The sequence below is a fragment of the Malaclemys terrapin genome, chromosome 2, assembly GCF_027887155.1.
Source record: "Malaclemys terrapin pileata isolate rMalTer1 chromosome 2, rMalTer1.hap1, whole genome shotgun sequence".
NCBI classification, from domain to species: Eukaryota; Metazoa; Chordata; order Testudines; family Emydidae; genus Malaclemys; species Malaclemys terrapin.
Genome location: NC_071506.1, coordinates 219,746,942 through 219,870,884, shown reverse-complemented (window position 1 = coordinate 219,870,884; position 123,943 = coordinate 219,746,942). Strand labels below are relative to the sequence as shown.

The window sequence follows — 123,943 nt, the reverse complement described above, 5'->3', positions numbered from 1 at the left end:
GCTGGAAGTTGAAGCTAGACAAATTGAGACTGGAAATAAGGCATAAAATGTTAATGGTGAGAGTAATTAACCATTGGAACAATTTACCAAGGGTCCTGGCAGATTCACCATCACTGACCATTTTAAAATCAAGATTGGATGTGTTTCTAAAAGATCTGGTCCATGAATTATTGGGGAAGTTCTATGGCCTGTGTTACACATGAGGTCAGACTAGATGATCACAATTTTCCCTTCTTAGTCCTGCCTCAATGCAGGGGACTGGACTAGGTGACCTATTGAGGTCCCTTCCGGTCCTACATTTCTATGATTCTAGGCTTGGAAAATATGACTCAATTAACTAGTTTGACTTACAATCCCCAAATTGAGTTTATGGACTTCAGTTAGAAAAGCGATTTTTATACTTATAAATTAAGCACACTTGATACCAGAGTATCAGTGAGACACACTAAACAGGGAACTTCATAATATCATAGCAATGCTGACTTCATCGGAGCTATGATAAGTAACACCAACTGAAGATCTAGCCCAATGTTTCCAAGAAGTGAAGCCCCTTATATTTTACAGATGCCAATGTAGTGGATGGAGACAGGTGGGCATATTTTGGCTGTCACCAATGCAGTTTAATACAAATTTGTGTTAGGCTTTGATTTATTTACTGAATATTTTAGCAGAGGATTTGAATGACAATAAAGAATGTAATACCACATTTCCTGTTTTTGTTATTGAATGAAAAATTATAAAGCTTACCTATTACCGCTAAAACGTGTTTTCTTTTGCAGCCATTCCTCTCTGTAACACTAAGTAGTACTTCTGCATTTGTAGTGACACTGGTGTTTGCAACTGTTACTATAGTAACTGTCTCCCTAACCACAGGCTGCTACATTTATTGTTTGCGTTGTCTATTAAGCAATAAAGTAAAAAGATATGGGTGCTGCAAGATAACCACACTCCTGGGGATAGAAGATGAAAGAACAATAAAAGTGTTCTTTCAAACCATAATACCCAATATCCTATCATATTTTATTTATGACATTGAAACATAACTCATTTTCCCTTCACAAAACTTACATGAATAATGTCATATACAGAATATAAACCATGCTAGACAAAGTAACAACCACTTCATAAAAAGCAGTGTCTCATAACATTTTTCATCTTTGCTTTTATTTTAAATTGAAATAAAATCACTTAAGGCTTTTTAGGACCTTGGAGGATAGACTGAAGCAGTTATTCACATAGGCTGTGATCCTGCAAGTGCTTGAACATGGGCTTAACTTTATGCATGAGTAGTCCCGTTGAAGTCAGTGAGACTACTCATGTGTGTAAAGTTAAGTGTATATATGTTTGCAGGATCAGGCCAGACAATGCACTTTTCAACCTCAATTTGCAGACTGAGCGTAAACTAAAGATGACTGATCTTGAAGAGAAGCTCGTATTTGGGGGGTGGGGGGGAAAGGCACTTCAACAAAGCCTAAGTCCAAGAGAAATGTGCTCAGAAATGTTAAGAGTCCAGTGGAAAAATATTATTTTTTAAAATATAAACATTTCACTATAGTGTTTGCAACCTACATTGTGCAGTAGAGAACCTTAAAGTGAAATTGACTAATGTAGTTGAGAGGGAAAAAAATAGACAAAAGTAAATGTGCTTAAAAATGACCTTTTAATGATCTAACATGGTGTTTATAACATACAGTAGATAAGAATTATTATGTTTAATCCATCAAAGAAATAAAACACTAAAATTATAACAATTGCATTTTTAAAAGGACTAAATTTGTAAGCTAATATGAGGTTCAATTTCCACAAACAACTTTAACTGATGTCCACATTATCTATTGGTATTTTGTGTTATGTGGTACTGAATGACCACCAGGCCACTAGGACAGTCTGTCTTTAAAAAAAAAGAATGTCACCAGCCATCTTAATAGGACACCGTTAACTTGAATATCACATATTTGTCAGAAAATGTTGTACCACTTATAGTTACAAGTATCACTTATAATTACAAGAATTGAAAGAAGTTGGAATTTTTTCCCTTTGTTTATTTTGTACATTTTGTGCATAGTCAGTTTTACTTTACCCTGTATAATAATCAGGGCCGGCTCTAGGCACCAGCAAAACAAGCTGGTGCTTGGGGCAGCACATTTTTAGGGGCAGCATTCTGGCGCGGGCCATGCCGCCCCTAAAAATGTGCCCCGGTCGCCCTAACTCACCTCCGCTGCTGCCGCTCGCGCGCCGCTTCTCGCCCTCCCTCTCAGGCTCTCAAACCCGGGAGGGAGGGGGAGATCCCGAGCAGCCGCGGCGCGCGAATCAGCTGTTTCACGCACCGCGGCTGCTCGGGATCTCCCCCTCTCTCCCGGGTTTGAGAGCCTGGGAGGGAGGGGGAGACCCCGAGCGGCCACGGCGCACGCGCTGCTTCTCCCTCTCTCTCCCTCCCTCCCTCCCTCCCTCCAAGGCTTGAGAGCCTGGGGGGGAGGAGGCAGGGCTGGGGATTTGGGGAAGGGGCGGAGTTGAGGCGGGGCCGGGGGTGGGGAAAGAAAAAAACAGGGGGTGGGGGGAGGGCGGCCAAAATTGTTTTCTCTTGGGGCGGCAAAAGTCCTAGAGCCGGCCCTGGTAATAATCAGGCCCTGAACCAACAAGTGCCGAGTCCAAACAAGTAGACCCCTACCAGTATAGCAGCTGTACAGCACTCTGGGATTCATCTGTGCACCAGTGCTATTGCCTCCAGTGCACACACCGAGGAATTAAAAACCACACAACCTTTTAAATTGTGATTTTGTTATTATGCAACTGCTGTTCATGGTTCCTCAGAGCTGAGTCTAAATTTTGCAATTCAAGCTGAGTTCCAACCACTTTGCTTTCTATGAAGAGTACAGCATATCCTGCCCCAAATCACTATTGGGCACAGAATGACTATTATGAGAATTCACATGCCCCCATCCCCACTGTTATATGTCTTCTTCTCTGAAAGATGAGTCATTCATGGGGCCAACATGTCTATGTTTTTGACATAGAATCATAGATCATCAGGAGGTCATCTAGTCCAACCCAACCCCATACTCAAAGCAGGACTAATCCCCAAGTGGCCCCCTCAAGGATTGAGCTCACAACCCTGGGTTTAGCAGGCCAATGTTCAAACCACTGAGCTATCCCTTCCCCGCCACAGCTAGTCAAAGTTTGAGGCTCTGTGCATATCAGACTAAGCAATTGCTTAGTGCCCAGAGCAGCTCAAGGAGGCCCTCTGTTAGCTTTTTTTAGTACAGCAGAACCTCAAATATACAAACACCAGAGTTATGGACTGACTGGTTAACCGGACACCATATGAAACTGGAAGTAATCAATCAGGCAGCAATGGAGACACACCCCTCCCACACCAAAAAGAAGCAAATACTGTACTGTACTGCATCTTAAAGGTAGGCATATCTGGGCTGCTTGTCCCCACTCCACCCCCACCCCCACGTGCTGGACAGCCACTTACAGCTATGGTGGTGAAGATGCTGGGGCTGCCAGCCAAAGGCAGCTGGGGTCTGCTTCGCTTTCACCACCACCACCCCTAGGAGGAGGATGCGCTGTTCCCCCCTGCCTCCATCTGGGAGGTGGACACGCTGTTTTCATACACACACAAACCCTGCCGGGAGGGGGACAATTTTGCAAACTCAGTCCAATCCAGGGAAAGAGGCTGCCTGCAAGGAAGCTGCCAGCGCTGAGGAGGGAGCTCAGCTGCTGCTGAAGCCTGGCCTGGAATATCAGCTGCTGGAGTTGGAGCCCGAACTGTGCTTTGCGCAGAGTTACCAACATTTTAGAGTTACAGACAACCTCCATTCCCGAGGTGTCTGTAACTCTGAGGTTCAACTGTATGTGTTGAGTGTGTGTGAGGGGGGGAATATGGGCTAGCACTGCCTCTGAATTTACACATCAGTTTCAACCCCCTAGCTCAACACATACGATTTAACCTTAGCTCATAAATAAGGCTATGATTTTGTCATGGATCTTTTTTGTAAAAGTCATGGACAGGTCCTGGGCAATGAATAAAAATTCACAGAAGCCGTGATCTGTCCTTGACTTTTACTAATAATATCCCTGACAAAATGAGGAGGGTCCAGCACCCTGCACCACTACATGCAGTGGCTAGGAGCTTGGAGGAACCCTTGACCGGTGGGCTGGGAGCTGCGGGTCCGCCGGCGGGGGCTTGGGCACTCCAGGGCATCCCTCGCCACCCATGGAGGCTGTGGCGTTCAGGGGATACCCTGCTGGTGGCTGGGGCACTCTGGGGAATTCCCCTACCGCCAGTGGGGCCTGGAGAGTTCCAGGGGATTCCTCTGCTGCTGGCGAGGGCTGGGGGGGAGGCCACTGGGCTGCTGCCGGAGGGTCCCCCACTGCCGGTGGTGGCTGGGCTGCTGTGTGGCCCCTATGTCAGGGAGGTCTCTGAAAGTCAGGGATTCCAAGACTTCCGCAACCTCTGTGACATACTCATAACATTAGACCAGGAGTAGGCAACCTATGGCAAGCGTACCAAAGGCAGCATGCGAGCTGATTTTCAGTGGCACTCACATTGCCTGGGTCCTGGCCACCGGTCCGGGAGGCTCTGCATTTTAATTTAATTTTAAATGAAACTTCTTAAACATTTTAAAAACCTTATTTACTTTACATACAACAATAGTTTAGTTATATATTATAGACTTCTAGAAAGAGACCTTCTAAAAACATTCAAATGTATTACTGGCACGCGAAACCTTAAATTAGAGTGAATAAATGAAGGCTCGACACACCACTTCTGAAAGGTTGCTGACCCCTGCATTAGACTCTATTGACAGGATGGGCAGGGATGAGTTAGGGGTATGGTTATGCTGGAAGGTATTAATGGCTGTCCTTAACCAGCTGTTTGATCTACAGACTCTTGCAGAGGTGCCTGAGGCTGTGATGCTGCTACACAGATGACAGAATCTCCATGTGTCCCCCATGTTCCCCTTTCTTCTTTTCCCCCAAATCAGTAAGGTAGTACCTACTGATGCCTAGAACATTCCCTGAAATCTTGGAATTGATCTGATGTGATGTTCAAAAGGTATCATGTTACAGACAGAAATGCTACCGAGTTGACCACAAGGCCTTGCAAGCTTGGCTAAATATTAGTTTAATTTAGCCTAGGAGTACAAACACTTATGCATGTCACAATTATGTGGCTATTGCATGGTGTCATTAGCTAGAGTTAAGCTAATAGAGTTAAGGTCATGGGGTGCTTAGGTAGTTCCCCCCCCTAAAATATTTGCATTTCTTTTAAATTTAACCTTAACCCTCCATTTCCTGGGTTCACAGCTTGTTTGGGGGATAATCACAATATTATGCCTCTGATGTTGTTTACTGTTAATTTACAGATATGCACTCAATCTTAACTTTATTTTAATCTAGGTTTTGTAATAGCATATATACAGGGCAGGCCGGCTCCAGGCATCAGCGAAGGAAGCAGGTGGGGCGGCCAATGGAAAGGGGCGGCAGGTCAGGGTCTTCGGGGACAATTCAGAGGCGGGTCTTTCGGGGAGCAAAGGACTCGCCGCTGAATTGCCACTGAAGGCTGAAGCGGCAAGACTGAGCTGCCGCCGAAGTGCCGCCGATCGGCTTTATCTCCCCCCGCCACTTCGCCAGCTTGGGGCAGCAAAAATGCTGGAGCCGGCCCTGCATATATGTATTGATTAAGTCTATTTGTGTGGGAGGTTTAGTAGTATGTATTGACTATTATTGGAAAGCCATAAAGTAAACATAAAATAGAACTTAGTGGTTGTGGTAGAGCAGTGGTTTTCAACCATTTTGCTTTTGCAGACCTCCTAAAACATTTCAGATGGAGGTGCAAACCCCTTTAGAAATCTTAGACATAGTCTGCAGACCCCTATGGTCTGCGGACCCCAGGTTTAAAACCACCGTGGAAGGGTAAGAAACGTTGACTCTCATAAATATTGCCTTCTTTCTCTGGAGGGCATAAATTCTTACGTGTCGCTTTAGGACTTGGGGTGTGAGTGGAGTTTGGGGCGGCGGACTGTCCCGTGCAGGTAGGGTGTTGGTGAATTGGAAGGAAGCGCTTGAGAGCAGGAGTGTGGCTGCTGGCAGTAGCTCGTGCGTGGACGGTGCGGTGTGTATGTGGGAATTGCTTCCCTTCCTTTATACTTTTTGCCATGCAAGAAAAACACTGCAGCAGCGATCTTAAGTCTCCACTCAGGCCGGGTTTGGGCTTTATTGTTTTTTCTGGGGGGAGGGAACACAACAAAGCCGAAATTGCACGCACCCTGCTTGTGCCTGAAGGACGGGGGCTGGGAGCGCTGGGCTGCCGCAGACAGCTGGACTGAGCGGCTGGCGATGCTCCCGGCGGGCAGGGCAAGTGCCCCCCCGCTAGCAGGTCGGTGCCTCCCCCCTTGAGCTGGCGGAGCCCCGTGCGCTGGGAGGTGCGGGCCCGGGAGCACAAGGGGCGGCCCTCCCGGCGATACCGGGCTACCGCTGCTCCCCGCCTCCCAGCTCCAGAGGGGCCGCCCGCGGCGCGGCCAGTCCCTCCCCCCGGGGGAGCAGCCGGCGGCTGAGCGGGGAAGGGGAGGGTCTAGAGCTCGGCGCACCGAGCCGGGCGCGGAGGGAGCTGCCGGACGGGCGGCTCCTGCCGGGTTCCGGGCCGGAGACGGCGGCGGCATGTCCGAGGCTGGCGGGGCCGGGGCGGCAGGAGGCGGCGGGGCCGGAGGGCTGCAGCAGGGCTCCCCGGCCGCGGGGGGGCTGGCTGCCTGCGGACCGGCCCGGGCTGCCGCTGCCGCTGAGAGCCCCGGGGGCGGCGGGGAGCCCGGCTCGGCCCGCGGCGCGGGGAAGAAGGCGCAGCTCCGCTCCGCTCCCCGGGCCAAGAAGCTGGAGAAGCTGGGCGTCTACTCCGCCTGCAAGGTACCGAGCCGGGCCGCGGGCAGCTCCAGTCCCTGGCCTGCGGGCGGCCCCGGGCTTCGGCCCCTGCCGCTTGGGGAGCGCGGAAGCGGCTGCGCCCTGATTGTTTGTCTTTGGTTTGAAACCAGGCGCAAAAAGGGAGGCCCCTAAAATGGAGCTGGGGAATGGTGTATGTGGGAGCAAGCAACCCCCCCGCAGTGCCTCCGGGCCCCCCTCTCCTAGCCTGCCACCCCCCAACACCCACCGGCCAGCTCCCCTCTCCCGTGTGCACCCCCGCGACAACCCACCCCGTCCTGCCACCTCCACCCCCTGCATCAACCTCGGAACCCCCCGCCTGCCATCTCCGTCCTGCCCACTCTCCCCTGTACAAACCCCTGCCTACCACCTTCACCCCCCTGCAGCAACCCCCTCCTGCCCACTTCTCCCCTGTACAAACCCCTGCCTACCACCTTCACCCCCCTGCAGCAACCCCCTCCTGCCCACTTCTCCCCTGTACAAACCCCTGCCTACCACCTTCACCCCCCTGCAGCAACCCCCTCCTGCCCACTTCTCCCTTGTGCAACTCCCTCCCAGCCACTGTACCCCCTGCAACGAGCCCCTTTTGCCTCTGTGCAATCTCTTCACTGCCGCTACACCCCTCTCCACCTCCTGGCCATCTTCACCCCCTGCAACAATCCCGTGCACCCCCTCCCCTCTGCCACCCTCACCCCCTGGAAGAGCCCCCATGCGACCCCCCTCTTTGCAGACCCCCCCAGTGCCCCTTGCACTTTGTGGGTGGTTCTTGTGACATTTGCATGGAAGATCAGACCGAGAGGAGAGCCCCTCCCTTTCTCCTGAACAGCAGGAAGAGGGAACTTGGCCGTAGGAAAGTGGGGGCGGGACATGGGAGAATATTGCCCGTTTCTGAAGAAATAGAGGCTGACGGGGTGGGGGTGTCTACAGGTATGTGTGCGGAAGACGGTGCACGTGTCTGACGGGAAGGCGATTTAGGCCAGCAGCACACACCATCCCCTGTCATTACTGTATTATTTGTTTGGTGAAATGCTGCTGCAGCTGCTTGCCTTGTAAACACAGGATTTGGCAGCGGGACAAGCCCCAGCTTTGAACGCTGTTGCCTTATTATTTTAAGCCCCCTCCCCGCGTTGCCCTCCCCCTGTGTTTGCAAGACGTGCTGCCCTGGCAGATCCCGATGCCTGCACGGAGGAGACGAGTGCAGGGCCAGGGTGAGTGTTGGGATCTGCAGCTGCACTCCTGGGCCGCCGGGGCCCTGAGCTTGGCAGCAGCGCCTTTGTTTTGACAGGATGACAGCTGAAGGAGGCGGGGACTTCGCCTTGTTGCTTCTGCGGCCTCTGGCTGACAAAAACATTGCATTACTGGATTATCAGTAATGTGAGGAGGTCAGAGCCGAGCAGCCAGTGGTAGAGGAGCTTTCCTAGGGCTCATCCTAAAGTTCTTCTCCTCTTGCTCTAGAGAAAAGAGGCCAGGCTATGCGCATTCATTCAAACACCGTTAGAGACTGCGTCTTGAAGCTCTTGATTTTATTAATCTTTTTAAAACACTTGTTACCCAGGGAGCAGGGATGGCTGTTTGATGGTTTTAGCTTGGTTCCCAGTGGGGAGCTGTTGGCATCACAAAAGCCTCTGCTAGAATTGGCACTCTCCTCCGCAGTCTTGGCAGAGAAGTAAAGGAGTGAGTGCAGCCTCTTAACTCCCACAAGCTTATCCTTACTGGTCGTGATTTAGGCATATTGGAGAAGTTGACGCTGCCATTGCCTTTGCTTCTATGGGGAAATAGGCTACATTAGTCTCTGGGGTCATTAATCCAGCACCTCCGATGAGCACTTAGCTCATTTAAATTATTTACAGTACTGAAATCATTACTAGAAGAATTGAGGTGAACATGAAAAAGAAAACTGAGAAAATGTAGAGCAGTTATAAAGCAGATGGCCTTATTGCAGGGGTCAAGTAGAATTTAAAAGAGCAGCATGTGTAGTCAAAGCCTCAGTGAGATTGGCTCTAGTTACCTGAGAGATTGTTTCTTCTATAGCCATCGCCATTCATAACATCTGCGTTTCACCAGCACAGTGAAAGTGTTGACTGGTAGTAGGAGCAAGAGGCTTCTGAATGCAGGCGATGGAACCTTCATGAGGGCTGAAATTGATGATGGAACTCACTCCCATAAGAATGAACAGAGAATGACCACTTTCAGAATTAAATGTGAAATGAATTGCTTTGATTTAGCTCTCCCTGAACAATTTGTTGACACAACACTCCTCCTACCCACAAACACAAGCAAGCAAACAAATAATATGTTTCCTATGAACGAATTAAGCTTTTTCTCCTTTAGGCTGGGAGGGAAGGAAGAAAGGGAGAGATTGCTATTTCTAAATATTTGGCAGGTGTTCAGGTACCATAGTGATGGGGCTATAAAAGAAATAGTATTTGCAGGAGGTTGCAACAGTGAAGAGGTCAACTTTGAATTTTCATGCTTTATGTCTCAACTTTTGATTAATTTTTGTGTTTGATTTCACAAGCTCTCAGATCACTGAAGTATGTAATTAGTGTTCTCATTCATGCAGTAAGCATATGTGAATCCTGTAACAAAAGAGTAAATCTATGTATAGTTCACCTTAAAGAGCGCAGGGAATGTGCCTGTCACTCAGCATGTTTGGCATTCTCTAGTCCTTGTATTTTTCTCCTCTCTCACTCCAGCGTGCATCACAGCAGTCAGCAAGATAGAATTTATTAGAATCTTAACCTTTGAGGTGCTGTAAGTAGCAAAGGAAGAGAGAACATTGATTAGGTCTGAAGAGACATGACAACACAGGAAGGATCAGAGATAGTGAGAACATTGAATGGAGGAAGACTAGAGTGTGGGCCTGTCTGGTAGCAAATGTTGCTTTGCAGGAGATAAGACTTTCACAATGCTCTATTTCCACCCTTTGCTTCTCTGGAAGGTAGGCTGTTCATACCTTACTGCTATTGCTCTCTAATGATGCCCTCTGGCTCATCTTTGAGAGGCACTGGCAAACTCTGCAGGGAGAGTGTCTATGATGCGGTGTGCAGGGCTTTTGGTGGAGAGAAAAAAGGAAAGATCGGACTATCCCTTAAGGAGGATACAAAGGAGAGGCAGGGCATGGGAAAGACAAAGCACTTTTACTAGAAAACAAGATGATAAAAATAACCATATACTCAGGGCTACAAATGTTTTTACAAAAACTATCTTCATTAATTTTAATATACTTTCTATGTGGTGTACTTTTAAAAAAAGCGGTCAAACTTTTTGGCCTGAGGGCCACATTGGGTTTCCGAAATTGTATGGAGGGCCCATTAAGGGAGGCTGTGCCTCCCCAAACAGCCAGGCATGGCCCGGCCCCCGCTCCCTATCTGACACCCCCCCCCCCCCCGCTTCTCACTGCCTGACGGCCCCCCCCCCCCCCGGGACTCCTGCCCCATCCACCCCTCCCTGTCCCCTGACCGCCCCCGGACCTCCTACCCCTGACTGCCCCCTGCCGCCCCATCCAACCCCCCTCCTTCCTGACTGCTCCCCTGCGACCCCTGCCCCCATTCAACCCTCCTGTTCCCTGCCCTCTGACCACCCCTGCCCCCTGACCACCACCCCGAACTCCCCTGCCCTCTATCCAACTCCCCCGTTCCTTGCCCCTTTACCGTGCTGTCTGGAGCACCGGTGGCTGGCGGCGCTACAGCCGTGCCGCCCAGAGCACCAGGGCAGGCAGCCACGCCGCCCGGCTGGAGCCAGCCACGCCACCGCGCAGCACAGAGCACCGGGTCAGGCCGTGGCTTTGCAGCTGCACTGCCCAGCAAGAACTCGCAGCCCGCCGCCCAGAGCATTGTGCCGGTGGCACACTGAGCTGAGGCTGCAGGGGAGGGGACTAGCCTCCCAGGCCAGGAACTGAGGGGCCGGGCAGGAGGGTCCCGCGAGCCGGATGTGGCCTGCGGGCCGTAGTTTGCCCACCTCTTCTCTAAAATCTCAAGTTAAAGTGCACAATTTACTTTAGAAAGGCAAAATAGAATACAATTAAAATGAATTAAAAGCCCCCTTTACATTGGTATGCTTTGTAGTGCATTGAAATGGACACTATTATAAATATGAATGAATTCATAAATATTTATTTTGCCCAGCATGCGATTTGATCATTTGAATGCAAGCTTGGCAGTCATTAGTATGAAAATAGCACTGTGTGACTTACACTCATAAATGCATTTAGTGAAGATTGTAGGAGGAAAAATCATTGGCTTTTTATACATGTTCCTTCATGTGATGTAAACCAAGTCTCATTGGGAGCTCTATAAATGTCTTTAAGTATGTAATATTTTTGTACTCTTACATTTTCTATATATTAAAACAGGATTATTTTTTATTCTTATTTATATATAGCACAGTAATGCCTAGAGGTCACAACTGCGACTGGAGCCCCATGGAGTTTGGCACTGTACAAACACTTAAACAATGTATATACTGTGGGTATTAAAGCAGCACGTTAGTGTAAATGCAGCCTGTAAAGACAGAAAGGGTTTTTCTATTGCTGTAAGAACACCACCTTCTAAAGTGACAGTAGCTAGCTTGACAAAAACATTTTTCACATCCCTGAGTGTCGTAGATATGTCACCCTAAATTTTAAGTGCAGACCAGGCCATAGTAGGAAACAGTCCCTGCCCTGAAAAGCTTAGTCTAAATAATTGAGACAGACAGACGGTGGGAGGGGACTGAAGAGGTGAAGTGTGTCACAAGAAAATTAGGGTTAGAGTAGAACCCCGCTCCCCTGAGTCCCAGCTCCGTGCTCTATCCGCTGGACCACATTGCTTCTCATCAGGTTCTAGTTGTGCAGTACTTCTGTAATGTTCAGATCCTGCGGTGAGCTCAGTGAGGGTGGACCCCTGTGCTCAGATGGAGTCCCATTTCATGTGAACATTGGAGCTAATGACATATCTATTTAGTGTCATATTTCTGTCTTGGTTAATGTTACCTGCTTTATAGGACTGATTGAGATAACCCTTGACTGTCCTACCTTTTGCTTAGCTTTGTAGTCTGGAAGTATAACTTTTGAAAGCTTATCTGAATGATAAATTAGTGGGTGAAAAAGGGTTAGAGTTGTTCTCTGGACTATGTATAGTTCCATAGGCTCAGATGTTTAATGCTTTCTCAATATCAGTTTAAAAGCTGGTGCAAACCCATCTATCAAGGTTTCTTGAGCCCAATCTAACTTCCATTAAAGTAAATAAAAAAAATCAGCCACTGACTTAAATGTGCATTCGGGGGGGGGGAGGGGGGAAACAGGTCCATATTAGCCGACAGCTACTATAAAAGTAACAGCAAAATAGGAATAAATCAGATTCTAAAATTTGTCCTCAGAAATCTAAGGGCTCTACAGAATATTTTTGACAAATGGTTCTATTCCCCTCTTAATATCTGTGTGATTCTTCTCAATGTTATATATTTTCATGGAGGATACTCTAAATTTGAATAGGAACAATTAGAAATAACTTTTGCAAAGTTATCAACATTTTTGTTTTCGTCTGCATGAAGCTTCTTGTGTAAGAGTTTATCATCGATTTGAGGTTACTGCTTGCTGGGGAGAGCTGACAGCTAAATTTAGACACCCTAAACAGACTTGTATAACTTTTCTTTCTAAATCTGAGGGAAGGATAGTGTTGTGTAAGGTTTTTGTTCCGCCCCCCCTGGAATTTCGCAATAAACCTATTACATCCTACTCCCCCTTTAATTACTAAATAGGCCAGTCCTCTTCAAAGAGCCAAGTACGATGCCTAGCTCAAAGAGCTAATTCTAAGAGTCCTAGGGTCTTTTAATTTACAGCTAATCTAGCTCAGAATTTGTACCTATCTGTTCTTATTTCACCATCTTTAAAATGGGGATACTATTTCTTAGCATGTGAGGTATTGTGAAACATCACTCATTAATCTTTAAGCATTTTTAGAACCTTAGATGAGAGGTTGCATGAGCAAACTTAAGTTTGTCATTTTCTGACTTTTGAATACTTCATTTTGTAATCTTAACATTGTAATTCCACAGTTAAAACAAACAACCATGGAGCTATTAATAGAGTACCTGAAGCATGCTATTTTCAGTCTCATTTTGGATGTAGTGTCAGTGTACAAGGTTCTAAAGTGCAGGTCAGCCATTTGTCTGTTGGACAGCAAATAATATTAAAAGTCTAAAGTTGTTTTTGGTTATTCTTGGTTCCTGGACAACATGCTTTCCTAGTCTTAATACTTTAATTACACATAATGTAGAGGTATCATGAGGATTCAAATGTTCATATTTTTTACATTGCTTTTAACAAGTAAAGTGCATTGTAATTGCTAAAATTTTGTACTAATCCAGATCTTTCCAGCATGGGTTGGGGATACTTCTGAGATAGCATACACAATCACCTATTGTGGCCATTTAAGGAACAGTGTTAATGTCCCCTGGGTTGGAAGGATGAGGCTCAAAACCAAAGTTCTTGAAGGCTGTGGTAAGGCAGGGGAAAATGAAAGTATCTTAAGTGTCCTTTATTAGCGCCCTGCAGATGGCCTAGAAAAATCTGTACAAGAACTGGTTGTACTAGATCAGATATTTCCCCCCAGACAACTCCCCCCCAAGACTGTTTTTGAAGCTAAATTAAGTTTTTGAGGAGGTAATTTCATAGTTTCTTTTCTAACAAAAAGCAGATGAGTGACATGTAAAAAGAAAAAACATCATGAGAGGGCCAGAGAAAGAAATGAGTGAATAAAACACGGTGGAAGACTCAAAACAACTCAACGGGATGTAATTTAAGCCACTAAGGAATGCACACTGAGTATTCAGCGTAAAATATTTGCACTGTCAGGGTCCATAATGAAGGCTTAGTTATCAAGAGAACCTTGTTCAGGTTGTGCTGCTGTGTTGTGACCGAGCTTTTATGCTGTATCTGGTGCTTTATGCTGAGTTTTTAAATGTTAATGTTTATTTGAGAGAGAGATCTCTGGAATATTAGAACAAAAGAATTGAACATCTGTTTCAAAAGATCTGGCTAGGTTAGGAAGTACAACTGAGGGCAGAAAAAATCTGCCACTGAACACATTTTATGTTCTGTGGGAGGGTTGATATTTAAATCTGGCAGTTTAACTGAGCTGTTATCACTATTCATACATCTGTTTGTTTGCATCTTTGGTGTTAATTATTGTGTGATACTAAAGTTTGTGTAGTTACTCGCTGTTTATGGATTTAAGGATTTGGAGTAAACATTGTGTTGTGTGCTTATGTGAAATGTTCACTGATGCTCATAGGAAATTGTTTTAGAATTCTTTAGCCCAGCTTTTCTTACTATTTTTATTAGATATGATTGACACAGCTACAAGCTTAATATTTGAGTGGCTTTTTTATAGCATTAAACATTGCCTTTTGTTAGAGACATGCTTGGGTCTGAGTGGGAAAAAAAAACCGTTCTGACAGACACAGAGGGATAAAATGGTTGGATCAAATCCAAGTCCCTTTTAAAAAAATATTCTGGTTTCTGTTTTTCAGAGCTTCTTTATTACTTTTGAATTTTCCTTAATGATGCTTTGTTATATTCCAGGCTGTTCTTTCTTTCTCTCACAAATAACTTGCATTAGTGCAATGCCAAGGTTCCACATTTACAGTTATAAATTAGGAATTGCAAAAATTAGCAGTTTCATGGCAACGCTGACTTTTCCACAAAGCATGTATGGGCAATCTGGGTGGCATCAGGTTTTGTCTTTCTCTGCATCCTAAGAAAAAATATGGTATCAAACAATCTTAAAGGGTATGTCTACACTGCAATAAAAGATTGGTGGCCCAGCCGTGGCTGGCCCAGGTCAGCTGAGTTGGACTGCAGGGCTGTACAATTGCAGTCTAGGCGTTCAGGCTCAGGCTGTGGCCCAGCCTCAGAGACTCCGCAAGGGGGGAGGATCTCAGAGCCCGAGGCCCACTTTGAGCCCAAATGTCTACACTGCAATTTTATAACCCAAGCCCAGAGAGTCTGAGTCACCTGATCCGGGCTCTGAGACTTGGTGTTGTAGTGTAGACATACTCCAAAAGATACTCTTTGTTGTAAACCCTGGAAAGGTTTACAACAGAGAGTATCCTTGGTTCACAGGCATCACTCAAATCTCTGCCTTTTCTTCCTAGTAACTAAACATAAACAGGTTCCACAGCCATTGAGTGACTAAAACAAAAGTAGGACTCATGCTTGTCAGTATGTGAAAAATATGAGTGCTTCTCCAGATAAGCTGGATATCTGTGGTCTTCCAGATACTGGTGTATATTCGGGTATTTTTCTTAGGCCTTGTCTACACTTACGGGGGGTTCGAAGTGCGGCGATTGATGCATTGGTGGTTGATTTAGCAGGTCTAGTGAAGTATAGCCTAAAATTCACTAGAATTAACATAAATCCCTCCAGACCTCTGCTTATTTGAAAAAAAAAAATTATTGGAAAAAATTGTTCCTATAAGTCCCTCCCATAGCTCCCCATCTCCAAAACTGACCCTCCTTTTTGCCACATACAGACTCATCTTCTGGGAGTAGGGTTGCCAACTTTCTAATAGCTGAAAACCGGACACCCCTGCCCTGCCTCTTCTCCTAAGGCCCTGCCCCGGCCCCTCCTCTTTCCCCCGAGACTCTGCCCCTGCTCACTTCTCTCTCACTCTTCCTCTATTCTCGCTTCCCCCTCCCCCGGGACTCATCTGCCATCTACAGAGCCAGGCTGGGAGGAGCTGATGCGGAGTCTGCCCAGTCGGGGCACAGCGGTCAGGTTTTGGCTCAGAAAAGGAGTGAGGGGCTGGGACGGGGAGGCAATAGGGGCACAGTGGGGCAGGAGGGGGTGTTGGTCCCCAGAGCAAGGGGATGAGGCAGGGGCAATCAGGGCACAGGCTGGTGGGATGAATAGGATCCCCCCTGGGCAGCGGTGCCGGTATCTACCTCTCCACCGAATGCTTGAGCTGTGGATTCAGGAGCCAGTTCTCTCCATCAGCAGCTGGGAAGCTCCTCCAGGCAGCAGCTTCTGCTCGTCCTGCCCTCTCAGCAGGGAGGCTGATTGCGGTTACTCCAATAACTGGACTTTTAATGTCTGGTCAGCAGTACTGATTGGACATTGCCAGGTCCAGAAGTGGCGGAAGTTCCCTAAAATTGGAGGGGCCACTGGTGCCCGAACTATGGCTTGGCCCCTGTGCTGCCTCTTCCCGTGAGGCCGCACCCCCATGTTGCCCCTTCCTCCAAGGCCGCACTCCCCTCCCCCCGCTCGCTCCTCTCCGCTCCTTCCCCACTTTTGCTCACTCTTATGGCTGGTAAAAAGTGGGAGGGCTATGCTTTTAAGTGATGGGACCATGACCCCTTGGCCCCCTGTTCCGGCACCCCTGCCAGGTCCCCTTTTCGACTGGACTCCTGGCAACCCTACCTGGGAGCTTAGTGGCTCCCTCCTCTACCTGGATACACCTCTCAGCTGCAGATAGCTTTTCACATTTCTGCCAACCATTTCATGCCCAGACAGTAGCGTGTGTGTGGAAGGGGAGGGAGAAGCACACTTCCTCTTTCCAAGGGTGGTGTGCTGATATGTGCTTCCTGGGAATCTCTAGGGGCAATTCTAATTAGCCTGTTGACTTCAGCTGCTGCATGGACCTTTTGCATCCTTTCTAATGTGCTTGACTACATTGGGTGCAGTCATCGGGTGCAAACTATGGCATGCATATGGTATCACAGGGATAGACTGGTGGTGCCACGAGCCCTTCCAAATATATCCAGTGAATGGTAATTGCTCAAACGTTATGGAGAGTAAACATGTTATATGTTGTCCAGCAAAGAGGCAGCATCTGGCATTGCAATGCTTAGTGCACAGGTTGCATAATTTGAAATGATGGAGTTGAAGAACTACTTCAACACAGTTGACTAATATTTTCAGTTCTGGTACCTGAAAAGCCGCAGTCTCTATTGCCTCTGTTGGGCACTGGTACCTTAGGTATAAGGCAATTCAAAACAAAAGACAATGAATTTTTTGTGGAATAAGCTACATTAAATATTTATTTTTCATACCTTTTCTGAACATAATGACACACACAAGGTAGACATTAACACCACAAATTGAGGTACTACACTTATTTTTAAGTTACTGTCAAGTATTGTGCAGCATTTTGCAGTAATTTCATTACTAAGAACCTGGAACGGCAAATTATTGTGTATCTTGTTACAGTGAAGTACAGAAATATTTCTAAATATAGAGCAGAGAGGAGATGCTTTTCTTGTAGGTAGGTCTTCCGATTGGAATATGACTTCAGTTAGGAAAATCCAGAAGGTCTTTAATTGCTTTGATGCTGGTACTCAGAAGAAAAAAAATACCTTCAGTGTTGCTCTTGTACCAAGTACTTTGCTTCTGAAGTGCTAGCATTCCAGTGGAACATTGCCACTTCAACCCCTGAATGTCTGGAATCTGGCTACCGGAGGCCCCACGGCCTACCTTATTATGTTACCAGTCCTGTTAGTTAAGATTTACTGGGCATCTTTTGCCATCATTTCCTTCGTAAATGCCAGTGCTTCTGGAATTCCCTCGTTTTGGTGGTTTGCTCAAACCTGTGGTTTTGGCGCCTCTATTGCATGATGTATTGTTTATTTTGTTTTGCTTCACATGCCTGTTGTATGGTGGTGTGTTGTATGGTTCCTAGTCAGCAGTATAGAAGACAGGGCAGTGATGCTGATGCTACCGGGTGGGCGACCTATTTATTTTATTGTTTTAATTGTAAAAGTGTGTAGATGATATAGCAATAGGAGCCAGCACATCAAATAGATGAATGCTGCATTTGCACAAAAGTTGGAGAGAGGACCTGCTGTAGAGAAGTTAGTCTGTGGTTTGGAGGGCTTGTCTGTTTTCTCAGCTGGTATCTTCTGACCAGCTGGTAGTAGTTATGGGCTGCCACATATCATTGTGAATTCTCTGCTTTTAAGTAATGAGTGCTATTTTATTTCTGTGCATTTCTAGAAAACATGAAATACATTTGTTGTGTGGTAGATATATTAACTGTCTATTTTTATTTCAGGCTGAGGAATCTTGCAAATGTAATGGCTGGAAAAACCCTAACCCACCTCCTACTCCTCCCAGGGCAGATTTGCAGCAGACAATTGTCAGTCTTACTGAACCATGTCGCAGCTGTAGTCATGCACTGGGTAAGTATTTAGCTTCTCTTGGATTTGCAATCCATGTTCTTAGACCCTAGGTCATAATATGACATATTCTGTTATTCCCAGACAAAATCTATGTTAAGATGGAGTTATGGTTGGGTGTATGCATCAGGAATTTAGAGTAAAATATAGTAGAGATGTTGAAGTAATCTTAAAAACAAGTGCTACAATCCAGGAAATCCAGAGTAAAGGTTAAACTTAAAAGAAATCCAGATATTTTAAGGTATGGAAATGCACAATTAGTTCACCAAACAACTTTAACTCTGCCATATAGTTATTTATTTAGTGTTTGCATAGTTGTCTAGCCAAGCGATGGCATCTTTAGTGGCGTGATGCAGTTCTTGTAGGCCACTGCTGAACCTAGTCAGTAGGCATTCATCGACAATGTACGTCATCGTCTGTGTTGTGCCGCAGCTGCACAAAGGGCTGTCACGAAGGCCCCAGGAATATTGGTTGGCTGCACAGAGACCTTGCCTGATCCAGAACCTGTTCAACAGGGACCACTGGCGACGGGGCAGGTCAAAACCAGGCAGGCAGATTGTGGGGTCGGCGACGAGGGACTCGTTGGGGATTATAATAGATACCATTCCTCTTGCCAGAGTGTGTCCACCCTAACATCCTGGCATGGCGGATAAGACCATAATGGGCAATGTGACGGTAAACGTGCAGCTGGTGGTTTAAAAAGGTCATTGTGCAGTTGGCAGGCTTGAGTTGGCGCATACTTTCTCCAGTAACTTGCCAGTGGCAACCTCTTGTCTGATATGAGGAGGAGCAATATTGCTCAGAACTGGAAGCCATGGGGTGGAGTTAGATGCAGGGTGCCGAAGATGATATGCGTGGTGGCATGTAACTGCATATCCACCAGTTTGGTGTGTAACAATAGACTCCAAACTGATGTGCAGGACTCTGCCACCAAATATGAGGTGGCAAGAGCTGATGTCCACAAAGTTGGAGCACGAGCACCCCATGAAGAACCTGCCAGTTTGCTAAGAAGATTGTTGTGCATCTTAACTTTAGCTGCTGTCTTCTTCAGGTGGGCATGGTAACTCAGTGTGTAGTCTAAGGTCACACCTAGATAGACTGGTTCTACTTCATTCTTCACCTTCTGACCATTCAGATAAACATTCAGTTCTCAGGTTGTGCTGGCATGATGAAGATGGAACAAACTGGAGACTGTTTTTATGACCCTTGGCTGGAGGCGCCAAGTCTTACAGTAGTCAGCTAACTTTATCATGTCCCGGTTTAAGGTGGCATCAAGCTCGTGAAATGTCCGGGCCTTGGTACCACAACAGATGTCGTCTGCGTAAATGAACTTTCATGACTCCGTTGTTGGCAGGTCATTGATGTAAAGGTTGAACAGGGTTGGCGAAAGAACAGGCTTGGTGAAAGCACAGAGCCCTGGGGTAACCCATTGCTCTGTCGTCTCCAAGCGCTCGTCTCCTCCCCCATATGGATTCTGAACTGCCTATCGTGGAGGAACAGTTCAACGATGCCTGTGACCCAAAGTAGCAGGACCCATGATACCTTCACGAGCAGGCCAGTGTGCCATACCGTATCGTATGCTGCTGTTAGAGCGATGAAAACAGCGCCTGTTTTCAAGTTTTTCTGGAAGCCATTTGCAACAAATGTGGTCAGCGCGAGCACTTGGTCGCATGTGCTACGGCCTTGGCGAAAGCTGGCTTGGTTAGGGCTCAAAATTCTCTTCATGTTGGGTAATATGCACTGTAGGACCAAGCGCTCCAGTGCCTTGAAGCACACCGACAATAATGATATGGGACAATAGCTTGATGCTTGACTTGGGTCCTTTCCAGGCTTTAGGAGGCTAATGACTTTTGTGGTGCGCCATATCTTTGGTAGTTTACCTTCACTGATGACTTATCGTGAGACTATGCAATAATCATATGACTAAGATTAAGGCATTTTAGTGTTTGTAGTCCTAGATTAGATTTTTAAGGGCAGATTTAGACTCTGCCACCTCCATCCCCCATTGTCAATATTGTGGCTGATATCTGTGTTGTGGTTCTTCTGAAACTACAGCCTCATTTGGGGTCTGTCAATGCTACAGTTTCACCTCTGTCAATTGACCTAGTTACAGCATGGTTGTCTCACAACATGGTTATTTTTGTAGTATAGATTAGACTCTGGACAGTGCTAAAGGTAAGAGTCCATGTACACTACAAAATGGAACTATGCTTGTACCATGTTGTGCGAAACTGTGTTGGAACCAGTCTTCCTGTATGGTTAAAGTTATTATATAAACAACCTCTGTACTACAGAAAGGACTGTTTAAGTCCATTGTGAAACATGGTTGTATCACAGCCAGGTTACAACATAATGATTCCTTACTAGTGTGGCCAGAAAAAAACCACCATGTGTCAGGGACAGTTTTAAACTTTGCGGCTACCTAAGCTCGAACATGATTACTTAACATGGTTATAGCGTAGTTTTTCTGACCATGAAGTCAAGAAGAAACTGTGCTAATAATAGTTGGGCCACAACAAATTTCAGAACTGTTTAAAATGAAACTTGCTTTGGTTGTATAGATATGGCCTGAAATTACAAATCAGTAAAATCAGCAATTTTGTTAAATTATGTAAAATCATCACAATAGGTGATTTTTTAAAAAAGTAAACAGTGTACTTTTGAGGGATTATTCACTACAGTATTTCTGTAGATTTGTTTACCTCTCTGCTCTCCTTTTTGTGTGTTCTGTTGTTGTTTAACCTATTTCTGGGCTTTTCTTTATTCATTGCTATCATTTATGTTCAAAATCTCTTCTTTCATGCAAGAGAGGAATAACAAATGTATAGCAGCACATGAGTTCAGTATGTTTAGCGAGGCAGTTCATTTAACTTCTCAACGTGTAGCATATTTTCGCTGCCTCTGGGATATGCAGTTAGATTAATTTATGTTATGAAACCCTTTCACACCGTGCCCTTGGGATACTGAAGGCATTTCTTCACTGCTGCCTAATCCTGTTAGGTGCTGAGCCCCTATCGCTGCATCTTCGGTAGGATTTGAAGGTGCTCACCTCCTTTCAGAAGAGCTCAGTGCTTCTGAGGATCTGACTCTTGGTGAAAATCTTCGGTCACTCATTAACTTGGAAATCAGGAATAGCAGTACATTGTTATTTTGAATAAACATTACGGACCAAATCTGGTGCAGTGTTTCTATTTCATTACTGCCACAGTGAAGAAAGATGAAGCCCTGTCATCTTCCCAGCTGCAACTAACGAGGATGATGCTTTGTTCGGAATAACAAGTGCCACCTACCACTCGGTTGTACCTAATGTGGAAAAGTGAACATGGTTCAGAAATATTTCTCAAGACATTTTTCTTATTATTCTCACCCTGATCAGCATGTTTCCCTCTTGAATTCTTTTAAAACCTGAAAGGTCATGAGGTATCCCTATTTCAGCTGCTTCCCCAGCACTATATTCTCTCGCTCCCTGGGTTATACAAACCCGATTTACGGAAATCCGGATTTACGGAAAAAGTTCCGTAAGGTTTTTTTTTGCGTAATTGTTGGAGATACGTTCCCGACTTACGCAAAATTCGACTTATGCAAGGTGTTACGGAACAGAATGCTTGCGTAAGTCGAGGAGCTTCTGTATGCAGAAATTTCTCCACTGTTCTGGGAAATGTGATGTTGGCTTTTTGTGCTTATATTTTTTCAGCAATGTTGCCCAGGCATGAATGCACAGTAGGCTCTTCCCCACTCAGGACTTGTCTATATTCAGTTTCACTGGCTTAATTAAAGGTTTAGTTAATCAGATGCAAAAGACTGTGGATGCTTATATCATCTTAAATTAGTCTTATTTCTGTTTATTTTATGGGTTTGTCTACATGCACTTTCACAGAAACAACTAAAGTGACATAAATTCACACTTTTTGTTATTTTGGTGAAAGTCCATGTGTGGATCTTCTTATTTTAGATTGTTCCTTAAATGGATTTAGCATAATCTGAACTAAGAGTGTCGTGTTGTGATAATTGGGCCTACAAATTTACCCTAATTAAACATTCTGTTGTAAAAAGTATATGAAAGTGCTTAAGATGTTACGATAACCTATAATAACAAATGCTGATGGAAAGTAGGTGAACTAACTTTCAATAGTGAACATAGGCGTCAACTCCGTGGGTGCTCTGGGGCTGAAGCACCCACAGGAAAAATTAGTGGGTGCTCCTCACCCACTGGTAGCCAAGCTCCCCCCTCCTTGCCGCCGCCTCCCCCTCCCCCCCAGTACGCCCCATCCCCGCATCTCCCAGCGCTTCCCTCACCCCCTCCCCGCTGCTTAACAGCTGTTTGGCGGCGCTTAGGACTTTCCGAGAGGGCGGGGAGAAGCGGGGATGCGGGGGAGGAGCGGGGATGCAGCGCGCTCGGGGAGGAGGCAGAGAAGAGGCAGGGCAGGGGCGGGGACTTGGGGAAGGAGGTGGAATGGGGGTGGGAAGGGGGCGGCGCTGGGGTGGGAAAAGGCGGGGTGGGCAGGGACTTTGGGGAAAGGGTGGAATGGGGTGGGGCGAGGGCAGTGCAGGGGTGGGAAGAGGCGGGCCAGCAGTGGTGCCAGGGGTGGGTGGGGGGTTTGAGCACCCACCGGGCGGAGGGGAAGCCTATGATAAGGAATGTTATAAACAGGTGCAATAGAACCAAACAGACTAAACAAAAGGGCCTACTGATATGGTTCAAGAACTGTATTAAAATCATGCTTGGTAAAAACAGAAGATGTAGAACCAAAGAAGATTGGTGTGCTGGATATTGGGCCTAATTGGTGGATAAAATAAAGAGAGGATGGGCTATTTCATCCCGTCTCTCTTTGTGGATCCTTAAAGAAAGAGACTTTGGGGTGGGAAATGAGAAAAACAGACGTTGGCTACTGGAGTGAGCTTCACTATCATGGCTGCCGCAGGGCCACCCGGGGGGGGGGCAAGTGGGGCAATTTGCCCCAGGCCACACAGGGGCCCCCACGAGATGTCGGAGGCTCCCCCCCGCCTCCACCTTCCCCCATCCCCCGGCACCTCAGCGTGCCGCGTCCAGGAGCGGCCCTGGACAGCGCTGCAGCGGCGTGGCTTGGGCAGGGCCTGAGGTCCTCCCACTCGGAGCTGCGTGGTAAGGGGGCGGGGCTGTGAGTCCCGGTGGGCCGAGCGGCAGGAGCTCCTGGACGCGGCTTGCTGAGGCTCTGGGAGAGGGGGTAAGCGGCATGGTAAGCTCCTTTGAGCTGGGCACCCCCGACCCATCCGCCCCCCAGCTCTGACCCCCAGCTCGGAGCCCAGCCCCTCTGAACCGGGCACCCCCCAGCTCCGAGCCCAGCCCCTCTGAGCCGGGCACCCCCCGACCCCATCCCCCCTAAGCTCTGACCCCCAGTTCCGAGTCCAGACCCTCTGAGCCAGACACTCTCCGACCCAGAGCCCAGCTCCCCACCCAGCCCTGGGCAAGAGTAGCGCCACCCCCAGGCAGCGACAGCCCATTGGCACCAACCATCACTATCACCCAGCGACAGCCAATTATGTAATTGCAAATTTATACATACCATTAAAACAGTTAATGTTTTTAAATAATGTATTTCGTGTATTTTCAAATTTTTGAATGTATTTCACTGGTTATTTTTTACATTTCCAAATACATGTTACTATAGTATTGATGTCATCTGGATCCCTCTCTCTGGCCTCATCTGGTCAGGTCATCACTTAGGATTAGGACAAAGAAGGTCCAGGAGATGGCGGGACACGGCAGCCCAGGGCCGCCCAGAGGATTCAGGGGGCCTGGGGCAAAGCAATTTTGGGGGCCCCTTCCATAAAAAAAAGTTGCAATACTATAGTAACATGTATTTGGAAATGTCAAAAAATAACCAGTAAAATACAGTCAAAAATTAATTTTTAATAATTTGAGAATACACAAAATACATTATTTAAAAACATTAAATGCTTTAATGGTATGTATACATTTACAATTACATAATTGTCTGTCGCTGGGTGATGGTGATGGTTGGTGCCAATGGGCTGTCGCTGCCTGGGGGTGGCGCTACTCTTGCCCAGCGCTGGGTGGAGAGCTGGGCTCTAGGTCGGTGGGTGCCCGGCTCAGTGGGGCTGGGCTCCGAGCTGGGGGTCAGAGCTGGGGGGGATGGGTCGGGGGGTGCCCGGCTCAGAGGGGCTTACCATACCGCTTACCCCCTCTCCCAGAGCCTCAGCAAGCCGCGTCCAGGAGCTCCTGCCGCTCGGCCCACCGGGGCTCACAGCCCCGCCCCCTTACCACAAGGCTCCAAGCGGGAGGACCTCAGGCCCCACTCGAGCCACAGCGCTGCAGCGCTGTCCAGGGCCGCTCCTGGACGCAGCACGCTGAGGCGCTGGGAGATGGGGGAAGGTGGAGGCGGGGGGGGGGAAGCCTCTGACATTCTCGTGGGGGCCCCTGCGAGGCCTAGGGCAAATTGCCCCACTTGCCCCCCCCACCCCTCCGGGCGGCCCTGATATTTTATTGTGTGCGAGTGCCTGTGATTTATTCTTGGGTATATTAAAAGGATAGAGAGTAACAAATTGGGATCCTAGTTAGACAATTCATTTGTTTGTTCTGTTTGCTCAGTAATAATAATAATTAATAATACTGAACCCTCTATTAAATACAACAGTCTGAGGCTGTAGATAAAGAGTGCTTATGTTATGCAAGGCACTTCTTCTAAACTCTACTATGGTATATTCCTTACAAAACAGACTCTCTGCGGCATCAGAACAGCTGCAGTTGTTTTTAATTAAGAACACACCAAATCTGGAATAATTTGGATTTCTCCATCGGGGTCCTCAACTCAGTCTTTTGATCTAGCCACTTGTGAACCAAATTACTATATTGTGCATGAGTGTTATCTTTTTACTATGTGGGGATAGCCACAGTTCCCTGATGCATCTTGATTGGCTGGTCGACTCTCTCCTTTATGGCAACTGATGTTTGTGAGTTAGTCAGCACTGGCTGCTGCAGAAGGACGTAAGCAGTGACGCTCTTGTGGAGAATTGCCTTCTTACTGGTACGGTTTGGATAGTGCAACTGATGGGGATTACACAGCTCTGGGTCAGAGTTACTCCGTATTTGGTATCAGTGGAGGGGAGGAAGCATTTCTGTATTTAGTATTTGCCCTTTAGAGGTTGGCGACCAAAACGTAATTTTAAACAGTCCACTAGACTGATATGATTTTAAAAAGTATTCACACCAATAATACAGAAATGACAATTTGTGGTAAACACAAACTGTTAATATGTTTGAAGCAATTTACTGTTGGGTTCACCACATGGCGGTTAGTTCTACTCTGTGTGTTGACATATGACCACACACAAGTCAAGATAATATATACGATGCTGATAGCAGTTGTACAGGAAGTGGATGTAGCTGGCTTGTAATGCTGATACGCTCTAGTTGTTGGTTGAATCCAAGGTGCGCGCGTGTGTGTATGTGTTTTTTACAATGCTATCAATTTTTAATGTGCTGCTGATCTAGAAGTGAAAATTCATTATTTTAGCAAAATCAGAACTGACAGCTGGAAGTATTAAACTTTCATATCTTGTTGGAGGACAAAATTGGAATCATTTTACTCTGCCTGGAACTCAAAATATTTTAAATGAAAGAAGATAGCTTATGATGACTATCTCACTTTCAGCTGGAGAACGTTAGGGACATAAGAGATCATATTGTAAACACTCCTTTAAGGAGAAAGGAGTGGATGCACTGTTAAATATCTTGCACCAAAGTCTGCTTTCAGTTGCATCTGTACAAGTCCACTGAAGTCAATGGATTTGCAAAGAACTGATTAAACTTTCCAGAACAAAACATCACCTCTGAGCTGACAAAAAATAAGGAATTTCAACTCAAAGGGCATTTCCTCCTTTGAAATCATAAGTGCTTGAGAACGGGAGTGTATGATGGAAATACCTTCTCAGTCCTAACCATATTTCACTCCTAGGATAAGATGAATAATTTTACAGCATGTTTCTTCATGTTAAGAGGTTTAACATTTATTTTGTTAAAACTTTTAAAGCTGTTTTTTTCCACTTCTAAAGAATACTATGGTAAAGCATTGCATAGGAAGAGGTGCAAATGGTCCTGATCCTGCAAATGCTTATGCATGTGGGTTATGCCATGGAGTTCAGTGGAACTACTTCAGTGAGTAGAATTACTGAGGTGCTTAAGTTTTTGCAGTATTGGGCTCTTAAGTTGTAAGCTTCTCAGGGCAGGGATTGCAATTTCCTTTGACTAGTACAATGCCAGTCACATTGTCATGCCTTAACAAATAGTAGATTTCCTTTATTCACAAAAATAAAAGTCCAGAATTAACATTACAGGTGAAGGGCAAACTGAATATTTAGAATTATATAATATGTGAACAGTCTCCTTTGAGGAGATGACTACAAAGGCAGTAGTAGTTATGCAGACAGTTTGGCATGTTTCAGGAGTCTGTTCACTTCATATTTTGTCAAAAGACATCATTCTTGATAAAAGGGGAAGGGAAATCATTAAACACTGGGGAACCAGTCCAGTCCAGAAGTCACTGGGCTGTTTTTGAGCTTTCATTCAGCATGTGTCTAGAAATAGGTGAGAAGATTTGAGGGATAGGCCACTTGAAACTTTAGTAATTTAAATCTCTTCAGTCTTTCTGGATTAATTTTACTAATTTAATGGAATGGAAGCTACTGGCTTTTATCATGCTTGTCATTGTTTTGACTTTGTTCATTGAAAATGCATCTTTCAAATCCTTATCATGGATATAACCCTGAAGACCCTAGCCAGTTTCTAGGGGCTAGGAGAGACCTGTAGAAGACATTGTGCTAGTTGTGGGGAGGGATGAGGAGGGACTCTTGGCTTAGAGCCAGTTAAGACCACTTACCATTTTTTGTGAACCAAAAATGTTTTTTTCTTCAGGTTTAACTTTTCTGTCTTCCTGGAGGTATTTTTGAGGCCAAGTTTTGAGACCACCTTTCAGTGGATTTCCCTCTTTGCACCTACAAAACTGCAGCCTCAAAAAAATCGCAAGTGCAAAATTATGCTTGCATTTTGCAGGTGCTAAAAGGAAAGGCTGGCTTTTGTAAATCTGGCCCTGTATTTGAAAAACACTTCCCTAAAGCTTCTGCTTGGAAGGGCATGTAGAACATGCAGCAGGAGGAGCACTGCAAATGTGACCCACATTGTGAATCCTTGGAACATGATACTATATAAGTAGTCATGAAACATACTTACCAGTGCCTAGTTTAAAGCAAGAGATTTTCATTTGTGAGCAGGAATTTTTCTCTCATTGCTGGTTAAATTGCCACTTGTAAATTGCCACTGTGGGGATCGAACCTGGGATCTCTGGGTTAAAAATCATGAGCCATTACTACTTTGCTCTAGGACCAGATCCATTAGCTTGGAGGCAGTAGCATACTCATAATCTCTTTACATAACCTAGACACTAAAGAGAGTAAGAGCACTAAGCTGTGTTAGTGTGGGTGACATAAATAGTGGAAGCACAATCTGCTGGTAGAGTAAGGCAGTAGCAGACAGGATTTGTGGGTTCTGTTCTCAGCATGGCCACAGACTTGTGTGAGTTTGTACAAGTCACTTATCTCTGTGCCATAGTGTATCATCTGTAAACTGTTATAAAAATTGTCCATATGGAGCCTGTGACTTGAGGTTCTTCTGATGAAAGGGGCTGTTTAAGTGGTCGTGGTTGCAAGGTTCGTCCTTTGTGTTGTCTTTGAAATTATGTCTTATTGGCCATAGAATGCCATCCTACCAGCTAGTCTTTTCTCACAATTTTTGGATTTTTATTTTGTTTAGCTGCTCATGTTTCTCACCTGGAGAATGTGTCTGAAGAAGAAATGAATAGGCTGTTGGGGATAGTGTTGGATGTGGAATATCTCTTCACCTGTGTCCACAAAGAAGAAGATGCAGATACAAAACAAGTTTACTTCTACCTGTTCAAGGTAAGATGAAGATGTTTCTCAAAATGCAACATCATACCATTGTATTTCTGCAACTTTAGATACACATGTAGCATCTTGTCATATCTTTCATTCTTTTGTACTTACATTAATTTTATTGTCCTAATGGACCATTATATTTGTATTGACTTAGACTATTTGTAGGATAAGCTCTCCTTTTTCCAAGATAGTAATAAGATTTTTAATTTTGGACTAGATTCTGCTACCCTTATGTTGCACAGTACCTAACTTCTGAAGTCTTCCTAGTGATTTCAGAGTCTGGTCCCAAGTCAGCACCCATTTGGTATGTATTTTCTTTCCAGCCATCAGCAGCATCTTCCTTAATTACAAGTCAGAAGAAGAGCCAGTTGACAATGAAGCTACTTTAGCTGTATACACATGGTCAGAACAGCCTTTCTTGGTGCATTTCAGAGGGCGAAGCAATTAACTCTGAAGTTAATTTAGCTGCAAACTTAATTTATTACATGTACTAGCAAATATTTCAATAATAATAATAATAATAATTAATATGTTGTCCCAGTATAAATTTCACTGACTGTCAAATGTTTATATAAAGAGTTAACTATTTAAAAATAAAATTGTTTGTTTTTTGATAGCTTTTGAGGAAATGCATCTTGCAGATGGGAAAACCTGTGGTAGAAGGGTCTTTGGAAAGCCCCCCCTTTGAGAAGCCCAGTATTGAACAGGTAAAACAGAACATGATAATTTTTGTGATCAATGACCCTGCTGCAGTCCACATGAGTGGATTTAGGCAATGTGTGAATATTAGTTCCCTGTATCATTTTGAACAAAGGTGAATCTGAGGTTTGCATGAAGATGATTTCCTCTCCAGCCCTTGGGAAGGGCACTGTGGTTCAGTTATTGAATTATTTTCCAGAGTGGTAGCTGTGTTAGTCTGTATCAGTGAAAACAGCGAGGAGTTCTTGTGGCACCTTAGAGACTAACAAATGTATTTGGGTATAAGCTTTTGTGGGCTAAAACCCACTTCATCAGATGCATGGAGTGAAAAATACAATAAGCAGTATATATATACAGCACATGAAAAGATGGGAGTTGCCTTACCAAGTGCGGGGGTCATTGCTAACGAGGCCAGTTCAATTAAGGTGGAAGTGGCCTATTCTCAACAGTTGACAAGAAGGGATGAATATCAAAAGAGGGAAAATTACTTTTGTGGTGCTAACAAGGCCAATGCAATCAAGGTGGACATCGGCCATTTCCAACAGTTGACCAGAAGGTGTGAGTATCAGCAGAGGGAAAATTACTTTTTGTAGTGACCCATCCACTCCCAGTCTTTATGGTGTCTAGTTTGCAAATTCATAAAGTTAGGCCTGAATAAAGACTGGGAGTGGATGGGTCGGGTGAGGTGGAGTGAGGGCATGGCCTCAGGGAAGGGGTGGAGTGAGGTTGAGGCCTTGGGGGAAGGGGCAGAGTAGTGGCAGGGCTTCAGGGTGAAGCAGTGGTGGAGTACCCACCGAGAAAAATTAAAGTCAGCAGCTGTGGTTTAAATAGTAGATTCTCTTAAAGTACCTTTTTCATGTATGTCAGGTCTAATCTTTGTTTATTTTGGTATACTTGGCATTTGAAGTTGAGGAATATAGCACCGGGATGAAATCCTGGTGCTATTGAGATCAGTGGGAGTTTTGCCATCGACTTCAGTGGGGCCAGGATTTCACCCCAGCATTACAAAGCAGAAACAACTGAAAGAAAACCAACAGTAGTTGGTGCCTTTATGAATACATAGGTGGACAGAGAACATACACAGAAACTGAGATTTTGATTCAGCAAGATACATAAGCGTGTGCTTATCCTCAAACACAGGAGCAGTTCTGTTAACTTCAATGAGACTACTCACATGCTTGAATACTGTACTGAATCAGGGCCTGAATATCTTTCAAGCAATCTGTGGCTTAATGGGAAGTATACTCTTTTATTAAATAGCCTATTTTAAACTGGCACAAGGTGTAAATGTTTCTTTGAGTTTAGCTTATCATAACTTAGTAAAATAACACTCTTCACAGTGGCATTCCTTGTTTTTTTTAGGAATAATTAGAGTATACATAATGTTATGTACTAAATTTCTTATTTCAAAAAATAATTAATGTACGTAATGTTATATACTCCTAATCCCTAAAATATACATTTTGTACAGAACTTCTTTTTTTAGTAGTAAAGCATTTTAAGTTTTCCTTTTGGTTAATTGGGTTAAGAAATCTCTACAGGTTGATATGAGGGAGTAATTCTCTCTACAGTTTATTTGGAAACAATTTCATGTCAAATGAACAATATTTTCTGGTAAATTCTGGATTGCTATAAAATAAAAGAATCTAAGTCACACATTAAATTTGCTAAGGCAGCAGTGCTATTTTTTGTTTGTAAGAGTATGAATTGTGGCAGTTTATTTTAATGACACATTTTAATTATCTTTAACTGAGTGTTTATTAAAGGGGTAATATAAAGAGTGCAGTGAAGTGATGTGCATACGCAGTACGGGCAATTCATGAAGAAATAACACACTGTATAAACAGGAGTAAGATAGAAGTACTCCAAGCTCCACCCACAATTCAAAAGTAGCTGGAAGTTTTTGCTTACATGATCAGGAATTAAATATTATTAACGATCTCTCTCCTTAAATCTGCATCTGTAGTCTTCAGCACTAATGCCCATCGGCACTGGTAGTGAGGTGTGTCACTGGTGGGTCTGGGAGTGATGGGGACATGCATGCCACCCTTTTCCCCTCCGTGTGGGTGAGGAGAAGAGGAACAGGGGAACTTAGGCTCCCACTGGTGCCTCTCTTCCCTCTTGGGGGCAAGGGGAGTGGCTTGGCTCAAACAGTGTGTGAATTCTGAGCCTGTCCCACCCTCCCCTGCGGCCATTGAATGATTGGGATGAGGACAGACCCCTTGTTTGGCTCCCTCCTGCAGAGATGGGGAGAAGGAAGGAAGGAAGGGTTGTTTCTGCCCTCTGTTGATCTCCTGAAACCATTTTGGCATTGTTTTGTCATGGGGATGATTGCAGGAAACTTACATCTCTCCTAGAGCTATTGCTTTAGTCTGTCTGCTGACACCAGAATGCAGAACTGAAATGAATTGCCGTAAAAGGATGTCTTTTCAATCATAAGGAATAGAAACTTCTTTTCTTAAGTGAAAACTTAAATTTTGCAGAAACAGGAAAGTGTTGGTATGACTCACCAATGATTGGGTTGGTCTGACCCTGTGAGTTTAATGAATCCACGACTACATGGCACACATACAGTATTGGGGGATACAATCTAGAGACTTTGTTTCTGAAATGCAGACTTCCACCACATCAGCTAACACGTTGATGTATATACTCTTTGCCGGCTAATGCCAGAAGATAGTGACACAACCACAAATATTTAATCAGATCTGAATTCCTTCCAGCAGAAAACAGTGTTACACATACATACTACTATTATTTGGCATTTATATTGTGATAACACCTAGAGGCCTGAGCCAGGGCAAGGCTCCATTGTGCTAGGTGCAGTACAAACATATAATGACAGCCCTTGCCTCAAAGAATTTACAATCTGTATCTCTAGGTCGGTGAAGAAAACAGTAAGTGGGCTGAGAGCGGACAACTCAGTAGCAGACAGATTGTGCCAAAACATTCTGCTAAGTTTGCATGCAGTTCTGGCCAGTCAGTAACAGTAATCACAATTGGTCAGCTGGCTAGTCCTTCTCAGATGGCAATACCCTAGCTAGGGTGACCAGACAGCAAGTGTGAAAAATCAGGATGGGGGGTTGGGGGTAATAGGAGTCTATATAAGATCAAGACCCAAAAATCAGGACTGTCCCTATAAAATCGGGACATCTGGTCACCCTAAGTCCCTAGCTAGTATGTTACATGCTTTTCTCAGTCCCATGCCTAAATCTCAGAGCAGTTAATTTCTAACAAGTGAATGTCAGTTTACAAAGAGTACAGCATGGTCATCAACAAAACTGCACATGTTGGGCATCCAAGAAAAAGCGCATGACCTTTCCCCAGTAAAAGTTCTATATCATGTGAAGTAAGAGATTTATGTAGCGGTTTATACCCCTTATTATAGGCCAGTCGCTAGAGGGAAATAGAATCAAACACACTTGAGCAGGCATGACTTTCCATTTAGCAGAACCAATACTTTAGTTACACCTCTGGCAGGAGCAAATATTTCAAACGACCCAATGTGTATTTTCTCTGTGTTGTAATACAAGTTCTGTTATATTAAAAAAAAAAAGTTAGTGCTCACAGGAAAGAAGGTTATGCCTAAATTGTTAAATAATCATCACTTTCACCCTCTGTTTTAAGGGAGTGAATAATTTTGTACAGTACAAATTTAGCCACCTACCATCAAAGGAAAGGCAAACGATAGTTGAACTGGCTAAAATGTTTCTAAACCGCATCAATTACTGGCATCTGGAGACACCTTTGCAGCGAAGATTGAGATCTCCTAATGATGACATTGCTGGCTATAAAGTGAACTATACAAGGTAACTATGTTTATATTCAGTTTTCCCTTTCAGAATATAGGCCCTGATTCTGTAGCTAGATGCACCAACAGAGATTTCTTACAACCATTGTCTTTACCTGTAGACCTACTGGCTTCAATGAAGTTCCATGCTGTCATAAGAGGCCCATGCTCTCGCTTCTATTTACAGAATTGGGGCTGTATTTAATAATTACTCTTAATCTGATTGGATGCTTCGTGGAATGTCAGGCTTCATTTCATGCACTATAAGTTCATGAAGCTTGTTGTTTAAAAACCTTTTTAAAAAATTTAGAAATCTCAAAGCCTCCGTTTCAAACTAAAGTATGAGAAATGTGCAAATTAATACCATCTTTAAAGATTTGAGAGCAAACTGGTTACCTGGCATTATTAGATTCCTTAAAATGAAAATTCATATGTATATTTTCACTACTTCCATCAGAATTCTTAGGAATGACTTATTGGAAAAAACTAATATATTTTAATTTCTGTAAACTTATATTTCTTAAAAAGTAGTATGGTTGCTTTTTGGATTAACAGCAGAGGTGCTACTTAGTCTTCTATAATAACAAATGCTCTAAGGAGGGGGTTAGAAAGGACTGCAGTTCAAGATCAACAGAGCTCTCCATCCTTACACTGATAATCTTAATTTTATCACTTTTACAAAACTTCAATTCCATCAGCTGTATTAAAGAGGAAAGGCAAAAAGTGTTCAGATAAAAATGAATACTCCTAAGTAAATAAGAATCATTGATACCATAATAGACCATTGTATTCGTAGTCCTTATTCCCCCATCCGTGTTGACATATGTTAGCGTGTATAAATGAGGGAGTATGATACCACATCAAACTTAAATCTTGATTATAAAATTAACTGTTATGCTGCTCTACATAGTCAACTTTACTGCTGCTTAACCCCTTCAGTGCCACAATCCATCCCCTGGAGAGATATAAACACAAAATGCTGTATTTTTATATTGGTCTGCTAATAGAGTATAACAAAATCCTTTATGGAATGAGTCACTTGTAAATTAATGGAAAAAAGGAGAATATTAGGATGAGATTTAGTGAGAAAAAGTGACTTGGAGAAAGGGAGGGATGGAAAGTTTAGACAGATTTGGTCAGTCCTAATACAAAAGTGACATTCCCCCTGCACATATGCTATGATAGGGTATGTCTGATATGCTCTCTCATTCAGCAGCAAGAGTGTTCTACAGGGTCTGAAGGTTAGAGAGAGTTTGGGAAGATCATGAAAGGAGTTACCCATTTTTCAGAGAAATGGCAGACCATGCAAGTGCTACTTTGCTATATGTGCAGGGGACCTAACCTGGATTTGTATAGTCATTCAATCTTCTTTTGTTGCTAGTGGTTTTGACACATCAGATTATTCCCAGGTAGAGGTAATTATCTGGCTTTTTTGCTGCAGGTGGCTGTGTTACTGCAATGTTCCCCAGTTCTGTGACAGTCTACCTCGATACGAAACCACACAGGTCTTTGGGAGAACTCTGCTACGCTCTGTCTTTACTGTTATGAGACGGCAACTCCTGGAGCAGGCTAGACAGGAAAAAGACAAGCTTCCTCAAGAGAAACGAACACTAATCCTCACCCATTTTCCAAAGTAAGGAGTAACTGCTCATCTTCCTTTAAGATTGTTAACTAGCAATACGCAATTTTGTCTTGAGATGCAAAAATGCTTGTTAGAACAACTAACTGGTTACATCTGCAACAGAAAGACTATTTACTCCGATGTTCAATGACACATAGATGTTACACCAGCCCTCTGCTGTCACTTGCACTACATGTAATCATTAGTACATTCATACCTTCTAGGTCTATTTAATACAGTGACCGTATCTCTTTGAGATGGAGTTTTGTTTTATACGTGGGGCTGTTTTTGTTGCCAGAGGGGTTGCTCTCACTTTGTACTGGAATTTATGATTGGACACTGTTTCTGTTTCTTTTTCCTTTTCTTTAGACCGCATAAGTATCTAAGGGCAAGTCTACACTACTGCGCTATGTTGGCGCAGCTGCATCGTGTCTGGGGAAGATGTGCTATGGCGATGGGAGAGTGCTCCCCTGTCGGCATAATTACTCTACCTCCGTGTGAGTTGGAAGTTAGGTTGGTGGAAGAGCATCTCCCACTGACATAGCGTGGTGTCGACAGCACTTTAAGTCGATGTAACTTGCGTTGCTCAAGGGGGTGTCGTTTTCATAACCCTGAGCGATATAAGTTACATTGACTTAAGCGGCAGTGTAGACCAGTCCTAAGTAGTACAATAGATTCGTTCTCTATTAGTTTGTTTAGCTCTGCATCTTTCTGTGCTCTCTCAGACAGAAGTTGGTCAAATAAAAGGTATTGGCTCATCTACCTTGTCTCTCTCAGCAAAGAGCTGTCAAATGCTAGCATGGATTAACACTAACAGGAGTAAAGAGCAATATAAACCCTCCTTGGTTAGTAAGGGCCAGATTGTGTTACCTCTTACTCATATTGAATATTACCTTTCATTACATTGAAGTCAGTGGAACTGCTTGTGGAGTTAAGGTATTTCTCAGGAAGGGAAAGGGGATCACAATCTGGCTCCTAAAGTAGGATGGTATTATACTAAATAGGGAGCAGATCTCTGATCAAGAAGGTGCCATGTTTACATAGTTATGGTTCTAACCCAAACTGTACTAGGCTTGGTGGAAATTTAATTTGAAAAGCACTTTTATCTCTGCAACTTCTTGATTTTTCTAAGAAAAGCATGTACAAAAGATGTGTGAGAAGTATGAATGGAATAGTAAACCTTTTATACACTATACTCCTGCTCTGAATTATTTTTCTACTCTATCTCCCTCTGCTACTTAGACTTAGTTCATTCTGCAAGCTACAGTTTAGAATACAGAACTAATTCTTATTTTCAAAGTGACGTTCTCAGCAGTCAAACCCTGTATGGTCCACTTGTACTTTGTTCAACAATGTCTCCACATGTGGTGGGTAAGCACGTGTGCCTTAGAAGCGATCTTTGAGGGATTTGTAATGTGATTTAGTTATAATTATAACATAAGTGTTATAGAGCAACATTTCTCAAATGTGGCTACCCGGGGCTTTTCGTGTGACCACAGCCTCCTGGGTGGTGATGGGGGGGAGAGGCAAAGCAGTGGCCCCTCCCAGGGCTGCCAGTAGGGGTTGGGCCCTGTCCCCCTCTGGAGCCACAAATGCTGGAGGAACAGGCAGGTGGTGGGGCTCAGGCTTCAGATCTGGGGTGGCAGGCGGCAGGCTTCTGCCATGTGGCAGCGGGCTCCATCCCCTGGCCACTGGCTTTGAGCCCTCACTCTGGCCCCATGCTCAACCCCCCACCCCAACCTGTTGCCTCCTCTGGCCCCGGGCTCTGGCTATGTGCTCTGACCCCCAGCCGCAGGGTTTTGGACTCCACCCATGGTGCCACACAGTCCAGCCCTGGCCCCCAGGCATGTGGCAGTGACTGCCGGCCCCAAGCTCGCCACCCCTCCACATTGCCCCTGGCCCCCACTGCGTCCTCCGGCCCTGGACTCTTTGGGCTATGCAGCTGCAGGGCTCTGGTCCCCGGATTCACCCCATATCATCCCTGGCCCCAAGCTGCCTCCCTACCCTCCTCCCTGTCCAGGTCCTAATTTGTCCCCCAGCTTGCCAGGGCTGAGTAAGTCTATTGTGAAAAATGATGTTTGTTTGTTAATATCACTTTTCACTACCTTCCTGCTAGCTAGCAAGTCTGCTGCTGTGAAAAGTGATATTAACAAAATACAAATATCACTTTTCACACAAACGGACTTACTAGCTAGTAAGTCTTAAAAAAATAATCAACCAAAACAAGCAAAAGAAACAGCACCAAAAAGGGACAAGAACACACAAAACACATTATTTGTTTCTATTCTGATTAGGTCCAATAAAGAACAGAGAAAACTGTATGTTATTTTTGTTATTGCCTGCGAAAAAGCCCTACATAGATAGATTACAATGATTTGGACATGTATCTGTGCATATTTATTTGTTTTTCCTAAACTTAATTAAGTATTTTAGGAAAAATTGTCAGAACGGCCACCGGCAATAGTTGCACTCTAGGTCACCAAAAAATTTCTTGAGAGAACCCCTGGGTACATTTACACAGCAATAAAAGACCTGTGGCACAGCTGCTGCTGGCCCAGGTCAGCTGACTCAGCCTTGCAGGGCTTGGGCTGTGGGGCTATAAAATGGCAGTGTAGACATTCAGGCTTGGGCTGAAGTCCAGGCTCGGAGACCCTGTGAGGGGGTGGGGCTTGGAGCCTTGGTCCCCAGCCCAAATGTCTACACTGCTATTTTTAGCTCTGCAGGTTGAGCCCCACGAGCAAGAGTCTGCTGACTCAGGCTCTGAGACTCAGCGCCATGGGATTCTTATTGCAGTGTAGACGTGCCCAGAGGTTATTGTTTTCTTAACCAAGATAATATTGTAATATTTAAAAAAAAAAGTAGGAGGGTTAATTCAGAAGTATTTTCTGAGGTACAAGTTTAAAGTCCTTTTGACACAATGTAAGTATACACATGTTATATCTGTGGGCATCTAGGCAATGAGGGGAGTACAAGGACCATTGTGTACTGGGCAGGTACATACAATATTTCTGACCTATAAACAGCCTAGACTAGACTTTAATTTGTGGTTATGCTCACTGTCAGTGTGACTGAAAAATGGTTGGGGGGGGTCTCAACCGCTTAAAACGTTATATAGCCATTTTCAATTATAGTGGATATCCGCTAACTCCCCATGTGCCGTATATGTGTATAAATGTACTATGTATAAAATACAATGCTGGGACTCAGTCCTCCAAACCCTTATTGAGCAGATTCAATAGATTCATAGATTCATCACTTTGTTTTCTGTTTGTTTTTTTAAAGCCGGAAGCGCTCATTAGATCGTCTACCCTGCCCTCCTGTATAACACAGGCCATTAAATTTCTCCCAGTTATCCTTAGATTGAACCCCATAATTCGTATTTGACCAAAGCACATTGTCCAGAAAGGCATTCAGTTTGGATTTGAAGACATCAAGAGATGGTGAATCCATCACAGCTCTTGGGGCTTTGTTCCAATGGTTATTCACCCACATTGTTAAAAATGTGGGCCTTATTTCTAGTGGCTGGCTTCAGCATCCAGCCATTGGTTCTTGTTGTGCTAAAGAGCCTTATGTACCTGCTATTTAAACCCAATCCAGTCATTAAAACACCACGATCAAGTCACTTCTCAATCTTCTTAACAGAAGTCCTGGGTTCTGTTTCTGGCTCTGCCCCTGACTTGCTGTGTGATCTTGGGCCAGTCACTTTCCCTCTCTGGGCCTCTGTTTCTTCCCCCTCCCACTCCCCGCTTTCTCTCTCTTGTCTATTTAGCTTATAAACTCTTGGGAGCAGGGACTGTTTCTAATTGTGTGTATGTGTAGCACCTAGCGCAGTGGATCCTGATATCACTTGGGGCCTCTAGATGCTAATGTAATACAAATAATAATTATACATTTATAATTATTAATAATGTTTGTTGTTATTACTGAAAAAAGGAAGGACCATAATAAGGGTTAAAACTGGACTGATGTTTCAGGAGGAATGGGTAGCCTTTAATACTCAGTGCTTCTGTAGCAGCTATTGATCTGGAACTTGCAAAGCACGGTGCAAAGGTAGTTAGTCTCATTATCTGCCTATTTTACAGTGGGGAGACTGAGCCACAGATATGGGAAAGGAGGTGGGAAAGCAGAGCTGGGAACTGAATTGGCCACGATGATGTAGGTTCTTATTTCAGTGAGATATCACTTGGGAACTGAGTGGTGTCTGTGTCCACTGCCTAGTGTCTGGGACTGTGTACATGGGCATATCTATATGTGTGTGTGTGTGGATGGGGAAGGTGGTTTGGGTTTTAAACTAATACAATCAGATGGTCTTCCAGCATTAAAACCTATCAACAGTCCAGCTGCATTTACTCCCAAAGTCCTTCTGAAATCTTGTACTTGCTGTGGTTATAGTGGACACTGGAGATGAGAGTAGTTGAGGTTGAAGAAGGAAGGACATGGACTAACAATCGCATCTTCAGCCTTTTTTCTTAGTGCCCTTGGCAGCACTTTACATAGTCAGTATCACTGAATCTCCTGCAAAGTCAGTTTCCCTGTTGTTTTGTGAGGTCTCTTACACCGGGATATGGCAGAGAAAAACATTTACAAACAAAAAATGAGGTGGTAAAACCACAAAATGTGGCAGGGGGACCTTGGGACAGCAGCTGCAACTATTTTTAATCCTCTTTTGAAACTGCCTAGGTTACTGGTTTGACCTTTAAAGCCTCAGGGAAATTCACCCCTGGATCCTGAGTCAGTTTCACTGATTTATCACTCAAATGATCACATTTGATTTCAGCTGGACATTTCACATAAATAAGGATTTGTCTAGAGTGTGTGGTGTCAAGCTTCTGGCCTCTAAAAACCCTTCCCGTGTTTCACAGGATATGACTGCACTGCAGGGGGCGTTGTTCCCAGGATGGGAACGGACGGACAGATAGACGCACACATGCGCACGCGCGCACCCCCCAACCAAGCTAACACACTAAAAGTCACAATATGGCCATGGAGGCATGGGTAGTAGCTCAAGCCAGCCACCTGAGTACAGTGCTGTCTGAGATCCCTGCTGCATGATCTGGTGTCTAGCCTGTGCCATTGTCGTCTCACTGCCTTTTTTAGCACGCTAGTTCAGTGAAAACTTGTGCATGTATGTGTCACAGAGCTAGGAATTCCACGGCCCAGCTTCAGTGTAGACCTATCCAGAGGGTGTGCAGCTGTCTGAGCTATGAAAGGGAATTGATGTAGTGATCCTGTGAAGGCATGCTGGATGTTCTGATGTGTAACACTGAGTGTTATGATTGTGAGACATTCCATAAAAGAGTGTAAATAAGTTCATTTTTTCTAAACATACGCACGAATTTTTTACATGTCATATAAGCAGTAGGTGCAATTACACACTTACATGGAAGTGTTTTCATAAGACCGATGTAAATGGCTAGTGCTATTGGGATTTTTGTACATGAACATGAAAGTAAGAATGCAAACTCATGCTAAATACTAGATTTTTCAGAATTAATAGGAAATAAATTTCTTGCAGTTGCATAAGACCAACACACTCTTGCTTGTCAACACACAGCTTTCCTATTAATGCCCTCACTTGTGCTATGTAAATGTAGTATGCCACCTGTGATCGAAAAAAGTTTTAGTAGAGGAAACATTTGCATCTAGTTAAGGTGTTTAACCTCAGGTTTTACATGTTCATCATGGGTATTTTATTAAAAAAATATTTTAAAAACCGTCCAGCAATGTTCAGTTGTAGAATCACCAGCTTCTCCAGTTTCTTCATTCTGTATTCAAAAGATTTTAATGAAAGTTTTAAATGATTATTCGGAAGGAAGGCCTATCTTCCTTTGGGTAGTAGTAATTCTTTGGTGTTTAATATTGCCTCTATATTTCTACATCTAGGTTTCTATCCATGCTAGAGGAAGAGGTGTATAGTCAGAATTCTCCTATTTGGGATCAGGATTTCATGGTGTCCTCTTCTCGAACTGGCCAGCTAGGAATCCAAACAGGTAATCTGCATTTAGGACAGGGTCGGGGAGAGACTGTATAAAGAACACAATAAATCTGCAAAATCTTCCACTGAGAGAAAATGGTGTAATTGTAAGCAGGCAGTACTGGAAATGCAGATTTATATGGCAGCTTCTGCTGAAACAGAGAGCCTGAATATCTGTCCAGATGTACACAGGAAGCAGTCTCTCTGGTTCCTCATGGAATGATGAAATACTCTCCTCTGCAAAGGCATACAACTGGTGTCTTATCTCAGAACATTTTATATCTTGTTGCTGTAATACGTACTTTAGCTGTCTTGTTTTTTTAGAGCTCCCTCAAGCATTGCCTGGTGTCCATTGACACATCCTGCCCTATACCAGCTGTTCATCAGCTCAGTTCAGAGGAATGCTTTCTCCGAGTCACCGCTCCCCAGAAGTCTACTCATGGCTGTATCACAGAAGCAGCACTTATAAATTTCCGGGGGAATCTGGAAAAGATGTATCTGTTTGTAGAATATTTAAAATCCATTCATTCTGCTCAGTAGTCTGTCTATCTACTAGACTACCAAAGTTAGGGTTGGGGATATTGAAGCATCTGATGTATCTTTTCCTGACTGTCAACTGGGGAAGCATTGTGTGTGTCTGATAATGGGGCTTTTACCACATATTAGGGCCCTTCTATTGGGACAGGCCTGTAACTTTGAGTAATTCCTAGTTTCTAACTAGTATCCAATCATATATGGCATTGCAAGGTTGGGGTGGAAGACCCATGTTGAAAAATATATCTATAAAAATAGGTAAACTGTTAAAGGGCCAAGTGAAATTAGACTAAGCTGTCCCCCACCTCCACCTAATCCATCCTATTTATGACTGGTATAAGAGAGCACTAAATGTATCTTGGTTACAGAGGCCATTTCATCAGCTAATCTTCAGTAAACTTCAAATTTTGACCTATATGCCTCCGGTGTCAAAGTAGCCAGGTTCTTCCCATGTGAATACTTCAGAAAACAATTAAAAGGGTGCCTGTTGCTTTTGAGGACATAACAGTAAGGGTTTACAAAGAAAGAGACTGCATGTGTCCAGTTTCCAAGGAACCTCCTTGTCAGAAAATCATTAGTGGCACTAAACAAATCTGAGCATGTGGCATTAAATATATTTTAGTAGGGGTGGAGAAGTGTGGGGGGTTTATTTTGAAAAATAATTGTATAGCTTTAAGTCGTGCCACCAGAGTAATTTTCATTGGATTTGGTTTGGGTAGCATGTTCATAGAATCATAGCAATGTAGGGCTGGAAGGGATGTCAACAAGTCATCAAGTCCAGCCCCATGCTCTGAGGAAAGACCAAGTAGAATAAGGGAGTGCACTTTAGTGAAATCGTACATCTTTTCCTAGAAGACCCTTGAGAACTAGCTGCTAATCGTTTCTTGACATGGCAGAATGCCAGCTAGCTAGGTAGGTATGTTGAGGAAGCCCATTTTTACTAGCATTTGCACAACACTGCAGAGGAATAAAGCCTGACATTGGCAGTGGAGTAAAATTAACAGTGTAATACAATGGAAAGGTGTTAGAGCTATATTTGTTACCTGGAAGCTTTTAGAAAATATAGTTCATAAATCCCCACCTGCTCACCACGGAATGTGGCTTGCTGTGCAGTATCAAATTTTAAAATACAATAAAAGAAATCAGAATAAAAAACCTCTTCTAAAAATATATACAATAGCATTCTTTACCCTGGTTTTTGATTGTACTACATAACATAGAGTGCTGTTGAAAACCCACTGGATACTCGCTACCAGTGTAACTCTTTGAAGTTGTTTGTTTGTTCTTCCAGTCAGTGTTGTGGCGAATTCTAACGTCTTGAACATTCTTTCTCTTTTATATTGTTGCAGTTATCAGTCCTCCCCCTGTGGCAAGGTCTGTTTCATATAGTGCAAGTCCTTCATCTCTAGAACAACCCAACAGCGGAAGTATGAGTCCTGCTTGCAAAGTTTCTTCTTGCCATGACCCAGCTCTAGGTAACTTGAAAGAAAGTTGATCTTGTCTTCTGTTCAGCCTAATTATCACAACATGGTTTTATGTTGTGTCAAGCCTATAGTTTTCTTTGTTTTTAATAGCTGTGGCATAGCTGAAATCTCCAGATCTTGTTCCTTGGGGGATGGGAAAAAACAAGTCAACTTTAAAGAATCGGTGTCCTTTCTAATGTAGACAAATTATAGCATAGCATTCACCGCATGTTGAACTCTGGGGCATAGAGCCACCCTAATGGAAAGCAAAATGATGCCCAGTTTAGTTCAAGCTCCCAGTTATTTACTAGACCATTGTTTTGTTTACAGACATGATTTAAAACTCCCATGTTAATCCAGAAGAAAAAAATCAAAGGTGACCCAAAATTCTTTTTTGAAAAATGAGGCAATTTTAGGGTCACATGCGTAATGTTCCAAGTAGTAGGAAGCAGAGGGATATCAGCACATAACTGTTTATGAACTTGCTTTTTTCTTGTAGTTTAAAGTCCTTTGAAGTCATGTTACCCGCTTTCATTCCACTGCTGTGCTCCAACATGTATCAGCGTAAGCTATTTGGGTTACAAAATGAGACAATTAAAAAAGCAACAACCAAAAATATTTGCAACACAATAAAAAAAATCTTAACCCAGACCCCTTCCCTTCATATGTTGTCTCTGTGCTCCAGAGTGTTTACTTGAAAGCTGTAACCTCTCAGTGTGATGCTTATTGGGGCATTGTAGCAGAGTGGAAGCCAGAGAACTGTGACCTAACACAAATAAAAGATAAATTTACAATTAGCCATATAGTGGAAAATCTCTGCCCCATGCTATTTGGGAGATTCAGCATTTAACTCATTTTAAAAACAGTCTTCAGTCTGCCTTTACTACATTGCATCTCAGTCTATAATTAACACCAGTGTTGTTTCTATTGTATTTTGATTGGGGGTTTTAATATCTTGGTTTCTTAAAGTTACATATGGTTGAAATATATATACTGTCAGACCAGCTGCACTTTTGTTCCCACAAGGAGTTAAAAAACGTCAATAGTGGATATTTAGTTCTAAGATAGCACAACATGTAAGACATAACTAGCTTCACTTTTATATCAAGTTTTGGATAAAATTACTTGAGTTAATTTTTTAAAGGGAAGTGGATTTAGTGAACTTTTGATGTTTTGAAGAAAATGGCAAAAATATGTACTATTGGTAAGGCCCTACCAAAGTCACAATCCATTTTGGTCAATTTCACGGTCATAGGATTTTAAAAATCATAAATGTCATGATTTCAGCTATTTAAATCTGAAATTTCACGGTGTTGTAATTGTAGGGGTCCTGATCCAAAAAGGAGTTTGGGGGGGGAGGGGTGTCACAAGGTTATTGTAGGGATGGTTGTGTTACTGCTACCCTTACTTCTGCACTGCGGCAGCGCAGCCTTCAGAGATAGGCAGCTGGAGAGCGGCGGCTACTGGCCAGGAGCCCAGCTCTGAAGGCAGAACTGTTGCCAGCAGCAGCGCAGAAGTAAGGGTGGCACGGTATGGTATTGCCACCCTTACTACTGCACTGCTGTGTGCAGAGCTGGGCCCTCAGTCAGCATCTGCCACTCTCTGGCTGCCCAGCTCTGCAGGCAGCAGTGCAGAAGTAAGGATGACATGGTATAGTATTGCCACCCTTACTTCTGTGCTGCTGCTTGCAGGGCGCTGCCTTCAGACCTGGGCACACAGCCAACAGCCGCTGCTCTCTGGCCGCCCAACTCTGAAGGCAGCGCAGAAGTAAGGGTGGCAATACTATGATTCCCCTAAAATAACTTGCTGATCCCCTGCAACTCCCTTTTGGGTTCAGGACTCCCAATTTGAGAAATGCTGGTCTCCCCTGTGAAATCTGTACAGTATAGAGTAAAAGCACACAAAACACTAGATTTAATGGGGGGAGACCAGATTTCACGGTCCGTGATGCGTTTTTCATGGCCATGAATTCGGTAGGGCCCTAACTATTGGCTCATGAGTGTGGGCAGCTTTTCAGAACTTTCCTGTGATTGTGCTAATTCACCATTCACTTTATTGGGGTTTCTTGTCATCCCCAAATGCACATAACAGTGTTAGTACAAGTCTGTGAGGTTGATGTGATTTCAAGATGATGGCAGTACAAATCTCTGAAGAGGACATTGTGATGATGAGAGGCAAAATGGTTTTAATGTGAATTTATGGAGATAAAATAGTGCAAGCAAATGTATGTATGTCCTCAAGTCAGTGCTGACATTCCAGCATAAAGGCAATGTTGCACTGATGATGTTTACATCTGATAATTTGATATAAACAAACATACCAGTGACATTTCTTTCTATTTCTAGGTTTTTTAAAAAAATGAAATTATATACAAGCACCAGAATCTAGGACTAATGTTAGAATGCAAACCAACTAAAGCAAGAACATGGTCTAAGTTGATGATTCATAACCTAGTCCCATAGTGCTTAGACACACAACATGCTGCCAACAACAATAGGAGAAGATTAAAGTGCAGATAAAGGCAAACAAGCAATTATTAAACTGACATCATTGGGGTATCCTCTCAAGGACTTTCATATTTAAGCAGTTAATACTGCAAATCAAAATATGTTTATTTTTTAAATGCCAGCCTTGCAAATGCAGCATGGGACCTGAAAGCTAAGCTCTTTTCTTCCTGTCTGTTACACAAGTAATAGATTATGCAGCTGGAATTTAGCTGCCAGATTTGTGGATGGTACATGAGTGAGAAAAGAATCCAGCTCTGTCTTAAATAGCTATACTGTTTCTAGTGCAGAGTGAAAATTTGTTTTGGTCAGTGAAGCCAGGCAGTGAGCAGCTAGGTTGAGTTAGAGAAGGTGCCATTTTTAGTCACTCCTCATACCATAACTACAGGTTAAATAACAGTGGGAAGAGATTTAATCATTATGGGACAGGTTTGTGGAGAGAGAATTGTTTTCAGTGCTGTGTGCTTTTATTTGTAAAAGTGGCTTCCTGAGGTGAGTATTGCTCAGAGCCATAACTAGGCATTTTAGCGCCTGGGGTGAGCAAGCATATTTGCAGCCCCTAGTGGTAATGCGTGAGGGAGCATATGGGGTCATGTGCACCCTCCCCTCCCCCCCCCCAGATTTCTGCCATCTATTTAACACACAGGTTTTCAAACTGTGGGGCATGCCCAGTTTGAAAACCTTTGGCTCCTTGCAGGAGCTAGTGGATTGGATGCTGGATCCTGCCAGGAGCCTGTGGTGGAAGCTGCCCGGCCCGTTCAGGCTCCTGGCTCTCTGCGGTGTGGGTGCCAAGGTGCTGGTTGGCTCTGCCCTGCCCCCTGGCTGCCAGCAGCAGAGCCAGGAGCACCAGGGTAATGGTACCTGTAGTATGCCCCATCCATATTGAACAAGGAATAGAGTCTGAGATTCAAACTCTGACCTGCACCTTGGCAGTACATTGCTGTGCTCTTTCTGTTGCTAATTTTTCTGCATTTTTAGAACTTTCTTTCATCCTAAACTTTTCAGCTTTTAATAAATAAATGTTTCTTTTCTCAGGTACCCCCCTCTAACCAACTTCTTTTTTTTTTTTAATTAGGCGGCTCTTGGGAACATGAGCTGCCTGCATTAGTTCAGTGGTAGCTCAGATGCAACTTAAGCGTATAGTTTGGTTTCTTAGCAAGACTTGTAATGATTTCCTAGGGCTCTGAGTAATGGATTCATGCCTAGTACAGACTTATTAACATAAAATTTATCACGTCAGTACTGTGAATTGTAAAATTGACTTCTGGCATTGCTGAAAAAGCACCTCAAATCTTAGTTCATTTACAGAAATCAATTACATTAGGAAAGTGATTAACTGCCGGCTTGTACTTGCTTTGATCCACTGCAGCGTTCACTAGGCTAATTTCTTGCTGCTTTTGTCTTATAAATGGAATATGTTCTGTGTCTGTGGCAACCTGTTTGGCCTTTAAATTATCCTTTCTTTTTGTTCTGATTTGATTGTGTAGGAGAGAAGAGAAAGAACACTGAACCTTATTCTCAGGAAGATTCAAAAAGGCCCAGAGTTGTAGGAGATATTCCTATTGAATTGATCAATGAAGTGATGTCAACAATTACTGATCCAGCTGCGATGCTGGGGCCAGAGGTGAGAAATGTAGACCTGGCAGTATTGATGGTTCACTTTTGTAACCATTACAATACAAATAGGATAATATAAACTACTAGAATTTAAGGATCCATTATAATTATCATGCCTTGTTTCTCTTTACTTAACATGAAGGAAAATATTTGGTCCCTTTCTCAAATGAAAGGCATTGTTTGACAGAACAATAAATAGAGAGTCAAAAAAAATCTGTTATGTAATATGTACCGCTTACAAAGACACTGATACCAGTGGTAGCAAAGAAATGCTTCAGCAACTCAGATTGCTCACAGCTTGTTTTACAAGGTACTTTTACTGCAGAGGAGTTCTATAATACTTCATTATTAATTGCAGATGTTTCCTATTTTCTCTTGTTACTTTAAGACATGGGTGAAGTTAGTACAAATCTTGTAGCAGAATATTAGATTCAGATTTGAAACTTCCGCCAATCACAGCAGGGCCAATTTTCCTTTAGTGAATAGGTAGATGTGCTGAGGCTCAAAAATGAAACAACTTCTTTGCTTTTTCTCCTATAGCTTTTTCCTTAACTGAGGGGGGACCCGGGAGACTGAATTGTATTCTACCCTTTTTCTACATTAGCATACACACCACAACATTGCACACATTTTTGGTTTGCATTGACGGCTCTTCCTTCTCCTCATTCTCCTCCTGATTATGTTTTGCCAGTCTTTCATATTTGCCAAGTTTCGCAGAAGATTTGGAGCTTTTACAAGGTTCTTACCCAAATTTTGTAATCTGATTGATGGGTATGTTCATTGTGAATGTTGGAACAATCAGGACTCAGGGCCTGGCAGTGACTGGATGCTCAGCAGCTAAACTTTGCTCTGGAAAGCAAACAATGCATGGAAGTCTGGTCGAGTGCAAAATAAAAGTTACTGTGGGCACAACTGTAATTGGTGACAATCCTATGTCTGTAGTGTGTTAGTTCCAACTATGCAAATAAGTATGTGGGTTTTCCCAGACAGCATTAGAAATATTTTAGTATTCAAAAACTTTCTTTTCTTTTCTTTTCTTTTCATCACATTCTAAAGGATAGGTGGTTGGGAGTACTTCAGGCTTGTTTACTATGAGTAACTATGATGAGCTTTCATTACCTGTTCATTTAATTCACCATGATAAAGCTAAAAATTTAAAAACAAAATATAGCCACAATTTTAATAGGACCCACAAAAAGTATTTTTTCCAGTATTGCTAGAGTAGCAATTAACAGATACTATTTTCAGACTTCCTCAGTAGATGCCAATGTAAAAGCAAAAACGTTTGGGCATGGTAAGGTGTTATACAAGTAGAAGTTGCTAAACAAATTGGCTGTATTAATTTCCACTCTATTCAGATATAGACACACAATTGCCAGATTTTAGAAGCAAAATTAGAAGGAAATGAAATGTTGTTTTCAAATTCTTAAGATAGTTGTGTAATCATGGAAAGTAATAAAATCAAAACTCTGTCAGGCTTATTGGCAGAGTTACTTTTTATTTAATACACAGAGGCAGCTCTGTTTGTAAAAGGATGAATGGGAGACTTGGAACATTTCTTGATTGTCCTGTTGATAGATGTGAAATTAAGACAATATCTCCTCAGACTCTCTCAAATGTATTTTTGTTCCCCTCTTGCACGACACAGACTAACTTTCTGTCGGCACATTCAGCCCGGGATGAAGCAGCAAGACTAGAAGAGCGTCGGGGAGTGATTGAATTTCACGTAGTTGGAAATTCCCTGAACCAGAAGCCAAACAAAAAGATTATGATGTGGCTAGTTGGTTTACAGAATGTATTCTCCCATCAGCTACCCAGAATGCCAAAGGAGTACATTACACGCCTGGTTTTTGATCCGTTAGTATCTTCTTTCTGATGTATGAGAGTCTGTAATGTGCGGTAGATAGACAGGAAAGGATCAATTTACAGAACAAAAAGGACAGAAAGCATGTCTGTTCTATGCTTGCTTTATTATTTCAAACAGAGATTGAGCCTGGCAAATATATCGGGTTGCTACTTTCCAAATGTACTGAATATAGATATCATCAGAAGGTGTGAGAAATCTGGAAATAATCTTTATTTTTGCTGTTATAAAAGTTAAATTAATAGCACTGGTTATTGGCTAGTGCAGGGAATGGATGCAGTGCAGATTTTCCAGACCTTGAAGTTTGCAATAAAATTCTTGAACCTTGCCATAAACAGTTATGAAAGGTTTACTGATGGCAGTCTTGTCCTTTTAACTGCTAGCACATGGTGTAAGTGCTGCTGAAATGGATATTTCTTCTGGTTTTTGCATACTTTTGAGAATAGGTGCTTAGAAATACCTATAATAATTGAACAGGAGTACTTGTGGCACCTTAGAGACTAACAAATTTATTAGAGCATAAGCTTTCCTGGACTACAGCCCACTTCTTCGGATGCATCCGAAAGCTTATGCTCTAATAAATTTGTTAGTCTCTAAGGTGCCACAAGTACTCCTGTTCTTTTTGCGGATACAGACTAACACAGCTGCTACTCTGAAACCTATAATAATTGACTGCCTGATCACCTATGCTGGAAATTGATCACTTAAGTTATGTAGAATGCACACATGGAATCAGGCATCTGGTAGTAAAGGCTGAATGTCCTGAAGGTCTGTTAATCTCTTATTTAGCCAGGGTAAAGTCATGATAAGAAATGCAACATAACTGTATAACTTATAGTGACAAAGGCAAGAAAACTCTTTGAGGCTTTTTACAGTAGATGCAGAACATGATGTTAGTTAAATCAGCAACTGTTCTGTAGATACAAGCAATTGGTTTAGACATTTATAATTGCTTTTGGAAAGCAAAGAATAAATTTCTGAGGGAAAGATGGCACCTGTGCTATGCCCATGAACTAAGGCTGTCATTATTTTATGCATTCAGAAAACACAAGACCCTTGCATTAATAAAAGATGGTCGTGTGATTGGTGGTATCTGTTTCCGGATGTTCCCATCTCAAGGATTTACGGAGATTGTTTTCTGTGCTGTGACTTCTAATGAACAAGTCAAGGTAAAGACAATATTAGAAGTGGATTTATTGTACAGTTGATTAAGTCTATTTGAGTTCTGCGGGGCCAGAACTCACTAATGGATCATAGTCATAATTTTAGAATCATCTTCTCACTTCCCTTTCCTGTTCAGGAATACTTGGCGATATATTTAATACACAAAGCAATTCAACTGCCTAAAAATGTTATAGATCTGAGGACCACCCCCTTCAGAATAATTAAAAACATCTTCCATCAACACACTAATCTGTTGGCTCCCGTTATTGGGCTCTTTACTCTGTAGTCTTCACTGACTGGCCTTATATCAGCTTATTTTAACATTCACAGTTGAATGAAAATGGGCATTCTGCTTGTGAGGCAGTAATGCTATGGACCACAGCCTTAAATCACTTCAATTAACAATACAGTTTTTAAAAAGTGGGCACATTCTTGCATCTGGCATGCTGTATAATTCTACCAGTGTGTACTTGAAGGGTATTTAAATGTTAGGCCATGTCTACACTATGGGCATTATAGTGGCACAGCTAGGATGCCGTAACTATGCTGCTGTGGTACCCATAGTGTAGACGCCTCCTAGAGTGACAGAAGGGGAGTTTCCATTGCCATAGACACTCCACCTCCCCAGTGACGGTAGCTAGATTGATGGAAGTATTCTTCTGTTGACCTAGCTATGTCTGTACCAGGGGTTAGGTCAACACAGCTATGGAGCTCAGGAGCGTGGATTTTTCGATGCCCCCGAGCGCCGAAGCTATATTGACCTAAATTGCCTGAAGAATGAACCTCTCTGCTTAAAGAATGAAGAATGTAAAAGTACAGAACCAGATTTCCTTTTAACACAGGATTTCAGGTGAATCAAAATTATGGCTGTTCGATTTCAACCTCTTGCCTTTAGATGGTGCTGTAGCTGTATATTCAGTCAACTGTGTTTATAGATGAGAATGAAACTAATTTGGAGTTCACATCACAGAGTTGGCAGAAGTTATGTGCTACATGCAGGCTCTTGGAAACAAAGAGCCAGGGTGGAGGAATAGCAGAGTGGGAGTTGAATGCTTTTACAGCCTTAAGTATCTTCCCTCAGTCTTGGATTCACTAAACTCCAGATTTAGAGAGAGAGATTCACTCACTCTCTTAGCTGGCGGTCTGTTACAAGGGCATTCATCCAGCATTTCAGCAGATTTGAACAATAAAATATAACAGTCCAGACATGTATATTTCTAAGACTAAATAAATAGAAAAATGTGTGTTCAGTGTGTCATGGCTTTTGCTGTTTTAGTACAAAGTTGTGCTGACACACTTTGTGTAACAGTTCTGCTGGGGTAGCCTTTCAAAAACCAAACAAAAAGGCCAACTGTGAAAAGTAGTTGCTTAAACAATACATGCATGAGCACTTTGGTGCACAATTATCAATTTTACACTCTTGGGTGCCTGTTAACATACATATATATTTGAGATAACTACATCTGAAAACTGGGCTTCCTGTGTTCCTTTCTGTGGGAGGTGGCCAGCGCCAGCAGCTCACTCAGAAAATGTTTACAAATGGATCTTAGGAAGTGTTTTTCAGCAAGAAGAGGCAATCTTTATGAACTTTCAGATAGCTGGACTAAGTAAAATGGAGGACAATTTTTTTTTTAAATTTAGCTTTTGAAAGTTGAAACAGTTTAGAAGTAGCTGCATGTGACATCTATGTACAAAATGTGCATTGTAGCTTGCATGTCTTAATTTCTCTGTATGAATATTCAGCTGCAGAAGTTTTTGTGAGAATGAATACAATTTGAATAAATGAAGAAATAAATTTACATAAAATAAGATAGCTAAATAAAAAATCATCTCTAGGACAGAATATTCCAGGTATATGTAATTGCCACTATCCTTATCAGAATTACTTAAAAAATATTCCTTAAAGCCTCAGATGTGACATTTGGTTGGCTGGCAGACAAAATAATTTAGAACTCTTGCAATGGGTCACTAAACTTGTGACCAGAGAATGATGGGCACTGAAAATGTCATAGTGTATGTCTATAGTGCATTTAAAAACCCGTGGCTGGCCCATGCCAGCTGGCTTGGGCGAAGGGGCTGTTTAATTGTGGTGTAGATGTTCGGGCTCAGGCTTCAGCCTGGGCTCTAGGACCCAGCAAGGTGAGAGGGTCCCAGAGCTTGGGCTGCAGACAGAGTCTGAATGTCTACACTGTGGTTAAACAACCCCTTAGCCTGAACCTTGCAAACCAGAGTCACCTGGCATGGGCCAGCTGCGGGGGGATAATTTCAGTGTAGACAGACCCATAGTCTTTAACTTACTGTTTGGATTGTTCTGCTACAGAGAAATAAGCTTGACTAGCACTTACATCTCTAGTTTTTAGGTAAAAATGATTTTTCATTACATTTTTATCAAGGTTTCTCCTATTTAAATTAAACCCTTGTGAATTTAGAATTTGAACACTGAAAATCTCTTTATGGTGAGCACATCGTAGAATTCTAAAGGACTTTTGGGACCCCTCAACAGTCCGTCAGTTGTCAAATCACGTATTTGATACCTGTCATACTCTTGGAAGGGTGAAACAAGTATCTTAGTAGCTTACTTAAATTTCAGAAATATGCAATTTAGGCCATAATCTGGGGTTGTAATTTGAAATGTGAAATCTGTAAAAGGGCCCCAAACTTTTAAAGGGTAGCCACTGAGAATAAGTTGATGCACAGGTATTATACCCCACAGTGACAGGCTTTTCAAGCATGTGCCATTATTAAGTATTCTGTATTCAATTTCCAATATTTATTTATTCCTGATATAATTTTGTTGCCGTCTTCCAGAGGCTATTAAAGATAGTGAATGTTGTACTTTCCATTTTGTAATTTATCTTGTGTCAAAGCATAAGAAGTCTCCCAACCCTCCAATGAAATAAGGAAACCCCAGATACGTTTCCCAGACATTTTTAAAGACTCCAGTTTTGTATCCATTGCCTCAATAATTGCAACATAAGCAGGAATGATTAATTCAGTTACATTGTGCGCAGTTAACATAAAATACTCTGTCTCATTAGTGGGTTTAGTGTGTATCAGTTCTTTTTCATCACAAGAGAAAAAGAATAGGACCGTTTAGAAATGTAAATAGCGTATTTATTTTCTGTAGGATTATTCACTTTTAGCTACATTATTGCATAATTCTATTTCTGAATGAGATTGGGAATTGTTCTATTTGGAGTCAGAGGACATCTTTATTCATTGTTTATTAATTTATATTGTGGTAGTGCCTAGAGACCCCAATCAGAGATCAGGCCTCCACTGGGCTCGGTGCTTTGCACATATAATAAAAAGATGGCACCTGCCCCAAAGAGCCTACAATCTTAGCATGTGATGAAAAACAACAGGTGAGTAAAACGAACAAGCAGAAGGGTAAGAGGACAAGGTAGCAATGAAACAATCATGATTACCATAATAAACAGCATTCTTAGTACATCAACTGCCTAGCCATTACAAAGTGTTTTGTAAGTGACATGACCAAAGTAAGTCTTAAGGAAGAATCTGTTTCTCAGATACATCATTGTAGCATCCGAACACCTTTAGCTTTGTTAGTCCCCAAGGTTGTGACTCTATATGTTGTATTTAAGTTAAATATCAAGTATATATAGATGTATTCACCTTGAATTACAACTACCTGAAAAAATTACCTCTAGATCAACACTCTACTCCCCAAGAGAGTTGAAGTTGTTTCTTTTAGATCAAAAGTGAATCAATAACTAGAAGCTATGACATTCTGTGTCCTCCATTGGGTCACAAATGTGACCTTCCATGTATTTTAAATAGTTCAGTCTTTAATCCTCTCTAAATTACGAACCTGAGGTCCTTGAGTACAGCTCTGGAGAAATACTCCCTTCAAAGAACAGCCTTCCCTCCATAGCTTCTAATACACATAACACCAAAAAGGTTTTCCTCATGAGATGAATTTCCTTAACTATTTCCACATAGGGTTATGGAACTCACCTAATGAATCATCTGAAAGAGTATCACATCAAACATAACATTCTCAACTTCCTCACGTATGCAGACGAATATGCAATTGGCTACTTCAAGAAACAAGTAAGTCAGCCCAAGAAAAGTCTTCAGACAGTTTAAGACATTGAAATGTAGAAACACTACGGCCGTGTCTACAGTTACAAGCTTACAACTGCACAACTGTTAGAGGATTTGTGTAGCTGTGTTATGCTGATGGCAGAAAGCTCTCCCATTGACATCATAAAACCAGCTCAACAAGTGGTGGTAGCTGTGTTGGCGGGAGAGCTTCTCCTGCCGACATAACCCTGTGGACACGAGCACTTATGGTGGCAAAACTTGTGGCACTTGGGGGTGGTTTTTTTGCACCCCCCGAGTAACAAAAATTTTGCCAACATAAGTGCTAGTATAGGTATGGCCTAAGTAAAATGTATTAGCAGCTGTGTAAAATGTGTAGTGTCTTTTTATTTTAATGTACAAAATATGTTCTGTGTTAGTCAAAGTTAAGGTACTGTCTTTATAGAACAGTTTATTTTGAAGGAAAAATGTGAATATATTTGCAGATTACATAATACTCTCAATTAAGTGTTTAAACAAGTCACAGCTGAACTTGGTTAAGATAAATTCAGACTTTCTGATTTCCTAATTGTATGTTAAAAAGCTGTTACTAGTTGCATGCTCTTAATAAATCACTGTTTTTGGAAGGAGTTTGAGGTAGGACAGATGTATGTGGGAATACAGTATTCTTACCACACTGAACAGAAATAGATTTAGCGCCTTATCTTGTATCTCTTTTGTGCTCACAAATCACATAATCACAGTGAGTTATGCCAGCAGAAAATTTTAGTCTAGTGTATGGTGACTTTGTGTTTTAATCTTACTTTGATCCTTCTTTAAAATACATACTAAATAAGGAGTCAGTTCAGCACTGAAGCACCAGTCCTGTTTTGGGTCTGCTACCATGGACCCATACACAGTTCTGTTAACTTCAGTGTGAATCCATGTGAGTGTGAATCCATGTTATCACAGTCCCAAATGCAGAATTGCACCCCTATATTGGCAAATTTAAACAAAAACAAGTCAGATTCCGCTAGTCTAAGAAAATCCATAAGGAAGTGGCCAAAGGGGAGAAAAACTTCCCCCCTCATTGTTTCATCAGAGAATTGTGGGGGTTGCCCTCCTATAGTATGTGTGGGTGTGGTGGGGTGTTCTGTCCCCAGTCCCTGCAGATTTTATGAGATCTGTATGCTGTAATCTCTGGAACTTTCTTTGGTTTTATATTTTGTTTTTTATTTTTTGCACTTGATTTTTATGGGGGAGGGGGGTTGGCTGATTTGGTTTTGTTCTTTTGGGGCACAATGCAGCAGCTTTACTTAGGGAAAACTTTCATTGACTTCAGCAGAAGCCTTGCCTGACTAGTGACTGCAGGATTGAGACCCTTTAATGTAATGTTGAAATAGAGCTGAAAGTTGCCTTCATACTCATCTATAAACATCTTACTTTGAATAAAAAACTGTCTCCCCACCTCCCCCACAACATAACTGGTTACATTTTGGAGTTTAGTTTCTACTCCTGATATGGGCCATGAACCTGCATGCGAGTAACTGACTACTTACGTGTAAAGCTACTTATCTTCTAACTAGGGCCGTGGTCTGTAGCTCTTTCTTTATATTTTTGGTGTTTTGACAGTGTAATGAATCTGATTGTAATTCATAATTGGTTTTTCAAGTAATGTGAATGTAAAAAGAAAATTGCATTGTATCAATTTGAGTTTATCATTTCTTAGGGTTTCTCCAAAGATATTAAAGTACCAAAAGCAAAATATGTTGGCTATATCAAGGATTATGAAGGAGCCACTCTAATGGGATGTGAATTAAATCCAAGGATTCCCTACACTGAATTTTCTGTCATCATTAAAAAACAAAAAGAGGTAAATAATGAAATAAGATATTGTTTAATATTAACACTGTTTTAAAAAACCTACACATTTAAAATGGCTTATATAAATATTTCTAGAACACTTTAGTCATCACTCAGACATCTATCCCCTTTAATGCCCATATCTGGTATTCAAAATCTCACACAAGCCATTTTTAAAATTAATTAAAACCTATATTTTATTCTGGCCTTAAAATTATCATAAATTTACCATCTCTCAGGCATAAATTCTCCTTTCCTACAGTTAACATTGAAAAAATTATTGATGTATTACTGATGTCACAAAATGAAATTACTCATTCTGGGTGAGCAGGTGTGTGAAATGTTGAGGTTGCTTTAATTATTTTTCAACTGGTTTTTTTTAAGTATTTGATTTACATAATCATTATTGCAGCATTCATTAATGGTAACTTTGAGTGGAAAGTTCTTATTTATATCCTTTAACTAGTTCACATTTTTTTCACACAAAGATCCTGGTCCAGCAAAACATTTTAGCATTAAAGTGACAGTTAAGCACATGCTTAAATACTTTTCTGAAATGTGGTCCAGCTGGGTAGCCGATGAAACAGAAATGTTCACAAATACGTTTCTTTAAAAAGCACAAGGCTACTGGGTCCTTCTGTGATGGAGTCAGATCTTGTGATTTCAGTTTTATTTTGTAAAATAGTGTTTGTGTCAAGCAGCCATTTCCTTTTAACCGGAGAACATCCTGACTGAACAACAGCCTGCTCTGTTTGACAGAAGCTGTTTCCTATATTAGTCTTCCAAGTTCCAGTTGCTATTAATTGCATTACCTCAAAGGCAGAATTATTTTAAAAGATGAATGGAAAATGCAGTCTGTTCTTAGAGAACAGAGTCTCAAAACAACTGATTCTGGCCTTCATTTTTTTAAAAATCTCTCCTGATGCCTGTGTGTGTTAAATCTCACACACATTCTGTCTCTCTTCCTTTTACTTTCTACAGTTGATGCCAAGTAAAACAACTTTTTGTAAAAAATTCAGTCTTTCTGAGCACATTAGGTTCCTGGACATCATTTAGAAACCAAAGTTGACTAAAGTTGCATGTGTACTTAATAGCTAATTTGGGGATCCTTCAAGTACTAAAGCTTGTAATATATCTGTAATAGATCAAAATGAATGGAAATTTAATATCTAAATCATGAAAACATCGTAGTTTTTTCCTTACCATTGTTTCTTCCTTTATGTGTGTATTTAAGTATAAGGAAAGATAACGTGAATAACTATAGTCATCCCATCTGATTGTGGTAGTATATTTCGTGACATTGAACTACCTGTATCTATTTAGATTTCTCTCACGTTTTGCCCTTCTGAGCAAAAAGTTCTTCTCCGCAGTAGCTAACTTTCAGCATCTCAGGGCAGCTTGAATTTGACACATATGCTGTGTCTTGCAAAACATATTTTTGAGCTAATCAGGCAGCCAGATGAAATTTCAGATTTCTTCTCAATGTAGGTGTCTGTAGGCTATATGCTTTTTTTCTCCCTTCAGAAAATTGAGCCCAAGGATAAAATTTTCAAAAGCTCCTAAATACCATTTTCAAAAGTTACCTGATCTGCACACAGATTTTGTACTGATTTCTGTTAGAGGTGTGATCTTTTCCCCCCCAGAGTAGTTATGCTTGAACATCTCTGGTGTGGGTGCAGTTATAATGGTATAAAGATGCCATATGCCAGAATAGCTTATTCCCCTTCCTACATGGGGATAAACTATTCCAGTATAAGCACCTTCATACCGGTATAATTGTAGCCATACAACAGGAGTTGTACTACTTTATCTATACCAGTATTGTTAAAGTATACAACTTTTGTGTGTAGATAAGCCATTAATCACCCTTAAGCTTATTTTCAAAGCTGACTTAGACACTTAAGTCATTTAGGTGCTTCTGAAAATTTTACCCCAGGTCTGGTTGCTTAGTTATTTTATGTGTTTTTCACTAATCACCTTTGTTTAAAATGTTTCAAAGGAAGTTGAAGTGTCTCAGTTTGAAATAGTTTGAAATGCTCCATATCCTGATTTTTCTAGTTCTATCAGCTTGTACAGAATTTAAGCTCCCATTTAAAGAATTGGGTTGCACTCCTCCGGCTGCAAAGAAGAAGGTTCTGAATGTGAACCAACACACTGCTGTCTGGCATAGTCTGTAAATAAAGAAAAAACAATAGTTCTGGGAGGTATGAAATATCCCATCACCTTGATGACTTGTTGTCTTTGAAGTCTAATTAACATGCTTAAATGTCAACATTAACCATTCCACCATTCATTTCTTCTGTAACATCCAGTAATTTTGGGATTGTGGGTGGAGTGTGAGGATATCACCACTTCCTTCTAACTTGGCTTTTGCAACATGCTGGTGGATTAAGCCTCTGGTGTAGCCCGTACTGTAGTTCTTTGGCATTTTATCAGGTGTGTCAAAAATCTGAATTTTTTTGAGAGAAAAATAGTAAAGGATGAGTCTTTAGAAATCCCAGGGGGAGGGAGGGTGGTGCTGGTGGTTTTGTTTTTGAAGAAAATTCTCTTCCCCCATATTAAAGGAAAACTATTGTAATGTAAAAGATATTGTGATTTCCAACTAATTAAAAAAATAAGTAAATAACCAATATTAAGTGTCCTAAATGCATAAAAGAACAATTAAACAGGAAGCAGTCATCTTGACCATGACATGTTTGAGAGAAAAAGCATAGCTAAGCATTTTAATGTACATCAAGAGCAGAAAACCAAATTACTTTGAACTGAGGTAACCAAACGGAAAAAAATAAAATAGAATTTATCTTCCAATTGGGGCAGTTTCCTGACTTTTTATGCATTCAGATTTTGAACTGAATTTGTATCTCAATCCATATAATCAATCTGGACTTCCTGGGGGGGTGGAGGGGGGGAACATGGCTAAAATGGCAGCTCTCATTAACGTAGAAGCACCTTCCACAGTTTGAGATTTTGAAATGGAACAGGTTTTTCTAAAATCTGGAGTATAAACAGTATTCTCATTTAGTAAAATATTTGTTGACTGGGTCAATCCTGCGTTCTTTATGCACCCAAAATGCTCACTGATTTTAATGGGACTCTGTGAGATCAGGGTCCTGTTATGTTTCTCACTGCCACAGTTTTCTTTAATGTCCTACCACTTTGCCTTTGAGCCAGTCAACTACTTTCCTTGACTTTCAAAACTAAAACTGTCTCCCCTGCCTTCTCTGCAATATTATTACAGATCATTAAAAAGCTGATCGAAAGGAAACAAGCGCAGATTCGAAAAGTCTATCCTGGCCTTTCCTGCTTCAAAGATGGAGTACGACAGATTCCTATAGAAAGCATTCCTGGAATTAGTATGTACCAACCTCCCTTTATAAATGCGGAGCTACATCAAAACAGCCAAGGCCCAAGTTTAGAGAAATTTGAATTTGCCAAGTATTGTCTTTTTAATAGGATTCAATTATCTAGGTTTGTTAATCTGATATAAGACAGGCTGGATCTGTTTCTAGTACCATTATTCACTTCTGGCTTAGAGACTTCCCTAAGGTATTCTGGTGTAGTGCTTCTCTACATACATTTATTTAATTCTGCCCCCTTTGTTTTGCTTCACAGTGCAATCGGCATTTTCCCTCTGAGTTCATCTTACGTTTACAATCCTAGACCGCAATACAGTTCTGTATTAAATAGATACTTATTTGAATCAGGGCACAACAATGCTACAACCAATTATTTTTTCAGTTGTCTGTGTAATATATTTTATGTCCATAGGAAATTATTGTGTTGAATCATTTTTACATCTATTTTCTTTACATAGAAGAGGCTGGATGTAATGATAAAAGATGGTAAAGAATTTTTAAAAAACAGTGCATTCCTTGTAGAGCATGTTACAGCATACTTGAGTGTGGTATGTAGGAAATTAGATTGGGTGGGAGCTAGAGTGCTGTAGTTTTATTAGGATTAGTCTTTAGAAAGCTTTTTATTGAGGGAGTACTGTAATTTTATTAACATTTTAGATTCATATTAATTTCAACCTGAAGTAGTTCTCATGTAATGTTTAATTTTGTTGGTGTGCAGGAGAGACTGGCTGGAAACCAAGTGGAAAAGAGAGAGGGTAAGTACTGCTTGGACAAAGGATGATGATGAAGCAGTTTGGGAATCCTTTGAGAACAAACGTCTCTAAACTGAGTAGCTTTGAAATATTTCTTTCCATCTATCACAAAACGGAGATAAGGAATCTGCTGTAGAATAGCTCTTGGGTCTTATTTTTCCATTAATGATAAAATGTTTTAAATTTGTGAGTTGCTCTTATGTAAGATGTAGCATTGTAGAAAATGAACATAAGAGATAAAGCTTATCTTCTTTGTTAATATTTTCTTTCAAGTAAAGAACCCAAAGATCCAGATCAGCTTTACAGCACATTAAAAACCATCCTGCAGCAGGTGAAGGTGGGTATTAGTTTTAGTTTACCTACTTCAAAGATTTTGAAATGATTTCCAATATGGAGTTTCCATATTAGATACCTTACTTTTTTCTTTACCAAAGAGCCATCAAAGCGCTTGGCCCTTCATGGAACCTGTGAAGAGAACAGAAGCTCCTGGATATTATGAAGTTATAAGGTTTCCCATGGGTAATGCCATTAACATTTTTAAAGTATAAACTTAAAGATCTCTCTAGCTGGAGACATGTGAGACAAGTATAATCATCAAGATTTATTGTTACAAACATTTTCTAATGTATTGCTTGCAGTGCGATAGTTTGCAATTCAGCAGTGGCAAAAATATATTGCTATCAGTTGAAATGTATGAATAGCTTGTAACCTCAGTGAAGCATCTATATTATGTACTCCTGTAAGAAAACACAAAATATTACAGTACCTGAGAGGATCCCACCAACCTCTTAACCGGGTCTGTCCCAGCATCTTTTAGCTGACTGTATGGGTTAAGAGACCTGTGAAGATATGATCTCACATGAAGGGTAATTTGACATTGCATATTTTGTTGTATATTTTTATCTAACTTGTTAAAAAACCCAGAGACAAAATTTCCAGACTCACCTAAGTGACTCAGAAGGCTAGGTCCTATTGTCTGGCTGTGCTGGAAGAAAGACAGGAGGCAATGGGTGTGGTTCCATTAGGCCAAAACTTCATTCATTTGAAATATCTGGGAGTACCCGGCAGTAAATTGTACAGTGAACCCATTCTTTCCTTAGTCATTTCCACATAATACCCAGGCATCATGCTGCTGGGACTTCTCCACTCTCCCCTCACCTGAGGTGAAAGGGAGTTATGAAAGGAGGGAGGTCAAGATATGCAAGACAAAGGAGCCTCAAACCCCCTTCCTCAGCTCCCTTAAGGGGTGCTTTCCTTCAAACCCTTTTCTAGTCCATTTTATCCAGTAATTGTGTCCCTTCCATACTGATTACCTGCACTTGACATCTGCTCAGGGCCGGCGCAACCCATTAGGCAACCTAGGCAGTCGCCTAGGGTGCTGCGATTTCGGGGGCGGCGACAGCGGCGGTATTTCGGTGGCAGGACCTTCCACCGCCTCTGTGGGGGGGGCCCCGGCATTTCGGGGCGGGACTGGCGGCACTCCTGCATCTGCTGCAAGTTTTATGTACCAGGTTGCAACATTATAACTTACCCCCTGTGCCCCGCTGGGTCCCAGACCTGCTGTGGGGAAGGCAAAAAAAAAACAACCTACCATAAAAGAGGGCTTCTCTGCGACTGGCTGGGTATAAATACCTCCTCCCCCCCCCCCCCCCACTTTTCTGGTCAGCAGGAAGGGCAACAGAGTGACGGTCTCTTGACTTGGCCCCAGCTATGTCCTGCCCTCCTGTCCATCCCTCCTCCTCCTCACTCATTTAACTTGTAATTTAAATTTAAATCAAGTGCTTGTTTCAGTTTAAGCTCAGCACATGTGCTAATTATCATAACCAGTCTTACAACATTTTTATTTTGAGATCTTGAAAATCACTGTGTGTGTTTTCTATGGCCCAGCTATTGTTCGTGCTTCTATTGCAACACAACTGCTAATGAGAAAAAAAATGAATTTTTACTTTGCTATGCTGTACATAGTGATTCCATCCTGTTCTAAACAAATGCTTATTTGCTTTCTAGCACCACAGAACTAAAACTGAATCAAACTCTGCCTTCTTTGCCTTACAAATCATTCCTCCCTCTCTTACTGCTTCCAGTCATGGTATTTTCTCTTGTGATCGGAGAACAAACACAACTTAATTGAGGCCACTGTCGGTATCTCTGTGAATCAGTCTGTAGGGCATAGAAAACCCTCTGTTCGGCTACACCGAAAGGACAAGAAACACTGGATGTGGTTTAATTTAGGCTGCAACTTTATTATTAACTGGCTGGGTGCACCCAGCAGATAAAAGTGTAGTGCAGGTAACTCTGACTATTTCAATATCTACATAGGGTGGGGTGGGGAGGGCTTCCGTCAGCCACCCCCCTCCCCCTGCTTTCATCTTTCAGCTGGCTGCTGGGTCCTTACCATCCTCCCACCTCGAATGAGGGTTAAAGTGGGCTCTAAGGGGTGCGGGTGTTGGCTCCCTGCCATGCCAGTCAGAGAGTAAAAGTGGGCTATCAGGGCGGGGAGTGGTTGGCTCCCTGTCATGCCAGTCATAGGCGCCTCCCCTTCTGCTCCACCCCCGTTTCCACTCCTTTAACAAACACCTCCTTCAAATCCTTTACCAAACCATAGATCTGATCACTGTATTCCTTCCCTGCAGAGTACGTGCACTGGACGTTCGCCCCAGGCTTACAGAATGAGTTGTGACATCACAGCCTAACTCCTGTTCTATTCTTACTTCAACTAAGGTCCCCCCCGCCAAGAACGTGCTGTGGGGAAAGTGAGTCCCCCCCACCACTCTGTCTTGGCCAATCTGGTGGTGAGGGAAAAATTCTTTCCCAGCCCTCCCGCCCCTGTCTCACAAAAGATCCTAACCAAACTTGGTACCACTTTTATGGCTGGGAGGGTGGGTGCTGCTCTGCCTGGTCCAGATAAAAGAGAGCTTTTCCTGCTTGGCTTGCATCTATGTACTCTCTTCCCCCCCCCCCCCCCCCCCCCCCCCCCCCCCGTTCTGGTCACCTGCGGGGGATGAGTCAGCGTGCCCAAGCTAACCTGCTCTGAATCTGCAGCAATGCCCTTAAAGAGGTAGAGTGCTTCCCCCAGCAAGCCAGACAATGCCCCTGCCACCACATGCTTAAGGTGTGGTGTGGTCATTCTAAAGAGTAGAGATGCAATACATAGCTTTTCTGTGGAGTCCTCGATTAGTTACTAGGAACATACCCACCATTCTGCCTTAATGATTATTGTACGTAACTAATCCTTGCCATATAGGAAGTATATGCATTTGTATAAAATAATAATCACCTTCCAGTATCCTCTTAAAGCAAAGGTATTTCATTTTCTCTTCTCAGTGAAGAAAATGAATGCCATATTGCCATATGGCTGAATATTATGAACCTGCTTTGTGCACAGAGTTTAGGCCACCATTTACTCAGAACAGTTTTAAGATTATAAAGAACACTTACTGCCTGGATTGGATAAATATTATCCTTCATTTTTTTTTTAAATGTTCTGTGCTGTGGATAAAATAAACAAACAATCTCTGTCAGCCTTCATTTTAAGGTGAAGATAAGTTTATCATCTCAACTAGAGCATCCAACACCAAACAACTGAAAGCTCAGTTTTTGATTTGTGAGCCTGCACATTGTATTGTCCTCCTGACTGCCAATATACTGACACTTTAAAAAAATCTTCATGTGATTGAACATATCAACAATGATAAAAGATTAACAGCCCTCAGCTTTGTGTTTTTCTTGAGTGGGATGAATGTGTTTTGCCAGATTTCTACATCCTTGCGTTATCAAACATAAAACACCCATAATAATGTTTTCTTTTTAAAAAGTTCCCGTGCAGCCTAAATTGCAACACATTTTATGGGTGTATAGCCATAGGTTTTCTGACTACATCCAAAGGCAGGTTTTCTCTGAAAGGAGTCCCAAAGATGGATAACTAGCCCGGGTTTATCTGGTTTCCACTGCTATTCCGAATGCTTTTGCAGCTACTTATTTTTCTAAACTTTATCATTTCTAAATGGTGCCTTCTTATTTCATTTAATTTTTTTTCTTTTCACCTGTGGTAGTCCAGGATGCATGACTAAATGGAAAACACTTCTAGTTTTGCTGGCCATAGCTAGGCTTTGATGATAACGTTCCTGTCAGATGAATGAGGAGAATCTACACAACTGTTGGAGCTAGATTATACTGCTTGATTCCATAAAACAAAAGAGTGTTATGGTTAAACTAGTACAACCGGTTAATCTTTTTCTATATGCATCCTTTGTAGAATTAATACCATTTATGTTTTTTCCCCAAATCAGTCCGAATCCTAAAGGTACAAATCATCCCCAGGTGAGCTGAGCATGAAATTAGCTTGAGGCCTACATTTCACAGTGCTATGCCCAGGCCTGGACACACAAGTTGCGCTGATTTAACTAAATCAGTTTAGACAGATGTAGCTACATCAGTGCAAGGCCGTGTGTTAGACCCTCTTAAATTGGTTTAAGAGTGTCATATGTAGTCTTAGGCCAGGTCCACACTAAAAAGTTAAGTTGACCCAACTACGTCACTTGGGTGTGAAAAATCCACACCCCTGAGCAATGTAGTTAAGCCCACCTAACTCCCAGTGTAGACTGTGCTAGATCAGCTGAAGAATTCTTTCGTTCACCCAGCTGCCACTCTCGGGAAGGTGAATTAACAACAGTGACAGGAGAACCCCACCGTTTGCTGATGTGAGTGGCTACACAGCAGTGCTGCAGCTGTTCCTCTGTAATGGTTTAAGTGTAGACATAACCTAAGCTAATGTCAGCAAGCAATCAACTTTAGCTAAATCGATACAAAATACTCTTAATCTGATTTAAAAGTGCCCTCAGAAGGGAATTACATTAATCTAACTAAATCTGTTTCTAAACACATTTACTGATAAATCAGTTCAACTTTTGTCTGACAAGGTCTGAGTCTCCAGAGTGGGAAAAGCTTGACTTGTATGCAGCTGGCGTATACTACACGATTCCTAGTTTTTGTGAACTCACGGTTCAGTGCTGCCAGTATTCCATGTAAGAAACATAGTGTTCCCTTCATGTCTCCAAATACATGTACTCAAGGCCCAGAAAAGAGCCCTAACGCTGCTCCAAACTCCTGTGGTGGTAACACGTTGCTTTCATGCTTCAGTTCCCTTCCCACCCTCACTTACCCGTTTACATGCTGAAATGTCCTCAGTTTGGTGTAACGAACATAGTGGCATACTTTTGTGTTACATTTTTGCATATTCCTACTTATTGTGCACAGTATCTGCTTGTAAATTTGGGGTCACTGGTAGAATTGACTTTATTAAATGTTTTGTATCGGTGGTAGCCGTGTTAGTCTGGATCTGTAAAAAGCAACAGAGGGTCCTGTGGCACCTTTAAGACTAACAGATGTATTGGAGCATAAGCTTTCATGGGTGAATACCCACTTCGTCAGTGTTTTATTACTTTTGACAGTGGCTTTGGCTTCTAGAGTCAATGACTTATACATTCTAGTGGCTGTTTTTCTCTTTTTTCTTACAGTACATTTGCCACTAAGAAAGTGGTTTTTCCTTATGTGAATTTCTTTCCAGTAGTAGAAAGCTGAGGTCTGACATCATCCTACTGGTATTTTCCCCACTGCCAATAACATTCCTGGTCTTCCTTCACAAACTAGATTTAAGGGCCTTTGGGGATCTAGCTGGATCTTAAAAATGCTATGCAACTCTGTTTTGACATAGGCAGAACTGTGGCCCAAATAGCAATTTGACAGAAATCTGAAAGGTACACCTAATTTGTGTAGGGGTGTGTGTGTGTGTGTGTGTGTGTATTGTTCACATGTGTCTGCATTAATTTTTTCTACAGTCTAAATACATGTTTGTGCTGTTGATTTAATAATGCATTTCATAAAAATTAAAATAGAGATTCAGCAGAGATTCTTTCGCAGCCAGGAAGTCTGTGTCAGCAATTTTTATTCCTCTCTCTCTTTTCTCCTTGATTTGTATGTTTTATTTAGGTGGATATTTCATTCTGTTCAACTAAATAAAACATACAAATCAAGGACTTTACAAATCAAGTTTAGCAACATTTTGAAATTTCTCCCTAAACTGATGTGTGCTTTAGTTATTTGTGGATTGCTCCAGAAAAAGAGACACGAAATCATATCTCAATGGTTGCTTTGTGTTTGTTACATGCAGACTGTACAAATATTGTTATACCTAATTGGGAGGAAAAAAACCTGCGAGGAATTGGGATGAAAATGTTGACTGTATACTCAGATAAAGAACCAGTGTTTTAATGACTTTACTCATTTTTAATATATGGAAAATGTCCATTAATTAATGATTTTTGATCAGATTTACTCATTTAATGAAGAAAACAATGGTAAAAATGGAGATGAAAGTGTTGCTGGATTACTGTCAGAGAGACAATTAAATAGTTTGCTTACCGGTATGGTTGATTTACATTCTGCTAAAGTCAGTAGGAGCTTGCCTTTGTGAGAACTGAGTCAGGATCTCAAGAATTAGCCCCCAAAATGAGCACAGGACAGAAAGCCCACAGTTGTTAGGTGCTAGATAAATGCAGAGTGTTCCTGGTTGTTGGAGGTACAACATGACAGGAAATGGATAAGCCTTTGCCTTTAGAGTAGCTGTTACTGAGTTTTTTGCCTCATTGCTATTCATAGGTGGAAGCATGAGTGTCGGTTAGCTGTTTCTTTTGTAGAATGCTGTGCAACAAAACGAGCAAATGGCAGAATGGCTATTTGTGGGTACTCAGCATACCTATTCTTCTTTTCTGAAAGAATTTCACGTTAGTTGTAATTTATGTAGGGCTTGTCTTGTTTGGAGAGTCATCTTTTTTGCAGATCAATGGCAGAAGGATGGGTGAAAAAAGCTCAGAGTATCTTTATTTCTGCAGGGTCTGATACTATCACTCTACTGTAACGGAGACACGAATGTCATTTTTGGAGCTGTGCATTCTTCTTTAGGGATCTCATGGCTTTACAGTGAATGTGCCAGGATCTCCACTGCGAGCAGTGGATTGTGTGGTCCTCGGCAATGAGTAAGATTTATTTCTGGTGCACTGATTAGATATTTTATTAAAATATAATTTTTTTTCTTTCATGTTTCTCGAGCCTGGGCTCCAGCACTGCTATGATATAGCTGTGAACTGGAAAAGCATTCTGGCCATCTTGCACACAGAAAACATGTCACTACCTCAAAATTTTTATATCCAGTACTAGCACCTCCAAAATAGAAACAAGGTTTTAACAAGACCTAGTGTAGAACTATGGATTGCAAGGTCTAGATGTGTGTTGAGTTCATTGATGTGTTTTGTGAGCAAAAATAGTGGAGGACTTTCGTCACTTTGTTTCAAAGCTGCCGAACAGTAGATGGTAAAACACACTTGCTTAGATTGCTGAAAAACAGAAATCTTGTTTCATAAAAACCCTGTATATTTTACTTGGTTTTCCTCTTCATTAAAATATAAAATAGCGTTCGTGATTTATTCTGTGCATAGTATATTACTTCTATGTACTTTTACTTACCACGTGTAATAGAGAGATGTGCATTCTTTGCTGTATTCAAACTGAATGGCATATGTTGATTAACCTGATGCTGTTTTTGTTAATGCAGATAGCTAGAAATTACATGGCAGTTTGAACTTTTTATTCACATACGCTAGGGCCTCATCCTTCAAGGTGGTGAGCTCAACTTCTGAGGTTGAGGAGACTCAACGCCTTATAGGATCAGGGCCTTACAGAGACAAACGAGTATCAGGAGAACAGCAAGTATGCCTTAATCTTTAAATTGAGACATTTTAGGTGCTGCAGAATTGCATTCATTGTTAGTGGCAAAGATGCTTATGTGACATAGGGCTTGATCCTGCACTACTATTCAGTTTTGCTATTGACTTCAATGAGAGCAGGATCAGGCCCTAAGGGAATAAAAGTAATTAAGAATAAGTAATTTTCCATTAAAAAAAATGAGCTGATGGCAAAGATTGTGTATCCCAAGCACTGTATATGTCTTTAGTATTATAGGAATCAGATTGCTAATCTTTTTTTTCCTGTACAGATCTGAAAACCATGAGTGAACGACTCAAGAATAGGTACTACGTGTCTAAGAAATTATTCATGGCAGACTTGCAGCGGGTCTTTACAAATTGCAGAGAGTACAACCCCCCTGAGAGTGAATACTACAAATGTGCCAATATATTGGAGAAATTCTTCTACACGAAAATTAAAGAAGCTGGATTAATTGACAAGTGACAGTTGTTTCTTTCAACCAATCAGTGTGCCTAATTTATAGGCACAGTATGCTATTCACCTTCATGTAGATTTGGGACTTAATACATATATGTTCAAAAAAACCTCTGTGTATTTTAACTAGCACTTTTAAAAACCCTTTTAGTTTTGCAAACATGTATTATACTGAAGTTACAGAAAATGTTTATTTTATTAAAATGAAGCTTTATAATGTATTTAACATTACTTTAAAACTTCTTTTGCATACATATTTGCAGTATGGTCAAGAATAGGCTTTTTATTGGATATCCCCAAAACTTTCATATGGGAATTTGCACGTTTGGGGATTTGGAATCAGAAATTCCCATACAACGAATGTTTTAGCTTATCTAATGCAGTATATATTTGAAGAAGTTTTATTTTTTTCCAGTAAAAACAAAACATTAAGGGAAAATTACAATTTAAGAGGCACTGAAATATGTTTTGTCTCTACGTTTCATTGTAGAGTCCTTTATATATATTATTTTTTAAAAGAAACAGTCAGCTAGTTCAGACACTATGAGAGAAAAGCAACTTATTCTGGAAAGGAACTGCTTTGAATCTTTAGGAAAAAATCCTATATAGATGCAAACTTTTCTATGGATTTGGTTTTTGATAAATATCTACCTGCAAATAATTTGTGATTTCATAACCACTATTTAAAAAAAATCATATTGACTTTGCTTATGCAGGACATAAGTTCCCCAAATAACTCAAAAATTGTAGTAGGCATATACTATAGTCACATACTTTACTTTAGTAGGGATATGTTTTTGATGTACTTCAGTGAACCATTCCATTTCCTGGTCGTTTAATTGATACGTTCTTTAGAGTTTCAGACACAGATCATGAAGACTGTTGCTTAAGTACATACAAAAATGTTACATATCACAGCCTCTAGTTTATGTATTTGCCTATGTGGTAAACTGGATTTTCTACCAAGTTCTACTGTAAACATTTTATTAATTATAATGATATTTAGACCCAGGAATATATTTAAAAAGTTACACAGCTCATGTTAATACATCATTAGGTATCAAATCAAGCACTTCTGTGTACTACTGCTTACACTACATATAGGAGGTACTCTTACCTTTCTAATAGAGAGAGAGATTACCCTAATACAGGCCAAAAAAGAAATTGTCACTTGACATTAATTTTATAATTGAAATTTATAAACTGGTTTTGTGAAGCCTCAACTTTAACTTGGTGTTTTTATATGTACAGATGTTACATGGTAAAGTGCAGTAGTTATCGGGTTGAAAATAACTGAGTTGTGACGAAACATATTCTTGCAAAATACCTGTGCAGTGTTAAATCACAATTCTATTCAACAAGTAGATGCCAGAAATTAGTTGGAAGTAGCTATTGTGGTACTAAAGGTATTCAAAATGTTAACATTAGAATTGCCTCAATGCTTAATATCTGAAACCAGTCTGAATTACATTTAGATTTGTAACTATAAAGGTACAATACTAGAATTGTATTAAAGCATCCAGTACTGACTAGAAACTATATTGTAAACTGGGCCTACAGATGCACCTGTTGAGCTTGGTATCCTGTGAAAGTTTGTTATTTTCTGAGTAGATTTTCTTACTGTCTTTAAATCAGATTGTCTCTTCTATATTGAAAGCATTTGTTTTCTAATTTAAAAATTAATATTTTCATAGATATTGTGCAATAAAGCTACAGTAGGATGTGTGGTTTTGCAAATGCTTTAACAGCCGATAAATTTTACATTTGTAAAATTAATATATTGTACTGGTACAGAATAGTTTTAAATTATATATATATATATAGATATATAGATACATATATATATAAAACCTAATTATTTTGGTCTCTTATTTCAATAGATGACTGCTCTGAAGACAATATTTTATTAGTTCTCACATTTAAAAAAATACACTGAAGCGGTTTATATTTTCTTGTATTGAACAGAGATTTGCAAGGCCCAGCTATGCAATTCGTTTATCTACCAAGTTGCACTGTGGGTAGCTGCTCTAAAGTTAACACTGCAGGCCAATGAGTTCATTTGAGTGTAAAGTCTGCAGAGTTGGGCCCTTCTTCATGAAGAGCAATGAAAATTCCAATAAGTCTGCAAATACAGTATATGCACTATTCAAGCTGAAACATTCATGCTACAAGTGCCTGTAATGGTTTGAATAAATCTTTATTGGCTTTAGCTGTTTAGTAAAGTTGACAGTCTATATTATTTTTACTTGGGTATCTGCTCTTGTGTGGTTCATGGTATTTTTTGTCCTCGCAAGAGCCATTTGCTGTCTTCATTAGCTCCTGGCTTTTGATGTGTGTCCAGTTAATTCCCTTGTCTAGATACTAGAGTACCTAGTTTTTGGATTTTAATTCTCTTCCACTTGGACACCACCTGTGAAGCAGCAGATGGTGGTAGGTACAATCCTTCTGCTGTGCTCTGTGCAAGCTGCAGATTATGGATAACTTTCTTAGGCAGTCCTAGATAAAGCGCAGCACTGCACTAGCCCAAACTCAAACACAGGCATAACTTCCAAAAGAGTGTGAAAGCGAAACGATCACACTGTTGAGAGTTGGAAATAATTAGCCTTGCCACTGTGTAAGTTGTACCTCTGTCAGCCCTTTAGGTTATACCTACTGCCATTAAAAACCCACAACTGGCCCATGCCAGCTGACTCAGGCTCATGGAGCTTAGGCTAAGGGTGTGTTTAATGGTGGTGTAGACATTCAGACTGGGTCCCAGAACTTGAGCTCCAGCCCAAACCCAAACATCTACACTGCACTTAACTTAGTAAATTAGCCAGTGAGCAAGCAGGTGCCTTTCAGGACCAGCCTAGCCAATCATCTGGGTAATTTTGGAAATGATGCAACAGAGCAAAGGGTAGGGCCAGGTTGAGACTCTTGCCTGCAGTGATTCCTACCTGCTCCATGCATAGGAATGGAAAACTTATACATAATTTCCTTTCTGCTAGCAGCATCTCCCTCAATTCTGGACATCTGGGTTGCTTTCCCCTCTCTGTAGCTCACAGAGACAAATCAGTGTTTTGGCATGGCATTGTCTGGTCACCCCCTCCACCCCACTCCTGCTTTTAGCCAGATGAGTTGTTATCAAGCTGTAAAATTTGCATAACATCCTTAACAAATATTCCAGAGATGATGATAATGACTAGAAACATTAAACCAAGGAAGACAGTCACATGATAACAATTCCACTTAATACCTGACTCATGAGCCATCCAGGGAGGATAGAATTGTGGGAGAGACTGCTAGCAGAAAAGAAAAGAAATTTTCCATTCTGCAGCCCAGCATCTCCCGCAATTGTGGGTATCTGGTACAAGTGAGCGAACAGATTTAGGGAGGGTTATGAAGCAAAAGTTTGTCAGAAAAGAAACACTCCACTTTTTCTGTGAGCTCGCTTATCTCTGGGCCAGCAACTGCAGCACCTTCCTGCAGGTCCTCTGAAGACAGAAGATCGATCTTGTGCTTAAAGAAGGTGTTAGCTGTGGACCAAGTGGCCACTTTGCAAATTTTCAATGGTGACACACTTGGTTGTTCCAACTATGAGGTTGCTCAGAATGTCCTAGAACATATCTTCATCCCTTCTGGGACAGGAACCTCTAATGATCTGTAGGCTTCCACAATATATAGTCCACCTAGCAACAGAGAACTTGGAAGTTCTGATTCCCTGGCATTTCAGGTGAAAGAATACAACCAGGAGCCTGATCTTGTGGCTTCTGTACACCTGAGAGTGTGTGTCAACACTCTTCTGACCTCTAAGGTATGCCACTCCTTTTCAGTTGGATGTTATGGTTTTGGATAGAACGAAGGAAGTATATGTCTTCGGAAGAAAGGATTCTGGTGTTCTGAGCACCACTTTGTCCTCATGGATCATGCAGTAAGGCTCCTGTCTAGATAAGGCTGCCAGCTCAGACACTTGCTTGGTGGACATAACAGCTACTAAGGAACAAATCTTAATGGATAAATAGGCCAACACTCAAGTCAGAAACTCAAAGAGATGACTTGTCAGAACCTTTAAAACTAGTGGAAGGTCCCATTTTGGGAAGAGTGGTCTGATTGATGATCTAGCTTTGGACTGCTTGAAGGAATCTGGCTAGATGTGGATTGTCTGCCAGGGAGCCAGAGGATTCTGCAATTGCACACTACTAACAGACACCTGACAAATAATGGTACTGGGCTGAAGGCATCTGTCTAAGCCTTCTTGAAGAAAATCCAGAATGGTTGAAATTACAGACTTCTGGGATTTGCACTGTGCTCTTGGCACCAGTTGTTGAATCTGGACCAGACAGAGGAATACACTTTTAGTATCTATATTCTCCTAGACAAAAGCAATATCTTAATGACTGTGAAGGACAGACTAAGACCTTCTAGTCACTAGTGGTCCCCTCTCAATATGCAAGCTTAGCTGAAGCCAGTTTGGGTCTAGATGAAAAGGACCTTGAGAGAGGATGTCCTGTTTCCAGTGGGGCTCCAATATCAGCTCTATCCATTCTGAGAGCCAGTCTCCTCGACCAATGGGGAGTTATCAGTATCACTATCGCCCGTCCTCACTTTGTTTTCTCAACTACCTTCCACAGTATGGGAAAGGGTGGAAACTTGTAAAGTAGGCTCTGCAGCCAACTGTGCAATATGGCATCTGTCACCATGCAGCTGGAGTCTGCTGCCCTTGTGAAGTATTTTGGCCTCTTAGTGTTCATACGATTCCCAAATAGGTTGGTTGAAGGAAGACCGAATGTCTGAACAATGAGCTTGAAAATCTCCTCCTTGAGGCACCACTCTGAGTTGTTGACCCTGTGTCTGTTGAGCCAGTCTGCTTTTGGTTCAGTTCTGCTATAATATGGATTGCTCAGTGGGGAAAGGAGGAACTGTTCTGCCCACCTCATTATTGCTGTTGCTTCTGCGTGTGATGTGGGACTTCTTGTTCCCCTTGGCTGTGTAAATATGACTGCAGTCATCTTGTCTGCTTGAACCAGCATGTGGTTCCCCCTTAAGGTGGACTGGAACCTTTGCAGGCCTACTTTGAAAACTCTCAGCTCTGGGAGGTTTATGCTGTGAACGCTTTCTTCCTTGTTCCCGATGGCCTGGGCTGTTTGGGTCTGTGCAGCCCTCCAGGCTGATGTTCATTGCGAGAAATTGGACTATAGAATCTTGACGGCAGATGGACATGCCTTTGTGACATTGTCGTAGGCTGACAGCCATTGTAAAGAGTTGAACATCTGTGTTGGAACCCGTACTTGATCTTTCATGTGTTCTGGGGAGTGGTCCCACACCTTTGGTACGAAGTCTTGAAGACTGTGATGTGTGATTATACTCATGAATGATCCCAGTGCATGACACCAGGAGTCCTAGTAGCTGTAGACATAGGACTATGGTATGGTTCCTACAGTTCTGGAGAAAGAAAATAAATTATTGGATGGAACCAGAGAACTTTTCTTCGCACTCATGATGAAGCTGAGCCTGGAGGAGATATGTGGCCCTGTGTGCCATTGACTGCAATTGAGCTCTGATCAGGATGTCATCCAGGAAGGGGTTCAGGTTACTGGTAATTCCCTGGAACCTGAGTCTTGCTATTACCACCACCATCATCTCTGTAAAAATCCTGGGGGCTAAGGACAGGCTAAATGCGAGTGTTCAGTAGTGATAAAGTTTCCTGCTGTAGGTGATTCTCATCAGCTGAGAATATACGTCCGCTGAGGTCGAGAAGTTCTAGTACAGGAGATGGCATGGTAGAGGTCAGGGGCTTCAGCTATGCTTCATATTCTTCATCCACTTATTGAGACTTTTGGGGTCAAAAATGGCTCTATCCCCAATCCCCATGCACTTCTGTACAATGAAGATGGAGGAGAGCCCTGAAAACCTTTCTTCTGACAGAATTTTATTACTCCCCTATCCAGAAGATGACAGATTTCTGTTTGTATCAGATTATTTTATGGGGTTATTGGAACTGGATGACTTGATGAAAAAGATGGGGTGGAGATGGCAGCTTATGGAAGTATCCCTGGCCCACTATTTCCCTGACTGACTTGTCTGTGGACAATTAGAACTATTCCTCTAAGAAATGGGAAGTCCTATGGCTATGTCAAGAATTGTTGGAGATGCTGGGTGACAGTTTTTCATTATTTGGGTCGCTTCTCACTAAGATGCTAGATTATAAATTGTAATGTCTATTGAACCCAGAAGCCTCTCGAAAAGCTGGCTGTTTAGTTACTAAGTCTATATTTACTGCATCTTCTCCAACTAAAGGCATTCCTTTTACAAATAAAAAATCTGTCTGTAGGGGCTATGAGCATATTCTGTTTAACTCCCTACAATCCTATAGAGAAACACTGGCAATCTTAGGTGTAGGCAGAACTGGGCTTCTTACTCCAGTAATGGAAATTTACAAGAGCTGGTCCTATATTCAAAAGATATCTTAGACTAGATGTTTTAATTCAGTAGCTATTGCTTTCATATACACATAGTTCTGCATTAAAAATTAATACTTGGTGTATACTTTGCCCACTTACTGTGAGACTTCTCAAGTTCTGCTAGCCCCATCCTCCTTGGTGGATTTGGCAGACAAACTTTTTAAAAGTGAATACCCCACCCCTATGGTATCAGAATTCCATGATGAGGAAGACCATCCTCTGCCTGGCTAGTGGCAGCTTTGCAACTACAGCTGTATTGGGAGAAAGTGGCAGCTGCAAATTTTTAGTAAAGTGAAATGAGCAGGTAGGAAAGTACGTTTCTGTTTGGCTAGATTTTTCTGTAAAACCCTGTTAAAAGGAAAACAGCAACTTTTGCAGGAAAAAAAAAAAAGGTAATCCAGGAGTTGCATAATGAGAAAAGCTTTGCACATTTTACATCTTCATTTTAAAAAAAAATTGTTCCTCCTAACCAAGGAACCTCCTTTTAGCTCCCACCAATACACAGAAGTCAGAATTAACCAATGGCAGCTGCCGAAGTGGACTACTACAGTTTACTCCCATCTGTGTAAGTTGTGCTGAACTGTGTTACCAGCCTGGCTAAAAATCATGTGTTACCAATCAACTTTCATACCCATTGTCTTACTGTTATTTTGACTATGTAAATAGAGCTTAATATTGGAAAAAAATGCATCTGAAGACTGAACATTGTTACTCATATACCTTATCCAGTATTTTTGGTTTGACTTGCACAGTTTAGCTGTATACTAACTCTACTTCTTTCACATGGAATTTAAAATGCCAACAGCTGGAGTCATGGCAAGAAGCTTTTTAACATTTTCTTTACCACCTCTGAGCCAGGGCATGGCTACAGTAGAGAATTTACAGCGATGCAGCTGCCCTGATGCAGCTGCGTCTCTGTAAGCTAATATAGCTTCTCTCAGCCAACGGGAGAAAGCTGTCCCATCAGCTTAACTTCTCCAGCCCCCACAAGTGGCAGAAGCTACGTCGGCGGGAGAAGCCGTCCCACTGACATAAGCGCCGACGTGAACAGCGCTATGTCAGTGTAAGTTATGTCGTTCTGGGAGGTATTTATTCACCCCCCTGAGCAATACAAGTTATGCCAGTGCAGACATAGCCTTACTGAGGGTACGTCTACAGTATGAACTTATTCTATTCAAATTTTCGGAAGCCATTTTATACATTTGGTGTTGTGTGTCCCCACTAAAATGTATGAATTCGGCGGAGTGCGTCCACAGTAACAAGACTAGCATTGACTGTCGGAGCGGTGCACTGTGGGAAGCTATCCCACAGTCCCTGTTGCCCATTGGAATAGTGGGTTAAGCTCCCAGTGCAAAAACATTCTTGCGGGTGTTTCTGGATGCGTGCTGTCACTTGCTCCTCCCTCCGTGAAAGCTACATCAGATGCCATACTGCCAGCAGATGGTGCAGTACGGTGCACTGCCTGTCTCCTGGTACTATGAATCCACTTTGCATGTCCTCGTCTTTCTATCTACTCTTTTATCTAACCATTTCCCGCCTTTTTTCAGCTACCGTGAACCGAGCAGCACAGCTTCCGCCGCAAACTCTGCTCTCCCATCGCTAGCTAATTTTTCTATGCTGTCTGTCCTGGGCTCGCGTGGAAGCTATAGAAGGCAACAATTCCCCGCCATTTTTCAGCCATCATGAACTGAACCACACAGCTTCTGCCGCAAACTCTGCTCTCCCGCTTTTGCAGCTCTAGCAAGCTTCCCAACTCCAAGAAAGCTACAGAAGACAACCATTTACCACCTTTTATCGGCCATCTTGAACTGAACAGCTCTCCTATGTTTCACGCCCTTTTTTCAGGATTACCTGTGCAGGCACCATAGCGCGGCAAGTATGGAGCCTGCTCAGATCTCCGCTGCAGTTTTGACCATTATAAATACCTCGCACATTATCCAGCAGTATGTGCAGTACCTGCAAAACTGGGCAAGGAAGCAACAACAGTGCGATTACTATACTGTTGAGGACATGGACACAGACATTCCTAGAAGCACGGCATATGGCGATTGGGAGATCATGGTGGTCTCGGGCTAGGTTCATGCCATGGAACGCTGATTCTGGTGGGACCGCATAATGTTGCAGGTCTGGGATGATTCCTAGTGGTTGCGAAACTTTCATATGCGTAGGGCCACTTTCATGGAACTTTGTGACTTGCTGTCCTCTGCCCTGAAGCGCAAAGACACCAAAATGAGAGCAGCCCTCACAGTTGAGAAGCGAGTAGCGATAGCCCTGTAGAAGCTTGCAACGTCAGACAGCTACCGGGCATCAATTTGTAGTGGGCAAATTTACTGTGGGGGCTGCTGTGATCCAAGTTGCCAGGGCAATGAAAGACCTGGTGATATCAAGGGTAGTGACTCTGGGAAATTTGCAGGTCATAGTGGATGGCTTTGTTGAAATGGGATTCCCTAACTGTGGTGGGGTGATAGACAGAACCCATATCCCTATCTTGGCACTGGAGCACCAAGCCACTGAGTACATAAACCGAAAGGGGTACTTTTCAATGCTGCTGCAAGCACTGGTGGATCACAAGGGACGTTTCACCAACATCAATGTGGGATGGCCAGGAAAGTTGCATGATGCTCACATCTTCAGGAACTCTGGTCTGTTTGAACAGCTGCAGGAAGGGACTTACTTCCCAGACCAGAAAATTACTGTTGGATGTTGAAATGCCTATGGGTATCCTCAGGGACCCAGCCCATCCCTTAATGCCATGGCTCATGAAGCCGTACACAGGCACCCTGGACAGTAGTAAGGAATAGTTCAACTATAGGCTGAGCAAGTGCAGAATGGTGGTAGACTGTGCTTTTGGATGTTTGAAAGTGCGCTGGCGCAGTTCACTGACTCAGATCTCAGCACAACCAGTATTCCAATTGTAATTGCTGCTTGTTGTGTGCTCCACAATATCTGAGAGAGTAAGTGGGAGACGTTTATGGCGGGGTGGGAGGTTGAGGCAACTCGCCTGGCGGCCAATTTCGTACAGCCAGACACCAGGGCAATTAGAAGAGTGCAGCAGGCTGCGCATCAGAGAAGCTTTGAAAGCCAGTTTCATGACTGGCCAGGGTACGGTGTGACAGTTGTGTTTGTTTCTCTTGAAGTTACCTGCCCGCCCCCCCCATATATATATGAAAGGAAATAAAGTCTAAATTGTTTAAAAACTGTTCTTTATTATTTGTTGCACAACACATTGAGAGGGTAGACTGGGGGAGGGCGGGGTATTGGGTTAGGGGGGTGGAGGAGGAGGAGGGAAGGATAAGTACAGGAACCAAATCAAAAGTTCGCATATGCCAGCTTTCTGCTGCTTGGGTGATCCTCTGGGGTTGAGTGTGTGGGTCCCCATAGCCTCCCCCCCTCTCGTGTTCTTGGGCGTCTGGGTGAGGAGGCTATGGAACTTGGGAAGGAGGGAGCACGGTTATACAGGGGCTGCAGTGGCAGTCTGTGGTCTTGCTGCCTTTCCCGCATTAGATCCACCATACAGCAGAGCATGTCAGTTTGCTCCACCACAAGCTTGATCATAGCATCCTGCCTGCTCTCAGCACGTGTGTACCTCCTCTCTTCGTGTTCCTGTAATGCTTTATGGGATTCTGCAGTTGTTTGCCTCCCCGCATTCAGCTGGGCCCTATCAGTGCGGGAGGACTGCATGAGCTCGGCGAACATGTCGTCCCAAGTTCATTTTTTCCACCTTCTAATCTGGACCACCCTCTGGGACGGAGTAGACAGGGGCTATGTTGAAACATTTGCACCTGCAGGAGGAGAAAAAGGGAGGGTAGTATTTTAAAAGATACATTTCAGAGAACAAAGGGGACACTTTTTGGTGTGAGTAAGCCATCACACACAGCCGGGCAACAGAATTCAGCTTGCAGGCAGCCTAGGGGCACGCAGGGTTCTGTTTCTTCTACGTTAATTTCAATGTTTTCAAATGGATGGGCCCCTTTTCCCATAACAAGCAATGCCTGGTGGGTTTGCCATATAAAAGGAGGGCCTGCGGGCTCTCTGGGATGATCGCTTCACACATCCCCACCCTCCCTCCCTCCCCCACACACGGCTCCAATGAGGCTCTGAGCAGGGATGAGCCCTTTAAACTAAATGTGAACAGCCCAGCGCAGCTGGGTTTCCCCACCGCATGGCTCCACTCGGGCTCTCACTCACCAGAAGTACTTTTTCAGGGTCATGGTCTGGGAGTCTGCCTTGGGAGTGGGGGGAGGGTATTGGCTCCAGCCTTAAGAATAGTTCCTGGCTAGGGCAGAAAACGGATTCCCTACTTGCCGCCTGTGCATGGTCCTCCTCCTCACTCCATGCAACTCCCTCCTTGAAGGTGTCCACAGACAGTGGTGGGGTAGTGGTGGCGTCACCTCCCATAATTGCATGCAGCTCATGGTAGAAGCAGAATGTATGGGGCTGTGACCCAGAGCGCCCATTCGCCTCCCTGGCTTTTTGGTACGCTTGCCTGAGCTCCTTGATTTTTGTATGACACTGCTATGTGTCCCTGGAGTAGCCTCTTTCCGTCATAGCACTAGAGACTTTAGCGTACATATTTGCATTCTTTTTTTGGAACGTATTTCTGTCATAACAGCCTCGTCTCCCCAACATGCGATGAGATCCAGTACTTCCTGTTCAGACCATGCTGGAGCTAGTCTGCGAATCCAGGACTCTGTGATCTCCTGTGATGGTGGACTCTGCATGGTCACCTGTGATGGTGACCAAACAGGAAATGAAATTCAAAAGTTCCCAGGGCTTTTCTTGTCCATCTGGCTAGTGCATCGGAGTTGAGAGTGTTGTCCAGAATGGTCACAAGGGAGCATTCTGGGATAGCTCCCGGAAGCCAATAACGTCAAATTACGTCCACAATACCTTTAACCTGGGATTGCAATCTTGATTTGCTGAGGTGGAGTACAGAAATCGGATTAAAGAGCCCTTTAAATCGAAAAAACCAGTTTGGTCGTGTGGATGGATTCATTTTTTTTTTTAATTAACTCGGCTAATTCCGAAATAACAGACTAGTGTAGACCAAACCTAAGGGTTTGTCTCCACTACCGTTGGGATTGACGTTGTGGTGATCAATCCACCTGGGGTCGATTTAAATCGACAGCTGATCACTCTCCCATCAACTCTAGTACTCCACCAGAATGAGAAGAGTAAGTGGAGTCTATGGGAGAGTTTCTCTCGTCGACCCTGCAGTAAGTAGCTCTAAGCTAGCATTACCTGAGTTAAGCTACTAACGTAACTCAAATTGTGTAGCTTAATCTGACTTTTCCCCATAGTGTAGACCTGCCCTTAGACTGAAACCATTGCAGTTAGAATGTAAGTTCTCTACAAGACTTTATAAAATCTAAAAGTTTTATTATACATTTCAACATTAGTAGACTACAGCTTTGTATAAGTAACAAGACAGCTGTACAAACTTGCTCACTTAAAATTGTAATCTAATCCCAAGATTTACTATAATTCAGCTCTATCAAGTGAGGGGTTACAATAAGCAGGGACTGACAAATCTAGTAATCAGTCAAATAATTCACATAGTGCTTATCTTTTTACACCAGAGATTCTCAACATGCCTTCAGATAATGGACTTCACAGTGGAGTTCAGGAATCGAAGAGTTTAAATAGAAACTATTGCTGGGTAGCAAGACTGCTTTTATAATGAACAGGCACAATAACAGTTACTCCTTACTCTATTAAATTCATGATCTTAAAGTGTTTTAGATGTATTCATCTGAGCCCTATTGAAACTCCCATGGAATCTAAATTTAAAATAGTCTATAATTATCACTGCCTACCCAAATATACAGTTAGATTTCCCTGGTACACAGGACAGAGACTGAGCAAGACATTATTCTTATGGCATAACGGTAATGTGAAATTTTGACAAGTGTCAAATTACATAGCAAATTTGTTAACTAAATGTTCTTTGCCTCAGAACTCCACAAGGGGGTGCAAAAGGGCTTCTCAACGACATCCAACAAATGCCTCATTGTATTTGGACAGAGATTCCTTTTTAACAGAACTGTGTTTAGAATCTTTTTTCTGCTTGAAAATTGGAGAGTTCAGAAAACACATATCTGTAAACGGATCTCCTCTTCTGAGCTTCCTGTCAAAATAATTTAGAAAAAAGTTATTCTTGCACAGCTTTAGATGTAACACAATGTAGTTTTCAGCTAAAAAGTTACATTTAACAATCTTACTTGAGCAATTCAAATGATAAAGGCTTTGGTGAGAACTTTAATTTCCTATCAAATAAAATCCTAAATCCACCTTCTTGTAAAAAATTTTTTAGTACATTAAACTGGACAATAAAATAAGATACTAACCCGCTGATACTTGGTTCCTTGTAATTCACATTAATAGTACATCTGCGTTTGTGGCTGGGAATTCCTATTTTTTCATCAATACATAAAAATGGATGAGAGATTCTACTTTTTGTACCAGACGATGAAGAGATGTTGGTGACATCACAGAGATGAAGACGAGATGTCTGAGAAGCCTCAGGTTTCCCTGCTGAAAGAATTGAATGGATACTTTTTTGCATTGCTATGCTACCCGTTATTTGTTACACAGTACTTATTGAGACAAGGATCAAAAGTTTTGCCCGGGGGAAAAAAAAAAAATCAATGTAGTTTTGTCTAATAAAGGGATCTATTCCCTAAATCAGAAGGAGTGTGGGGCAGACCAAATTCCTCTGTTCTCAAGAAAAACTACTGCTTTGAGAGCAGCAAAGCAAAGTTCCAACTTGACAACATCACAAAGTGCTTCAAACCTTGTCCAGGATGAACTACACCTCTACCCCAATATAACGCGACCCGATATAACACAAAGTTGGATATAACGTGGTAAAGCAGCGCTCCAGGGGGCTGGGGCTGCGCGCTCTGACGGATCAAAGCAAGTTTGATATAACGCAGTTTCACCTATAACGCGGTAAGATTTTTTGGCTCCCGGGGACAGCGTTATATCGGGGTAGAGGTGTACCTCTAAAGGAAAACAGAGAGCAATTTCATTTCCATACCCATTCAAACCTTAGCCTTAAGTGCTAGTAAACCATGTTAGTTCTGGAGACATCTATCAATTAAACCAATGATTCTCAAACTTTAGCAACCCCAGAACCCCCATTTTGATGTAAAAAATTTCAGAGACCCCCAAGCCTCCTCGCTCACCCCTTCCCTGCCCTCTTTCCTGAGGCCCCACCCCTACTCACTCCATCCCCTCTCCTTCCACCGCTCGTTCTCTCCCACCCTCACTCACTTTCACCAGGCTGGGGCAGGGGTGGAGGTGCAGGCTCTGGGAAGGGTATGGGAGAGGGTGTGGGCTCTGAGAGGGAGTCTGGTGGGGTGGGCAGGAGGGGTAAGGGCTCGGAGAGGGAGCTTAGGTGCAGGCTGGGGCAGGGGGTTGGGATGCAAGCTCCAGCCAGGCAGTGTTTACCTCAGGAAGCTCCTGAAAGCAACCAGCACATCCCTCTGGCAGCGGCTCCTAGGCAGGGGTGGGGCCAGAGAGTCTCCATGTGCTGCCCCTGCCTGCAGGCATCGCTCCTTCAGCTCCCATTGGCCACAGTTTCCGGCCAATGGGAACTGTGGAGTCAGCAAGCAGAGACTGTCTCTCCCCGTGGGGCTGCAAGGACATGCTGGCTCCTTCCGGGAGCAGCAGGGAGCCAGGGCAGGTAGGAAATCTTAGCCCTGCTGCGCTACTGGACTTTTAGTGTGCAAGAGGCGCTGGGAGGGAGGGGGAGGAGTTGATCAGAAGGGCCCAGGGGTCCACAGACCCCAGTTTGAGAAACGCTGCACTAAACTGAACTGACAACACCCCTTTATGTCACACGCTTCCAGGAGTCATCTGAAGCTATGACTTTTGGTCACAACTGACCTGAGCTGCATTTTAATCACTGTCCTAGAAAAGTAAAGGCTCCAGTGTTCTATGATTGATATTGCCAGGCATCGGACTAAAACTAGGAGTGATTTATGTATAGCAGTTACGTGTATTCTTGTCACAGAATGCTGCCTTTGGCAAATTATGAAAAGCTAAAGAATTCCACAGAAGAGATTTTTATAAAAAAAGACAACCAAAAATTAAGACGTGTCTGGAGTTTACAAGTGCCACAGGCTTCTCCAACCCTGTGCAAATATATGCAGGTACATGGTCCTCACTGATAATGCAAGCTTTCTATCCTATCTCCTAGAACTGGAAGGGACCTTGAAAGGTCATCGAGTCCAGCCCCCTGCCTTCACTAGCAGGACCAAGTACTGATTTTTGCCCCAGATCCCTAAGTGGCCCCCTCAAGGATTGAACTCACAACCCTGGGTTTAGCAGGCCAATGCTCAAACCACTGAGCTATCCCTCCCCCCCTTTATAGCCATTTATTTTTAAAACCCCACTTTGTTACCTTTATACTTGTTAAACTAGAAATTTTGCTTTATAAAGGGGTATGCCATATCTTTTAAAAATGTATCCAGTCTTGCTTTAAAACCCATAAGTATAAAGCATCCACCATTATCACTAGGGCTCTACCAAATTCACAGTCCAATTTGATCCATTCCATGATCTGCGGGTTTTAAAATTGCCAATTTCACATTTTCAGATGTTTCATTTGAAATTTCAGTGTTCTAATTGTGGGATTCCCAATCCAAAAGGGGGTCACAAAGCTGATGTGTGTGGGGGGTGTCATCGTATTACCACCCTCACTTCTGCGCTGTTGGGCTTTGAAGGAAGCAGCCGCAGAACTTCCTGCAGCTGGGGGAAATTCCCGGAGGTAGGGTGAGTCTGATCTTCCCTGTGCTGCTGGGAGCACCCCTGCTGGTGGCTCCTAGCTGCTAGTCCCAGCTGAGCTGGGGAGCGACAGGACTTCCTCTTCCTCTGCACGGCCACTCTCAGGGGGTGGGTGGGTAAAGATCAGACCCACCTTTGGGTACCTCCCCTGGCTGCACAAGTTTCGGGGCTGTGCTGCTTTCAGAGTCTAGCTCTGAAGGCAGCAGCCACGGAGCTTTCTGCAGCCGGGGAGATTTCTGGAGGTGTAGGTGGGTCTGATCTCCCCTGTGCTGCTGGGAACCTTCATAGCTGGCAGCAGCCACAGAGCTTCTTGCAGCTGGGGGAGATACCCAGAGGTGGGTCTGATCTCCCCCAAGAGAGCAGCTGTGCAGGGGAAGAAGTCGTCCTGTCCCTCCCCAGCCTGGCGGACTAGCAGCTGGAGCCCAGTGAACAGTAGGTGCTCCTGGCTGGCTCCCCTCTAATAGCTTGATTTCATGGTCTGTGACGTGTTTTTTCATGGCCATGAATTTGGTAGGGCCCTAATTATCACCATGCACCTTGTTAAACTGTTCCAATTCAGTTACCCTATTAAAACTTCACCCCTTATTTCTAATTTGAATTTGTCTAGCTGCAGCTTCCAACCATAGGCTCTTGTTATGCCTTCTTCTGATAGGTGGTTCTTTAATCTATCTGAAACTTCTTCCCCCCAGTAGGTAGGTAGACAGTGAACAAGTCACTTCAACCTTCTGTTGGATATATTAAATAGATAAAGCTTAAAGTCTTTCGGTGTAAGTCATGTTTTCCAGACTTCTAATAATTTTTAGCTCTTTTCTTAATCCTTTCCAGTTTTTAAACATCATTTTGGAAGTGTGGACACCAAAATTGAACTCAGGAGTCCACTGCTGGTCTCATTAATTCCATATTCAGAAATAATACTACCTTTCTCTCATTCTACGTGATATGTCCCTGCTAGAACAACCAAAGATCACAGCAGCCTTCTTAACTACAGCATTGCACTGGAAGCTCATGTTCTTCTGGCTATCACATGACCCCTTAATGCTTATCAGAGTCACTGCATTCTAGGATATAGTTTCCCATCATAAGTGTGACCTAGTCTTTTTTCCTAGATGGATAACCTTGCATTTGGTGGGATTAACACACGTTCAAATGAGCCCACCTTACCAAGCAATTGAGATCACTCTGCATAATTGACCCATCCCCCTCATTATTTACCACTTCACCAACTTGTGTGTCATCTGCAAATTTTACCACCAATGATCTTATTCTTCTTTCAGATCATCCATACAGACATTGAACGACAGTGGGCCAATAACATATTGCCATGGAAAACTATTAGCAATGCTCCCTTTGGATGATGATTTGCCAGTTACAATTACATTTTGAGACCTAGCAATTAATATAAATTACCTGATTTTGTATATAGTACTAATTTTTAATCAGAATGTCACACAGGACTACATAAAATGGCTTACAGAAGTCTTAAGTATATTATATCAAAGATACCTTTATCAATAAGTTTGTAAACTCATTGAAAATATCAAGTTTGTTTTATGGCAAACAGGCCCTGTCACACCATGTTGCTTGGCGTTAGTTATGTTACCATTCTTTACTAATTGCATTCCATATTAGCCTTTCCATGACTTTGCCCAGGATCAACGTCAGGTTAACCTACCCAGGTCATCCCTTTAATTCTTTTTAAATATTGACACGTTTGCCTGTTTCTCTGGCACTTCCACAGTAAGCAACGATTTGTTAAAAATCAACATCGGGGGTTTTAGAACTTCAACTTCAACAGGATACTTGCAATCAAACTGATCATACAGCACCAACTACTAACTGATGTGGGGGCATTCAAGAGCATTACCTTTAAAAAAGAATAATGGAACTTCAGGGATTTTTGTTTTGTGGTTGTACAGCACCTAACACAATTGAGTCAGTGACCAGAGCTCATAGGTGCTACAGTGACATAAACTAGTCAGAGATGGCAAGAAGCAAGCAACAAAAAAATAAAACCCAAACAAACAAAAGTACCTTTAGCAAAATTGCAATATATATTTCCAGAGGAAGAATTCTTATCTACTTTTGGTAGAGTATCCATAGTACATAGAAGAGAATGTGATTTTACTTCATCTAATTTCATCACAGTTCTTGACTGAATGTTGATTTTCCTGATCATGGAGGTACTATCCACTGGAGTATTTTCAACAGTGCCTGCAATTTTAAACAGATTTTTAGAACCACCACTGGGTTGTGCACTTTATCAGTTTTTTATATGGAAAATTTGACAGTACACATATTCCCCCACATATTCCCCCTCAGTAAAGTATGTAAAATATTACATTGTTTATGTATAAAATTAGAATACAATTTTTCATGCATTTAGATTAACTGTTATAAGGGAAGCTGCAATGAGTAAAGGGGGACACTAAATTTAGTGTAGTCAATTTAAAAAAAAGGAATTTCAGCTACTATACCCTACTCTGGAATCTCCCTGTTAATTTGAGTTTGACAATACTGTCAAAGAAAGTAAAAAAAAAAAAAAAATAAGTGCCCCAAAATTTCCTTAATGAAGTCAAGATTGCTTAGTAGTGCCTTGTGCCTGTCCCAAACCTCAAGTCATCTACACTCTGAAAGCAAGGAAATACAAAGTTAAAGTAAATGACACCCCTGAAACGTAACCCTAACTCTGCTGTCCCTGAGAGATGCCCCAACATGCCAACAACACAATCCTTTGTATCCCCCTTGTTCCAGCCCAAGACCAACCTCTTAATCCCCTTCCCTACCATCCATTCCCACTTATCCCATCTTCCCTTAATGCCACAGTCCTGCTCCACTTCCCCTTCAACATGTTCTTCCTTACTCCAGAACCCCCCTATAGTCCCTAGATCTGCACCAAAAAAGTTATGAGAATCTGGAAATGTTATGAGCTGTTCATATTAGAGGAGCTGTGTATAAGGAACCTCTTTACCAAGCAACCCTGCAGCTGCTTTCCTTTAATCACACTCAGTTCCATTGGCCATGATGATTACATTACGCTAACTGCTTATTGTAATCTTTCATATTACCTCAATTTAATTAATGCTAATTTCCTTGACAATACTTCTAAAGTAAAATCACAGTCCACATGTGGCTTTTAGAGCACTTTAAAATATCACTCAAAACAGAAATTTTGGTCTCATGGCAAAATTTCCAAAAAGAGCCCCTGCAGAATGAGGCAGTGAGCAAGGAACATACACAACCCACATTCTCTAAAGGCTGCCAAGGGTAGGGTTCTCAGTGCTTGGGTATAGCTATGGTTCAATGATCACAGCATGTCTCCTTGAGCCACTCAATTACTGTGACAATAGTCTGCCTGGAAATTTTTTGATTGGTGGTAAAGGTTTAGTCTTCTTGCACATGCATGTTTTATTCTCTTTGTTTCGAGCTAATCACACTCGAACTCAGAATTCCTAGCTTAATTTTGAATATCTTCAGTATAACCCACCCAAAGGACACTGCGTGCCATGCAATAACTGAGATAAATCCTGAGTGGCTAAACTCAGTTTGGGGATGATTAGAGCCATAGTTTGAGGAGCCTTATGTGTGTGCAAAAAATATTAGAACCAGGGTGATTTTTAAAAATGCTTTAAGAAGGGGAGGGGGGATTCTGTATCTCAGGAACCCCTTGCTCAAATGACTTCAAATCTGGACCACTAACCCTACCCTGCACCCAAATGAGGCAGAATAAATTTCAAGAGAATCCAAGTAAGTAAGTGGATTTTAGCATTTAGTAGAGTCCTCTTTTAAACAGAAAACAACATGCACATTTAAGTGAAACCAGAGCTATTGCTCTCCTGTAATTGAAAGATACTGTAATTACTCTATTATAGTAACAATAGTAGGTAAAGAAAGAATTTTTTATAAGCTGATGGTATCCTGTTAAGGTCTTAATTTTCTATTAAAAAATATTGCCTCCTGATTTCCCTCATCCCCAAAACGCCTTCAAATACATTTGATTTGGGGAAAATTAAGTGCCACCGAGAAATGCATTAACTCAGTTTAAAAGGAAATTAAGAAAGTGCACGTTAAAACTACAACTTATCCCATGGGAGAAATGTTGACATTTACAAAAATGCATCATATGAAATTTATTTCAATAACTTAATAGTTTTAAATGCTTTTAAAAATTTAGCTTGTTTAATTGACTAAAACAGTGATAAACCACTACTATATATAAAAAAAAAATTGCAAAATGCTTTCCAGAAAGGTCACTTACTGATAGATTTTTCATTTGATGTAGTATTCTTAGTCTCTTTTTCATTACTGGTTTTCTGTTGCTGGTACACCACAGATCTTTTAGATCGTGGTCTTATATGGACTGGACTTCCATCATTTTTGCACTGTGAGCTCTTCCTGTATTTTGATTTACTCCTGTAAGGCACATACAGGCTGTCATCAGAATTCTCTTCTGAATCACTTGCTTCACTGCTGTGTGTTTTGGATTCAGATGTATCCTTTCTTTCATCCACGTCACGGTCACAATCATTCATCTTGTTTTGTCGGAAAGGTGTGATATGGACATTCTCCTCAAACTGAAAATCATAAGCTTTATTGGAGCCAACTGATAAATCCAGTTTCGCTTTGGAAGTTTGTTCTGCCTGGCTTCTCTGTCTTTTTGATCTTGTTCTGGAAGTCTTTTTACTTCCTTCCAATTTTCCTTTTTGTACTTTCTCTCTTCTTGTTTGAGAGTCTTCTCTGCTTTTAAGCTGAATTTGTTTAAGTTTAGGTTCTGCAACTGAGCAGTTCAATTCAGTCAATGTATCTGCCTGATCCAACATTGGCTTCATGTTTATCTTATTTTCATTCAGTTGAGAAAGATTTGGCTCTATATTTTCTATATTACCTTTCTCTAGACTTCCCTCAAGTCTAGTTTCATCCTGTTTACAAAATTCTCTGGTCAAATAAGCCCTTTCTGAATGGTCTAGATTATGCACATGAATTTTCCTGTTTGAACAGTGATGCCTGGTAGATACAGTTTTTGGTAAGGTATTACCAACTTGCCTATCCTCTTCATCTAAAAGAGTATTTTCCAGGTTGGCCTCTAGGTTGTCCAGATGAAAATCAGATCTTTGTCCTTCTGAATAAAGAAGATGATACATGTCAAATTAAATGTTATTGGACCTGGAGGTGTTTAATTTGTTGGCAATTTTAGGCTTTTAACAAAGATGAACAATCTTAGAATTTTCTACAGGCAAGTATGAACCATGACATAAGGGACAACCAAAGTAATCCCTTGAACACAGCCTCAAAAAAGTAATTCATAGCTGGACTTTATTTATATATATATATATATATATATATATATATATATATATATATATATATATATATATAAATGCCTTTTGTCTGGTGAAAAAAGTTTCCCTGGAACCTAACCCCCCCATTTACATTAATTCTTATGGGGAAATTGGATTCATTTAACATCGTTTTGCTTAAAGTAGCATTTTTCAGGAACATAACTATAACGTTAAGCGAGGAGTTACTGTATATGACCTGAGCAGCATACCAGTTTAACTGTACCCAATCAGGATCAGAATTTTGCAAGAGAAAAATCAGAAGCAGGAAAAGAATGATGATGATTTAAGGAATCACTTTCAAAATCCTTAATTATGTTTTGAAAGTTACTTTCATCTGCTACTTCAATTTTAGGAGGACGAACCATCGCTAGTTGAACCTGGGTTTAGTTACCTGTGTTTGTTGCCATTTTCTTAACTGAAGTGGTATTTTTAAAGGTCTGCCAGGAATCTGACATAGAATAAGATGCATTGTTTGTATCAGTATTATTCTCTATTTCATTTCCAAGCATTTCGCCTTCTAGGCTAGCATCTGCAACAAGAACACGTGTAGGAAGTCCCCTAGGAACAAGAGTTGGAGTTTATGTATTAATCATACATTTTAAGATAATTAATTTTATTTGATTATTTTAGCAGCTTCCTCCCCTTAATTCCTACTACAAAGATATTTTGTAACAATCTGAAAAAGTATTTCCCACTGCAATTCTGTATGAAACACCAACCCTCTAGTTTGAGAACTACATCAAGGAGGTATGTCTTTGAATTTAAAATTAAACTCTTGCACATTCTTTAACTTGAAAGTTTTAAGTCCATTTCTACCATCGTATTCTGCTACCAATATGAGAATTTATCTACTTATAAAAGTGATGAGTTTTTTACAATGACTAACACTGACAAAATGTATCTTTATCTCTAGAAAATGCTTCTGGAAGAGTGGTAACTGGAGTTCGAGTGCTAACTTGGTGATATGTACAGGACTGTGGGTAACTTCATTCTAAAGTCTATTTGTAAACATTTCAGATTGCTCTTGAAAACCTGACTGCTGCATCTTTTCACACTACTATGTCTAATGAACAATTTCTTAAATTGAAATTATTTTTTGTGGATGAAGGAGAAAGGAGATCTGTTGAAATATAATAAAGATGTAATTATGAACTGGTCTAGTAGTACGTTATGTTGCTATGTAGGGATTCAGGTAGAGTTTCTGAGCTCATGTCGTGCCCTGGGATAACAGATATTGAGTACATTTAGAAGCAGTAGACCTTCTCCCAAGAGCTAAGTGTTGAGCAGAGCAAATGCTTCTAGATGTTCCAAGAGTAGTTTTCCTCAGATCTGGATTTTTGGGGGTGGGAATAGGAAAATTTGGGGCAGATGGTTTTTGGAGAGAAAATCCACTGAGCATCCTGGAAAGACTCCCCACCTCCACAAAAAAGTGACATTTTCATTGGCCAAACATATAAACAGGACTCCAAAAACCAAGATTTTGCTTAAAAACAGGCATTAATGGCAATGTACAGATACATTCTGTCAAACATCACTGCTTATCCCTCATCATTATTTCATGAGCAAACAGAAGGATGCTGATAAGTAGTTACTATAGTAGGCTTTACAAAGAAAAATTAATGCATTAAAAAAAAGCACTTACAGAGAACCAGCTTGTCTTAAAATACTGGAGTCGTCATCTTCAAGAACTGAGGGATACATCCTCTTGTTCTGTAGTCAGAACAAATCATACTGTGATGAAGTGGTAATATATAGATTGTTACAAAACTCTAGCAGACCTATGAGTTAAAGGAACACCTCGACCTTGAAAAATCACATTTCTGCCTGAAAATGTTGTACATATAGTTACATGTAACACACATTACTATAATTCATAGACATGAGTGTAACACACATTACTATAATTCATAGACATGAGCATAGAATTCCCGGTTTCTTTACTTTGCATATTTGACAGCTTTTTGTGGATGATTAGTTTCACTGTTTCTCTCTTGTTGAAAAAAACTCAGACCTCAAACAGAGAAGCCTTTAATTTTTTTTATAAGAACTTTAAAAAAAATTAGGATACATGATTTAAAAGATACTAGAATATCAAAATTAATTCTGAAAAAATTATGTTTGTGTTCTTTTAAGACAGAATTTTCTTTTTGATTATAAATTCGGTTTAATACTGTGCCATCTTTTACAAACCGCCTTTGTTAAAGCTTGTTATACAAGCTGTCAGCCTAGAAGTGTATATTTTTAAACAACAAATAGCTTAATGTTAAATGGTATTTTAGTAATCAAGTAATTAGAACAAATGATGACTGATTTCAATGTTTTTCCTTCCAGCTTTTGGACAACAGGAAAGCTACAAACATAATGGGCCAAATGTGGCACTAGATTTTTTAAACAGATCATGCCTTTAGGATGTTTGTGGAGGGAAAGTGATGAAGAATTTGTCATAAAAAAGAAACTAAACTGTCAAAAATTGCGAATTCAGATGGGCAAGTTTTCAAAGTTGGTGACAGGCACCCATGAGGGGAAAAAAAATAGTGTGCATATCGTCTGTGCCTATATACTTTTTCTGAAACTGGAAATCAGATAAATATCTATGCATGCACCAAGGTTTTGTAGCATACATGCTGCATCTCACTTGGAAAATTTAACTGAAAGTTTAAAATTTACCTAACAAGAGAAAATTTTCTGAGAATGAAGATTTAGAAAAACTAGAATCCAAAGAGATGTGCAGTATCCCTCCACATAACAATTTTAGAAATGTCAAACTAAAAACGTGGGAGTAAGATCTTGACTGCTATGTTATTGTAATAGTTTGTAGCTCTATAAACTTGTAAAAAACAGTCATAACAGATTGCCATCCATTTTTAATAGCGGTTCATATCCTTTTGGATAATAGAATTTAAGTATTTGGCAAAATCTCTCTTAAAATGGGCTAAAGGGAGAAAACACACTGAATATGCATTAAAATATGCATATAACAGTCTTAAGTAATTGCATATCTTTATTTACTGTACTTCCATATCACCTTATCCTCTGCACCGTTTCTCTTTGGAAAGGATTTTGAGATCTACAAGTGAAAAGGACTGATAAAGAGTTAAGAATTATTACAGCTCTACCCCAATATAACGCTGTCCTCAGGAGCCAAAAAATCTTACCGCGTTATAGGTGAAACCATGTTATATCGAATTTGCTTTGATCCGCCAGAGTGCGCAGCCCTGCCCCCCCGGAGCACTGCTTTACCGCATTATATCCGAATTCGCGTTATATTGGGTCGCGTTATACCGGGGTAGAGGTATATTTTGTCTGTAGACTATAACAGCGTTTAAAAGAGAACTGGATAAATTCATGGTGGTTAAGTCCATTAATGGCTATTAGCCAGGATGGGTAAGGAATGGCGTCCCTAGCCTCTGTTTGTCAAAGGATGGAGATGGATGGCAGGAGAGAGATCACTTGATCATTGCCTGTTAGGTTCACTCCCTCTGGGGCACCTGGCATTGGCCACTGTCGGTAGATAGGATACTGGGCTAGATGGACCTTTGGTCTGACCCAGTACGGCCGTTCTTATGATAAGTTCTGCCTCATATCTACAATTACACTGTACGTGCCGCAGGACAATGACTGTCTAACTTATCTGTCTAAAAAACACCTAACATCCTGTGGGTGTTGAATTAATAAGGGGTGGGATTTTTGTAAGCACCAAAAGTGACTTAGGAACACAGGTCCCCCTGAAAGCTAATGGAACTTATGCAAAGTCACTTTTAAAAAACCTATCCAAGAACCAAAAAACTACAATGCACAAAAATACATGCAAATCTAAGAAAAATACAGGCTGGACTTACAAGATCAGTGGAACACAAATCCTGAGCTGGACCAAGAAGATCAGCTGTATCGAGTAGGTTTTTAGCAACTTTTGAAACAATCTTGCTCAAGATCAACAATCTGGTCTAATGGAAGGAGAAGAGCAAACAATTTCACACTAATTCATTCAAAATAAGCAATGTAGCACTCTCTCTTGTACTATTAGGTTACTTCTCTCTTTTTTAAGTGTACCATGTGTACTATGCTAAACAAAGAAAAGAGAAAATAACCAAACAGAAGATAATCAGTTGCAGCTTGCAGAAGAGTAAATTTTTTTTCATGCAAAAAAATTAGTTTCACAGTATTTTCACTGAAAACCCCAAATCAAAATATTTTCACAGGGGGAAAAAAAATGTCCTGACTTGCTCTATTAATGCTGGTGCTAAGGTAAGTAAACAAGACTTTTATAAATATGTATGAAGTTGAATAGTTTTAAAAGGGGTGGGGAAAACAGAAAAGTAAAGATATTTAGACAGCTACGAAATACCTGAAACCATTATAACAATTAGAGCTGCCTGAAAGTGAATTTCTGGTTTGGGAGAAATGTAGACATTTTTAATTGCTTTTTTTCTGGTTTTCTTTGGAACAAAATTTTCTTTTTGAAATGTCCACAAACTAGAAATTTAAAAAAACATTTCATTTTAGAAACACCAATACATATGGTGGTTCTGAAACAGAGTATGTTCCTGGAACCCAGGGCCTGCTGCCTGAAATTGACATGATTCTTGTTGTTTTCACCTTGCTGGTAAAACTAACAAGAACAGTTTCAGTCAACATCTCCCGGAGTCCGCTGATCTGGGGCAGCCCTACCATGAAGTCCAGGGTTTCCAAATTCCTGGGCCAGCTAGAGAATTTGGAAGCGGTGGGGTTGCCTGGCCAGAGCAGTCCACACGCCACAGCAGTCCCAGAGCTGTGGACCATGGAAGCTAGTCCCAGGACTTCCAAGCTCCATCACAGATAGCCTTGAAATCCTGGCATGGCATGCTGCCTTGGAACTTTGGACCCTAGAAACTTGAGATCCCCAACGGTGGGGCAGCCCACATTGGTGGGGCTCCCTTGGAGCCACAGATCCTGGAAGTCGTTAGGTCCATGACCCTTGGACAGTCTGCATGGCAAGGCTGACCTGGAGCTGTGGATCTTCTAGAAACCCTGGGGCAGTCCACATGACAGGACTGCCACAGACCGCATCCCGCTAAGCTGGGTTCCATTGGAACTCTGCCTGTGATTTGATGGAAGTTCACTGAAACTGTACCATATTTGCAAACCTTTTGTGTTCAAGAAATCGGTGTTTTCCAATTGAATTGTTTTGTCAGAAGTTTTCTAACAACAATGGCTAAGGATACAATTTAGTCACAGAGGTCACAGATTCACCTCCATGACTTCTTCGATTTCAGCCCCTGCTATGGCCACCAGCTGTTGTGGCTGGAGCTGTCAGCCCCCACGGGTTATTTTTAGTAAAAGTCACGGACGTCCATGAATTTTTGATTATTGCCCGCAACCTGTCCATGACTTTTACTAAAAATAACTGAGACAAAATCTTAACCTTAACAATAGTTTTTGATAACTCATTCAAATTGAGTTAGATGTGTAAAACCAGCTCATAGATTATGGTGACTTGGCTAACTTTCAAACAGGGGTGATAAACAACGTATCAAAGTGTGGAAAGAGATGAGAGAGAAATATCAAAAGGATGGGTTACCTTTAATTGGAGTTGCAGGGTGCTAAGCACTTCTGAAAAAGTTGGGCCATTTATATAGGTGCCTAAATAAGGATTTATGAACCTAATTTCAGGCACCTATTTTTGAAAATCCTGACCTTAGTTTTTGAAATCCTTTCACAGATGTACACACTTTGGAGCCAGATTCTATCTAATAAATAAATGTGGTTCCAACTGATTTTAACTGGAGTCCTTCACAGTGGGCACAATTCAGCCTTTCAAAGTTCAACCTATTTCTTACTAGAATAAAGATGTCATTGCAATGAAAATACCTCAACAGGTTCTTTCGCTTGCTGTGAGCTAAGTTTTCTTTGTAAAACAAATATCTGAAACTTCAGAGACTGATACTCTTTCTTTAAATGCAGAATGATATCTTGGGCTTCTTTCATTTTGGCTTTTTCCTCTTGCAAAGCTAGAGCTAGTGCGCGATTGTTTGCTTGCAAGCTTTTCAGCTGCACCGAACTGTTGGCTGTAAGAAAATAAACAATACTTAGAAATGATAAAAACCAAGCTTATGGAAAAATTGTGAAACAAAATATTAAAGAATCTTACTTGCTATTTTGCATGTTATAGGCAAGACCTGGTTTGTTTTACCCAACTTTGCCCATTTTTGATTTCTTTTCTCTTTCATTCGTTCTTTTATATTGTCCAGACTGTCCTTAAAGGACCTTTTCAAGCATTTTTCTCCACCCATCTTCTACCTAAGGAAAGGTACGTGCAAAGAACTGATTACAATATTTCAGAATATGTACTTGCAAGCAGCGGTTTATGACGTCCTGCACTACGAAAAAATCCATTCTAGCTGAATCAGTTTTACAAATGAGTTCAGATAATAGATTCCTCACCACAGACACAGCTATATTTATAAGATGTGAGATTTAGCACTGTTATTAAGATCTAAATATAGTTAGCAGACTTTAGGAGATACTTGAAAAACAGTGACTTTTAGTTTCACTATCAGTTGCTTGATTGAACTGGAACTTTCCATCTGAAAAATGTTGTGCCTATTATTGCTACAAATAGTAGCCTGAGAGTACTAGAGAGAGGTTTTTTTGTTTGTTTGTTTTTTTACACTTTTTGCATTTGACAGCAATAAGAATGGCCATACTGGGTCAGAAGCAAGGTCCATCTAGCCCAGTATCCTGTCTTCGCCACAATTAAACACCTGCAGCTGGTCCAGGTCAGCTAAATTCAGGTTTGAGCTCAGGCTAAGGCAGTGGTCCCCAAACTGTGGAGCACAGAGGAACATTCAGTGGAGAGACAGAGAGGGCCAGGGGAGCCCAGGCCAGCCCGCACAGGGGGTAGGGAGGGAGCACCTCCCAGCCCCGCTCTGCCCCCAGCTCCTGGCCATAGTTCCGCTCCTGGCCTCACCCCCAGCCTCTGGCTCTGCACCCGACTGTGTCACTGCGGCTCTGCTGTCAGCCACAGTCCCAACCTCAGCCTCCAGCCCTGAGTGCAGCTTCACTCCCGGCCCCAACCTCAGGTTGCAGCCCTGCTGTCAGCCCTGGCTCCTGACTGCAGCTCCTGGGGGTGGGGGACGCAGACAGATCACATTACAGGTAAGGGGGGGAGCACAGTGTAAAAAGTTTGGAGACCATTGGGCTAAGGGGTTGTTTAACTGTAGTGTAAATGTTCAGGACTGAGACCCTCCCCCCTCACAGGTACCCTGGGGATACATCTATATTGGAAAAAACCCACTGGCTGTCAGCTTCAGACACTGGGTCTACGGACTTTGGCTCAGGCTATGGCACTAAAAATAGCAGTGTAGACATTCCTGCTTGGCCTCCAAAACCCAGCAAAGTGAATGGGTCTGAGGGCCGAGCTGGAACAACAACCTTGCTATTTTTAGCACCAAAGTGCAAACCCAAGACTGTTGACCTGGGCTCTAGACTCTCTGCTGGGGCAAGGTTTTTTTATTTTTATTTTTTTTCTTCCAGTGTAGATGTACCCCTAAAAGAGAGTGGTAGAGTAAAACTGAAAAAGCAGCATATGGCTCTGTGCACTGAAAGGAGGAGTGTGCTTATGATCAGTGAAGCGGAGCATATTTGGTGGTGGTCTTGGGAGAGAGGAGGAAAACCTTGAATTTCTTATTTAAAAATGAGGGCAAGCTAGTACAAGTGCATGATAAGAAAATTTATTTTTTCAAAAATGAGTCAATTAAAATGCATTGACAGTGCCTCTTCATGCATGAGAGTGCAACATGCAGTGGGGAAGGAGGTCAGAGGAGCAGCTACCAGCTTTGGTTGATTTTCTCTAAAGGGTATAGCTACACTGTATCCTAAACCCAGTCTGTGGGACCCAGGCTTGCAGAGTTTGTTTCCAAGCCCACGCTTGAGTGTCCACATTGCATTGTACACCTGGGTTCACGATTGCTGGACCTGGGTCTCACAACCATGCTAATGCATCCATCCCGCATTACACAGACCTTCTCACTCTGGGCTGCAGCGAGACCTGCCACCACACGCTGCAAAATGACAGGGCTTGGATCCGAGTCACGCAGGGGCACTCAGGCTCTGCCCCTCCGCCCCAGTAGAGTGCGAAGACCCCAGGTCAGCTTGATGTGTGTGGAAGGAGGGGACTTGGGCTAGTGGGAGCCGGGCTCAGTGCGCAGCGCCGGATATCCACCCCCAAAGCTAGAGAGGAGCCTGGAGTCCCGTGAAGCAGCCGCCGTGTATCGAAGAGGGGCTCGGAGCGCAGGGCCCCTCCCTTCTCGGGGCAGCCCCGGACGAGACCAAACGCTGGACAACTGGCGCACGCCGCAAGCGAAGCCGTGAGCGCCCGTCACGGCCTGTCCCGGCTGCGCCCCGACTTCCCACGCGCTCCCGGGGCCAGGCGTTAGGGCGGGACACGCTACGGCTCCGCGCCCGGGCCGAGTTTAACCCGCCCCCCACGGGCCCGGGCAGAGACTAGAGCGTCGGCCTGCCCATGGGGTTACAGGAAGCGAATCCCTGGGCCGCCGGCCCTCCCCCATCGGGCCCCATCCACCGGCCCTTCCCCCGCATACCGGGCACCCCCACCCGCTCGGCCCGCGCAGCAGCAGCAGCACCACTGACCCCGGCCCGCACCCGTGTGGCACCGGCCGCCGCCTCTTGCTCACTCGCGCGCGCGCTCCTGTTTATCTCCGAATCTGACCTCAACGGACTCCGGCGCTTAGACCGTTGGCTCCTGCCTCGCTTCCGGAATCTTCCTAGTTCGAAATTCTCCGCTTCCTCCGCCCATTGGCTGGACAAGCTATGCGTGACGTCATCGCGCAACCGGGTGCGGCGAACGTGCCAATGTTGCTGTTATCATCCGGGTTCTCGTGCTCGGTTGCCGTCGCCTCTTGGTGCGCCTCCCCATTAAGTACGGCCTCCTCGGCGCTCCCAAGAGCCTCGCTGCCACTGCTACGTACGTGATACGTTGGAATCCCGGCGCAGCTGTGGTCGGCGGTTCAAGGTGGCTGCCCCTGTGTCAAGGCCCTGGCACCAGCAGCTACTCACAGAGCCTAGCCCGCAGGTGGCTCACTAGCTCCTGCCCTGTCCCCTCAGCACTTAGCCCTGCCCTGCGTGCCCCCTTCAGACCCTCCCTGCCCTGTCCCCTCAGCACTTAGCCCTGCCCTGCGTGCCCCCTTCAGACCCTCCCTGCCCTGTCCCCTCAGCACTTAGCCCTGCCCTGCCCTGCGTGCCCCCCTTCAGACCCTCCCTGCCCTGTCCCCTCAGCACTTAGCCCTGCCCTGCCCTGCGTGCCCCCTTCAGACCCTCCCTGCCCTGTCCCCTCAGCACTTAGCCCTGCCCTGCCCTGCGTGCCCCCTTCAGACCCTCCCTGCCCTGTCCCCTCAGCACTTAGCCCTGCCCTGCGTGCCCCCCTTCAGACCCGCCCTGCCCTGTCCCCTCAGCACTTAGCCCTGCCCTGCCCTGCGTCCCCCCTTCAGACCCTCCCTGCCCTGTCCCCTCAGCACTTAGCCCTGCCCTGCGTGCCCCCCTTCAGACCCGCCCTGCCCTGTCCCCTCAGCACTTAGCCCTGCCCTGCCCTGCGTCCCCCCTTCAGACCCTCCCTGCCCTGTCCCCTCAGCACTTAGCCCTGCCCTGCCCTGCGTGCCCCCCTTCAGACCCTTTCTGCCCTGCTCTCTCTCCAAATCGTCCCTGCCCTGCACCTCTCCAGACCCTCCCTGTCCCCCCTACGATCTCTCCAAATTCTCCCTGCCCCCACACTACCCAGCCCTGGTCTGCACCCCTCCAGACCCTCCCTGCCCTGCACCTTCAGTACCCAGCCCTGGTCTGCCCTGCACTCCTCCAGACCCTCCCTGTCCTGCCCCGCTCTCTCTCCAAATCCTCTCTGCCCTGCCCCCACGGTACCCAGCCCTGGTCTGCACAGTTCCAGATCCTCCCTGCCCTGCAGGCTCCGTACCCAGCCCTGCCCTGTATCCCTCCTGACCCTCTCTGCCCTGTCCCCAGTCCTACCCTGCACCCCGCCAGACCTTCCCTGCCCTGCCTCCAGCTCAGCCCTACGCCCCTCCATGTCCTCCCTGCACTGCACCCTCACTCCCACTGACCAACCCCAGTACGAGCCATGCCCTAAACAACCCCAGCAGATCCGCCCTGCCCCATGCATTCATATGCTCTCCTGATCCTCCCTGCCCTGAACGCTCACACACACCCCCACTCCAGATCTCCCCACCTTACTTTAAACACAGGTACCCTCCAGATCCTTCCTGCCCTGTCTGCACATTCACACATCCGCTCCAATTCAACCTTGCCCTGCACACACACCAGTATGCATCCCTGTCCTGCCCACTCAGACCCTCTCTAGTTCCCCTCTGCCCTGCACACATACCTTTGTCTTTTACCTTTTAACCCACACTGCTATCTTTACCCTTTGACCTGCATCCCCCACCCCCTTCCATATTCCCCATTCTGTGGCTGTACACCATACACATATCAGCAACCTCCAGCTTCCCCCTGGTCCTGTGCACACCTGTGCAGGAATCATCTACCATCCCCTTATATATACTTATACATATACACTGCTTGTCACAGTACCCCTCTGCTCCTTGCAGCATAGGAGGCCACCTACTTTTCTCAGGGCAGCCTACTGGGAACAGTGGGAGGAAGTGACCATATTTTCTAAGAATAGCCTATAACAGAGGTGGGCAAACTACTGCCCGCGAGCCACATCCTGCCAGCGGGACCGTCCTGCCCGGCCCCTGAATTCCAGGCTGGGGAGGCTAGCCCCCGGCCCCTCCCCCGCTGTCCCCCTTCCCCCGCAGTCACGCTGCTGCGCAGGGAGCACTCTGGCATGCCGCTCCTGCTGGGCTGCGTGGCTTGCACCCACCCACCTCCCAGGCTTTCCAATAAGCCAGTCCTGCCGCTCTGAGCGGCAAAGTAAGAGGGTGGGGAGCGGTGGAGTTGGATAAGGGGTCCTGGGGGGCAGTCGGGACAGGGAGCAGGGGGCAGGATGGGGTGGAGGTTCTGGGGGTGGTGGTCAGGGGACAAGAAACGGGGGGGTTGGATAGGCGTGGGAGTCCCAGGGGGCCTGTCAAGGGGCGGGGGTGTAGATAGGGGTCGGGCAGTCAGGAGACAGGGAGTGGTGGGGAGGGGTTGGATGGGGGTGGTCCTGGGAGGAGGTGGTCAGGGGACAAGGAACGGGGGGGCTTGGATGGGTTGGGGGGCTCAGGCAGTCAGGGGTGGAAAGTGAGAGGGGGCCGATAGGAGGTGGGGACCAGGCTATTTGGGGAGGCACAGCCTTCCCTACCCGGCCCTCCATACCGTTTCGCAACCCCGAAGTGGCCCTCGGGCCAAAAAGTTTGCCCAGCTCTTGCCTATAACCTTAGTGCCTTTGAGAAAAAATGGGAGATAGTACCCATTTTGAAAGAGGGCAGTTCTCAGTGAGTATCTCTGAAGCATAAAAATTTTGTAGGTCAGCCCCTGCTGACGGGTAGACTTTCAGTTATGAAGACTAATGGAACAAATAATCATTGTTATTTAACTTTCATCACACTCCACAGTCCATTCCTGCAAAATGAGATAATGTCTTTGATTACATCCTTTTGTGAGATCTGGACTAGCTGACCTATTTAGCTTTAAGCTGTTTCTTGGGCTGTAGAGGACTGGTAACTTCTGACCTATGAAATGCAAAATGAAATACAAATGAATGATAACACATTAGTAATGGAGCAGGTGATCTCATCCTAGTAATAAGTGTATTGTTGCACTCAGCCAAAGAGAAGTCTGAGTCTGCTCCACTTGATTTTTTTCTAGAAGGTGTTTTACAATGACTGTAAAAAGCGACAAAGAAGCCTATGGCACCTTATAGACTAACAGACGTATTGGAGCATAAGCTTTCGTGGGTGAATACCCACTTCGTCAGACGCACAATGACTGTGTTTTTCTGTTTGCCCATTTGATTGTAGATACAGGAACTGTAAATTGTGTGACACTATATTCAAACTGTTGGAATTTTTGTGAATTGTGTATTGTTGGATATCAGCTTCTCATATATTCCATGTTGAATTACCCATTTTTGCTTACCTATTACATGGAAGTTTTTGTTTCTTAGTCTCTCCATTTCATAATAGTAGGCCTGATTGTGCTATTGCTTACACAGGTTGTCGCTATTGTAACACCACTGATTTCAGTAGAAAATTGACTAGCTCACTTTGAGCATATAGTTTTTATGATCTAGTATGGAAATGACCTCAGAGATGAAATGGCATATTATGAAGGATCATGAGCTTTTTAGAGTTTGACATGCAATACTGTTAGCCAATTGGACATGCTAGTTAGTGCTTCTTTTTCAATTTGTGAATTCACACAAGGCCAAAACAACAGAACTCTGTCTCTGTGCTTACAATTTTCTACTCCCAGTATCCCAAATGCATGTATTTTGTCTTTTCTAATGGTACCACAAGTATTCTGCCTTTAAAGATTAGAATCTCTAGAACTCTGCCACTTAGGGCTGACACAAATATTTTGCTTTTGGCCAATCAGCAGTTCATGTTTTCCAGCAATGAAGGTAATGGGGTTGTGACCCCTGGCTCTCCTATATTCACCACTGTCATATAATTATGATATGTTTTGTACAAAGTATGCCTTGTGAGGTATCATTCTAAAATTCTTGATCTGCTAGACTTTAATATCTTGTTGAACTGTATGTGCTATCATTGTATGTGAAGTTATGAAGTTTGGCTATGTATGTGCTACTAAAACATGTTGTGAGGTTGAGAACGCCCACAAGCAGCCTTTCAGGTACAACAATAAAAAGGTCAAACAATGTTATTGGCTTATTGAGGGAATTCACACAAGCACAAGGATTACCCCAGGAACTGTGTATAATAGAAACCTCTCAGAGATAGCACCAAACAATGCTGTTTGACCCAGATCACAGCAAAAGAGCTTTCCAGCAAGTTGGAAGAAGATATAAAAGGGAGAAATGACATCATGACTACACCTCACTCTCTCTACAACAACACACCTGAAAGTACCGGAGGAAAAAGACTTAACTGGGTGGGCAGAGGTGGGGGGGTGGAGTGCTGGTCCCAGGCTAAACTGACTTCTAGCCTATGTATGGAAACTTGGTGGACTGCTTGTATCATCAGCCAGGGTGAGAAATTGCTAATTCATATCCAGTCTTTCTAGTATCTTAGGCTTAGTTTGCAGTTTTGTTTATTTACTAGGCAATGTACTTTGATTTGTTTGCCACCATTTATAATCACTTAAAAGCTATCTTTCTGTTGTTAATAAATCTATTTTACATTTTACTTAAAACACTGTGTGTTGTTGGAAGTTCAAAGGAGATAAATCTCAGCTCATGAACCAGAGTTGGTGCATGTTCTCTTTCCTTTGTAGACGTGGCAGACGTGGCAGGGTAATAAATTCATACTGGTCGGGTTTTGACCAAGACAGGATGGTACAACTCTGGGGTGTGAGGCTGGGGAGCTGGGAGTATTTTGGCTGTAGCTTCTCTATTGTGGGTTCACGAGTGGTTCGCCAGAGCATTCATGAACACAGCTGGGTGTGGTCCCTGCCTCTGGATGTTGGTGTGGTGGGTGCTTGCTTGGAGGGATTTACAGCTTGTCACAACATCACAGTGCAAGAGGGAACCCAGATTCGTGAGACAGAGGGCTCAGCTGTACCTCAGTTCCAGGTGGCACCCTGGGAGGGACCCGTCACAGGGGGTTCTTGAATCCCTGAGTTCTATTACTAGTCTGGCATAGAAAAACATAGTCTGGCATTGAAGTTGTGCTTCAATTGAAAAAAGAACAGGAGTACTTGTGGCACTGTAGAGACTAACAAATGCCACAAGTACTCCTGTTCTTTTTGCAGATACAGACTAACACGGCTGCTACTCTGAAACCTTCAATTGAAAAGGAAGTCTTTTCTCATTCCTAACCAACTGCTTCACTACCAGTGACTTATTGTTTTTTCAGAGAATACTGCAAAGGCATAATAATTTCTTGTCTCTTTCTACTTGCTCTGCTTTTGATGATATTCACCAAATCATTTCTGACATAATTGTAAAGAGTTTGGGGAGTTATTCTAGATCTCCCTTTGTTTTTAAACATCTAAATTCTGTGTTCTGATAATCTTTTATTCCTTTTAACGATGACTAAGTTGTGCACATTTCTTTATCACTCATCTTGAGACATGTATATCTTTTTGTTACTACATGATTAGATTGTTGTAGGCTACATCTGCTATATTATTTTGTGCTATTTATAACATTTGATCCTTAAGCAGTGAATCTTTCTAGCTCAAATAACTCTCTTTGCTGTAAGCAATTTTATATTTTTCTCTATGGGTACTGATGCTATCTTATGTGTCTGGAGTGACCTGGATTAGTTTTATGCTACTATATGCACTAACATGACAAAACAGTTGTTGAAATGATCAGAGTTGGTAGGGCACTAATAGATGTATACCCTTACTTGGGCTTGATCCACTTCTGTTAAAAAACATAGAAAGACTGACTTTAATGAGAGTTGGATTATGCCTAAATGATTCCTAAAATAATAGCCTTTTTAAAAAATGTAATGAGGTTCACCTTGGAGTTTAAAAAGTGATACCTCTATGACCAGTTAGATATTCTCTTCTAATAGGTTTTTGGAAAATAATGAGAGTTTTTGCAATATCAAGTTTTTCTCAGAGCACATTTTCTGGTTGTTTGCATTTTGTAAAGTCTTTTTATTAGATTTTAAAGAGGCGTGATAGCTCACAGTGTATCATACAGCACAATTATATTAATAGTTTCATTTCTCACTAACTTAAAAATCAATACCAGAGACAACTAAAACCATTACATAAATGAAAAGAAAAAAGATGAGAAAAGATAATACCAGTATACGTAACCATGAGCCTGTAAACGTTCTAAATACTTCTCAGTGGAATTCCAATTTAAGCTTAGTATAGTGCTATTACCAAGACAAATTCTAAGCCCAGTCCAAGTAAAGTACTTATTAGTCAACACTTACTATTTTTCCTTTCTAAAGATGGGAAGTGGATTGAACTGAAGAACTTGTGGATCTAAAGGCGGAGGAGGCCTGGAATTACTTCAAGTCATAGTTGCAGAAACTATCAGAAACCTGCGTCCCAAGAAAAGGGAAAAAATTCATAGGCAGGAGTTGTAGTCCAAGCTCGATGAGCAAGCATCTCACAGAGGTGATTAAGAAAAAAGCACAAAGCCTACAAGGAGTGGAAGATGGGAGGGATCGGCAAGGAAAGCTACCTTATTGAGGTCAGAACATGTAGGGATAAAGTGAGAAAGGCAAAAAGCCATGTAGAGTTGGACCTTGCAAAGGGAATTAAAACCAACAGTAAAAGGTTCTATAGCCATATAAATAAGAAGAAAACAAAGAAAGAAGAAGTGGGACTGCTAAACACTGAGGATGGAGTGGAGGTTAAGGATACTCTAGGCATGGCCCAATATCTAAACAAATATTTTTCCTCAGTCTTTAATGAGGCTAATGAGGAGCTTAGGGATAATGGCGGGCTGACAAATGGGAATGAGGATATGGAGGTAGATATTACCACATCCGAGGTAGAAGCCAAATTCAAACAGCTTAATGGGACTAAATCGGGGGGGCCAAGATAATCGTCATCCAAGAATATTAAAGGAACTGGCATACGAAATTGCAAGACCATTAGCAAGAATTTTTAATGAATCTGTAAACTCAGGGGTTGTACCGTATGACTGGAGAATTGCTAACATAATTCCTATTTTTAAGAAAGGGGGGAAAAAAGTGATCCGGGTAACCACAGGCCTGTTAGTTTGACATCTGTATTAATCAAGGTCTTAGAAAATTTTTTGAAGGAGAAAGATAAGGACATTGAGGTCAATGGTAATTGGGACAAAATACAACATGGTTTTACAAAAGGTAGATCGTGCCAAACCAACCTGATCTCCTTCTTTGAGAAGGTAACAGATTTTTTTAGACAAAGGAGACACAGTGGATCTAATTTACCTCGATTTCAGTAAGGCATTTGATATGGTTCCACATGGGGAATTATTAGTTAAATTGAAAAAGAGGGGGATCAATATGAAAATTGAAAGGTGGATAAGGAACTGGTTAAAGGGAGACTACAACAGGTCATACTGAAAGGTGAACTGTCAGGCTGGAGGGAGGTTACTAGTGGAATTCCTCAGGGATCGGTTTTGGGACCAATCTTTTTTAATCTTTTTATTACTGACCTTGGCACAAAAAGTGGGAGTGTGCTAATAAAGTTTGTGGATGACACAAAGCTGGAAGGTATTGCCAATACAGAGAAGGACCGGGATATTATACAGGAAGATCTGGATGACCTTATAAACTGGAGTAATAGTATAGTAATAGGATGACATTTAATAATGAAAAGTGCAAGGTCATGCATTTAGGGATTAATAACAAGAATAACGCATCAATTGGAAGTAACAGAGGAGGAGAAGGACCTTGGAGTATTGGTTGATCATAGGATGACTATGAGCCGTCAATGTGATACGGCTGTGAAAAAAGCTAATGCAGTCTTGGGATGCATGAGGTGAGGTACTTCCAGTAGAGATAAGGAGGTGTTAGTACCGTTATACAAGGCACTGGTGAGACCTCATCTGGAATATTGTGCACAGTTCTGGTCTCCCCTGTTTAAGGAGGATGAATTCAAACTGGAACAGGTACAGAGAAGGGCTACTAGGATGATCCAAGGAACGGAAAACCTGTCTTATGAAAGGAGACTCAAAGAGCTTGGCTTGTTTAGTCTAACCAAAAGAAGGCTGAGGAAAGATATGATTGCTCTCTATAAATATATCAGAAGAATAAATACCAGGGAGGGAGAGGAATGATTTAAGCTCAGTACCAATGTGGACACAAGAACAAATGGATATAAACTGGGCACCAGAAAGTTTAGACTTGAAATTAGACCAAGGTTTCTAATCATGAGAGGAGTGAAGTTCTGGAACAGCCTTCCAAGGGGAGCAGTGGGGGCAAAAGACATATCTGGCTTCAAGACTAAGGTTGATAAGTTTATGGAGGGGATGGTATGATGGGATAGTTTAATTTTGGCAATTAATTGAGCTTTGACTATTAGCGGTAAATATGCCCAATGGCCTTTGATGGGATGTTAGATGGGGTGGGATCTGAGTTACTACAGATAATTCTTTCCTGGGTGTGGCTGGTGAGTCTTGCCCACATGCTCAGGGTTTAGCTGATCGCCATATTTGGGGTCGGGAAGGAATTTTCCTCCAGGGCAGATTGGCAGAGGCCCTTGGGGTTTTTCGCCTTCCTCTGCAGCGTGGGGCTCAGGTCACTTGCTGGAGGATTCTCTGCACCTTGAAGTCTTTAAACCATGATTTGAGGACTCCAATAGCTTAGACATAGGGGTTTATTACAGGAGTGGGTGGGTGAGATTCTGTGGCCTGCGTTGTGCAGGAGGTCAGACTAGACGATCATAAGGTCCCTTCTGACCTTAAAATCTATGACTCTATGATGTGATTAAATTTGAGATGTCAGATGGAATTTTAAAATTTTCCTTCTGATTTCATAAGTGTTGTTTTTCAGTAGGGCATGACCACCAGCAGCAATAGGCAGCCGAGCAGCAGCAACTCACGAGGAAAATAGCTGTCCAGCAGCAACTGCTAGTCTGGGATTTAGGGCACAACAACAGAAACAGCAGTAAAGGCTCTGATGGTCTCAGGGTCTCCCCAGGGTTTCCTTTCCAGGGACTGTAGACCTGGCCTGGTGGTCCAGCCTGTGCCAGTGAAACTCAAAAGATGAGGATGACCCAGAGACTTTCCTGGTAATGTTTGACTGAGTGGCGATGGCACCGGACCATTGGGCCATCCTGTTTACTTCTTACCTGACAGGGCCAACACAGGCTGTATACTGAGGGCTGGATGTAGCGTCTGCTCAAGACTATGTCCAAGTGAAAGCTGCTATGCTCAACTACTTTGACATCACAGAGGAGGCCTTGCAATAAATTTTCCATTGGGAGAAATGTCCCCGGGGAGCCCAGCACCACATGGTCACCCAGAATTTAAGAGACCTCTGCTGGAGTTGGTTAAAGTTGGAGATTTGGACTGGAGTCAAGGTGGCTGAGCTCATCATGGCAGAGCAGTTTGCCCACATACTTCTGCTGGGGATACGGACTGGGTATATCTGTATTCCCATATATACTATTTCTCTCATATAATGTGGGGCTTTGCCAGACTGGTCCCTTAATTACAATAATAACTCAAACAACCTGTGAATTGGAATAAATTGTTGGTAGTGCATTTTTTATGGTTTTCCAAGGGTTTTGTAGCTGCCTTCTAGTGGGCTTTTGATATTTATTTACGTTAAAAAAAACCACTTTGTTATATTTACAACTAAAACAACAAATATACAGTAAGATTAAAACAGACATGAGTTAAGTGATACATAAGACAACAGATGTCTCATTCAAATGTAATTAATATTAGGGCTGTTGATTAATCACAGTTAACTCATGAGATTAAGTAAAAAATTAATTGCGATTAAAAAAAATAATCACAATTAATTACAGTTTTAATCACACTGTTAAATAATAGAATTCCAATGGAAATTTATTAAATATTTTTGGATGATTTTCTACATTTTCAAATATATTAGTATATATATAAATTTCACTTTCATGATAAAGAGATTACACTACAGTACTTGTATTAGGTGAATTGAACAATATTATTTTGTTTTTTACAGTGCAAATATTTGTAATCAATAAAGTGAGCACTGTACACTTTGTATTCCATGTTGTAACTGAAATCAATATATTTGAAAATGTAGAAAACATCCACAAATATTTAAATAAATAGTATTCTGTTATTGTTTAATAGCATGATTAATTGCGATTAATTATTTTAATCGCTTGACAGCTCTAATTAATATGCAATAAATCATCAGAGCTACAGTATTTGTGTCAGTATTTTTTTCATATGTGTATATATAATCTCTGATATATTTTCAATTATTTGTTAATTTATTATGAATAAGTAGATAAAGGATTAATAAGTATCCAGATACATACGGGAAAAATTTCAGATAAGAAAACATGCAGTGATCATATGGGTCAAATACTGCTATCCCTTTTACCACAGGTACAACTTGTTATTAACACTTTAACATATATAGGACTAATCTACTACAAAAATCATTTAGTTTAATCACACACAAGATTTAGAATCCCAGAAGACTGTCTTAATCCGATGGCACTAAAATAATTCAACTGTTACTCTGTAATCTCAATATTGTACAGATAAAATAAGTGAAAGGGGAACCATAAATGAATAAAATGTATATCAGTGCTTCACCTTAATCTTGTTAATTTTTCTATTGAGTATATATCTTAAACTTCATGAAACCACGTGTTAATTGACTAGACCCCAACAGCTAAACATGAAGCCAGAAGCAAAAACCCTACACCTTTGAAACAAATTCCCACTGTTCTCAGTTTCTAAGACAGCTTGCAGCAAGAGAATAGCTGAGGTGTTATTAATATTAGTTTCTGTAATAACTATTGCACAGTATATTTGATTACAAAAATACCAATGTTGTTGGCTCTTAGGTACCTGGCTATGCGCTAATTCTCTCCCATTTTTTTTCTGATTAACAAATAGCCCAAAGAATCTAGTAGAATAATGGTACCTAAGGGCAAAAGGCTATTCTCAGATCTGCATGGAAGATCTTGACTATGATATTCTACTTGATTAAAAACAAGCTCTTTTGTACAGAGAGCAGAATATCATAGTCAAGATCTGTCATTAGGATCTGTGAGCAGAATATTGAACATAATACACGCAAGGAAATCTTGGATCAGAAAAACACGTCCCAAGTTTTCTGCTCTCATGTATCTCCTGTACATACATTTTGACATCACTGGAATTACTCCAGATTTACACAGATGAAGCCAGGAGCAGAACTGAATTCTTTAATTTTATTTTGCTCTCCGAATATGGATACGTCATACGTATGTACTGTATCACAGGCTACATTGTCTGTTATTATGTGGGGTCCCAGTCTCAGTCAGGGCTTCAAGGCCTGTAATAAATAAAGAAGGAAAAAGAAGAAGACTTAATAATAGCCATCTATTGTGCATATACATATCAGGTGAGAAAAAAAAAGGCTAGGCTATTCAAATTGGCTGCTAGCCCAGAATGTTTGGATCAATCAGATTTTAATGTAGTGAGGAATGGCAGTTTTCTTTCATGCTGTGGCTGTATTGCTGTACTCAGCACCAGACAGTCTGGAGCACAGCAGATTGACATTCAAATAGCTGATCTCAATAGTCACTATTCAAAGTCAGAAGAAATTGACAGGGACTGACACTTTCTTTGTTCACAATAGGGGTTCATTGCAAACACTTTTTAATGACTTCCATTCAACAAGGAGAAAAGTAGAGAGCAGGCATAAGGAATAATTTATAATTAAGGCTAAGATTTTGTCACGGATATTTTTAGTAAAAGTCACGGGTAGGTCATGGGCAAAAAAGAAAAATTCACTGAAGCTGTGACCCAAGTGAAGTGGGGCAACTGCGCAGGGGCTAAGAGCTACCTGCAGCAGTTGGGAGCTGCGGGGTACCCCTGCTGCCTGCAGCTCCAGGGGTCCCCCCAACTGCTGGTGGGGGCTGGGAGCTGTGGGGTTCCCCTGCTGTCCATGGCAGCTGGAAGCCCTGGGGGTTCTCCATCACCCACAGTGGCCAGGAGCTGTGGGGTTCCTCTGCCACCGGCAGAGCCAGGGGCCCCCACAGCCCACGGCTTCTGGGAGCTGTGGGATATCCCACCACATAGAATCATAGACTTTAAGGTCAGAAGGGACCATTATGATCGTCTAGTCTGACCACCTGCACAACGCAGGCCACAGAATCTCACCCACCTACTTCTGTATCAAACCCCTAGCCTATGTCTAAGCTATTGAAGTACTCAAATCATGGTTTAAAGACTTCAAGATGCAGAGAATCCTCCAGCAAGTGACCCGTGCCCCATGCTGCAGAGGAAGGCGAAAAAACCCCAGGGCCTCTGCCAATCTGCCCTGGAGGAAAATTCCTTCCTGACCTCTAATATGGTGATCAGCTAAACCCTGAGCATGTGGGCCAGACTCATGAGGCAGACACCCAGGAAAGAATTCTCTGTAGTAACTCAGATCCCACCCCATCTAACATCCAATCACAGGCCATTGGGCATATTTACTGCTAATAGTCAAAGCTCAATTAATTGCCAAAATTAGACTATCCCATCATACCATCCCCTCCATAAACTTATCAACCTTGGTCTTGAAGCCAGATATGTCTTTTGCCCCCACTGCTCCCCTTGGAAGGCTGTTCCAGAACTTCACTCCTCTGATGATTAGAAACCTTCGTCTAATTTCAAGTCTAAACTTCCTGGTGCCCAGTTTATATCCATTTGTTCTTGTGTCCACATTGGTACTGAGCTTAAATCATTCCTCTCCCTCCCTGGTATCCCTCTGATATATTTATAGAGAGCAATCATATCTTCCCTCAGCCTTCTTTTGGTTAGGCTAAACAAGCCAAGCTCTTTGAGTCTCCTTTCATAAGACTGGTTTTCCATTCCTTGGATCATCCTAGTAGCCCTTCTCTGTACCTGTTCCAGTTTGAATTCATCCTCCTTAAACATGGGAGACCAGAACTGTGCACAGTATTCCAGATGAGGTCTCACCAGTGCTTTGTATAACGGTACTAACACCTCCTTATCTCTACTGGAAGTACCTCACCTCATGCATCCCAAGACCACATTAGCTTTTTTCATGGCCACATCACATTGGCGGCTCATAGTCATCCTGTGATCAACCAATACTCCTCCTCTGTTACTTCCAACTGATGCATTATTCTTGTTATTAATCCCTAAATTCATGACCTTGCACTTTTCACTATTAAATGTCATCCTATTACTATTACTCCAGTTTACAAGGTCATCCAGATCTTCCTGTATGATATCCCGGTCCTTCTCTGTAATGGCAATACCTCCCAACTTTGTGTCATCCGCAAACTTTATTAGCACACTCCCACTTTTTGTGCCAAGGTCAATAATAAAAAGATTAAAAAAGATTGGTCCCAAAACCGATCCCTGAGGAACTCCACTAGTAACCTCCCTTCAGCCTGATAGTTCACCTTTCAGTATGACCCGTTGTAGTCTCCCCTTTAACCAGTTCCTTATCCATCTTTAAATTTTCATATTGATCCCCATCTTTGCCAATTTAGCTATTAATTCCCCATGTGGAACCGTATCAAATGCCTTACTGAAAGCTTGAAGCTTTGGGGGCCGCCAGAGGTGGCGAGAGTACCCTGCAACTCCCTGCCCCTGCGGACAGCGGGGGACCCTGGAAGCTGAAGTCACGGAGGTTCTTCTTCGAGTGATTGCTCATATCAATTCCAGTTAGGTGTGTGCGCGTGCTGCATGCACGGATGTCGGAAACTTTTTCCCTAGCAGCTACCCATCAGACCAGCTGATGAGCCCCTTGGAGTGGCGCCGATATTGCGCTCTATATAAGACCCTGCTGGTCTGACCCCCCTTTAGTTCCTTCTTATGCGCATGATGGTTATTGGAACAGTGGTCTCTTGTTTATCAAGTGTTCTACTAATCCCTAGCTTTCTCTTATCTTAGTAGATACCTTTTTACCCACCCCGCCCCATGTTCGCTTGTGGTAGACACGGTGAACGCAAAAGAGAACACCCCCAAATCAAAGGATGCCAAGCGGCTGGACCTTTTCGGAAGAAAAGTTTATTCTACTGATGGCCTTTTGCTACGGATCGTGAACCAGCTTGCGATCCTCAGTAGATACAATTTCAGCTCGTGGTCTGCGGTCCTTAAGTTCCAAGACTTTCTTCCAGCAGAGGCTCATACAGAACTGGGGGCCATTGCCAAGGAGGGCAAGTTGGTAGCTCGAACCTCCCTTCGGGGTTCCCTCGATGCTGCAGCTGCAGCTGCACACACTCTGGCATCTGGCATCGCCATGCATTGAAACACGCCTGGCTCCAGTCATCGGGTCTTCCGCTTGAGGTGCAACCCACCATACTCCCCTTTGATGTCCAGGGCCTGTTTACAGAGCAAACAGTTTCCCACCTGCATACCCTGAAGGATACAAGAAATACTATTAAATTCTTGGGCATGCATACCCCAGTTACTCAAAGGAAGCCCTTTAAGCCCCAGATCACCCAACAACAAAGACCCAGGCAGGACTTCTCCCATCGGAGAAGCAGGTACCCTTGACATAGACCATCACGCCCCCCTGGGCAGGGTCAAGGGCAATCCAAGCCACCTCTGGGCCCTAAGTGTCCATTTTGAAGGTATGCTCAAGGACAGACTACCAGCTCACATCCCGGACAATTATCCCTTTTTTAACCGCCTATCCCGTTTCTACCATGCCTGGTCCCTTATTACATCAGACCATTGGGTCCTCCGCACGGTAGAGGCGGGATATTCTATCCATTTCCATTTCACCCCACCCTCCCACCCCCCTTCCCCATCCCTCTTCAGGGACCCTTCTCACGAGCAACTCCTCATCCAAGAGGTACAATCCCTCCTTGCCCTAGGGGGAGTGGAGGAAGTGCCTCGAGAGCTCAGGGGCAAGGGCTTCTACTCCCACTTTCTTGTCCCCAAGGCAAAAGGAGGCCTAAGGCCCATCTTGGACCTCAGGGAGCTCAACAAGCACATCATCAACCTGAAGTTCCGCATGGTCTCCTTGGCCACAATTATTCCCTCACTGGATCGGGGAGACTGGTATGCCGCCCTCGATATGAAAGACGCTTACTTTCACATTTCAATTACCCCGCCCCACAGACGTTTTCTCCATTTCGTGGTGAATAAGATGCACTCTCAGTTCACAGCCCTCCCATTCAGCTTGTGCACAGCCCCTCACGTCTTCACCAAGTGCATGGTGGTCGTGGCAGCTTTTCTTCGCTGACACCACATGCACGTCTTCCCGTACCTCAACGACTGGCTTATATGGGTCCGATCTCACCAAGAAGTCCGGTCTCAAGTGCAACTAGTCATGGACATGTTTAGTCGCTTGGGCATGATGCTGAACGTCAGCAAATCTGTCCTCTCCCCTACCCAGACAATAGAGTTCATCGGGGCAGTCTGGGACGCAAACCAAGCACGGGCTTTCCTCCTGGAGGCCCAGCGCCTGACTCTAGCAAACATAATCACCAACCTTTGCAGGTTTCCCACCACCACAGCGAGGCTGTATCTCAGGCTGCTGGGTCACCTGGCATATAGGTGCAGGATGCCAGACTCAGACTCAGGCCTCTCCAGACGTGGCTAGCGTCAGTATATCGACCAGGCCGCAACAATCTAGATATGGTGTTCATGGTCCCAATATGCACACTCGACTCCCTATGTTGGTGGCTGGATCCCCATATGGTGGGTGCAGGGTCCCATTCCATCCCCCTCAACCAACCCTGACCCTGGTTACAAACGCATCTGCCCTGGGATGGGGGGGTGCACCTCAGGAGCCTGACAACACAGGGTTTATAGCACGAAAATGAGCTGTCACTGCACATCAATATCAAGGAGCTCAGGGCAATTCGCCTTGCGTGCCAAGCGTTCCTTCCCCGCTTACAAGACCGTTGTGTAGTAGTCCTAACAGACAACACCACGGCCATGTTCTATCTGAACAAACAAGGCAGAGGTCATCTCCGCTCTGCCAAGAAGTCCTTCTTCTGTGTCAATTCTGTTTAGCCCACTCCATCACCCTTCAAGCCTCATACCTGCCGGGTGTCCAGAACGTACTGGCGGATAGCTTAAGCAGGCGTTTTCTCACGCACGAATGGTCGATTCGCCCAGACATCATTCACTCTGTTTTCCACATCTGGGGGTTTCCCCGAATCGACATGTTCGCTTTGCGGACCAACAGGAAGTGCCCAACCTTCTGCTCCTTCCACAGCCCGGACTGATCATGTGGTCGGACCAACTGCTTTACGCCTTCCCACCATTTCTGTTGATCCACAAGGTGCGCCTCAAGATCCACTGGGACAAGGCAGACATCACTGGTGGCCCCTGCCTAGCCACGCCAGTGTTGGTACCCTATCCTGCTGGACCTGTCAATTCAGGCTCCCCTATGCCTACCTCTCAGCCCCGACCTCATCTCGCAGAACCACGGTTGTCTCCTACACCCGGACCTTCAGTCGCTCCATCTCACGGCCTGGAGGATCTGTGGTTGAACCAGGCTGAGCGTGCCTGTTCGGACTTGGTAAGGCGGGTGCTCCTGGAAAGTCTCAAGCCTTCAACTAGACTTACTTACGAAGCTAAATAGAAAAGATTTTCCAGCTGATGCACTCAGCGGCAGATGCCCGCGCACCAGGCTTGAATCCCGTGCATCCTGGACTACCTGATGTTCTTGAAGGACCAGCACCTAGCTTTTGGATCCCTTAAGGTTCACCTCGCAGCCATTTCTGCGTTCTACCCAGGAGCGGCCAGGTGCTCGGTGTTTGCACACCCGGTTGTGCGGTATATATTGGAAAAAATCCATCCTCCAACGAAGCCGCCTGCATTGTTAGCAGCCTTTCTAGCAAACGTTCCCCTCCAGGAAATCTGCAGGGCTGCCACGTGTGCCTCGGTGCACACTTTCATGTCCCACTAAGCCATCGTCCAGCACTCTCATGATGATGCGCCCTTTGGCAGAGCAATTCTTCAGTCTGCGGTTCCTTGACTCCAACCCCACCTCCGAGGTAAGGCTTGGGAGTCACCTAACTGGAATTGATATCAGCAAGCACTCGAAGAAGAAAAACAGTTACTCACCTTTCTGTAACTGTTGTTCTTCGAGATGTGTTGCTCATATCTATTCCATTCCCTCCACCTTCCCCTCTGTTGGAGTAGCTGGCTAGAAGAAACTGAAGGGGGGTCAGGCCGGCAGGGTCTTATATAGAGCAATATATCTGCGCCACTCCAGGGGGCTCCCCAGCCGGCCCAACGGGTAGCTGCTAGAGAAAAAGTTTCCAACATCCGTGCACGCGGCATGTGCACACACCTAACTGGAATAGATATGAGCAACACAGCTCGAAGAACAACAGTTACAGAAAGGTGAGTAACCGTTTTTTGCTGGAAGTTACTGATTCCGTGACTTCTGTGACTAAATCTTAGCCTTATTTATAATTAAGGATGTACAAAGGAAAAAAAGAGAAGCAACCACCACCCAACAGAAGTCCATTCAAACCTCTTCCAAGTGTACAATATATGTTTGTGAGTCTGAGAGCAGAGGCTGAAATACACTAATAGTCCATGTGTGCTCCCACTCATGTAATGGAGCCCTCATTGAGAGCTTTCTACTTGACAATATACCTGAACTCATATTAGGGGCCTAACTTCTTGAGTTGGAAATAAAAGTTTGAAAGCATTCTCAAATGAGAGGGAGCACGAATGAAAACTATAAGGCCAAGATGTCATTTCCATGTTCCAAGTTGGGGATACTTTTAGTGTAACCCACTGCCGACATTATGATTTATATTTGAACATTTGAAGCAAATCCATCAATACTGAAAGTTCTAAGCAGTGTGGCAGCTGGTAAAGAGATAATGAAAGCCGTAACTGAACTGTAGCTGGTGTCAAGTTCAAACATAACAATATTTTTGATTGACAGAAAAACTCAACAGTGGCAGAATTCTGCCATCCCCATGTTATCTTTGTACTTTTCTCTCTCCATAGTCTCTTTTCATAACTTTAAAAAAAATTCTACCTTTTATCATTCTGTTATCTTAGCTTCCAACCATATTATATTGTCCAAGTTGTACCAACTCATTTTTCCCTGCAAAGTCATCAACCTTTCTAGCTGTCGCTTCGAAATGCTCTCCCTCATTCCTAATCAAAGGTTTATCACAAAAGTCATGATTCGGATGATAAGATATAAACATTGAATAAAATGACATTATGATATGAAGATATTGTAGACACAATGCAGTATGTGCTAGAGATCGAAAACGTCAGATTAAGGACGAGTATCAGAATAGAGCTGGTAGGAAAATGGAATTTCTGTCTGTGGTGAGTCGGTGTGGCTCCCCTCCTGCCCAGCAGAGGGAGCACCCTTGCAGGCACCCGAGTGGGCGGAGCCACTGCCGCCTGTTCCCACCCCCCGGAAGTCAAGGGGCGGGACAGGAAGTATAAAGGCCGGCCGCCGGAGCTCAGTCAGGGCCCATCCGCCGCACGGAGCGAACGTGCCACCGGGAGCTCGTGGCCGGGAGACCGCTGAGACCCGAGACCATTGCCCTAACAGGCCGGAGCTCCCCTGAGCCCACTACGAGGAGGAGCTGCCAGAGCCCCCCCGCACCCGGTATTGGGAGGAGCTGTCGGACCTGCCCCGCGCCAACTACGAAGGCGAGGAGCCTCCAGAGCCCCTCCGCCCCTGTTGTTACCTGGAGGAGCCGCCGGAGCCCCAGTGACCGGATTTCCCTGAGGAGCTGCCGGATCTGCCCCCAAGCCCCAGGCGAGAGGAACCGATGCTGATGGACTGGCCCGGACCCGGCGGCACCAACGAGGTAGGCCCTGAGGGGGAACCAGGAAGTAGCCCGGGGGTAGCTGACCCTGGTCAGGCTGCAGACGCATGTGAGCCAATGTCAGAGTGTTTCGGGCAGGATACCCCACTGACCAGCAGCGGTGATAGCCGCTGCTAGGGCCCCGGGCTGGGACGCAGTGGAGTGGGTGGGCCTGCGTCCCCCCCCCGCCACCCCGCTCTCGGGTGGCAGGCTTCCCCCTCACCCAACACTAAGGTATAGGACCCTGGGCCTACCCTAGCAGTTTGTTTGCTCAGCCCCTGCACCAGAAGGCCTGAGCCCTGAACTAACTGCTTGTTTGCTCAGCCCCTACCTGAGGGCCTGAGCCCCTTAAATTGTTGTACTGTTGCTCAGCCCCTGCACCAAAGGGCCTGAGCCCCTTTAACTGTTGTACTGTTGCTCAGCCCCTGCACAGAAGGTCCTGAGCCCCTTGACTTGTTGCATTGTTGTTCAGCCCCTGCCCCAAAGGGCCTGAGCTGTGACTGTATGTGCCCTGCCCTGATCCAGGGCCTGGGCCTCTGAGCTACTTGTTGTACTGTTGCTCAGCCCCTGGACCCAAGGGCCTGAGCCTCCTAACTGTTTGTTCGCTCAGCCCCTGACTGAGGGCCTGAGCCCAGAACTAATTGTTTGTTTGCTCAGCCCCTGCACCAGAGGACCTGAGCCTCTGAACTAACTGGTTGTTGTTCCACCAGTGGTGAGTCGGTGTGGCTCCCCTCCTGCCCAGGAGGGTCGAGCCCCGGCACGAACCTCTTACACTGTCCCATGGGAAATTCCAAGATTTTGAAATTTTGTTTTGTCCTGAATCGGAATGCAAAGAAGAAATGTTGGAGATTTTTGTTAAACAAAATATTCTGAAATATCTTGTTTTGACCTTAGTGAAATATATGACATACTCACACACCAGGTATGGGAACTTGATGCAGTCCCAGTAGCAAGGAAGGGAGACACCGCCAGGGCTGGCTCTGGCTTTTTGGCCGCCACAAGCAAAAAAAAAAAAAAAACAGGGCGGCCAGAATGGCAAAAAAAACAAAAAAAAACCCTGCCAAGGTGCAGGGCGACTCCCTGCGCTGCAGATGTGCCCCGGCTAGCGGTGGGAGAGGGAGGGAGCGAGGGGGAGAGAGAGAGAAGGGGGGGCTCTGCGCTGCTCTAGTTGGCTGGGAGGGAAGGATGCGGGCTGCCCTGCTGGGCTTGCTGCAGGGCGCTCCTGTCCTCTGCACCGCCGCCCTGTAGCAAGCCCAGCAGGGCAGCCCCAAAGGAAAAAAAAAAAAGCAGCCGTGCCGTCCTAGGATTGGGCGGAATGCCGCCTCCTACAAGCTGCTGCCCCAAGCACCAGCTTGCTCAGCTAGTGCCTGGAGCCGGCCCTGGACACCGCCAAGTGACAATAGGTAGTTCCTCCACCTGGAATTCTCTGGCACCCATTGGCCAGCTGGGGGAGAAGCCTGAAGTCTCTTTGGACTTGGCTTATTAGATATATTATTTACACAGCAGCATAGCAGCAAATTGTGCTTTAGAATGTGCAAAATAGATTCACCAAAGAACATGAGCTCCTGCTCCAAGAATTTTGTATTCTAAAGGCACAAATAAGTGCAGTACAGTGAGGAGAAACAGTCGGGCAGAGAGGTGTTATATGTAGATGGTAGTTTCTGCAGGACAGAGGGATTTCTAGTAGAGCTGAGCAATTTATTATTAATTTATTGAGCAAAGATTGCCTCTTTTTCTGTTTGTGAACTGTCCATAAGCAGCTTGTGATTTTCTCAAATGTATTTATTTGAAATTGCCTGCCAAATAATTTATATGAATAATTCTTGGCATTTGGAGAGTTTGTGGGCTGTTAATTCTGAATATTCAGTAGTCAAAATTTGAGACACAGTTGATTTTGATTGTACTCATTCCAAAGGTTACCCAGCATTGTTTCTCTTCCTTTATTTATTAGATGAGCATAATACTTAGAATCAAGTTTCTGTTCCTTTCCTCATGCCAGCTCTGCCCACTGCCACTGTCCTACCCTTCTTTGTTGCTGTTATTAGTGTTTTAGAAAAGGGCAGATGCAGACACATATGAGAACAGAAGTTCACCTGCCTTCCAGTTCTGATGCGGTGCTAATAAGCAGCAGCTGCCTAACCCTTTCCCTTCTAGTTTAGCTCCGCTGGACACCTCCAGATCTGGCAGCCCCTTTCATGATTTCCTCTCCCTATGACCCCTCCACTGGCTATTGTTCCAAATGAGTGTGGAAATACAAAGTAACTTGTGCACAGCTGTGGCTGAGTCATGGGCGGTTACTAGACTCAAGCCATAATCTCTGAGTAACCTTAAAGAATCTTTAGTGCTCTAGTGTGGCAATCACATTACTGGTTTAATGTTTAATTTCTTCGTGTCCCCACAGAAATTTACTTTGCCGCCCGAGTCCTGAAGCACATTTTCCGTTGTCCATCATTAGAATAATTTGAATGCAGATTTATCAGCTTTGCTCCAACTTGCTTGAATGGGCTATTCCTGTCCGTTGACGGACCCTTCAGTCTTGATTCTTTCATGGTATCTGTTAGGATCCAACAAGTAATCCTTGTATAGTTGCTTTGTACTCTACCTGCCCCTCCTTGTCCCTCCATGCACATTGCTCTCCTTCTTCCATTAACTCATCTCGCCCCCCCAATAGTTTGTTTAAAATTGGGGAATTTGGATGTTTAAGCCTAGGACAGAGTGCCTTTTTATAAGGTTTTAGAACATGAAAGTGAACTGTTGTCACTTTTATTGCATTCCAAGGGTTATCTGCCATAAATAACTCTTCTCCTTATTTCCCAGTATAGAGACCATTTCTGCCATTTGGCCATAAGTCAGAGTGAGCAGATAGCTGAGAACACAGAGAGCAGAGTTCTGGACTAAATTCAGCAGGAGAAACCAGAAAACAAGAGAAAATCTGTTTTTTGTCTCCAGGGGGACAAAAATTTTAAGTTTAAAGGAGGAAAAACATAATTTTTTTCTTCTTTTTTTTCAGAAACAAGACAGATTTAGATAAGAGGACAAAGGAGCCAAACAGAAATGCAGCTGCAAGAGGAAGCGTTCTACTATGAACATATGAGGGAGTACATACAGGGCCAAAGGTGACTTGCACTATTATCCTACTCACGGGCCTCAGTATGTTCCTCAGTATAATGCCATGATACAGGACAGCAGCAGCTCTTACGGAAGTGCCCATACTCATGTTCTCCCTCCCATGCATTCCCAGGGCACTCCACCCCTTCTAGTGAGTGTGACAGAGAAAACTGGAATCCCTAGGACATTAATTTTATCTCTGCATTGTCCAGAATCCATATTGTGTGAGAGGAGGGGGGTTACCCTAGATATTGCAGCTGACCTGCATATGCGTTGGTAAACAAAATTGATTAGCAGCATTTCTATCTCTGCTAATTGCTCATAAAAAGTACTCTAAATTAAAGTAAGACAACACTGCTTAACAATTCCATAACTGTCCTCATCCAAAATGCTATAAATACAAATGATGATAAAAAGAATATTATAATAAGATAAAAGATGTTAAGCTAAAAAGAAAATTATATGACGTAAACCCCACAGCCAACTACGAAAACAGTTCTATTCAAGAACATCAAATGCTAACATTTGATTGTGCTAGTTTTAGGCTTCAGCAAGATCCATCCCCACATGCCCCTCTGTATCTGGAAAGTATGAGCATAAAGGCCCAGATCCTCAAAGGTATTTAGGTGCATAACTCCTACTGAAATCCTAAATACCTTTCCAGATCCAGGCTAAAGAGTCTCTGAATTGGTTCACAGGCCTGGCCCAGGAAGCATTCACAACAGTCATAGATTCTAGTGGTACAGCTTTCCTGTTTGGTTGTGTACAGCTTGCTGCAAGGCCCACAGCCTCCTCGCTCCTTGGCATTTTAAACTCCTTACCCTTGCTTTCACAAATGTTATGCAGAATACGATAGGTAGATATTATGTTACCCATGCTGGGGACAGACTGTCAGCAAGAACCTCCACTTTGCTTTGAGCCTTCCCACTGGTCTTTCATGACCCTGTAGGTAGAGACTGTAGGTGGTTTATATCTCTGTGCCCACAGTCATGCCTTCCATAGCTGTGGGCCTACAATCTAGCTTTTGCATCTGGAAGCCAGCAGAACTCAGTCAATTAATCTGTCTCCCCTGTATATTAGTTCAATAGATATTACTGTAAATTGCTGCTAATTCTTTGGACACGTTTGTGAGACAAATATTTAGCATTAACCAGTAATGGCTGGGAAAATAAGAGTTTAATTCCAACTGTTTAGTGTTTCATGGCGATATAATCAGAATGAAAAGAAGCTATTTTACTGGCATGAACTGTTTGACTCAGAGCCTGCACAACAAAGAAAATAATTTTATTGGACTGGTTTAGGGTGCAGTACACGTTCATGTTATTTCAAGTTCACTTACAGAATGGCAACCGCTAGAAATTGTCACTTGGTGGAGCTAGATTACTCTACAAATCGAATGCACTTTAAGAGATGCTTGCTTAAAAGGCCTCAAAGGAGAGTTTATAAATAGTACCTAGGGGAAAAAATACAAGGAATTAGGGGATTTTAGCAAATCCTTTGGGGAATCAGAGTTTTTATAGCCCTGGTTTTAATTACTCTACCACAGTAGAAGTAAAAGCCTTGTCCGTTGAGGGCAAAGGTTATCTTCTGCTAGCTGAGAGAGCTGAGATTTCAGCAACTTGGGTGCAAAATTATATAGAGCAAATTTTACATGTCACATTTTTTCCGGCAGTAAAATTGAATTAAGTCCTGATTTTTAAAATTCAGTTGTTACTAAAACATATTGTATGTGATTTTTAAAAAAACATTTGTTTTGCATGTGGAAATCTATTGCTGAAATGCCTTGTTTATGGAGTTTTTTTACCATCCTTCTGCATCCACTTCTCTAAATATTCTGGACAAAATCAAGAAAGTCCCTCTGTTTACTTCCAGTTTAGGAACACAGAGCATCCTACTGACAACCCCTCTGTACCCTTCTGGAGTTAGCAATTGGGATAGGTAGGGATAGGGTCCAGAGTGACCTAGACAAATTGGAGGATTGGGCCAAAAGAAAGCTGATGAGATTCAACAAGGACAAGTGCAGAGTTCTGCACTTAGGAAGGAAGAATCCCATGAACCGCTACAGGCTGGGGACTGACTGGCTAAGCAGCAGTTCTGCAGAAAAGGACCTGGGGATTGCAGTGGACAAGAAGCTGGATATGAGTCAGCAGTGTGCCCTTATTGCCAAGAAGGCCAACAGCATATTGGGCTGTATTAGTAGGAGCATTGCCAGCAGATCGAGAGAAGTGATTATTCCCCTCTATTCGGCACTGGTGAGGCCACACCTGGAGTATTGCGTCCAGTTTTGGTCCCCCCACTATAGAAGGGATGTGGACAAATTGGAGAGAGTCCAGTGGAGGGCAACGAAAATGATTAGGGGGCTGGGACACAGTACTTATGAGGAGAGGCTGAGGGAACTGGGGTTATTTCGTCGGCAGAAGAGAAGTGTGAGGGGGGATTCCAAAGAGGCTAGGCTGTTCTGAGTGGTAACAGGTGACAGAACAAGAAGCAGTGGTCTCAAGTTGCAGTGGGGGAGGTCGAGGTTGGATATTAGGAAACACTATTTCACTAGGAGGGTGGTGAAGCACTGGAATGGGTTACCTAGGGAGGTGGTGGAATCTCCATCCTTAGAGGTTTTTAAAGCTTGGTCTGACAAAGCCCTGGCTGGGATGATTTAGTTGGTGTTGGTCCTGCTTTGAGCAGGGGATTGGACTAGATGACCTCCTGAGGTCTCCTCCAACCTAATAGTCTATGATTCTATTCTATGAATTGTGCCCTGACAAATATGTTTCTCTCTCTAAATACTTGTTCATTTCCTTTAAAAAATTAATACCACTACTAGGGCATTGTCAGAGGGCATTTGGCCCTTTAAGGAGAGCCAAACTTATAACAGCTTTCTGAAGGCTAACCTAGGAGTAACTGGTTGTGCCAGGTGGCTGATAATGGTCAATTAGTAGAGGAGCACCAGCACCCTATTTAAAGGCTGCTGAGGCTCAGTCACAGAGTGAGCTGTCAGAAGGAAGGTGCCTGTGAGATGAAGAGGCTTGTGAGAAGAAGGCAACTTGAGAGGGAGAGAGTACCCTGGAGCAAACAGGAGTAGACCAAGGGAAGGAATTGAGGGAGAAACACAGACACTGTTCCTCAAGTGAAGAGAACAGGAGTACCCTCAAGGGAAGGGATCTGTGACTGTTTTTGGGAGAAGAAAATTATCCTGAGAGAAAATCCAGGGGAAGGGAACCAGAGTTCTGAAGAAAAAAGCCAGAGGTAATTCTATAAAGCTAGTTTTACTGATCCTGGACTGCAGATGACCTGGGAGTTACCCGAGTAAGGTCTTGCTTATGTTTGCGTTAATTTCTGTTAATAAATGAGGCCCTGAAATGGGGCATTCTTGGATGCACAGAAGGTTTGTTTAGATTGATCTATACCTGGCTGAGGGAAAATTATGGCACCTTTCTTGCTTGCTAAGGGGCAAGCAGCTGGAGGTAGAGCAGCACAGTCCTATTGCTGCCTTTGGTTGTTTATCCTACATACTGTATTCACTGTGATGAAGGGGTGAGAGAAATTTTATCTCCCACTACCACGTTGATCCTCCATTCTTGGTGTATGGTAGGATATGCCCATTGAGTATATATATTCCCTGATAACTTTTAATCTCTGGTCTCTTACCTAGCCTTTCTCCAAGCCAGGGGGAAAGGCCAGAAGGGGAGGCCCTGGAGCAGAAGTGAGTGGGCATGAGTAGATGCCTTCCACTTTGTGTGTGTGTGTGTGTGTGTGTGTGTGTGTGTGCGCATGTGCATGGTTTTTGGTAGACTTTGAGCACTCCTCATTTAGGGCCTGACTGCCACTGGTCCTGTGCATCCCATAAGGAAGTGAGCAGGACCACGGAAACTCGCTACTTTATAGATTCATGTATTTTAAGGCCAAAAGGGGACCATTATAATCATCTAATAATCTGACCTCTTGCATAACGAAGGCCACTGAGTTTTCACCAAGTAACTAAACTTGATGCAGTGTAACTTCTGTTTGAGCATCTCTCTTAAAAAGGTATCCAATCTTCCATTTAAAGACAACCAGTGATGGAGAATCCACCATATTTATAGGTAATGATTCCAATGGTTAACTATTCTCACTGTTAAAAATGGAGACCTTATTTCTAGTATGGATTTCTCTTGCTTCAGCTTCCAGCCACTGGACTTTGTTATTTCTTTGTCTGCTAAATTGAAGAGCTTTCTACTTCCTTTTGCTCTTTCTCCCCTGCATAGGGCCTGCCACATTGTGGGCTTGATCCTGTCCTCCTTGCTCATGTTAAGCAATGCTTTATTTCCTGAATGGTCGCTCGGGCAATAACTGCTCAGCATGAGTAAGGGGAGACGAATTTGACCCTGTGTCTGGGCAGCAGACCACTGCTCCATGCCAGTATTGACAACCTCTTCAGATAGGGTGGGGGCATGAGGATAAGCCAGAGGAAAGGGATCCAACGGAACACTTTTTAATCCTTTCCAGTTTTTTTTGAAAGATCAAAACCATTTTCCTGCTTCCTTCTGTACTCTGGTTTTTAACCCTTTTCTTTTTTATAAACATTTCCCATTCCCATTTGCTCCCACCCCTCCCTGTCTGTCACTTGAACAGCTGTGACTGGGTATGGTGACAATGGAACTAAGTTCTTGTCAGCTGGAGGGCCTTAAAAGTGAGAGGCTTTAATTTATTCTGCTCTCCAAAGAAGGCTTGCATTGTCATTGGAATATTAATGCTTGTTTGTTCTGTTTCTTTCACTCTGTTCAACTTGAATTGGAGATTTATGGATAAAATCTTTGATTTAATATAATCTAACTAGTGTGCCTAGCTTTCTTCATTCCACATAAGCCACCTGATTTCTCATGCTTTTAAATCTATTCAATTTATTACCCTCCTCCTTCATTCTGCCCTCCCCATGGTTTTGTATCATCAGCAAATGTCACCTCTTACTTCACACATCTTCATCCAGGTTAAAAGGTAGAGACAGTCAATCAGTCAGTAAATCCCTACTCTCTGCATATGCAGTTAGCACCAGCTGTAGCTCAATTAAACTCAACACTTGAATAGTTCACAGGAGAACACACACACATATGCACAAATTAATCAAACAAATCAATTTTCCAGTGACTAAAAGTATTCCCAGTATTTAAATCAGTCGAGCACGTGAAGAGAATGGTGGTTCTCTGCAGTGGTCCTGATAGGTTGAAGTGCTAATAGTCAGAACATAATTTTGAAACTAAGCGTTTGTCTATACTTAAAATGCTA

General features: G+C 43.0%; 2 protein-coding genes across 9 annotated transcripts; one reads left to right on the top strand and one right to left on the bottom strand.

The window, feature by feature from the left end:
• The first annotated feature begins 6,331 nt into the window (after positions 1 to 6,331).
• Positions 6,332 to 69,745, top strand: KAT2B (lysine acetyltransferase 2B). 5 transcript variants are annotated; one of them, XM_054019994.1, is made up of 18 exons: positions 6,332 to 6,385; positions 17,949 to 18,075; positions 27,878 to 28,023; positions 28,638 to 28,727; positions 32,347 to 32,528; positions 33,951 to 34,142; positions 40,014 to 40,120; positions 41,988 to 42,113; positions 46,093 to 46,229; positions 47,871 to 48,079; positions 49,129 to 49,255; positions 53,214 to 53,324; positions 55,024 to 55,167; positions 58,396 to 58,510; positions 59,232 to 59,268; positions 59,539 to 59,602; positions 59,700 to 59,784; positions 67,316 to 69,745. In XM_054019994.1, exons 3-18 carry the CDS (start codon positions 27,919 to 27,921, stop codon positions 67,507 to 67,509), a joined length of 2,025 nt encoding a protein of 674 aa, XP_053875969.1. In that variant the 5' UTR covers positions 6,332 to 6,385; positions 17,949 to 18,075; positions 27,878 to 27,918; the 3' UTR covers positions 67,510 to 69,745. The 5 variants fall into 5 exon arrangements, with proteins under 5 accessions (XP_053875969.1, XP_053875967.1, XP_053875965.1 ...); XM_054019992.1 differs by lacking the exon at positions 6,332 to 6,385 and adding an exon at positions 6,446 to 6,906 and having other exon boundaries at positions 59,544 to 59,602; positions 67,316 to 67,405; XM_054019989.1 differs by lacking the exon at positions 6,332 to 6,385 and adding an exon at positions 6,448 to 6,906.
• Positions 69,746 to 77,160: 7,415 nt separating this feature from the next.
• On the bottom strand, positions 77,161 to 97,078 carry SGO1 (shugoshin 1). Of its 4 annotated transcripts, none has more exons than XR_008443994.1 (11): positions 96,774 to 97,078; positions 94,194 to 94,342; positions 93,914 to 94,110; positions 91,906 to 92,010; positions 89,709 to 89,776; positions 88,458 to 88,624; positions 86,986 to 87,846; positions 84,762 to 84,941; positions 80,288 to 80,471; positions 78,129 to 80,067; positions 77,161 to 77,722 (listed from the first exon to the last, which is right to left on the bottom strand). XR_008443994.1 is itself a non-coding variant. In XM_054019988.1 (10 exons), the coding sequence occupies exons 2-10, from the start codon at positions 94,333 to 94,335 to the stop codon at positions 79,926 to 79,928; spliced, it is 2,049 nt and encodes a 682-aa protein (XP_053875963.1). In that variant the 5' UTR covers positions 94,336 to 94,342; positions 96,774 to 97,075; the 3' UTR covers positions 78,055 to 79,925. The 4 variants fall into 4 exon arrangements, 1 of the variants encoding a protein (XP_053875963.1); XR_008443992.1 differs by having other exon boundaries at positions 80,288 to 80,474; positions 96,774 to 97,075; XR_008443993.1 differs by having other exon boundaries at positions 80,288 to 80,474; positions 96,695 to 96,779.
• Positions 97,079 to 123,943: the final 26,865 nt, after the last annotated feature.

Coding starts and splice junctions, on each gene's coding strand:
- KAT2B (XM_054019989.1), top strand. CDS start 6,667: ATGTCCGAGGCTGGCGGGGCCGGGGCGGCAGGAGGCGGCGGGGCCGGA. Junction 18,076..27,877: donor CAGCTGTAGTCATGCACTGG/GTAAGTATTTAG, acceptor TATTTTGTTTAG/CTGCTCATGTTTCTCACCTG. Junction 59,785..67,315: donor AGTTATAAGGTTTCCCATGG/GTAATGCCATTA, acceptor TTTCCTGTACAG/ATCTGAAAACCATGAGTGAA.
- SGO1 (XM_054019988.1), bottom strand. CDS start 94,335: ATGGGTGGAGAAAAATGCTTGAAAAGGTCCTTTAAGGACAGTCTGGAC. Junction 87,847..88,457: donor GAAAATGGCAACAAACACAG/GTAACTAAACCC, acceptor TTCTTTATTCAG/AAGGACAAAGATCTGATTTT. Junction 80,475..84,761: donor ATATTGCAATTTTGCTAAAG/GTACTTTTGTTT, acceptor CAATTCTTTCAG/CAGGGAAACCTGAGGCTTCT.